At 41.8% G+C, this 144,179-nt stretch overlaps 5 protein-coding genes and 4 non-coding genes across 11 annotated transcripts in view; 7 read left to right on the top strand and 2 right to left on the bottom strand.

Moving 5' to 3' along the window:
- The first annotated feature begins 40,946 nt into the window (after window positions 1-40,946).
- Window positions 40,947-41,020, top strand: trnat-agu (transfer RNA threonine (anticodon AGU)). Its single transcript has one exon. It is a non-coding gene; the product is annotated as a tRNA-Thr (tRNA).
- Window positions 41,021-42,041: 1,021 nt separating this feature from the next.
- Window positions 42,042-42,123, bottom strand: trnas-uga (transfer RNA serine (anticodon UGA)). The gene has a single exon. It is a non-coding gene; the product is annotated as a tRNA-Ser (tRNA).
- Window positions 42,124-46,426: 4,303 nt separating this feature from the next.
- LOC115194611 (transmembrane 4 L6 family member 1) lies at window positions 46,427-49,067 on the top strand. Of its 2 annotated transcripts, none has more exons than XM_029754456.1 (5): window positions 46,427-46,812; window positions 47,414-47,479; window positions 48,110-48,261; window positions 48,430-48,616; window positions 48,728-49,067. In XM_029754456.1, the coding sequence occupies exons 1-5, from the start codon at window positions 46,618-46,620 to the stop codon at window positions 48,734-48,736; spliced, it is 609 nt and encodes a 202-aa protein (XP_029610316.1). In that variant the 5' UTR covers window positions 46,427-46,617; the 3' UTR covers window positions 48,737-49,067. The 2 variants fall into 2 exon arrangements, with proteins under 2 accessions (XP_029610316.1, XP_029610317.1); XM_029754457.1 differs by having other exon boundaries at window positions 46,428-46,812; window positions 48,725-49,067.
- Window positions 49,068-50,137: 1,070 nt separating this feature from the next.
- trnaw-cca (transfer RNA tryptophan (anticodon CCA)) lies at window positions 50,138-50,209 on the bottom strand. Its single transcript has one exon. It is a non-coding gene; the product is annotated as a tRNA-Trp (tRNA).
- Window positions 50,210-50,884: 675 nt separating this feature from the next.
- On the top strand, window positions 50,885-57,116 carry si:dkey-3k24.8 (lysophosphatidic acid receptor 6). The gene is made up of 5 exons (XM_029754445.1): window positions 50,885-51,023; window positions 53,643-53,768; window positions 53,936-54,100; window positions 55,302-55,500; window positions 56,514-57,116. Exons 2-5 carry the CDS (start codon window positions 53,663-53,665, stop codon window positions 57,004-57,006), a joined length of 963 nt encoding a protein of 320 aa, XP_029610305.1. The 5' UTR covers window positions 50,885-51,023; window positions 53,643-53,662; the 3' UTR covers window positions 57,007-57,116.
- Window positions 57,117-64,409: 7,293 nt separating this feature from the next.
- Window positions 64,410-68,664, top strand: her8a (hairy-related 8a). The gene is made up of 5 exons (XM_029754453.1): window positions 64,410-64,741; window positions 64,960-65,110; window positions 65,623-65,718; window positions 65,822-65,894; window positions 67,310-68,664. The coding sequence occupies exons 2-5, from the start codon at window positions 65,039-65,041 to the stop codon at window positions 67,876-67,878; spliced, it is 810 nt and encodes a 269-aa protein (XP_029610313.1). The 5' UTR covers window positions 64,410-64,741; window positions 64,960-65,038; the 3' UTR covers window positions 67,879-68,664.
- Window positions 68,665-68,792: 128 nt separating this feature from the next.
- trnal-aag (transfer RNA leucine (anticodon AAG)) lies at window positions 68,793-68,874 on the top strand. The gene has a single exon. It is a non-coding gene; the product is annotated as a tRNA-Leu (tRNA).
- A 7,446-nt stretch (window positions 68,875-76,320) lies between these two features.
- On the top strand, window positions 76,321-126,378 carry LOC115194595 (galactose-3-O-sulfotransferase 2). Of its 2 annotated transcripts, none has more exons than XM_029754434.1 (6): window positions 76,321-76,415; window positions 114,108-114,227; window positions 119,136-119,286; window positions 119,397-119,543; window positions 124,177-124,297; window positions 125,110-126,378. In XM_029754434.1, the coding sequence occupies exons 2-6, from the start codon at window positions 114,112-114,114 to the stop codon at window positions 126,054-126,056; spliced, it is 1,482 nt and encodes a 493-aa protein (XP_029610294.1). In that variant the 5' UTR covers window positions 76,321-76,415; window positions 114,108-114,111; the 3' UTR covers window positions 126,057-126,378. The 2 variants fall into 2 exon arrangements, with proteins under 2 accessions (XP_029610294.1, XP_029610293.1); XM_029754433.1 differs by lacking the exon at window positions 76,321-76,415 and adding an exon at window positions 112,106-112,505.
- A 6,166-nt stretch (window positions 126,379-132,544) lies between these two features.
- LOC115194592 (microtubule-associated protein 11) overlaps window positions 132,545-144,179 on the top strand; it is a 17,712-nt gene continuing 6,077 nt past the window's right edge. Inside the window, exons 1-7 of the mRNA XM_029754428.1 lie at window positions 132,545-133,355; window positions 134,650-134,745; window positions 134,833-134,962; window positions 135,097-135,183; window positions 138,206-138,326; window positions 138,541-138,688; window positions 143,851-143,912. Coding sequence (XP_029610288.1) covers window positions 132,864-133,355; window positions 134,650-134,745; window positions 134,833-134,962; window positions 135,097-135,183; window positions 138,206-138,326; window positions 138,541-138,688; window positions 143,851-143,912 — 1,136 coding nt within the window. The 5' untranslated portion in view covers window positions 132,545-132,863. The remainder of the gene's footprint in view (window positions 133,356-134,649; window positions 134,746-134,832; window positions 134,963-135,096; window positions 135,184-138,205; window positions 138,327-138,540; window positions 138,689-143,850; window positions 143,913-144,179) is intronic.

Genomic DNA, 144,179 nt, shown 5'->3' with positions numbered 1-144,179 from the left:
CACAGTGTCCACGGGCGCGTGTGTGTATAAGCGTATCTTTCCACATGGTTTGTCCGTGCCGCCCATTTCATCTCTCAGCACCTCGATAAGGGTTTGGCAATCTCATGTTTGTAGGTCTGCAGGAAAACAACAGTCTGTCTGGAACAATAGAAAAAAACACAAACACCATCCAACCAACGCCGCCTCCCAGCACTCCATTAACCTTTGACCTAATGTAACGGCCGTCGTCAGAAAGAGACCAAGGTGCAGCGGAGGATGTGTTCATCATTAGGAATTTTAATAAATGAAAGAACACTACAAACGAAACATGAAAAGAAACGACAGCCAAACAGTCCTGTCAGGATTAACTCTACACAGAAAACAATCACCCACAAACCCCAAAGGCAAAACAGGCTGCCTATGTATGACTCCCAATAAGCAACAACGAACTACAGCTGTTCCTGATTGAGAGCCACACACGGCCAACCAAAGAAACAAATCAACATAGAAAAATAAACATAGAACGCGCACCCATGTAACACCCTGGCCTAACCAAAATAGAGAACTAAAAACCCCTCTCTATGGCCAGGGCATTACACTTAATCAAAGCATCCAATGACAAATAGCCAAATGAATCATCATGTTTGAGACTGGAACACATAGGCCAGTAAAATGGGCTGTAAAAACAATTATCCTCTTGGTCAATACAGTCTGTCTTTCTGCCTGTATGTCTGTCTATCAGCCCTGACTGACAAACCCTGAGCTCCTTCCCAACCCATAGCCAACCCATTCCCCAAAACAACATCACACATCCCAGCGACACAATTATCGCAACTCTGTGCAAACGCGCGTCAGTCAGCCTGAAGGCCCCTTAGCTCTGTACATTTCCAGGCAGTCATTCCGCAAAGTAAAGTTTATTTCAAGATCTCAAATTTTCCATCTGTCAAGACAAGCAAAAGCACGACCTGCTGAAATGTTTCCTGTTACTTGTTTTACGTGCTGCTCTGAAAAAGCTAAAAAAACGTCCACACTTCTACTGTTATGATACTCCTTTTACGACCTGATGAAAATTCCCTAAAACTGCTTTTGTGTGCTGCTATAATTTTCTCCCAGACTCTTATTCGGTAACAGTTACAATATTCACATTATAGTAACTTACTGACAAGAACAAAACATCCCACCTTCAGCCAATACCACCCTCCTCCTTCTAAATCAAATAACATTTTATCAAATTTAATTGTATTTGTTACACTCACCGAGTACAACCTTACAGTGAAACGCTTACTTACAAGCTCTTTCCCAACAAAGTTAAATAGGAAAAATGTCAAACACTTTCCACACTGCGAGCGAGTAACTGTGTGGTGACTATAGCAGGCTAACTCAACCCTACACCCAACCCACTGCACTAAAGTGATGTGATAGAGAGTGCTTCTTCTATTAGACCTGGTGTAATAGAGGGGAGACCTCAATCAATCATTCACACTACAGTGCTGCATTCGTTTTTCCCATCTCTCCCCTCTCTCCTTTGAGGTACTCCCCAGGGAGTGTGTGTGTGTGTGTCTCCATGATTCAGAGAGGTGTGTGTGTGTGTGTGTGTGTGTGTGTGTGTGTGTGTGTGTGTCTCCATGATTCAGAGAGGTATGGGTTTGGGTGTGTGTCAGAACGGAGACAGGGAGTTATAGCATCCCAGTGAGACCAGAGACCTTTGACCAATGAGTACACAGTCTCTCAGTCTGACTCAAACTCAATGGAGGCCTCACTACGGTTATCACTCTCCTCTCTCTCTCTCTCTCTCTCTCTCTTTTATCTCACTCTCTTTCTCACTCTCCTCTCTCTATCTCACTCTCTTTCTCACTTTCTCTCTCTCTACCTCTCTTTCTCTCTTTCATCTCACTTTCTTTCCCTCTCTCTCCTCACACTCATTCACTTTCTCTCGCTTTCTCTCTCTTTCTCTTTCTGTCACTCTCCCTCTCTTTATCTCACTCTCTCTCTCTCTCTCTCTCTCTCACCCCATCTCCCTCTCTCTCAATTCAATTCAATTCAATTCAATTCAAGGGGCTTTCTAGCATGGGAAACATATGTTAACATTGCCAAAGCAAGTGAAGTAGATAATCTCTCCCCATCTCTCTCACCCCATCTCCCTCTCTCTCTCAATTCAATTCAAGGGGCTTTATTAGCATGGGAAACATATGTTAACATTGACAAAGCAAGTGAAGTAGATAATCTCTCTCTCTCTGTCTCTCCCCATCTCTGAGTGTGTGTTACTCTGGTATGTTCCTTGCTGCTTTCCCTCCACTATTACATATTTTTACAGTCACTTTGGCACTAATTTCGGAACCTTGATGTCATTTTTCAAAACTCTAGACACAAAACTCACAACCAATGATTAAAATGCAAATTTTTCAAAACTCTAACACTTTTTACAATTTCTTGGACAAAATACACATAAAGCTAAGATAATTTGTTCATTGAAATAAAATCCCCTGTTCAAAATGACACAACTTAACATCAAAGTATTACCATTTCAAAATGCAATTCACACGTTACATCTGAGATGACTGTCTATTCATTCCATTACAACAGTAGCTGTTGCATACTCTTAATGCATAGTTTTATGGAAACTGACAAACAATATTCCATGTTTAGATCATGAAAGTTTCAGGATAACGAGATCCATTGACACCAATTACCGTGGAACATTAACCAATTGGACTACATTATCTATGGATGTAATATTTCATCATTCTTTATCACTTTTCCAGACCATGTTTTCAGATTTGACATTACTGTACACTCACTTTATTAGGTACACCTATCTAGTGCTGGGTAGGACCCCTTTTTGCCTCCACAACAGCCTGAATTATTCACGGTGTTGTACGTTAAGAGATGCCCTTCTGCACACCACTGTTTTAAACAGCTGTTATTTGAGCATTTGTGGCCTTTCTGTTAGCTTGAATGAGTCTGGACATTCTCCTCTGACCTCTCTCATTAACAAGGTGTTCTGCCCACAGAACTGCCGCTCACTGAATGTGTTTTGTTAATCGCACCATTCTCTGTAAACTCTAGAGACTGTAGTGTGTAAAAATCCCAGGAAGGCAGCTGTTTCTGAGATGCTGGAATCACCATGTGTGGCATCAACAATCATACCACGGTCAAAGTTGCTTAGATTACTCATCTTGCCTGTGCTAATGTTTGGTCAAACAACATCTAAAGCTCTCTACTCTATATACTGAGATGCAGGCAGCCACATGATTCGCTGTTTGAATATAACCTTCCTTGATGAGCTAAATCAGGTCTGTAGAGCTGATGGCGTGACCTATGTCATTGTGTGGGATAATGTCAGGTTCCACCATGCTCAAATGGTGCAAGTATGGTTTCAGGCCCATCCACAATTTACCACCCTGTACTTACCCCATACTCTCCTTTCCTTAACCCGATTGAGGAATTTTTCTCCACATGGAGGTGGAAGGTATATGATAGGCGCCCTCACGAACAAGCCACCCTTCTCCAGGCCATGGATGATGCATGCAATGACATCACGGCAGAACAGTGTCAGGCCTGGATTCACCATGCCCGAAGATTCTTCCCAAGATGTTTGGCTAATGGAAACATCCATTGTGATGTGGATGAGAACCTGTGGCCAAATCCACAAGACAGGATTGATGAGGTGAGGAACACTGCAGTTGACCTTTAACTGTTTTTTCTTTTTTTGTAGCTAATTATTTTTGCTTTGATTCAAAGAAACCTATGTTGTGATTTTATTGTATTTCATCAATAAATGTAATATTTTGTTCAATGATTCCACTGTGTCTGTAGTATTATCTCTACTAGTCCTTTTACAGTGATGTATTTACATGTAGTAGCATAATGAAACATGTATCACATATTTTGTACTACAATATTTAATGATTGTACGAACAACTACACAGTGAAACTATCGGTAGCTTGTGTGTGGGTGATCTAAATGAATGTTCCTATGGTATTTCATGATAAATCAGTTATTTGAACCAATGATTCTGCAAATTTAAGGTTTCTTTAAAGATATGAATGCACAATGCAATGTTTTGAACATTGGACAGCCTGTGTTACAAGTGATGACCGTTTTGAGTTTTGTGTCTAGAGTTTTGTAAAATGTCCACAAGGTTCTGAAATTAGTGCCAAAGGGATTGTAAAAAACGGTATTATGTAAAGCGCTGCTCTTACTAACACATAATGATTTGGTATTGTTAAGCTTCTACACCTGCATTTCTTGCTGTTTGGGTTTTTAGGCTGGGTTTCTGTACAGCACTTTGAGATATCAGCTGATGTAAGAAGGGCTATATAAATAAATTAGATTTGATATTCAGGTTTACAACGGTTAAGGAAGTGACATGAAACAGCTGTTTTCTACATAGAAATGTAAGTGTATATTTTAGGCTTTGCTAGATCATGTTACTGTGTGTGCGTGTATGTGTGTGTGTGCATGTATGTGTGTGCATGTGAGTGTGTGTGTGTGTGTGGGTGTGTGTGCGTGCATGTGAGTGTGTGTATGTGTGTGTTTGAGTGTGTGATGCTACCATCATATGCCTGCGTCATTTCAACAGAAGGAGTTCTTTAAAAACACCTGCAATGATGCGGTGCAATTACTGACTGATTTACTCTCACTCTCTCTGTATTTCTCTCTCTATAGCCCTCTCTCTCCTGCTTTTTCTTCTCTCTCTCTGTCAAAACTTTTAAATGGATCGCCACTCTGGTAAATTGTATAATTTCATATAATTTCGTATGACGTTCTTTTGAGACGTCAAGTTTTATTCCATTTCCTGTTTGAATTAAATAATAAAGTGATATGAGCTTTCTATCACTCACACACACACACTCACTCACACACTCACTCACTCACTCACTCACATACACTCACTCACTCACATACACTCACTCACTCAGACACACACTCACTCAGACACACACTCACTCAGACACACACTCACTCAGACACACACTCACTCAGACACACACTCACACACACTCACACACACTCACACACACTCACACACTCACACACTCACTCACACACACTCACACACACTCACTCACACACACACACTCACTCACATACATACACACACACAATTTGCCTTGTCTCTCTCTCCTAAAACGACCTATGATTGGAGTCACAGTGAATCCTGCCAATGTCAATGAATATCAACACAACATGTCCATGTCCCAAATGGCACCCTATATTACATAGAGAGAGAGAGTAGTCAAGGATCATATCACCTCTACCTTACCTGTCACCCTAGACCCACTTCAATTTGCTTACCGCCCCAATAGATCCACAGACGATGCAATCGCCATCACACTGTATATTGCCCTATCCCATCTGGACAAGAATGCTGTTCATTGACTATAGCTCAGGATTCAACACCATAGTACCCTCCAAGCTCATCATTAAGCACGGGGCCCTGGGTCTCAACACCGCCTTGTGCAACCGGGTCCTGGACTTCCTGACGGGCCGCCCCCCAGGTGGTGAAGGTAGGAAACAACACCTCCACTTCGCTGATCCTGAACACAGGGGCCCCGCAAGGGTGCATGCTCAGCCCCCTCCTGTATTCCCTGTTCACCCATGACTGCGTGGCCATGCATGCTTCCAACTCAATCATCAAGTTTGCAGATGACACTACAGTAGTAGGCTTGATTACCAACAATGACGAGACGGCCTACAGAGAGGAGGTGAGAGCCCTGGCGGAGTGGTGCCCGGGAAAATAACCTCTCACTCAACGTCAACAAAACAAAGGAGATGATCGTGGACTTTAGGAAACAGCAGGGGGAGCACCACCCATCCACATCGACAGGACCGCATTGGAGAAGGTGAAAGCTTCAAGATCCTCGGAGTTCATATCACTAACGATTTGAAATGGTCCACCCACACAGACAGTGTTGTGAAGAAGGCGCAACAGCGTCTATTCAACCTCAGCAGGCTGAAGAAATTCAGCTTGGTCTCTAAGACCTTCACAAACTTTCACAGATGCACAATTGAGAGCATCCTGTCAGGCTGTATCACCGCCTGGTACGGCAACTGCACCGCCCTCAACCGCAAGGCTCTCCAGAAGGTAGTGCTGTCTGCACAACGCATCACCGGGGCCAACCTGTCCTCCAGGACACCTACAGCACCCGATGTCACAGGAAGGACAAAAAGATCATCAAGGACATCAACCACCTGAGCCACGGCCTGTTCACCTCGCTGCCATCCAGAAGGCGAGGTCAGTACAGGTGCATCAAAGCTGTGACAGAGAGACTGAAAAACAGCTTCTATCTCAAGGCCATCAGACTGTTAAATAGCCATCACAGTGTATAATGTATTCTACTGTATTTTAGTCAATGTCACTCCGACATTGCTTGTCCTAATATTTATATATTTCTTAATTCCATTTATTTACTGTAAGATTTGTGATTTGATGTGAATTGTTAGATATTACTGTACTGTTGGAGCTAGGAACACAAGCATTACGCTACACCCGCAATAACATCTGCTAAATATGTGTGTGTATATGATTTGAAAGCATGAATAAATCAAATCAAATGTTTTGGTCACATGCGCCGAATACAACAGGTATGAAGCGCTTACTTACAAGCCCTTAACCAACAATGTAGTTTTAAGAAAATACCTAAAAATAGAAAGAGACGTTTATTTTACCTTTATTTAACTAGGTAGGCTAGTTGAGAACAAGTTCTCATTTGCAACTGCGACCAGTGAACCTCTTACTTACAAGCCCTTAAGCAACAATGCAGTTTTAAGAAAATATCTAAAAAAAGAGATTTTTATTTCACCTTTATTTAACTAGGTAGGCTAGTTGAGAACAAGTTCTCTTTTGCAACTGCGACCTGGCCAAGATAAAGCATAGAAATTCGACACATACAACACAGAGTTACACATGGAATAAACAAAACAAACAGTAAATAATACAGTAGAACAAAGAAAACAAAAAGTCTATATACAGTGAGTGCAAATTAGGTAAGTTAAGGCAATAAATAGGCCATGGTGGCGAAGTAATTACAATATAGCAAATAAACACTGGAATGGTAGATGTGCAGAAGATGAATGTGCAAGTAGAGATACTGGGGTGCAAAAGAGCAAGATAAATAAATAAATACAGTATGGGGATGAGGTGGGTAGATAGATGGGCTGTTTACAGATGGGCTATGTACAGGTGCAGTGATCTGTGAGCTGCTCTGACAGCTGGTGCTTAAAGCTAGTGAGGGAGATATGAGTCTCCAGCTTCAGAGATTTTTGCAGTTCATTCCAGTCATTGGCAGCAGAGAATTGGAAGGAAAGACGACCAAAGGAGGAATTGGCTTTGGGGGTGACCAGTGAGATATACCTGCTGGAGCGCGTGCTACGAGTTGGTGCTGCTATGGTGATCAGTGAGCTGAGATAAGGCGGGGCTTTACCCAGCAGACTTGTAGATAACCTGTAGCCAGTGGGTTTGGCGACAAGTATGAAGCGAGGGCCAACCAACAAGAGCAACGAGAGATAAAATAACTCATAATTAAAGTGCAGCAGTAAAATAACAGTAACGAGGCTATATACAGGGGGTACCAGTACAAGGTGTGGGGGCACAGTTGTTGAGATAATATGTACAGTTGAAGTCAGACGTCTATATACACTTAGGTTGGAGTCATTAAAACTAGTGTTTCAACCACTCCACACATTTCTTGTTAACAAACTATAGTTTTGGCAAGTCGGTTAGGACATCTACTTTGTGCATGACACAAGTCATTTTTCCAACAATTGTTTATAGACAGAGTATTTCACTTATAATTCATGGTATCACAATTCCGGTGGATCAGAAGTTTATATACACTAAATTGACTGCCTTTAAACAGCATGGAAAATTCCAGAAAATTATGTCATGGCTTTAGAAGCTTCTGATAGGCTAATTGACATCATTTGAGTTAATTGGAGGTGTACCTGTGGATGTATTTCAAGGCCTACCTTCAAACTCAGTGCATCTTTGCTTGACATCATGGGAAAATCAAAAGAAATTAGCCAAGACCTCAAATCAATCCCAGAACAACAGCAAAGGACCTTGTGAAGATGCTGGAAGAAACAGGTACAAAAGTATCTATATCCACAGTAAAACGAGTCCTATATCGACATAACCTGAAATGCCGCTCAGCATGGAAGCCACTACTCCAAAACCGCCATAAAAAAAGCCAGACTACGGTTTGCAACTGCACATGGGGACAAAGATTGTACTTTGGAGAAATGTCCACTGGTCTGATGAAACAAAAATAGAACTGTTTGGCCATAATAACCATCGTTATGTTTGGAGGAAAAATGGGGACGCTTGCAAGCCGAAGAACACCATCCCCATCAGAGGTGGCAGCATCATGTTGTGGTTGTGCTTTGCTGCAGGAGGGATTGGTGCACTTCACAAAATAGATGGCATCATGAGGCAGGAAAATGATGTGGATATATTTAAGCAACATCTCAAGACATCAGTCAGGAAGTTAAAGCTTGGTCGCAAATGGGTCTTCCAAATTGACAATGACTCCAAGCATACTTCCAAAGTTGTGGCAAAATGGCTTAAGGACAACAAAGTCAAGGTATTGGAGTGGCCATCACAAAGCCCTGAACTCAATCCTATAGAAAATGTGTGGGCAGAACTGAAAAAGCGTGTGCGAGCTCGGAGGCCTACAAACCTGACTCAGTTACACCAGCTCTGTCAGGAGGAATGGGCCAAAATTCACCCAACTTATTGTGGGAAGCTTGTGGAAGGCTACCCGAAACGTTTGACCCAAGTTAAACAATTTAAAGGCAATGCTATCAAATACTAATGGAGTGTCTGTAAACTTCTGACCCACTGGGAATGTGATGAAAGAAATAAAAGCTGAAATAAATAATTCTCTCTACTATTATTCTGACATTTCACATTCTTAAAATAAAGTGGTGATCCTAACTGGCCTAAGACAGGGATTCTTACTAGGATTAAATGTCAGGAATTGTGAAACACTGAGTTTAAATGTATTTGGCTAAGGTGTATGTAAACTTCCGACTTCAACTGTACATGTAGGTAGAGTTATTAAAGTCACTCTGCGTAGATAGTCTGTCATTGTTGTATAGAAGAAAAAGTCTTGACAGTGAGAAAAATGGATGCATCATTTCAGGAAATGCAATATAGAGTTAAATGAGGGGGGAGAGAGAGAGAGCAATGCAAGATATCAGATTTAAGTTATGAGTCGATAACGAGTAAACTCAAGTGCTCATCTCATAAGGTACAGCTGTGGAAGCCATTTTGTGAGTTATATTTCATTTGTACAGATGGAGAGGTGTATTAGTGAACGATAAAGACATCTACAGGGCCTGAGGCATAAAGGAGTCTTAAAACTCACCTTTAAAAAAATCTGAAGTTAGCTTAAAACCTGGTGAATGAGGTATTTTGTAAAATAGAGATATGAGGACATAGTGAGAGAGGGGGATAAGGAGAGAGATAGAGGGAGCGAGATGGAGAGCGAGAGATGGAAGAGAGAGAGAGAGCGAACAGAAAAACATAATTTTGCTGGAGAGGATATCAGTCAAGGGTCCTTCATGTAGAATGAGTCAGTCGCTCCACTAATGTCTTCCCCATGGCAATATGTTCTATGAACCCCACGGTTCTCTCAGCCAAATAGCACTGTACAGTAGATCATGATATATGACACCCACGCACATATGCACGCACACACATACATAGACACACTCACCCACATGTCATAATATCTTTGGCACTCTGGGAAATGACAACAGGAAATGACATCATGGTAGTTCTAGAATGAGAAGAGCATATGCATGCGACAGATTAGAGACACATATCCTGAGACAAGACAAAAAACAGGAACACACACTCACATAGAAGCATAGACACACACACACACACACACACAAATACATATAGAAGCATAGACACACACACACTCATAGAAGTATACACACACATAGAAGTATAGACACATGCACACACATAGAAGCATAGACACACAAACACACAAAAAACATGTATTGTATTTCACCACTTTTCCCAGCAATATCTCCCTTGATTACCAGTAAAAAGATCCTTATTCTTACTAAAGCACCATTTCTATTATGTTATGAAAAGTACACAAATCCTGTCATAATCTTCGTCTTCTGAGGAGTAAGAAATATCAGACCAATACGCAGCGTGGTAAGTGTCCATACTTATACTTTTATTTTTTAACGTGAACACTAAACAAAACAAGAAAATGAACGACAGTCCTGTAAGGCTACACAGCTATACAAAGAAACAACCACCCACAAACACAAGAGAAAATAAACCCACTTAAATATGGCCTCCAATTAGAAGCAACGACAACCAGCTGCTTCTAATTGGAGGTTGTTCCCAAAACTAACATAGAAATAGACAACCTAGAAAACCCACATAGAACATAAACCAAAAACCCGAAACACACAAAACAAACACACCCCTGCCACGTCCTGACCAACTACAATAACAAAATGACCCCTTTACTGGTCAGGACGTGACAGTACCCCCCCCCCCCCCCAAAGACCCCGAATGCACCTGAAACAAAAATACCAAAACAATAAACCCAAACTAAAGGGAGGGAAGGGAGGGTGGCCACCGTCACCGACGGTTCCTGTGCTACACTCCCCCTTCCAAAACCTCCCCCCACGGAGGTGGCTCTGGCTCTGGACTTAATCCCCACTCTAACCTGTCCACCCCCGCTGAAGGCTTAGGGCTGTAGCGCATCTCTGGAGACCTCGGGCCGACTCTGGCTGCGCCGGACGACTTTGGCTGCGCCGGACGACTCTGGCTGCGCCGGACGACTCTGGCTGCGCCGGACTGGCGGGTGACTCTGGCTGCGCCAGACCGGCGGGTGACTGGCTGCGCCGGACCGGCGGGCGTGTCTGTCGGTTCCGGACTGCGGGCCGTCTCTGTCGGTTCCGGACTGCGGGCCGTCGCCGGAAGCACTGGACGGGGCACTGTCGCCGGAAGCTCTAGACGGGGCACTGTCGCCGGAAGCTCTAGACGGGGCACTGTCGCCGGAAGCTCTAGACAGGGCACTGTCGCCGGAAGCTCTAGACGGGGACTGCGCACTAAAGGCCTGGTGCGTGGGGCTGGCTTTGAAGGCGCCAGACTAGGGACATGCACCACAGGACTACTGCGAGGAGCAGGAACTGGATACACGGGGCCTTGACTACGCAGGCGGCGACTCTGGCTGCGCCGGACCGGCGGGCGTGTCTGTCGGTTCCGGACTGCGCGCCGTCTCTGTCGGTTCCGGACTGCTGGCCGTCTCTGTCGGTTCCGGACTGCGGGCCGTCTCTGTCGGTTCCGGACCGTCTCTGTCGGTTCCGGACTGCGGGCCGTCTCTGTCGGTTCCGGACTGTGGGCCGTCGCCGGAAGCACTGGACGGGGCACTGTCGCCGGAAGATCTAGATTGGGCACTGTCGCCGGAAGCTCTAGACGGGGCACTGTCGCCGGAAGCTCTAGAGGGGGACTGCGCACTAAAGGCCTGGTGCGTGGGGCTGGCTTTGGAGGCGCCAGACTAGGGACGCACACCTCAAGGCTAGTGCGAGGAGCAGGAACAGGACGTACTGGACTGGGCAAGCGCACTAAAGGCCTGGTGCGTGGGTCTGGCTTTGGAGGCGCCAGACTAGGGACACGCACCTCAAGGCTAGTGCGAGGAGCAGGAACAGGACGTACTGGACTGGGCAGGCGCACTAAAGGCCTGGTGGGTGGGGCTGGCTTTGGAGGTGCCAGACTAGGGACACGCACCACAGAGCTAGTGCGAGGAGCAGGAACTGGATACACGGGGCCTTGAATACGCACTGGAGGTCTAGAGCGCACAACCTGCACAACCCGTTCTGGCTGGATTGTTACCGTAGCCCGGCACGGGCAGAGTGCTGGCACAGGGCGAACTGGGCTGTGCTGAGGCATGATGGCTGCTGTGCGTATTTCCGCATAGCTCGGTGCCTTCATGATCCGTTGCTCCCAATAATAAGCACGGGGAGTTGGCTCAGGTCTACAACCTGACTTAGCAATACTACCCGTGTGCCCCCCCAAAATTGTTTTGGGGGGGCTGCCTCTCGCACCTGCCAATCCTTGCGTATAACGCCTCGTAATGGCGCCGCTCCGCCTTAGCTGCCTCCAGCTCCTCCTTAGGGCGCCGGTACTCCCCAGCCTGGTGCCATGGTCCTGCCCCATCCAGGATCTCCTCCCAGGTCCATGACTCTTCATAGCTCCTCTGCTGCTCCTTCCTCCGCTGCTTGGTCCTGGTTTGGTGGGTGGTTCTGTCATAATGTTCGTCTTCTGAGGAGTAAGAAATATCGGACCAATACGCAGCGTGGTAAGTGTCCATACTTACACTTTTATTTTTTAAACGTGAACACTAAACAAAACAAGAAAACGAATGACAGTCCTGTAAGGCTACACAGCTATACAAAGAAACAACCACCCACAAACACAAGAGAAAATAAACCCACTTAAATATGGCCTCCAATTAGAAGCAACGACAACCAGATGCTTCTAATTGGAGGTCGTTCCCAAAACTAACATAGAAATAGACAAACTAGAAAACCCACATAGAAATAGAAAACATAAAACATAAACCAAAAACCCAGAAACACACAAAACAAACACACCCCTGCCACGTCCTGACCAACTACAATAACAAAATGACCCCTTTACTGGTCAGGATGTGACAAATCCAGGCATCATTACAAAACCCTGTGAAGCAACAACACAATAGATTGCATCACAAAGAGAATGTTTTTCTTCAGAACATACAGTAGACCAACAAATATGCCAAGGTCGTTAGGCCTACGGGACTGCGATAAAATCAAACAGAAAATGACCAGTAAAATACCATTATTCTTACTAACATCCAATTGACAATAGGTCTTTTGTATTCAATTAGTATTACTGTCATGTGTCACGCCTGCTCCCACTCCCCCTCTCTGGCGCTCGAGGGCGCCAGGCTTCCCATCATTACATACACCTTTCACCATCGTTACGCGCATCAGCGCTTCATGGGACTAACCTGGACTATATTACTTTATTGATTGACCCCCCTATATTTGTCACTTCCTCTGTTTCTTCCCCATGTCTGCGTTAATTTCGTTTTGCTCCCCTGTCCAGACGCTGTCCGTGTTCTGTTTCATGTCCGTTGTTTATTAAACGTTCACTCCCAGTACTTGCTTCTCGTCTCCCAGAGTCTGTCCTTACAGAATGCAGACACCAATATTGGAAGCATCAGGGAGTTTTTTGGGGGGGAGGGGGGGGTTGGTGACGTCGGGTCCAGGTGCCGCTCCCGAAGGAACCGGGGGCGCCTCAGCTGGCTCGACGTGCTTCCATGCCTTAGCTGACTCAAGAGGTTTTCTTGCCGCGGTTGGCTCGGCAGGCTCCCATCCCACGCCATGCCTCAGCAGGCTTGTCAGGCTCCCACGCCTCAGCCAGCTCATCAGGCTTCCACGCTTCAGCCGGTTCGTCGGGCTTTCATGGCTCAGCCGGCCCGTCAGACTCGCCCAGGTGGGATGCCGGGTGGCACCACTCTCTGTCACTCGAGCGCACCAGGCAGACCATCATTACGCACACCTATCACCATTCTTACGCGCATGAGCGCATCATGAAACTCAACTGGACTCTATTACTTTATTGATTGACCCCCCTATATTTGTTAATTCCTCAGTTTCTTCCCCATGTCTGCATGAATGTCTTCTGTTTCATGTCCGTTGTTTATTAAATGTTCAATCCCTTTACTTGCTTCTCGTCTCCCAGTGTCTGTCCTTACAGTTACGTACTGTTATGGGAAGTACCACAATGAGTTAATAATTACAAAAACCTTTGGAACAACAACAACATAATAAAAATAATAATATTCCAACAAAATTACGGTATTTATGTGTTAAACTCTCTGAAATTAGATACAAACACAACACGGTAGACCTGTACGTTTTATCCAACTTGCTAGACCGCTAAACTTTATACAACAACATGCTAGACCTCTAAGCTTTATGCAACAACATGCTAGACCTCTAAGCTTTATACAACATGCTAGACCTCTAAGCTTTATACAACATGCTAGACCTCTAAGCTTTATACAACAACACGCTAGACCTCTAAGCTTTATGCAACAACATGCTAAACCTCTAAGCTTCATATAAGACACTAGACCTCTAAGCTTGATACAACATGCTAGACCTCTAAGCTTTATACAACATGCTAGACCTCTAAGCTTTATACAACAACACGCTAGACCTCTAAGCTTTATACAACATGCTAGAACTCTAAGCTTTATACAACAACATGCTAGACCTCTAAGCTTTATACAACAACATGCTAGACCTCTAAGCTTTATACAACATGCTAGACCTCTAAGCTTTATACAACAACATGCTAGACATCTAAGCTTTAAACAACATGCTAGACCTCTAAGCTTTATACAACAATATGCTAGAACTCTAAGCTTTATACAACAACATGCTAGAACTCTATGCTTTTTATACAACAACATGCTAGACCTCTAAGCTTTATACAACATGCTAGACCTCTAAGCTTTATACAACATGCTAGACCTCTAAACTTAATACAACATGCTAGACCTCTAAACTTTAAAGAAAAAAATGCTAGACCTCTAAACTTTAAAGAAAAAAATGCTAGACCTCTAAACTTTAAACAACATGCTAGACCGCTAAGCTGTACACAACACGCTAGACCTCTAAACTAAATACAACATGCTAGACCTCTAAGCTTTAAACAAACATGCTAGACCTCTAAGCTTTATACAACAATATGCTAGACCTCTAAGCTTTATACAACAATATGCTAGACCTTTTAGCTTTATACAAAAACATGCTAGACTTCTAAGCTTTACACAACAACACGCTAAACCTCTAAGCTTTATACAACAATATGCTAGACCTTTTAGCTTTATACAACAACATGCTAGACCTCTAAGCTTTATACAACAATATGCTAGACCTTTTAGCTTTATACAACACTTTATTTCACTGATTCTGTTCAGGGTGAAATAAGATGAGGAATGGTGTCGGTGATGACTGCGTTGAGTCAGCTGTTAGCCTAGCGGTTAAGAGTGTTGGGACAGTAACTGAAAGTTGGCTTGTTTGAAACGCCTAGCCAACGAGATTAAAAATCTGTTGGCATCCACTTCAGCGAGGCACTTAACCTTAATTGCTTCTGTAAATTGCTCGGGATAAGTGAATCTGCTAAAATCACACAGCAGAAGCTATTATCCAGATGATGAAACTTTTGTTCTAAATGACTAAAATTAACGTAGAGGAAAATCCTGAATGACTACTCTTGCTACAGTAGGGGTTTAAAGTGAGTGTTTGGTTAGAGCAGAGGTTAGCTTGATGGTCTCTGTCCTGGATTAGTAAGAGACCTCCAGGGGAAAGTAAGAGAGGGTTACTTATTTCGAGAAAAAAAATGAAAAATTAGCAACTGAAACTACATAGTGGCACCAGGCATGATTTGTGGTTTGTGTGTGGGGTGGGGTGGGGTGGGGTGAGGGGGAGCGAGAGCGAGAGAGAGAGACTCAGTGAACCTTGCTCTCAGACTCAGTGAGCATAGCCTTGCTATTGACAAAGGCTGCCGTAGGCAGACCTGGCTCTCAAGAGAATACAGGCTATGTTCACACTGCCTACAAAATGAGGTGGAAACTGAGCAGCACTTCCTAACCTCCTGCCCAATGTATGACCATATTAGAGACACATATTTCCCTCAGATTACAAAGACATACAAAGAATTTGAAAACAAATCCAACATGCTAGACCTCTAAGCTTTATATAACATGCTAGACCTCTAAGCTTTAAACAACAACATGATAGACCTCTAAGCTTTATACAACAACATGCTAGACCTCTAAGCTTTATACAACATTCTAGACCTCTAAGCTTTAAACAACATGCTAGACCTGTATGCTTTATACAACATGCTAAACCTCTAAGTTTTATACAACATTCTAGACCTCTAAGCTTTATACACTGCTCAAAAAAATAAAGGGAACACTTAAACAACACAATGTAAGTCCAAGTCAATCACACTTCTGTGAAATCAAACTGTCCACTTAGGAAGCAACACTGATTGACAATAAATTTCACATGCTGTTGTGCAAATGGAATAGACAGCTGGTGGAAATTATAGGCAATTAGCAAGACACCCCCAATAAAGGAGTGGTTCTGCAGGTGGTGACCACAGACTACTTCTCAGTTCCTATGCTTCCTGGCTGATGTTTTGGTCCCTTTTGAATGCTGGCGGTGCTTTCACTCTAGTGGTAGCATGAGACCGAGTCTACAACCCACACAAGTGGCTCAGGTAGTGCAGCTCATCCAGGATGGCACATCAATGCGAGCTGTGGCAAGAAGGTTTGCTGTGTCTGTCAGCGTAGTGTCCAGAGCATGGAGGCGCTACCAGGAGACAGGCTAGGACATCAGGAGACGTGGAGGAGGCCGTAGGAGGGCAACAACCCAGCAGCAGGACCGCTACCTCCGCCTTTGTGCAAGGAGGAGCAGGAGGAGCACTGCCAGAGCCCTGCAAAATGACCTCCAGCAGGCCACAAATGTGCATATGTCTGCTCAAACGGTCAGAAACAGACTCCATGAGGGTGGTATGAGGGCCCGACGTCCACAGGTGGGGGTTGTGCTTACAGCCCAACACCGTGCAGGACGTTTGGCATTTGCCAGAGAACACCAAGATTGGCAAATTCGCCACTGGCGCCCTGTGCTCTTCACAGATGAAAGCAGGTTCACACTGAGCACATGTGACAGACGTGACAGAGTCTGGAGACGCCGTGGAGAACGTTCTGCTGCCTGCAACATCCTCCAGCATGACCGGTTTGGCAGTGGGTCCATCATGGTGTGGGGGTGGCATTTCTTTGGGGGGCCGCACAGCCCTCCATGTGCTCGCCAGAGGTAGCCTGACTGCCATTAGGTACTGAGATGAGATCCTTAGACCCCTTGTGAGACAATATGCTGGTGCGGTTGGCCCTGGGTTCCTCCTAATGCAAGACAATGCTAGACCTCATGTGGCTGGAGTGTGTCAGCAATTCCTGCAAGAGGAAGACATTGATGCTACGGACTGGCCCGCCCGTTCCCCAGACCTGAATTCAATTGAGCACATCTGGGACATCATGTCTCGCTCCATCCACCAACGCCACGTTGCACCACAGACTGTCCAGGATTGGCGGATGCTTTAGTCCAGGTCTGGGAGGAGATCCCTCAGGAGACCATCTGCCACCTCATCAGGAGCATGCCCAGGCGTTGTAGGGAGGTCATACAGGCACGTGGAGGCCACACACACTACTGAGCCTCATTTTGACTTGTTTTAAGGACATTACATCAAAGTTGGATCAGCCTGTAGTGTGGTTTTCCACTTTTATTTTGAGTGTGACTCCAAATCCAGACCTCCATGGGTTGATAAATTGGATTTCCATTGATTATTTTTGTGTGATTTTGTTGTCAGCACATTCAACTATGTAAAGAAAAAAGTATTTAATAAGATTATTTCATTCATTCAGATCTAGGATGTGTTACTTTAGTGTTCCCTTTATTTTTTTGAGCAGTGTACAACAACATGCTAGACCTCTAAGCTTTATATAACATTCTAGACCTCTAAGCTTTATACAACATTCTAGACCTCTATGCTTTACACAACAACATGCTAGACCTCTAAGCTTTATACAAAAACATGCTAGACCTCTAAGCTTTATACAAAAACATGCTAGACCTCTAAGCTTTATACAACATTCTAGACCTCTAAGCTTTAAACAACATGCTAGACCTCTAAGCTTTATACAACATGCTAGACCTCTAAGCTTTATACAACAACATGCTAGACTTCTAAGCTTTATACAACATTCTAGACCTCTAAGATTCATACAACATGCTAGACCTCTAAGCTTTATACAACATGCTAGACCTCTAAGCTTTATACAAAAACATGCTAGACCTCTAAGCTTTATACAACATTCTAGACCTCTAAGCTTTATACAACATTCTAGAACTCTAAGCTTTATACAACAACATGCTAGACCTCTAAGCTTTATACAACATGCTAGACCTCTAAGCTTTATACAACATTCTAGACCTCTAAGCTTTATACAACAACATGCTAGACCTCTAAGCTTTATACAACATAATAGACCTCTAAGCTTTATACAACATTCTAGACCTCTAAGCTTTAAACAACATGCTAGACCTCTAAGCTTTACACAACAACATGCTAGACCTCTAAGCTTTATACAAAAACATGCTAGACCTCTAAGCTTTATACAACATTCTAGACCTCTAAGCTTTAAACAACATGCTAGACCTCTAAGCTTTAAACAACATGCTAGACCTCTAAGCTTTATACAACAACATGCTAGACTTCTAAGCTTTATACAACATTCTAGACCTCTAAGATTCATACAACATGCTAGACCTCTAAGCTTTATACAACATGCTAGACCTCTAAGCTTTATACAACAACATGCTAGACCTCTAAGCTTTATACAACATTCTAGACCTCTAAGCTTTCTCCAACATTCTATAACTCTAAGCTTTATACAACAACATGCTAGACCTCTAAGCTTTATACAACATGCTAGACCTCTAAGCTTTATACAACATTCTAGACCTCTAAGCTTTATACAACAACATGCTAGACCTCTAAGCTTTATACAACATAATAGACCTCTAAGCTTTATACAACATGCTAGACCTCTAAGCTTTAAACAACATTCTAGACCTCTAAGCTTTACACAACAACATGCTAGACCTCTAAGCATTATACAACAACATGCTACACCTCTAAGCTTTATACAACATTCTAGACCTCTAAGCTTTAAACAACATGCTAGATCTCTAAGCTTTAAACAACATGCTAGACCTCTAAGCTTTATACAACAACATGCTAGACCTCTAAGCTTTATACAACATTCTAGACCTCGAAGAAATAAACAACATTCTAGACCTCTAAGCTTTAAACAACATGCTAGACCTCTAAGCTTTATACAACAACATGCTAGACCACTAAGCTTTATACAACATTCTAGACCTCTAAGCTTTATACAACATTCTAGACCTCTAAGCTTTAAACAACATGCTAGACCTCTATGCTTTACACAACAACATGCTAGACCTCTAAGCTTTATACAAAAACATGCTAGACCTCTAAGCTTTATACAACATTCTAGACCTCTAAGCTTTAAACAACATGCTAGACCTCTAAGCTTTAAACAACATGCTAGACCTCTAAGCTTTATACAACAACATGCTAGACTTCTAAGCTTTATACAACATTCTAGACCTCTAAGATTCATACAACATGCTAGACCTCTAAGCTTTATACAACATGCTAGACCTCTAAGCTTTATACAACAACATGCTAGACCTCTAAGCTTTATACAACATTCTAGACCTCTAAGCTTTATACAACATTCTAGAACTCTAAGCTTTATACAACAACATGCTAGACCTCTAAGCTTTATACAACATGCTAGACCTCTAAGCTTTATACAACATTCTAGACCTCTAAGCTTTATACAACAACATGCTAGACCTCTAAGCTTTATACAACATGCTAGACCTCTAAGCTTTATACAACAACATGCTAGACCTCTAAGCTTTATACAACATAATAGACCTCTAAGCTTTATACAACATTCTAGACCTCTAAGCTTTAAACAACATGCTAGACCTCTAAGCTTTACACAACAACATGCTAGACCTCTAAGCTTTATACAAAAACATGCTAGACCTCTAAGCTTTATACAACATTCTAGACCTCTAAGCTTTAAACAACATGCTAGACCTCTAAGCTTTAAACAACATGCTAGACCTCTAAGCTTTATACAACAACATGCTAGACTTCTAAGCTTTATACAACATTCTAGACCTCTAAGATTCATACAACATGCTAGACCTCTAAGCTTTATACAACATGCTAGACCTCTAAGCTTTATACAACAACATGCTAGACCTCTAAGCTTTATACAACATTCTAGACCTCTAAGCTTTATACAACATTCTAGAACTCTAAGCTTTATACAACAATATGCTAGACCTCTAAGCTTTATACAACATGCTAGACCTCTAAGCTTTATACAACATTCTAGACCTCTAAGCTTTATACAACAACATGCTAGACCTCTAAGCTTTATACAACATGCTAGACCTCTAAGCTTTATACAACAACATGCTAGACCTCTAAGCTTTATACAACATAATAGACCTCTAAGCTTTATACAACATGCTAGACCTCTAAGCTTTAAACAACATTCTAGACCTCTAAGCTTTACACAACAACATGCTAGACCTCTAAGCATTATACAACAACGTGCTAGACCTCTAAGCTTTATACAACATTCTAGACCTCTAAGCTTTAAACAACATGCTAGATCTCTAAGCTTTAAACAACATGCTAGACCTCTAAGCTTTATACAACAACATGTTAGACCTCTAAGCTTTATACAACATTCTAGACCTCAAAGCAATAAACAACATTCTAGACCTCTAAGCTTTAAACAACATGCTAGACCTCTAAGCTTTATACAACAACATGCTAGACCACTAAGCTTCATACAACAACATGCCAGACCTCTAAGCTTTATACAACATGCTAGACCTCTACGCTTTATACAACAACATGCTAGAACTCCAAGCTTTATACAACAACACGCTACACCTCTAAGCTTTATACAACATGCTAGACCTCTAAGCTTTATACAACAACATGCTACACCTCTAAGCTTTATACAACATGCTAGACCTCTAAGCTTTATACAACATGATAGACCTCTAAGCTTTATAAAACATTCTAGACCTCTAAGCTTTACACAACAACATGCTAGACCTCTAAGCTTTATACAAAAACATGCTAGACCTCTAAGCTTTATACAAAAACATGCTAGACCTCTAAGCTTTATACAACATTCTAGACCTCTAAGCTTTAAACAACATGCTAGACCTCTAAGCTTTAAACAACATGCTAGACCTCTAAGCTTTATACAACAACATGCTAGACCTCTAAGCTTTATACAACATAATAGACCTCTAAGCTTTATACAACATTCTAGACCTCTAAGCTTTATACAACATTCTAGAACTCTAAGCTTTATACAACAACATACTAGACCTCTAAGCTTTATACAACATGCTAGACCTCTAAGCTTTATACAACATGATAGACCTCTAAGCTTTATAAAACATTCTAGACCTCTAAGCTTTACACAACAACATGCTAGACCTCTAAGCTTTATACAAAAACATGCTAGACCTCTAAGCTTTATACAAAAACATGCTAGACCTCTAAGCTTTATACAACATTCTAGACCTCTAAGCTTTAAACAACATGCTAGACCTCTAAGCTTTAAACAACATGCTAGACCTCTAAGCTTTATACAACAACATGCTAGACCTCTAAGCTTTATACAACATAATAGACCTCTAAGCTTTATACAACATTCTAGACCTCTAAGCTTTATACAACATTCTAGAACTCTAAGCTTTATACAACAACATACTAGACCTCTAAGCTTTATACAACATGCTAGACCTCTAAGCTTTATACAACATTCTAGACCTCTAAGCTTTATACAACAACATGCTAGACCTCTAAGCTTTATACAACATGCTAGACCTCTAAGCTTTATACAACAACATGCTAGACCTCTAAGCTTTATACAACATAATAGACCTCTAAGCTTTATACAACATGCTAGACCTCTAAGCTTTAAACAACATGCTAGACCTCTAAGCTTTACACAGCAACATGCTAGACCTCTAAGCATTATACAACAACATGCTAGACCTCTAAGCTTTATACAACATTCTAGACCTCTAAGCTTTAAACAACATGCTAGATCTCTAAGCTTTAAACAACATGCTAGACCTCTAAGCTTTATACAAAAACATGCTAGACTTCTAAGCTTTATACAACATTCTAGACCTCTAAGCTTTGTACAACAATATGCTAGACCTCTAAGCTTTATACAACAACATGCTAGACCTCTAAGCATTATACAACAACATGCTAGACCTCTAAGCTTTATACAGCATTCTAGACCTCTAAGCTTTAAACGACATGCTAGACCTCTAAGCTTTATACAACAACATGCTACACCTTTAAGCATTATACAACAACATGCTAGACCTCTAAGCTTTATACAACAAGCTAGACTTCTAAGCTTTATACAACATTCTAGACCTCTAAGCTTTATACAACATTCTAGACCTCTAAGCTTTACACAAAAACATGCTAGACCTCTAAGCTTTATACAACAACATGCTAGACCTCTAAGCTTTATACAACATTCTAGACCTCAAAGCAATAAACAACATTCTAGACCTCTAAGCTTTAAACAACATGCTAGACCTCTAAGCTTTATACAACAACATGCTAGACCACTAAGCTTCATACAACAACATGCCAGACCTCTAAGCTTTATACAACATGCTAGACCTCTACGCTTTATACAACAACATGCTAGAACTCCAAGCTTTATACAACAACACGCTACACCTCTAAGCTTTATACAACATGCTAGACCTCTAAGCTTTATACAACAACATGCTACACCTCTAAGCTTTATACAACATGCTAGACCTCTAAGCTTTATACAACATGATAGACCTCTAAGCTTTACACAACAACATGCTAGACCTCTAAGCTTTACACAACAACATGCTAGACCTCTAAGCTTTATACAAAAACATGCTAGACCTCTAAGCTTTATACAACATTCTAGACCTCTAAGCTTTAAACAACATGCTAGACCTCTAAGCTTTAAACAACATGCTAGACCTCTAAGCTTTATACAACAACATGCTAGACTTCTAAGCTTTATACAACATTCTAGACCTCTAAGATTCATACAACATGCTAGACCTCTAAGCTTTATACAACATGCTAGACCTCTAAGCTTTATACAACAACATGCTAGACCTCTAAGCTTTATACAAAATAATAGACCTCTAAGCTTTATACAACATTCTAGACCTCTAAGCTTTATACAACATTCTAGAACTCTAAGCTTTATACAACAACATGCTAGACCTCTAAGCTTTATACAACATGCTAGACCTCTAAGCTTTATACAACATTCTAGACCTCTAAGCTTTATACAACAACATGCTAGACCTCTCAGCTTTATACAACATGCTAGACCTCTAAGCTTTATACAACAACATGCTAGACCTCTAAGCTTTATACAACATAATAGACCTCTAAGCTTCATACAACATGCTAGACCTCTAAGCTTTAAACAACATTCTAGACCTCTAAGCTTTACACAACAACATGCTAGACCTCTAAGCATTATAAAACAACATGCTAGACCTCTAAGCTTTATACAACATTCTAGACCTCTAAGCTTTAAACAACATGCTAGATCTCTAAGCTTTAAACAACATGCTAGACCTCTAAGCTTTATACAAAAACATGCTAGACTTCTAAGCTTTATACAACATTCTAGACCTCTAAGCTTTGTACAACAATATGCTAGACCTCTAAGCTTTATACAACAACATGCTAGACCTCTAAGCATTATACAACAACATGCTAGACCTCTAAGCTTTATACAGCATTCTAGACCTCTAAGCTTTAAACGACATGCTAGACCTCTAAGCTTTATACAACAACATGCTACACCTTTAAGCATTATACAACAACATGCTAGACCTCTAAGCTTTATACAACAAGCTAGACTTCTAAGCTTTATACAACATTCTAGACCTCTAAGCTTTATACAACATTCTAGACCTCTAAGCTTTACACAAAAACATGCTAGACCTCTAAGCTTTATACAACAACATGCTAGACCTCTAAGCTTTATACAACATTCTAGACCTCAAAGCAATAAACAACATTCTAGACCTCTAAGCTTTAAACAACATGCTAGACCTCTAAGCTTTATACAACAACATGCTAGACCTCTAAGCTTTATACAACAACATGCCAGACCTCTAAGCTTTATACAACATGCTAGACCTCTACGCTTTATACAACAACATGCTAGAACTCCAAGCTTTATACAACAACACGCTACACCTCTAAGCTTTATACAACATGCTAGACCTCTAAGCTTTATACAACAACATGCTACACCTCTAAGCTTTATACAACATGCTAGACCTCTAAGCTTTATACAACATGATAGACCTCTAAGCTTTACACAACAACATGCTAGACCTCTAAGCTTTACACAACAACATGCTAGACCTCTAAGCTTTATACAAAAACATGCTAGACCTCTAAGCTTTATACAACATTCTAGACCTCTAAGCTTTAAACAACATGCTAGACCTCTAAGCTTTAAACAACATGCTAGACGACTAAGCTTTATACAACAACATGCTAGACTTCTAAGCTTTATACAACATTCTAGACCTCTAAGATTCATACAACATGCTAGACCTCTAAGCTTTATACAACATGCTAGACCTCTAAGCTTTATACAACAACATGCTAGACCTCTAAGCTTTATACAACATAATAGACCTCTAAGCTTTATACAACATTCTAGACCTCTAAGCTTTATACAACATTCTAGAACTCTAAGCTTTATACAACAACATGCTAGACCTCTAAGCTTTATACAACATGCTAGACCTCTAAGCTTTATACAACATTCTAGACCTCTAAGCTTTATACAACAACATGCTAGACCTCTCAGCTTTATACAACATGCTAGACCTCTAAGCTTTATACAACAACATGCTAGACCTCTAAGCTTTATACAACATAATAGACCTCTAAGCTTTATACAACATGCTAGACCTCTAAGCTTTAAACAACATTCTAGACCTCTAAGCTTTACACAACAACATGCTAGACCTCTAAGCATTATACAACAACATGCTAGACCTCTAAGCTTTATACAACATTCTAGACCTCTAAGCTTTAAACAACATGCTAGATCTCTAAGCTTTAAACAACATGCTAGACCTCTAAGCTTTATACAAAAACATGCTAGACTTCTAAGCTTTATACAACATTCTAGACCTCTAAGCTTTGTACAACAATATGCTAGACCTCTAAGCTTTATACAACAACATGCTAGACCTCTAAGCATTATACAACAACATGCTAGACCTCTAAGCTTTATACAGCATTCTAGACCTCTAAGCTTTAAACGACATGCTAGATCTCTAAGCTTTATACAACAACATGCTACACCTTTAAGCATTATACAACAACATGCTAGACCTCTAAGCTTTATACAACAAGCTAGACTTCTAAGCTTTATACAACATTCTAGACCTCTAAGCTTTATACAACATTCTAGACCTCTAAGCTTTACACAAAAACATGCTAGACCTCTAAGCTTTATACAACAACATGCTAGACCTCTAAGCTTTATACAACATTCTAGACCTCAAAGCAATAAACAACATTCTAGACCTCTAAGCTTTAAACAACATGCTAGACCTCTAAGCTTTATACAACAACATGCTAGACCACTAAGCTTCATACAACAACATGCCAGACCTCTAAGCTTTATACAACATGCTAGACCTCTACGCTTTATACAACAACATGCTAGAACTCCAAGCTTTATACAACAACACGCTACACCTCTAAGCTTTCTACAACATGCTAGACCTCTAAGCTTTATACAACAATATGCTACACCTCTAAGCTTTATACAACATGCTAGACCTCTAAGCTTTATACAACATGATAGACCTCTAAGCTTTACACAACAACATGCTAGACCTCTAAGCTTTACACAACAACATGCTAGACCTCTAAGCTTTATACAAAAACATGCTAGACCTCTAAGCTTTATACAACATTCTAGACCTCTAAGCTTTAAACAACATGCTAGACCTCTAAGCTTTAAACAACATGCTAGACCTCTAACCTTTATACAACAACATGCTAGACTTCTAAGCTTTATACAACATTCTAGACCTCTAAGATTCATACAACATGCTAGACCTCTAAGCTTTATACAACATGCTAGACCTCTAAGCTTTATACAACAACATGCTAGACCTCTAAGCTTTATACAACATAATAGACCTCTAAGCTTTATACAACATTCTAGACCTCTAAGCTTTATACAACATTCTAGAAATCTAAGCTTTATACAACATGCTAAACCTCTAAGCTTTATACAACAACATGCTAGACCTCTAAGCTTTATACAACATAATAGACCTCTAAGCTTTATACAACATGCTAGACCTCTAAGCTTTAAACAACATTCTAGACCTCTAAGCTTTATACAACATGCTAGACTTCTAAGCTTTATACAACATTCTAGACCTCTAAGCTTTATACAACATTCTAGACCTCTAAGCTTTACAAAAAAACATGCTAGACCTCTAAGCTTTATACAACAACATGCTAGACCTATAAGCTTTATACAACATTCTATACCTCAAAGCAATAAACAACATTCTAGACCTCTAAGCTTTATACAACATGCTAGACCTCTAAGCTTTATACAACATAATAGACCTCTAAGCTTTATACAACATTCTAGACCTCTAAGCTTTAAACAACATGCTAGACCTCTAAGCTTTAAACAACATGCTAGACCTCTAAGCTTTAAACAACATGCTAGACCTCTAAGCTTTATACAACAACATGCTAGACTTCTAAGCTTTATACAACATTCTAGACCTCTAAGATTCATACAACATGCTAGACCTCTAAGCTTTAAACAACATTCTAGACCTCTAAGCTTTACACAACAACATGCTAGACCTCTAAGCTTTAAACAACATGCTAGACCTCTAAGCTTTATACAACAACATGCTAGACTTCTAAGCTTTATACAACATTCTAGACCTCTAAGATTCATACAACATGCAAGACCTCTAAGCTTTAAACAACATGCTAAACCTCTAAGCTTAATACAACAACATGCTAGACCTCTAAGCTTTATACAACATGCTAGACTTCTAAGCTTTATACAACATTCTAGACCTCTAAGCTTTACACAACAACATGCTAGACCTCTAAGCTTTATACAACATTCTAGACCTCTAAGCTTTAAACAACATGCTAGACCTCTAAGCTTTAAACAGCATGCTAGACCTCTAAGCTTTAAACAACATGCTAGACCTCTAAGCTTTATACAACAACATGCTAGACCTCTAAGATTCATACAACATGCAAGACCTCTAAGCTTTAAACAACAACATTCTAGACCTCTAAGCTTTATACAACAACATGCTAGACCTCTAAGCTTTATACAACATGCTAGACCTCTAAGCTTTATACAACATGCTAGACCTCTAAGCTTTATACAACAACATTATAGACCACTAAGCTTTATACAACAACATGCCAGACCTCTAAGCATTATACAACATGCTAGACCTCTAAGCTTAATACAACATTCTAGACTTCTAAGCTTTATACAACATTCTTGACCTCTAAGATTCATACAACATGCTAGACCTCTAAGCTTTATACAAAAACATGCTAGACCTCTAAGCTTTATACAACATGCTAGACCTCTAAGCTTTATACAACATAATAGACCTCTTAGCTTTATACAACATTCTAGACTTCTAAGCTTTACACAACAACATGCTAGACCTCTAAGCATTATAAAACAACATGCTAGACCTCTAAGCTTTATACAACATTCTAGACCTCTAAGCTTTAAACAACATGCTAGATCTCTAAGCTTTAAACAACATGCTAGACCTCTAAGCTTTATACAAAAACATGCTAGACTTCTAAGCTTTATACAACATTCTAGACCTCTAAGCTTTGTACAACAATATGCTAGACCTCTAAGCTTTATACAACAACATGCTAGACCTCTAAGCATTATACAACAACATGCTAGACCTCTAAGCTTTATACAGCATTCTAGACCTCTAAGCTTTAAACGACATGCTAGACCTCTAAGCTTTATACAACAACATGCTACACCTTTAAGCATTATACAACAACATGCTAGACCTCTAAGCTTTATACAACAAGCTAGACTTCTAAGCTTTATACAACATTCTAGACCTCTAAGCTTTATACAACATTCTAGACCTCTAAGCTTTACAAAAAAACATGCTAGACCTCTAAGCTTTATACAACAACATGCTAGACCTATAAGCTTTATACAACATTCTATACCTCAAAGCAATAAACAACATTCTAGACCTCTAAGCTTTATACAACATGCTAGACCTCTAAGCTTTATACAACATAATAGACCTCTAAGCTTTATACAACATTCTAGACCTCTAAGCTTTAAACAACATGCTAGACCTCTAAGCTTTAAACAACATGCTAGACCTCTAAGCTTTAAACAACATGCTAGACCTCTAAGCTTTATACAACAACATGCTAGACTTCTAAGCTTTATACAACATTCTAGACCTCTAAGATTCATACAACATGCTAGACCTCTAAGCTTTAAACAACATTCTAGACCTCTAAGCTTTACACAACAACATGCTAGACCTCTAAGCTTTAAACAACATGCTAGACCTCTAAGCTTTATACAACAACATGCTAGACTTCTAAGCTTTATACAACATTCTAGACCTCTAAGATTCATACAGCATGCAAGACCTCTAAGCTTTAAACAACATGCTAAACCTCTAAGCTTAATACAACAACATGCTAGACCTCTAAGCTTTATACAACATGCTAGACTTCTAAGCTTTATACAACATTCTAGACCTCTAAGCTTTACACAACAACATGCTAGACCTCTAAGCTTTATACAACATTCTAGACCTCTAAGCTTTAAACAACATGCTAGACCTCTAAGCTTTAAACAGCATGCTAGACCTCTAAGCTTTAAACAACATGCTAGACCTCTAAGCTTTATACAACAACATGCTAGACCTCTAAGATTCATACAACATGCAAGACCTCTAAGCTTTAAACAACAACATTCTAGACCTCTAAGCTTTATACAACAACATGCTAGACCTCTAAGCTTTATACAACATGCTAGACCTCTAAGCTTTATACAACATGCTAGACCTCTAAGCTTTATACAACAACATTATAGACCACTAAGCTTTATACAACAACATGCCAGACCTCTAAGCATTATACAACATGCTAGACCTCTAAGCTTAATACAACATTCTAGACTTCTAAGCTTTATACAACATTCTTGACCTCTAAGATTCATACAACATGCTAGACCTCTAAGCTTTATACAAAAACATGCTAGACCTCTAAGCTTTATACAACATGCTAGACCTCTAAGCTTTATACAACATAATAGACCTCTTAGCTTTATACAACATTCTAGACTTCTAAGCTTTACACAACAACATGCTAGACCTCTAAGCATTATAAAACAACATGCTAGACCTCTAAGCTTTATACAACATTCTAGACCTCTAAGCTTTAAACAACATGCTAGATCTCTAAGCTTTAAACAACATGCTAGACCTCTAAGCTTTATACAAAAACATGCTAGACTTCTAAGCTTTATACAACATTCTAGACCTCTAAGCTTTGTACAACAATATGCTAGACCTCTAAGCTTTATACAACAACATGCTAGACCTCTAAGCATTATACAACAACATGCTAGACCTCTAAGCTTTATACAGCATTCTAGACCTCTAAGCTTTAAACGACATGCTAGACCTCTAAGCTTTATACAACAACATGCTACACCTTTAAGCATTATACAACAACATGCTAGACCTCTAAGCTTTATACAACAAGCTAGACTTCTAAGCTTTATACAACATTCTAGACCTCTAAGCTTTATACAACATTCTAGACCTCTAAGCTTTACACAAAAACATGCTAGACCTCTAAGCTTTATACAACAACATGCTAGACCTCTAAGCTTTATACAACATTCTAGACCTCAAAGCAATAAACAACATTCTAGACCTCTAAGCTTTAAACAACATGCTAGACCTCTAAGCTTTATACAACAACATGCTAGACCACTAAGCTTCATACAACAACATGCCAGACCTCTAAGCTTTATACAACATGCTAGACCTCTACGCTTTATACAACAACATGCTAGAACTCCAAGCTTTATACAACAACACGCTACACCTCTAAGCTTTATACAACATGCTAGACCTCTAAGCTTTATACAACAACATGCTACACCTCTAAGCTTTATACAACATGCTAGACCTCTAAGCTTTATACAACATGATAGACCTCTAAGCTTTACACAACAACATGCTAGACCTCTAAGCTTTACACAACAACATGCTAGACCTCTAAGCTTTATACAAAAACATGCTAGACCTCTAAGCTTTATACAACATTCTAGACCTCTAAGCTTTAAACAACATGCTAGACCTCTAAGCTTTAAACAACATGCTAGACGACTAAGCTTTATACAACAACATGCTAGACTTCTAAGCTTTATACAACATTCTAGACCTCTAAGATTCATACAACATGCTAGACCTCTAAGCTTTATACAACATGCTAGACCTCTAAGCTTTATACAACAACATGCTAGACCTCTAAGCTTTATACAACATAATAGACCTCTAAGCTTTATACAACATTCTAGACCTCTAAGCTTTATACAACATTCTAGAACTCTAAGCTTTATACAACAACATGCTAGACCTCTAAGCTTTATACAACATGCTAGACCTCTAAGCTTTATACAACATTCTAGACCTCTAAGCTTTATACAACAACATGCTAGACCTCTCAGCTTTATACAACATGCTAGACCTCTAAGCTTTATACAACAACATGCTAGACCTCTAAGCTTTATACAACATAATAGACCTCTAAGCTTTATACAACATGCTAGACCTCTAAGCTTTAAACAACATTCTAGACCTCTAAGCTTTACACAACAACATGCTAGACCTCTAAGCATTATACAACAACATGCTAGACCTCTAAGCTTTATACAACATTCTAGACCTCTAAGCTTTAAACAACATGCTAGATCTCTAAGCTTTAAACAACATGCTAGACCTCTAAGCTTTATATAAAAACATGCTAGACTTCTAAGCTTTATACAACATTCTAGACCTCTAAGTTTTGTACAACAATATGCTAGACCTCTAAGCTTTATACAACAACATGCTAGACCTCTAAGCATTATACAACAACATGCTAGACCTCTAAGCTTTATACAGCATTCTAGACCTCTAAGCTTTAAACGACATGCTAGACCTCTAAGCTTTATACAACAACATGCTACACCTTTAAGCATTATACAACAACATGCTAGACCTCTAAGCTTTATACAACAAGCTAGACTTCTAAGCTTTATACAACATTCTAGACCTCTAAGCTTTATACAACATTCTAGACCTCTAAGCTTTACACAAAAACATGCTAGACCTCTAAGCTTTATACAACAACATGCTAGACCTCTAAGCTTTATACAACATTCTAGACCTCAAAGCAATAAACAACATTCTAGACCTCTAAGCTTTAAACAACATGCTAGATCTCTAAGCTTTATACAACAACATGCTAGACCACTAAGCTTCATACAACAACATGCCAGACCTCTAAGCTTTATACAACATGCTAGACCTCTACGCTTTATACAACAACATGCTAGAACTCCAAGCTTTATACAACAACACGCTACACCTCTAAGCTTTCTACAACATGCTAGACCTCTAAGCTTTATACAACAACATGCTACACCTCTAAGCTTTATACAACATGCTAGACCTCTAAGCTTTATACAACATGATAGACCTCTAAGCTTTACACAACAACATGCTAGACCTCTAAGCTTTAAACAACAACATGCTAGACCTCTAAGCTTTATACAAAAACATGCTAGACCTCTAAGCTTTATACAACATTCTAGACCTCTAAGCTTTAAACAACATGCTAGACCTCTAAGCTTTAAACAACATGCTAGACCTCTAACCTTTATACAACAACATGCTAGACTTCTAAGCTTTATACAACATTCTAGACCTCTAAGATTCACACAACATGCTAGACCTCTAAGCTTTATACAACATGCTAGACCTCTAAGCTTTATACAACAACATGCTAGACCTCTAAGCTTTATACAACATAATAGACCTCTAAGCTTTATACAACATTCTAGACCTCTAAGCTTTATACAACATTCTAGAAATCTAAGCTTTATACAACATGCTAAACCTCTAAGCTTTATACAACAACATGCAAGACCTCTAAGCTTTATACAACATAATAGACCTCTAAGCTTTATACAACATGCTAGACCTCTAAGCTTTAAACAACATTCTAGACCTCTAAGCTTTATACAACATGCTAGACTTCTAAGCTTTATACAACATTCTAGACCTCTAAGCTTTATACAACATTCTAGACCTCTAAGCTTTACAAAAAAACATGCTAGACCTCTAAGCTTTATACAACAACATGCTAGACCTATAAGCTTTATACAACATTCTATACCTCAAAGCAATAAACAACATTCTAGACCTCTAAGCTTTATACAACATGCTAGACCTCTAAGCTTTATACAACATAATAGACCTCTAAGCTTTATACAACATTCTAGACCTCTAAGCTTTAAACAACATGCTAGACCTCTAAGCTTTAAACAACATGCTAGACCTCTAAGCTTTAAACAACATGCTAGACCTCTAAGCTTTATACAACAACATGCTAGACTTCTAAGCTTTATACAACATTCTAGACCTCTAAGATTCATACAACATGCTAGACCTCTAAGCTTTAAACAACATTTTAGACCTCTAAGCTTTACACAACAACATGCTAGACCTCTAAGCTTTAAACAACATGCTAGACCTCTAAGCTTTATACAACAACATGCTAGACCTCTAAGCTTTATACAACATTCTAGACCTCTAAGCTTTGTACAACAATATGCTAGACCTCTAAGCTTTATACAACAACATGCTAGACCTCTAGGCATTATACAACAACATGCTAGACCTCTAAGCTTTATACAGCATTCTAGACCTCTAAGCTTTAAACGACATGCTAGACCTCTAAGCTTTATACAACAACATGCTACACCTTTAAGCATTATACAACAACATGCTAGACCTCTAAGCTTTATACAACAAGCTAGACTTCTAAGCTTTATACAACATTCTAGACCTCTAAGCTTTATACAACATTCTAGACCTCTAAGCTTTACACAAAAACATGCTAGACCTCTAAGCTTTATACAACAACATGCTAGACCTCTAAGCTTTATACAACATTCTAGACCTCAAAGCAATAAACAACATTCTAGACCTCTAAGCTTTAAACAACATGCTAGACCTCTAAGCTTTATACAACAACATGCTAGACCACTAAGCTTCATACAACAACATGCCAGACCTCTAAGCTTTATACAACATGCTAGACCTCTACGCTTTATACAACAACATGCTAGAACTCCAAGCTTTATACAACAACACGCTACACCTCTAAGCTTTCTACAACATGCTAGACCTCTAAGCTTTATACAACAATATGCTACACCTCTAAGCTTTATACAACATGCTAGACCTCTAAGCTTTATACAACATGATAGACCTCTAAGCTTTACACAACAACATGCTAGACCTCTAAGCTTTACACAACAACATGCTAGACCTCTAAGCTTTATACAAAAACATGCTAGACCTCTAAGCTTTATACAACATTCTAGACCTCTAAGCTTTAAACAACATGCTAGACCTCTAAGCTTTAAACAACATGCTAGACCTCTAACCTTTATACAACAACATGCTAGACTTCTAAGCTTTATACAACATTCTAGACCTCTAAGATTCATACAACATGCTAGACCTCTAAGCTTTATACAACATGCTAGACCTCTAAGCTTTATACAACAACATGCTAGACCTCTAAGCTTTATACAACATAATAGACCTCTAAGCTTTATACAACATTCTAGACCTCTAAGCTTTATAAACATTCTAGAAATCTAAGCTTTATACAACATGCTAAACCTCTAAGCTTTATACAACAACATGCTAGACCTCTAAGCTTTATACAACATAATAGACCTCTAAGCTTTATACAACATGCTAGACCTCTAAGCTTTAAACAACATTCTAGACCTCTAAGCTTTATACAACATGCTAGACTTCTAAGCTTTATACAACATTCTAGACCTCTAAGCTTTATACAACATTCTAGACCTCTAAGCTTTACAAAAAAACATGCTAGACCTCTAAGCTTTATACAACAACATGCTAGACCTATAAGCTTTATACAACATTCTATACCTCAAAGCAATAAACAACATTCTAGACCTCTAAGCTTTATACAACATGCTAGACCTCTAAGCTTTATACAACATAATAGACCTCTAAGCTTTATACAACATTCTAGACCTCTAAGCTTTAAACAACATGCTAGACCTCTAAGCTTTAAACAACATGCTAGACCTCTAAGCTTTAAACAACATGCTAGACCTCTAAGCTTTATACAACAACATGCTAGACTTCTAAGCTTTATACAACATTCTAGACCTCTAAGATTCATACAACATGCTAGACCTCTAAGCTTTAAACAACATTCTAGACCTCTAAGCTTTACACAACAACATGCTAGACCTCTAAGCTTTAAACAACATGCTAGACCTCTAAGCTTTATACAACAACATGCTAGACTTCTAAGCTTTATACAACATTCTAGACCTCTAAGATTCATACAACATGCAAGACCTCTAAGCTTTAAACAACATGCTAAACCTCTAAGCTTAATACAACAACATGCTAGACCTCTAAGCTTTATACAACATGCTAGACTTCTAAGCTTTATACAACATTCTAGACCTCTAAGCTTTACACAACAACATGCTAGACCTCTAAGCTTTATACAACATTCTAGACCTCTAAGCTTTAAACAACATGCTAGACCTCTAAGCTTTAAACAGCATGCTAGACCTCTAAGCTTTAAACAACATGCTAGACCTCTAAGCTTTATACAACAACATGCTAGACCTCTAAGCTTTAAACAACAACATTCTAGACCTCTAAGCTTTATACAACAACATGCTAGACCTCTAAGCTTTATACAACATGCTAGACCTCTAAGCTTTATACAACATGCTAGACCTCTAAGCTTTATACAACAACATTATAGACCACTAAGCTTTATACAACAACATGCCAGACCTCTAAGCATTATACAACATGCTAGACCTCTAAGCTTAATACAACATTCTAGACTTCTAAGCTTTATACAACATTCTTGACCTCTAAGATTCATACAACATGCTAGACCTCTAAGCTTTATACAAAAACATGCTAGACCTCTAAGCTTTATACAACATGCTAGACCTCTAAGCTTTATACAACATAATAGACCTCTTAGCTTTATACAACATTCTAGACTTCTAAGCTTTACACAACAACATGCTAGACCTCTAAGCATTATAAAACAACATGCTAGACCTCTAAGCTTTATACAACATTCTAGACCTCTAAGCTTTAAACAACATGCTAGATCTCTAAGCTTTAAACAACATGCTAGACCTCTAAGCTTTATACAAAAACATGCTAGACTTCTAAGCTTTATACAACATTCTAGACCTCTAAGCTTTGTACAACAATATGCTAGACCTCTAAGCTTTATACAACAACATGCTAGACCTCTAAGCATTATACAACAACATGCTAGACCTCTAAGCTTTATACAGCATTCTAGACCTCTAAGCTTTAAACGACATGCTAGACCTCTAAGCTTTATACAACAACATGCTACACCTTTAAGCATTATACAACAACATGCTAGACCTCTAAGCTTTATACAACAAGCTAGACTTCTAAGCTTTATACAACATTCTAGACCTCTAAGCTTTATACAACATTCTAGACCTCTAAGCTTTACACAAAAACATGCTAGACCTCTAAGCTTTATACAACAACATGCTAGACCTCTAAGCTTTATACAACATTCTAGACCTCAAAGCAATAAACAACATTCTAGACCTCTAAGCTTTAAACAACATGCTAGACCTCTAAGCTTTATACAACAACATGCTAGACCACTAAGCTTCATACAACAACATGCCAGACCTCTAAGCTTTATACAACATGCTAGACCTCTACGCTTTATACAACAACATGCTAGAACTCCAAGCTTTATACAACAACACGCTACACCTCTAAGCTTTATACAACATGCTAGACCTCTAAGCTTTATACAACAACATGCTACACCTCTAAGCTTTATACAACATGCTAGACCTCTAAGCTTTATACAACATGATAGACCTCTAAGCTTTACACAACAACATGCTAGACCTCTAAGCTTTACACAACAACATGCTAGACCTCTAAGCTTTATACAAAAACATGCTAGACCTCTAAGCTTTATACAACATTCTAGACCTCTAAGCTTTAAACAACATGCTAGACCTCTAAGCTTTAAACAACATGCTAGACGACTAAGCTTTATACAACAACATGCTAGACTTCTAAGCTTTATACAACATTCTAGACCTCTAAGATTCATACAACATGCTAGACCTCTAAGCTTTATACAACATGCTAGACCTCTAAGCTTTATACAACAACATGCTAGACCTCTAAGCTTTATACAACATAATAGACCTCTAAGCTTTATACAACATTCTAGACCTCTAAGCTTTATACAACATTCTAGAACTCTAAGCTTTATACAACAACATGCTAGACCTCTAAGCTTTATACAACATGCTAGACTTCTAAGCTTTATACAACATTCTAGACCTCTAAGCTTTATACAACAACATGCTAGACCTCTCAGCTTTATACAACATGCTAGACCTCTAAGCTTTATACAACAACATGCTAGACCTCTAAGCTTTATACAACATAATAGACCTCTAAGCTTTATACAACATGCTAGACCTCTAAGCTTTAAACAACATTCTAGACCTCTAAGCTTTACACAACAACATGCTAGACCTCTAAGCATTATACAACAACATGCTAGACCTCTAAGCTTTATACAACATTCTAGACCTCTAAGCTTTAAACAACATGCTAGATCTCTAAGCTTTAAACAACATGCTAGACCTCTAAGCTTTATATAAAAACATGCTAGACTTCTAAGCTTTATACAACATTCTAGACCTCTAAGCTTTGTACAACAATATGCTAGACCTCTAAGCATTATACAACAACATGCTAGACCTCTAAGCTTTATACAGCATTCTAGACCTCTAAGCTTTAAACGACATGCTAGACCTCTAAGCTTTATACAACAACATGCTACACCTTTAAGCATTATACAACAACATGCTAGACCTCTAAGCTTTATACAACAAGCTAGACTTCTAAGCTTTATACAACATTCTAGACCTCTAAGCTTTATACAACATTCTAGACCTCTAAGCTTTACACAAAAACATGCTAGACCTCTAAGCTTTATACAACAACATGCTAGACCTCTAAGCTTTATACAACATTCTAGACCTCAAAGCAATAAACAACATTCTAGACCTCTAAGCTTTAAACAACATGCTAGACCTCTAAGCTTTATACAACAACATGCTAGACCACTAAGCTTCATACAACAACATGCCAGACCTCTAAGCTTTATACAACATGCTAGACCTCTACGCTTTATACAACAACATGCTAGAACTCCAAGCTTTATACAACAACACGCTACACCTCTAAGCTTTCTACAACATGCTAGACCTCTAAGCTTTATACAACAATATGCTACACCTCTAAGCTTTATACAACATGCTAGACCTCTAAGCTTTATACAACATGATAGACCTCTAAGCTTTACACAACAACATGCTAGACCTCTAAGCTTTAAACAACAACATGCTAGACCTCTAAGCTTTATACAAAAACATGCTAGACCTCTAAGCTTTATACAACATTCTAGACCTCTAAGCTTTAAACAACATGCTAGACCTCTAAGCTTTAAACAACATGCTAGACCTCTAACCTTTATACAACAACATGCTAGACTTCTAAGCTTTATACAACATTCTAGACCTCTAAGATTCACACAACATGCTAGACCTCTAAGCTTTATACAACATGCTAGACCTCTAAGCTTTATACAACAACATGCTAGACCTCTAAGCTTTATACAACATAATAGACCTCTAAGCTTTATACAACATTCTAGACCTCTAAGCTTTATACAACATTCTAGAAATCTAAGCTTTATACAACATGCTAAACCTCTAAGCTTTATACAACAACATGCTAGACCTCTAAGCTTTATACAACATAATAGACCTCTAAGCTTTATACAACATGCTAGACCTCTAAGCTTTAAACAACATTCTAGACCTCTAAGCTTTATACAACATGCTAGACTTCTAAGCTTTATACAACATTCTAGACCTCTAAGCTTTATACAACATTCTAGACCTCTAAGCTTTACAAAAAAACATGCTAGACCTCTAAGCTTTATACAACAACATGCTAGACCTATAAGCTTTATACAACATTCTATACCTCAAAGCAATAAACAACATTCTAGACCTCTAAGCTTTATACAACATGCTAGACCTCTAAGCTTTATACAACATAATAGACCTCTAAGCTTTATACAACATTCTAGACCTCTACGCTTTAAACAACATGCTAGACCTCTAAGCTTTAAACAACATGCTAGACCTCTAAGCTTTATACAACAACATGCTAGACTTCTAAGCTTTATACAACATTCTAGACCTCTAAGATTCATACAACATGCAAGACCTCTAAGCTTTAAACAACATGCTAAACCTCTAAGCTTAATACAACAACATGCTAGACCTCTAAGCTTTATACAACATGCTAGACTTCTAAGCTTTATACAACATTCTAGACCTCTAAGCTTTACACAACAACATGCTAGACCTCTAAGCTTTATACAACATTCTAGACCTCTAAGCTTTAAACAACATGCTAGACCTCTAAGCTTTAAACAGCATGCTAGACCTCTAAGCTTTAAACAACATGCTAGACCTCTAAGCTTTATACAACAACATGCTAGACCTCTAAGATTCATACAACATGCAAGACCTCTAAGCTTTAAACAACAACATTCTAGACCTCTAAGCTTTATACAACAACATGCTAGACCTCTAAGCTTTATACAACATGCTAGACCTCTAAGCTTTATACAACATGCTAGACCTCTAAGCTTTATACAACAACATTATAGACCACTAAGCTTTATACAACAACATGCCAGACCTCTAAGCATTATACAACATGCTAGACCTCTAAGCTTAATACAACATTCTAGACTTCTAAGCTTTATACAACATTCTTGACCTCTAAGATTCATACAACATGCTAGACCTCTAAGCTTTATACAAAAACATGCTAGACCTCTAAGCTTTATACAACATGCTAGACCTCTAAGCTTTATACAACATAATAGACCTCTTAGCTTTATACAACATTCTAGACTTCTAAGCTTTATACAAAAACATGCTAGACCTCTAAGCTTAATACAACAACATGCTAGACCTCTAAGCTTTATACAACATTCTAGACCTCTAAGCTTTAAACAACATGCTAGACCTCTAAGCTTTAAACAGCATGCTAGACCTCTAAGCTTTAAACAACATGCTAGACCTCTAAGCTTTATACAACAACATGCTAGACCTCTAAGATTCATACAACATGCAAGACCTCTAAGCTTTAAACAACAACATTCTAGACCTCTAAGCTTTATACAACAACATGCTAGACCTCTAAGCTTTATACAACATGCTAGACCTCTAAGCTTTATACAACAACATTATAGACCACTAAGCTTTATACAACAACATGCCAGACCTCTAAGCATTATACAACATGCTAGACCTCTAAGCTTAATACAACATTCTAGACTTCTAAGCTTTATACAACATTCTTGACCTCTAAGATTCATACAACATGCTAGACCTCTAAGCTTTATACAAAAACATGCTAGACCTCTAAGCTTTATACAACATGCTAGACCTCTAAGCTTTATACAACATAATAGACCTCTTAGCTTTATACAACATTCTAGACTTCTAAGCTTTATACAAAAACATGCTAGACCTCTAAGCTTAATACAACAACATGCTAGACCTCTAAGCTTTATACATGCTAGACCTTAAAGTTTTATACAACATGCTAAACCTCTAAGCTTTATACAACAACATACTAGACCTCTAAGCTTTATACAACATGCTAGACCTCTAAGCTTTATACAACAACAGGCTAGACTTCTAAGCTTTATACAACAACATGATAGACCTCTAAGCTTTATACAACATGCTAGACCTCTAAGCTTTATACAACATGCTAGACCTCTAAGCTTTATACAACATGCTAGACCTTTAAGTTTTATTCAGCACGCTAGACCTCTAAGCTTTATTCAACAACATGCTAAACCTCTAAACTTTATACAACAACATGCTAGACCTCTAAGCTTTATACAACAACATGCTAGACCTCTAAGCTCTATACAACATGCTAGACCTCTAAGCTTTATAGACCTGTCTCCACAAGAAAAGGGCAACCAGTGATGAAAAAACACAACATATATATATATATATATATATATATATATATATATGTATTCCAATTTGTACTTTAACTATTTGAACATTGTTACAACACTGTTTACAGACATAATGTGACATTTTAAATATTTGTATTCTTTCGTGAGTGTAATGTTTACTGTTCATTTTTTATTTGACTTGCTTTGGCAATGTTAAATTCAATTGAGTAGGTTTGAAAGTCTCTTTGACTACACTACCCCCGTTTGGAACAAACGTGATATTACATGACACGAGGCGATGACTCTCACTACGGGAATGAAACCCGTCTTTAGAAAACGTTCAGATTTTTTAAAATATTTGACTAGTTAAGAACAAATTCTTATTTACAATGACTGCCTAACCCGGACGACGCTGGGCCAAATGTGCGCCGTCCCAATCACGGCCGGATAGAGCCTGGATTCGAACCAGGGGCTGCAGCGACGCGTTTTAGCGCTGAAATAACGTGCATTAGACGGCTGCGACACTCGGGAGCCCACGTTTCAATCAAGTGTCCGTTAGCCATTCGCTAAAAAAATTGACGACTTTGTGTAAGTGTACAATTGTAAATCCATATAATGTCCGCGGCACGCACAGGCGCCGTGGCTTAGATGGTTAAAGCGCCTGTCTAGTAAACAGGAGATCCTGGGTTCGAATCCCAGCGGTGCCTTTTGCTTTTGGTTCGATCCTCACCACCTTTCTCTGACCTCGTTGCGTTGAATACTTGATATTGATTTCAAAATGTGTTACCGGTAGTTTTTCGTAAAAATCCTAACAACTTAAAATCCTCACAATTCAATGGCGCCGAGAGTTCAATCAAAGAGAAAAGCCTACCCTTATGAAAAAAAATTGCGGTCATATTGCAGTATAACTGCAGTAAATTGTGGTATAACTTTTGAAAGAAAATTGCAGTCAGATTGCAGTATAACTGCAGTAAACTGTAGTATGGCTGTAGTTAGAGTGCATTATAACTGCAGTGTACTACAAATACTGTGTCCAAAATAACACCGTTTTTTTATGCTGTAATTTGGCAGTGCAAAAGCAGTTACAGTGCAGTATAACTGCAGTTCAACAGCAATACACTGCAGTTATCCTGCAATTACTGCGTCCAAAATATCACAGTGGAGTGCAGTTACTGCACTTTTACGGCAGTTTCCAAACTACAATCTTTTTTGTAAGGGTGTGTATGTTTCAAATTACTGTGGTAAAAAAAATCCTGAAGGGAATAGGAAAAGCCAGTCAGTAGCCTATGTCCCAAAATCTTTTAAATATCTCAACTTTTTCTGCGGACTGCAAAACGGATGGCCCTGGACTAGTCTTTCACTTTTAAAACAATAAAACTGTAAGTCATTTTGTTCTCAGGATATGTTTAGCAACATCACATATAGTCTAGCCAACAAGTTAATAAATTCAAAGTGATATATTTATTCGGAATACAGTTTGGACGTGAGCTGTTTATCACATGAACTAACTAACTTCAGCTTCGAGTTTTCACACCGTCCCTGTCTGAATTTGTTTGAGTCATCAATGTTTATTGACCTTGATATTATCTCGCTGAACCGTCTTCATTGGAGTAGCTGGTGCAGGTGCCCATATAAACTGATGTAAACAGAAGAACACATATAAACAGACGAAGTGTAGTTTTTATCACGATGAGGCGTTTTTACTTGCGCAAAATGTTGACCAACACTCGCTGCGAGCAGGGTTCGAACCTGCGCGGGAAGATCCCATTGGATTTCAAGTCCAACGCCTTAACCACTCGGCCATCGCAGCTGCTATTATGAAGGAGTAGGAGTTGCATATAAAATAACGTCTTACCTGTCAGTGAACAATTTGTTACACTGTTATTTCCAGTAACTGTTGGAATTATGTAGCTACGTGTACGTCTATCTGTTTGTACCTGTCTACTTTTACAAATTGCCATGTGGTACAGCGCACATAAATACACAGTACACTCACTGCGTGCACAGGCACAATATAGCCTACTCAACGAGAATCATGCGGCATTTTGTTCGAATCTGTATTTAGGTGGCAGTAGTGAGCTATGGATTAAACGTTCATTACATTAGCTAGTGTTCTGGGTGGTGTTGAACCCCTATAAACCCGTCTCACAGATTAAGCCTAGTGCTGGACTAAAAAACGATGTGAATGTTTTTTAATTCTAGGCTTAATCTGTGTGGAAGAAACTGGCCCTGTAAATGGTCTGTGCTTGAACCATTGACATAGTTAAACTATCTGTGGTTTAACCTTCACCTAACACAATGTATATGCAGTCTTCTCTCTCTCTCTCTCTCTCTCTCTCTCTCTCTCTCTCTCTCTCTCTCTCTCTCTCTCTCTCTCTCTCTCTCTCTCTCTCTCTCTCTCTCTCTCTCTCTCTCTCTCTCTCTCTCTCTGATCATGTCAGTGTCTCTACTCCGGTTTGCTCTACAATCCACACAAGCGTCTTGGGACTCGTCTGAGGTTGGTACAACAATTTAGAGAAATACAATAATTAACAAATACGTTTGAAAAAACTATAACTATACTGAAACTATTATCTTTGACTCCAAAACTAACTGAAATAAAATTAAAAACACCATAAATTATGTTCAGTTTCAGTTTGTTTTTCTAAACTTTGGGCAGAAATTTAACTACGTTTTCAAGCTTTTGAGGATTTACTGAACCTGGACAGTAAATGTGGCCAAGAGATGGCGATGTTTCAAAAAGGCCTAGCTTGTACATCATTATCACTAAATATCAATAGAAAAACAAAATAGAAATATACACCAAATTTTTTTTTAAATAATAATAATAATAATATAAATACAAATGTATATAAAAAATACTATAATGAATACCCTTGGATCAGAGGAACACCTCTCTTTCCATCTACGTCAATGGTTATATTAATATATTACCAGGCTTTTATTATTACCATATTATCACACCTATGACACACTTATTACCTAGTGTGTGTGTGTGTGGGTGTGGTTGTGTGTGAGTGTGTGTGTGCCTGCCTGTGTGCGTGGCAGGGCCTGTACCAGGCACAGGCTGGTAGATAGGGTCCGACGTTCATGCAACAGGGGCCATAAACATTATTGGCATCCGCTTCAGAACTGACTGTAACCTGTTATGTTATCTGTCTCCTACAGTCACCAAACAATAAACAGTCCATTGATATTTAAAACATGTTTTAATGATGCAATTGCTGTTTGAATTTGAGGAAATTCCACTTCTGTAGCCTATACACTTCTGTAAAATAATTGAGTGTAGAGAAGTTGATGGAGAACAAGCATGACAAAATGATTGCTTTCTGTTGTCTCGCCAAACATACAGCAGGCTATAGCTTGTCAAAGGATGAATGAGACTAAGATGCTGATTGAACATTTCTCACTGATCTAAGTCAAGTGTAGTACGTGGTTTAAAACAAGTAGTCAAATCCAGACTAGTCTATAACTTTGATCCCTATTTGCCAGTCATTCTGTTGCTGCTAATTGTACACCGATTTACAAAGATAATGAAAACAAAACATTTTCTTTCTCTGTGGACATTTCAATGTGTCTGTGAACATATTATTCATAATCAAATGAGACCTAGAACCTTTAGCCTTGAGGTCTTTTATAATCAGTGCTGGAAAAAGTACTAAATTGTCATACTTGAGTAAAAGTACAGACACACACACACATCAAGAGACTGAAGACAGCATGTCTGTGTGAACGATTGTAGTTGTGTGGTGGTTCCCCAAACACAGCCTAGTCCTCGACTAAAAAGCTATATAAACGGGAGATTCTCACTTGAGCAAGTCCAGGGTTAGGTTTAACCTACGTCCAGGAATCCGGCCCTATATATTCCACTTTACATGGTATTGAGGACATACTTACAATAATCTAAATGTACAATCTTACAGTGAAGAACTAACTGTTTTGAATGATATTTCGCCTTGTCATGATTGGTTGAAAAAAATATTTTGCTGCCATGACTTTTCCCCACTGGATTAAAGTCTGCCCTTAAAAGTGCTATGGAAAATGTGTCCTTGGTCTTTGATAAGATGCCACAGGTCTTGTCAGTTTTTCCCATCATGCTTTATGGTTGTCATCTGCGTGTGTGTTTGTCTGATATGGTTGTATCAATATATATGGTTCCCTATTCTGACAAGCTGCAATACAGCAGGAGATAGGGTCCAGAGATCACACACACACACACACACACACATACATCTGTCAAGGACACACAGATTGTCACATCACATTATACATCTCACAGATACTCAGATGAAACACACACCCACACACCTCCCCCAGTACTAGATTACCGCTTATCAGTAGCTATGGTGATGGACCATGGTATTCTGATGAATACACAGATACTGCATACTGTAACGGCCGTCGTCGGAAGAAGACCAAGGTGCAGCGGAGTTAGTGTTCATCATGAGAATTTAATACACACAACGTGAACACTATACAAAAAAACAAGAAAACTGACAGCCAAACAGTCCTGTCAGGTGCAAAACACTAACAGAAACAATTACCCACAAAACCCAAAGGAAAAACATGCTCCTTATGTGTGACTCCCAATCAGCAACAACGAGTTTCAGCTGTGCCTGATTGGGAGCCACACACGGCCCAAAACAAAGAAATACAAAACATAGAGAAATGAACATAGAACGCCCACCCAATGTAACACCCTGGCCTAACCAAAATAAAGAACAAAAAAAACCCTCTCTATGGCCAGGGTGTTACACATACTCTAAAACCACAGCAACGCTCTGGAGTATATTCAGGTAAAGGTTACCCATTGGACAAAATGGAAATCAAATTGAAGTAATAAACGGAGCATTACTATCACTGTTCAGATTCCAGAACATGTCACAGGGTTGAAAATGTGACATTACCAAGTTTATGGAGGTTTGAACAAATTGAACCACTAAAAGTGATTAGCCACCTAACATGTGCAACTTCAGCAGGAACATTTCGACCAATGGATAGATCAGCAGTGAATTGGAAATGAGTGGAACAGCAGTGAATGTTCCAGATGAGAAAAGTTGGGTGCCGTAGCCAATACAAGCATCCATATCTAATTTGCCATTTGGAATGTTCAATTTATTGACCGTTTTCACATTGGAACTCTGTGCCACATCGAAATTCGACACCAACAGTTTCCATTGTCCTACCCTATTGGGTGTAAGCTACCCAGAGCAATAGATAGATATTCATTTATGACTGTACCAACCACAGAGTCTGCTCTAATACATCTACGTGGAGGAGACAATCTATGAAGCAACCCAACCCTGTTTCTCTCTCTCCAGTTTCTCTCTCACCCAAGATACCTTTACATCCCTTTAAGCTAGGGGATTCAAACCAATGACCTTTCAGTTACTTGGCTAATATTGTTATCTCTACCTTCTTGCCCTTTGTGCTGTTGTCCGTGCCCAATAATGTTTGTACCATATTTTGCTACCATGTTGTGCTGCTGCCATGTTGTGTTGCTGCCATGCTATGTTGTTGTCTTAGGTCTCTCTTTATGTTGTGTTGTGGTGTCTCTCTTGTCGTGATGTGTGTTTTGTCCTATATTTTTATTTCTAATCCCAGCCCCCGTCCCTGCATGAAAGGAAGGGAAAGGGGGATACCTAGTCAATTGTACAACTGAATGCCTTCAACTGAAATGTGTCTTCCACATTTAACCCAACCCCTCTGAATCAGAGACGTGTGGAGGGGCCTTTTGCCTTTTGGTAGGCCGTCATTGTAAATTTGAATTTGTTCTTAGCCGACTTGCCTAGTAAAATAAAGGTTAAATTAAATAAATAATGTTCTCAAACACTAGGCTACCTGCCGGCCTACATAGAGCGGCTTTGTTTTAATACGGCTAACTCTATACATGAGCTAGTTATTGAGCTCCCTCGTAAAAGAGGTCTTCTGACCTCAACAGGACTTCCTTGATAAATGGCGGTTAAATACAAAGTGGACGAAAGAACCCAGTTTTATGACTCAACGCTCAGGCCAACTAAAGGTGATGTAATCACTGGGGTGTGGAGCCAGTCTTATCGCCTAACTAACCCCTCCTCTACCAAGCTTCCCTTCACCTCAGGATTTAAGCAGCTTCGCATCCATCACTAGAGCCACGCTGGACCTGGGCTGAGAAGAGAGCGAAGGAGGAGTAGTCTGGAAATTCTTTTCAACTTCTGAATTCTTCTCATTATCTCTTTCTACGAGGACACCAAATTAGATTCTTGAATTATCTACGCAACATTCTTGAGTTTTTCAACGTTGAAGAAAGCGTACAACCAGCGACATGTGTACAGGAAAGTGCTCTAAGGTCATTGCGATCCCGCTCTATATCCTGGCGGGGGTCTCAATCATCTGCAACATCATCGCGTTCTTCCCTGACTGGTCGACGAAGTACGCTCAGGAAGACAGAGATGGGAATGGAGACCGGATCACAGAGGAGATTAAATATATGGGAGGGTTCATCGGCGGCGGACTCATGGTGAGTTTAATTTTGGCCATTAGGTAACATGATTGGTTTCATTCTGACGATTACCTGACATGATTAGTTTAATTTGGACCATATTATGATATGATTATTTGAATTTTGAGCATTATGTGACATGATTGGTTTAATTTTGAACATTATGTAACATGATTGGTTTAGAAGACCAGTGTTTACGTCAGTTCCATTTTTCAACTCCAAAGTTTCTTATTGAAAAACAATACTGACTGAATAGAAATGGAATTGACCCCAATCTTGGTTTAGACATGCTGGTTCTATAGAATGGATCTATACGTCCGAAATAAGCTGCCTCAATATGCTACTCCATGACAAAACAGTTGTGAAGAAGTGTGTGTGTGTGTGTGTGTTTTCTCTCTCTCTCTCTCTCTCTCTCTCTCTTTCTCTCTCTCTCTCTCTCTCTCTCTCTCTCTCTGTCGCTCTCTCTCTCTCTCTCTCTCTCTCTCTCTCTCTCTCTCTCTCTCTCTCTCTCTCTCTCTCTCTCTCTCTCTCTCTCTCTCTCTCTCTCTCTCTCTCTCTCTCTCTCTCTCTCTCTCTCTCTCTCTCTCTCTCTCTCTCTCTCTCTCTCTCTCTCTCTCAGTGCCTTATCCCAGCCATCCACATCCACCTGACCAGCAGTAATGGTTGCTGTGCCAACCGCTGTGGGGTAAGTCAAACACCAGACCTAGGATCAGATTAACCCCCCCCCCCAATCCTAACCTTAACCATGAAAGCAATGGTTCTCAATCCTGGTCCTGAACCACTGCATTAAAGGGATGAGTAAATATCTAAACCTGTGTCAGTCTCCCTACTGCAGCACACAATATTAGGTTTGGTCATATGGGTGGGCCAATGACAGCTTGTGTATTATAAATTCATCACAACAGTGCAATAAGGAAAAACACCTCGACTTCACCACCCCCTACCTGTGAAACATGTGTAATGTCAGGAAATAATAAACTGTCCGTTTATGGTTCTGTCTGATGTTGGCCCACAATGTAACACTCAGTTACATTATGGTCAGTCTAATTTCCCAGTGAAATCAGTTTGTAAAAAGTGTTAGATTATTCGAGGAATCAATCAAGCAGAAACTCATGGCTCAAAAACACACCAGCCTTGGATTAGATTTATTTGCCATCCCGTATTTAAAACGAGTTTGTAGAAGCCTAATTAAGAACAAAACCTATTTTCCATGTGGTAAATACACAAAAAAGCTAACATTTGCTATAAAATCTCCCTTCTCTTCCCCTGACCTCCTCCCTAACCTCTGACCCCTGTGTGTGTCGCTTCTCTTCAGATGTTCCTGTCCATTGGGTTTGCTGCTGCTGGGGTTGTTGGAGCACTGTACAGTTTGGCTACGGCTGCCCTGGTCCTGGCCAACGGGCCTGTCTGCTTATTCAAGGCTCCAGGTGACAAAGTTGCAAGTTGGGGGAGGCCCTTCATGAACAAGTATGTCTTTTTATATTTTGAATGATAACACAACTATTCTTATTTCTATCTCTTTGGATACTTTACTGAGCTACTGTAAATAACTTTATGATGCCTGCCAATGTAAAAAGATCAATACAATTGATTGCTTGATTGATTGAATGATCGCTTGAATGTTCATCGTTGCAGCAACGGCAGTTACCTGGGTGAAAGTGAACTCTGGAATACTTGTCTAGAGCCAAAGGGTGTTGTGGAGTTTAACCTCGGCCTGTTCGCCACTCTACTTGTGGCTGCTAGTGTGGAACTGGTGCTGTGCGTAATACAGATGGTCAACGGACTGTTTGGATGCATCTGTGGTACCTGTGGCGGAAAGGAGGTGAGAGAGGGGCAAGGGGGGATGGGGGGGGGGGGAGAAGAGAAGGGGAAGGGGGAGGGAGTAAGAAAGAAAGTGTTCACCTAACCTTTGACCTTTATCTCCTGCCAGTAGGAAGCGTGATGATCAATGATGACCATCGACTGTGACCATTTTTCAACCACGACCACTTGAGGACCGTAAAGAACTGACAGCAAGAGGAATGAATGGTTATTTGAAGAGTGATTATATTTACTTTATCTTTGCTCTGGGGCCTGGAGTATTTATGATATACATAGACTGCTTAGTGTAGCCTAGTAAACACAGCAGTGACTTTAATACGTGGCCTATAGTCATGTTTATATTGGTGTGACATTTGCATCTTCTGTAAATTGTGTTTCTCATGTTTTAATTTAATTCTATGCAGATTTAATTTGTTTTATTTTGTAATAAAGGCTGAAAAATGTTTCTTCAACTTCTTTATGTCCTAGTTATTATTTTCTCATGAAAATATTTGAAGGCTAAATTGTAATTGAACAATATGTTACATACACCTGACACACAAACACACACACACACACTCATACACACAAGCCTACTCCTGCCAGTCGCGTACTCATGCACACACTAACACACACTCACAGACAAGCAGATGAAAAACACAGGGAATCCCCCAGCCATAGCACTAGCTTACTTCTTATTAGTAGCTATGGTGATTGACCCCAGCATTCTGATTAATACACAGATACTGCATACCTGTCATTTATCCATGTTCTATACATGAAACATCTCCAGCAGTTTCCATTGTCCCGCCAAATTGGGTGTTGGCTACCTAGAGAGATAGACGCACAGATATATCTATCTTTTGGAGTAGCTGCTGCATTTACAACAGATAATGGGGATCCTAAAAACGAAACTATTTATGACACTGTGTGCAATCCAAGATCCACAGAGCAGGGACTTTGTCTGTTCTAGTATGTCTAAGCCTATATACTGTAAACAACCCATGGAGAAACGTGTTTCTGACACAAGATCAATACATCTGCCTTTATGACGGTTGGTCTAGTAGACAAACTCAAGGTCCATAGAGCGAGGGACTTTGTTCTAGTAGAATAAGAGTTAGACATGTTTATGAAATGTCACTCCACAATATTACACTAATTGACGATACATATTTACAGACTTATAAAAACACATTGTTGTGGACTTGTTTTTTGACACATGTCCTGACATACAAGATGGTGCTGATGGAGAAGGTGCCTGATTTGCTAGCTCCTCCCAAGCATTTCACTGTACAATTTACACCTGCTTGCTGTATCCTGTGCAAGTGATGAATACATTTTGATTTGGTTAAATTCTAATTGTTTTAAACTCAATAGTATGGGCCAAATTGTTAAGCGATTACATGCTCACAGATGGAGTTAATTCAATAGAACATATATGTTTTATCACCTTTCATTACGTAATCACAGCATTGCATTGAAAAAATTATCCGATAGTATTCCATACGGTTTATAAGAGAAAGATAACTTGGGGAAAACATTTTGACCCCGACGTGATTTGAACACGCAACCTTCTGATCTGGAGTCAGACGCGCTACCGTTGCGCCACGAGGTCCGTACCAAAGGCTGGTGCATTGAGGTATACAATTCTTGATCGCTGTTAGTGGTAAGTAAGTACGTTGTGACCGTTATTTGTTACATTGTAGAAAATGGTTCTCCTGGTTTGGTCGAATATTTTCGAAATGTTGGCATCAATAATATATATAAAAAATATTTTCATACGGATAATGTTCTAATCGCATGTAGACTAAAATAATTTATAGATTTAAAAACGTTGTTTTTCTCAAACCAAATTATAATTATAGCTATGTCATGATTAACAGCAGCCTTGTCATGTGAATTTAAATGCCCTCTCCTTCTCTTTCCAGTCACGTAAAAGTCAGTGGCTTTTTCTGGCAGTGTCAGGGCAGACCTTTTATACGGACTGTTACAGAGTGTGTGCGTGTGTGTGTGAATAAATTAAGAGCTTCCCCCATAAATGCAGAAAAGAAACACTCAGTCATGTCACAGACAGAGAGATACACATTCACTAACACAGATATGGATAGAGTGAGAGAAGAGAAAGAGTTGCAATATATAGAAAAAAATAGAAGGGGTAAAACAGAGAGAGAAAACAAGAAGAGGAAGAAACATAAAGAAAATGAGAGAGAGAGAGAGAGAGAGAGAGAGAGACAGAGAGAGAGAGAGACAGACAGAGAAAGAGAGAGAGAGAGAGAGACAGACAGACAGAGAAAGAGAGAGAGAGAGAGAACAAGAAGAGAGAGCGAGGGTTCTCATCATCTCTCACTCTTTCATTACCTGACAAAGGCACTGTATTTGGAACTCAAGACCATCACAATCAAAATATTCCACTGATAAGCATCAAACGGGTGAGTGTTTCTCAGAAAATCCCACAGTGTATTACTCTAGTCTATGTGTGTACCATACCAACATCCTATTCACTTCACACTGGTACTGTAACTGTATCCTTCCAAACATTGAGGACGCTTCATAACAAACACCAATAACAGACAGGGTAACAGGATAACTTGGTCACCCGTGTGTGTAATTGTGTTGTGACTACTGTTATTGAGAGAAAGAGAAAATGGAGGGAGTAGTAAAAAGGCTTCATAAAAAGTTATTGTTTTACTCTCTCTCGTAGAAAATACGTGAATGCAAATGCAAGAAATATACACGTAACGTTATGTTAATTTCTCAACTGTTCTGCAATGCCATGTGTCTGCTTCTGCTTTAACTGGGGAAAAGTAGGTTTACAGTTTCCATAGAGACGTCAATGAAGTCATTTATTTAGCTTTCACTGAAGTCAGAATGAAAGTGGACAAAATGTCTTCTTGTTCCTCTTTGGTGAAGGCAAAATAAGCATCTGAAACTGAAACAGTATTGATCTGTAAATATTGATAGAGGTTCTTGTACATAAACAGGGTCCATCAGACACAAATCTCTGTAGCGTTAAAAATAACTTCCTCCCTCACCGACTGGCTGTTCAACTTCCTTAATTCATCAGCAGTTTTACCCTCTTTGCATGCATAAGACGACAACAGTGATAATGGTGGTGCATCCCAGCCTCCCAAATGGAACTCTATTTCCTGTAAACAACCCATGGAGAAACCCCCAAAATGGAATAGTAACCCTATTCAAATCAAATCATATCAAATTGTATTTGTCACATGCGCTGAATACAACAGGTGTAGACCTTACAGTGAAATGGTTACCATAAAATGCTTGTTCCTCTTATTGTGAACTACGTTTGAGCAAAGCCCAAACAAAATAGGGTGCCATTTGCAGTCTTTGTGTAGTGTCGACCAGGGGATACCACTAAGACAGGCTAAAAATACACAGACGGACGGTTAGGGAAATGGTGGCTATGTCACAATAACTAGAGAGGAATGTTACAATACAGATCACGACAGGAAAAGGTGTTTTGCAAGTGTGTGACAAAGAGATGAAGAAGAGAGCAATGGAGAGAGTGTAACGTCTGCTTCCAGCTCACACTCTCAAACACATAGATCCCCTGAACGCAGCTCACTATCCAGATCTCAATCACCTGAATTCCGATCACCTCTTCACATACCTGTATGTCATTATCACACACTATTTAGTTCAGTTCTTTGCACCCCATTATTGTGAGGTATTGTTTATTTTGTGACACACTCAGAGCTCTGTTTCTCCCGTAATTTAATCCTCCGGTGTAGTTTTGGCCTGCCTCACTAACAACGCCTTTTGCCTATTCCCTGCCTATACTTTATAAGATTTCCTGTTATCAACCTATTGCCTGATCTCCCGGACGACGTTACTAGCCTTTCCCCTGCCGGTACTGTTGCCTTTTTGGACCCCCTGTGTATGACCTTCTGCCTGTCTCTGGACCCAGCTACCTGCCTCCTCCTGTGGTCCTTTACAATAAACACCTGCTTGTTGACATTGAGTGAGAGGTTGTTTTCCTGACACCACACTCTGAGGGCCCTCACCTCTTCCCTGTAGGCCGTCTCGTCGTTGTTGGTAATCAAGCCTACTACTGTTGTGTTGTCTGCAAACTTGATGATTGAGTTGGAGGCGTGCATGGCCACGCAGTCGTGGGTGAACTGGGAGTACGGGGGGGCTAAGTACACAGCCTTGTGGGGCCCCAGTGCTGAGCATCAGCGAAGTGGAGATGTTGTTTCCTACCTTTACCACCTGGGGGCAGCCCTTCCAGAAGTCCAGGACCCAATTTCACAGGGTGGGGTTGAGGCCCAGCGCCTCAAGCTTAATGATAAGCCTGGAGGGTACTATGGTTTTGAATGCTGAGCTGTAGAGAGGATGCCCTAACGTATAGGGGACAACTATAGAGTCCAGAGAGGATGCCCTAATGTATAGGGGACAACTATAGGGTCCAGAGAGGATGCCCTAAAGTATAGGGGACAACTATAGAGTCCAGAGAGGATGCCCTAATGTATAGGGGACAACTATAGGGTCCAGAGAGGATGCCCTAAAGTATAGGGGACAACTATAGAGTCCAGAGAGGATGCCCTAATGTATAGGGTACAAATATAGGGTCCAGAGAGGATGCCCTAAAGCATAGGGGACAACTACAGGGTCCAGAGTTGTTCCTGCTCAGGAAACATGGTCAGGAAATACTCCTGGTCCTATTGCATCATATTAGCCACAATCCTGTATCAATTCTATAGCCTGCTAATCACTCTCTTTCCCGCCTGCACTCTCTCTCTCCCTCTCTTTCCATCTGTCCCTCCCCCTCTCTCTCCCTCTCTCTCTTTCCATCCGTCCGTCCGTCCGTCCGTCCCTCTCTCTCTCTCTCTCTCTCTCTCTCTCTCTCTCTCTCTCTCTCTCTCTCTCTTTCCATCCGTGTCTCTCTCTCCCTCTCTTTCCATCCCTCCCTGCCTCTCTCTGTCTCTCTCTCTCCCTGTCTTTCCATCCCTCCCTGCCTCTCCCTCCCTCCCTCCCTCCATCTCTCTCTCTCTCTCTCTCTCCCCCTCTCTTTCCATCCCTCTCCTCAGAAACAACAAAAATAGTAGCCATGAGCATCAGCACCCCTCATAACTGCACAGAGCCCCAGAGTAACCTGCTCTTTGTTGGGGTCTACTCCATGGTCTTCGTGGTTGGCCTCATCCTCAACCTCACAGGTATAGGGAGAGAATGTTCTTACGTTATCATCTTCTTGCCTATATCAATGAAAATGTGTTTGGAGCCAAGATCAAACACGTATATGTATATTTTTTAACAGGCCATAACTCACTTGGCAATAAGTTGCAATTTAAGCGTAATACGTCCATTTTCTTATTCCTCACAGCACTAGTGGTGTTCTTCCGCTACACCAAGTCTCGGTCTCACACCACCGTCTACATGACCAACCTGGCCATCGCAGACCTCCTCCTGGTCCTCACTCTGCCCCTGAGGATCTACTACCATCTGGGGATGTCTGGGTTACCTCAGTTACCTCAGGTCCTGTGTGAAGGTAAACGCTAGTCTAGGTTACATCAGGTCCTTTGTGAAGGTAAAGGCTTGTCTGAGTTACCTCAGTTACTTCAGGTCCTTTGTGAAGGTAAAGGCTTGTCTGAGTTACCTCAGTTACCTCAGGCCATGTGTGAAGGTAAACGCTTGTCTGAGTTACATCAGGTCTTGTGTGAAGGTAAAGGCTGGTCTGCGTTACCTCAGTTACCTCAGGTCCTGTGTTAAAGTAAAGGCCTGTTTAGGTTACCACAGGTCCTTTGTGAAGGTATAGGCTTGTCCAGATTTCATCAGCTCCTGTTTGAAGGTATAGGCTTTGTCCAGGTTACCACAGGTCCCGTGTGAAGGTATAGGCTTTGTCCAGGTTACCTCAGGTCCCGTGTGAAGGTAAAGGCTTTGTCCAGGTTACCTCAGGTTCCGTGTGAAGGTAAAGGCTTGTCCAGGTTACCTCAGGTTCCGTGTGAAGGTAAACGCTTGTCCAGGTTACCTCAGGTTCCGTGTGAAGGTAAACGCTTGTCCAGGTTACCTCAGGTTACGTGTGAAGATAAACGCTTGTCCAGGTTACCTCAGGTTCCGTGTGAAGGTAAACGCTTGTCCAGGTTACCTCAGGTTCCGTGTGAAGGTAAAGGCTTGTCCAGGTTACCTCAGGTTCCGTGTGAAGGTAAAGGCTTGTCCAGGTTACCTCAGGTCCCGTGTGAAGATAAACGCTTGTCCAGGTTACCTCAGGATCCGTGTGAAGGTAAACGCTTGTCCAGGTTACCTCAGGTCCCGTGTGAAGATAAACGCTTGTCCAGGTTACCTCAGGATCCGTGTGAAGGTAAATGCTTGTCCAGGTTACCTCAGGTCCCGTGTGAAGGTAAAGGCTTGTCCAGGTTACCTCAGGTCCTGTGTGAAGATAAATGTTGATTCTTTGCTGTTATGTTAGCTTAGTCACAATATCTGTTTGTGCTATCATGCCAACTCATTAATGTCATTGTCAAGCCAAACATGTTTATCATGACATTGAGTGAATATACAATCTAGGATTTTTGTACTTGAATGTTATATGTTGCACTCTCTGTTTTGTCCGTCCGTGTCCTGTTTTTTTATAAAGATCATTTTAATTGCTTTTCTTATGATGTGTAAAACAAATTCCCATATGGCAGTAAAGGTTTTATTTTCCTCCACTCATGCATTCATTAATTTATAAATTCATGTATTTATTCCAGGGGTGGGCCTGGTTCTGCTGGTCAACATGTATGGCAGCATCTTTCTCCTCACCTGCATGTGTTTCGACCGTTGTGTAGCCGTGTGTTACCCCATGTCTTGCCGGATTCGGGAGGGCCGAAAGAAAGCCCCACTGGTCTGCCTCGGTGTCTGGGTCCTTACCATCGGAGCCAGCCTCCCATTCTACATCTCCAAACGCAGGTACAACTAGGACCCAGATATTCTCCTCATCAGGTCAACTAGGAGTCAGGCCTTCTCCTGGTCAGGTGAACTAGGACCCAGATATTCTCCTGGTCAGGTCAACTAGGACCTAGGTATTCTCCTGGTCAGGTCAACTAGGACCTAGGTATTCTCCTGGTCAGGTCAACTAGGACCTAGGTATTCTCCTGGTCAGGTCAACTAGGACCTAGTTATTCTCCTGGTCAGGTCAACTAGGACCTAGGTATTCTCCTGGTCAGGTCAACTAGGACCTAGGTATTTTCCTGGTCAGGTCACAAAAACAAATTGCCCTATAGACCCTTTTCCAGTACACGACACACTGACGTCACGCACAGATCCGCGCGACTCTTGGCAGCAGTAAGAAAGCCATCGCCATTTGTGCCCATTCAACATCGCCTAGATTTCCTTTTTTATTGCTTCTAAACAAAATAACTTTATTGGGTTCTCATGTGCTTACAATTATGTTTTTATTGTTGTTTGGACAGTCGCTAAGATTATATTTGGTTGTGATCTTTGCAAAATAACTGTTTTAGATGTAGCAGTTGTTAGCTAGAATGCTAACGCTCATTGATATAGTCTGTAGCAAAACCTAGCTAAAGAATCATTTTACTGGTTGAAGTTGAAGTGTTTTTTAAGTATAATGCAGTTGATTTGCGATGATGACACAAACATTATATTAAGCAGGACATTCATATGAGCCTTAAAATCCAATTATAATCCAAAAGCAGTGTGAAATGCACCCATTAGCAACATGTAAATAGAGGCTTTTTTTGCTGGCGTTCTATAAGAACTCCCCCTTGTTCTGTCACCAACTTGCGCTCATCTCCCTCGTGCGGCAATGTTTGCAAACACAGAAAGGGGTCTGTAACATCACATCAGACACAACCCTGTATCATTTATATATCCTGTTATATTCCCTCTCTCTCCCTTCCTCTCTCTCTCTTCCTCCATCTCTCTCCGTTTCTCTCTCTCTCTGTCTTTCGGCTGAAACATAGAGAGGCATCCAAGGAGATGCAGGAGGACCACTGTTTCGGGAACCTCCCAGTCTACGCCACACAGGCCACGGCAGTCGCCTCGACATTAACCATCGGCTTCGGCATCCCCTTGGTGGTGATGTTGGTCTGTTCCTCGGCGTTGATCCGCACCATTACAAGGAGCGCTGTAGCCCAGACAGACCTCATCAACTCTGGGAAGATCCAGAGGATGATCACCACCAACCTGTTGATATTTCTGGCCTGCTTCCTGCCCTACCATGGGACTCTGGCGCTCCTCTATGTCCATAGGAAAGCGGTACCATGCCCCCTACTGTCGGCATACCGCTATAGCCTAGTGGTGGCCTGTCTGAACGCCATTTTGGACCCACTGGCCTACTATTTCACCACGGAGACGTTCAGGAAGAAGGTGGATATGGACGCCATGAGGAGGATGTTCCCACTCAACAGTCAGAACTCTGAGGGGAACAACTCTAGAGCCCCTTTCAACACTTAATGTTCTAAAGATACAGTCTGGGATTCGAAAAAACAACAAATCTGACACCCCGCCGGCCGCCAATTGTTTTGGTAAAAATGTATTAAAGCACGTTCCATGTACTGCCAAGATATAGAATGTTGATGGTATTGAATTGTATTGAATGAAGTGTAGTTCTAAGCCAAGCTAACACCCAAGGTGTTAAGATATTGGATCATCCATGTGCAATCAGTTGGTTCTCATACTGAAATTTCGGACTATGCAGTGGCATGTATTCATGGATGCCAAAGGAAGGCAGGCTTCCCCAAAACATTCACCAAGAATTTTTTTTTTTTAATATATAAAATAAATGTATCTTTCATAATTTTACTTCAATTTGCAAGAGGCTAAATTTACAGTATCTCACAGGAGAAAGCATCCGAGCAAAGCAAAACAGCGCCCCTCTGTCTCTGTATGTGTAGCCCATCTATCTGATGCTTTCTGGTCAAAAATAGTATAATATTGTTGTCGCCTGTAGCATTGAATACAAGGGAAGCCTCCCTTGATACATTTTTTAAAATTAATAATAATAGCCAATCAGCGTTGAGCTAAACTGAGTGAGCTCAGCTGTGAATGGTCCTGGTGCACCAAAAAAAAGTGTAAAGGGAAGCCAGTTTGGATTTGGCTTCACACCAGTCACATCACATCCTGCCAAACATCATTGACAGAAAGAAACGTGAATTGTTGTATCTAGTTTCCTAAATTAGCCAAGGACGGAGATAGGGATTTAGACTTGTGGTTGTACTTAATTCTCCATCCTGGCCAATTCTGCGATTCTGACACAACCATTAATTCATACATTGTGCCCCTGGACCGACAGAATGGAAGTTCATTATGTAGAAGGTTAATGTTAACTAGCTAACGTTGTCAAGAAAGGAAATTAGGCTAGCAAGCAACATTTTAGCCAGGTAGCCTAGGACAACATAAACTTAAAGCATGGACTGTATGACAGAATCATAGACGTTTCGGCAACATGAAAGAGAGGAAGATGGCATTGGCCTTTCTTTACAAGTAGGGTAGTGTCGGGTCACGTCAATTCGAATCTGGTATTAGAACAAATTATTTAGCAAAGAGTATCTCATGATTTCTTTGTTCTTTAATTATTGCAAACACTTGAATGGAAAATATGTTGTTCGTATATATGGTCTCACTGTAACACCACGCAGGGCAGACAGAGAAGAAGAGTGTCACATCTTTTGTTCTCCCTCATATACTCTGACAGAGATAGTTCCTGCTCATTGCTGGCCTGTCAGAGGGAGGATGAGCGTGGTTTAAACTTCCTCATCCTATCTTCGGCGTGCAGGCTGGTCCCAGCCTCGTGACGCACTTCCTGTTGCCGGGTGTAGTTCTTGTCTTCAGCAGTTGACTTATCCGTAGTTTATATACTTAATATTGTAGCATAGCTTCCCTGGTATATTATATAGGTTATGCAAACAAATAGCCAGTTCAACCCTAACAGTAGTCAACAGGTTTTTTTCTACATATGCACACAAACACACAAATCAGTACCATGGACAGCCACATGATATTTAGCTTATGTTGATTGGACTAAATCGTTTTTGGAATCTTTTAGATTTCACTGTATTAGACTAAGCATAGGTGATTTCATGATGTCGAAATGTTGAAGTTGAAATGGTGCTGGAATAGTGGAGGCTATAACGATACAGGGTGAGACCCAGATGCAGACACGGGAGGCAGAGGGTTCAAGTCTCTGATATTTATTATAAAACAAGGGGCAGGCAAGAGACAGGTTGTGGACAGGCAAAAGATCATAAGGAGGTACAGAGTGGCAGGCAGGCTCGAGGTCAGTGCAGGCGGGCTCAGTGTAAGGGCAGGCAAAGGTCAGAACCGGGAGGACTAGAAAAACAGAGACTTGACAAGAAAAGCGCTGGTTGACGAGACAAGAAGAACTGGCAACAGACAAACAGAGAACACAGGAATAAATACCCTGGGAATAATGGGGAAAATGGGTGACACCTGGAAGTGGGTGGAGACAATCACTAAGACAGGTGAAACAGATTAGGGTGTGATAGAGGCAGCTCCCGTTTTCTTTGCGACTTGCGGTATCTCTCCAGTGTTTTAAATCAAACCTGTTTAGTAGTCCAAAAATGTGGGAAACATTAACTTGATTGACCATGCTGTAGGTCATGTAACTGTTTGTTACATGCAGTATGCATTGTGGACTCCACCGGACAGATGTTTCTCTCCAGTTTTGTGATGAAACAAAGGTGTAGTTGAATTTACTCTGCCACTGTGTCTTCTTATTGTCCCATCCTTAGGCATATATATCACGTGCGCAAGGCATATGAACTAACAGGTTATAGAGCAAACAACGCAATTGTCACAACACATGGGTTGTAATATGGCTTTTTTTCACTGGCTTGGTTTCCCCAGTGATTTTACCCAAACACCAGTACTAGGACTATGGGTATTTTAGCATTGGAGTTATACAGAAATGGTATCTAAGTGGTTAAAACAAAGTGCTGTTCTAGAAAATTCTGCTTTGATATATCCACCCTTGTCTGCAGACAGAGCTGCATCGGTGAGAGCTTTCATACATGCTACAAACTTGCAACTGGAAGAATGTGATACATTTCATGGTAGAGAGAGAGATTGCGTTTAAACAAACTACAATTGGTAAGTCTGAACCACGTGGTAATTTGCCACATAGATCTATTTACAGATTTCACACAACTACAGAAACCATATGTGGAATTGACAAGGCAACTCAAAGTGACAGGATGTACAGATGACAACTTGTGTTGACTTAAGATGGTGTTAAAGTTAAGAAATCCTAATTCAGCGACAAGACATGTCATAAACAAACCCCATGAATGCAATGCACATTATATTGCCATTCTCTTGAATTATACATTTTACACTGAGTAAGCTCGTTTGTAAGTGACTATTTCAAAATTGTATCAAATGTGTTTTCTAAAAGTTTGTTTTGTGTTGATACAGTACATCTTTATCAAGCTTCAAATGTTTCTGTTGCTGGTTATTTTTCACATTATTTTCCGAAAATATCTAAAAGCTGACAATACACAGTCACAAAAACCTTGAAGCAGAAGGTCTACACAATCTGTGGCTTCAATGTCAAAATAGGATTATTATATTGCAGCATAAAGAAGTGTTTTTAACACCCCCCCACCTCACCACCATGCCATCCTCCACACCAACCCACTACTTCCTCTCCTTGGTTCCACTGTTGCCTCCGAGCAGTACCACTTCCTGTGGGCTCCTGCCCTCAGTGGTAAATAGACAGATGCACATTTTGAGTCATCATTGTGTATATTATTATTAGTCACTAGTCACAAAAAAACTTACAGCCATTTTCCAGCCAAAAAGAGGAGTCACAAAAAGCAAAAATGGAGATAAAATTAATCACTAACCTTTGATGATCTTCATCAGATGGCACTCATAGGACTTCATGTTACACAATACATGTATGTTTTGTTCGTTAAAGTTCATATTTATATCCAAAAATCTCAGTTTACATTGGCACGTTATGTTCAGTTATGTTTTGCCTCTAAAACATCCAGTGATTTTGCAGGGAGCCACATCAATTTACAGAAATACTCATCCTAAATGTTGAAATAAGATACAAGTGTTTTACATAGAATTAAAGATACACTTCTCCTTAATGCAACCGCTGTGTCAGATTTCAAAAAAGCTTTACAGCAAAAGCACGCCATGCGATAATCTGAGTACAGCGCTCAGGCACCAAAACAAGCCATACAGATACCCGCCATGTTGTGGAGTCAACAAAAGTCAGAAATAGCATTACAAATATTCACTTACCTTTGATGATCTTTATCGGAATGCACTCCCAGGAATCCCAGTTCCACAATAAATGTTTGTTTTGTTTCGATAAAGTCCATGTTTATGTCCAAATACCTCCTTTTTGTTCGCGTGTTCAGTTCACTATTCCAAATGCAGAAGGCGCATGCACTAAGTCCAGACGAAAAGTCATGTAGAAACATGTCAAACGATGTATAGAATCAATCTTTAGGATATTTTTATCATAAATCTTAAATAATATTCCAACTGGACAATTCCTTTGTCTTTAGAAATGAAAAGGAACTCAGCTCGCTCTCACGGCTGTGCGCGTGACTGAGCTCATGGCATTTTTCCAGACACCTGGTTGAAACGGCTCTTATTCTCTCCCCATTCACAGTAGAAGCATGAAACAACGTTCTAAAGACTGTTGACATCTAGTGGACGCCTTAGGAAGTGCAATATGACCCCACAGACACTGTATATTGGATAGGCAATCACTTGAAAAACTACAAACCTCAGATTTCCCACTTCCTGGTTGGATTTTTCTCAGGTTTTTACCTGCCGTATGAGTTCTGTTATACTCACAGACATCATTCAAACAGGTTTAGAAACTTCAGAGTGTTTTCTATCCAAGAATACTAATAATATTCATATCCTAGCTTCTGTGCCTGAGTAGCAGGCAGTTTACTCTGGGCACCTTATTCATCCAAGCTACTCAATACTTCCCCCAGATCCCAAAGAAGATTTATTAAGATACTTTGTGTGTGCACGTGTGTGTGAGTGTGAGTGCTTGCGTACAGTACCAGTCAAAAGTTTGGACACACCTACTCATTCCAGGGTTTTTCTTTATTTGTACTATTTTCTACATTGTAGAATAATAGTGAAGACATCAGAACTATATGGAATCATGTAGTAACCCAAAAAGTGATAAACAAATCAAAATATATTTTATTTTTGAGATTCTTCAAAGTAGCCACTCTTTGCCTTGATGATAGCTTTGCTCACTCTTGGCATTCTCTCAACCAGCTTCATGAGGTAGTCATCTGGAATGCATTTCAATTAACATGTGTGCCTTGTTAAAAGTTAATTTGTGGAATTTCTTTCCTTCTTAATGCGTTTGAGTTGTGTTTTGACAAGGTAGGGGTGGTTTACAGAAGATAGCCATATTTGATAAAAGACCAAGTCCATATTATATATGTGTGTGTGTGTGTGTGCCCGCGCGCATGTATTTACAGATTGAGGTTGTTAGCGTTTAAGAAACAGTCTTAGGCCTGTGTGACAGTGTGTGGGTTTGAGATTGCAGAACAGTTTCTTCTTCAAGTTATAACCACATAGTCAACCGTTGCCTTTGTGAAATGAAACACTGCAAGATAATAACAGATGTTGTGCAAATTACCATAACATACATATCAGTCCCATGTCATTAATAACCCTGCACTGACCAAATGTTCCTATCTGTCATGTCCTGACCAGTAAAGGGGTAATTTTGTTATTGTAGTTGGTCAGGACGTGGCAGGGGTGTGTTTGTTTTGTGTTGTTGGGTTTTTTGGGTACTGTTCTATGTCCTCTATTTCTATGTGGTTATCTAGTTGTTCTATTTCTATGTTCAGGGTTTTGGGTTTGGCCTTCAATTGGAGGCAGCTGTTCTTCGTTGCCTCTAATTGGAGGCCGTATTTAAGTAAGGGTTTTCAGCTTGTGTTTTGTGGGTGGTTGTCTCCGTGTATAGTCAGTGTACCTTACAGGACTGTTTTCGTCATTCTTTTGTTCAGCGTTCATTTTCTTTCAATAAAACAAGAAGATGATTCACATACCCGCTGCGTTATGACACTATCTTTGACCACTATGAGTGGTTGATTATTTTGGGATTCTTACAAGCAGAGCATAGCCTGGTCTCAGATTTGTATGCTTTATAGACAACTCCTTTGACTATACATCAGAGGACCTAGCTAAAGCACAAACTGATAAGGGACCAGAGCTAAGCTGACTGCACCACCTGTAGCTGCTCACCTTAATCATTTTGTGTGAGAAAACACTATATTGCATCTTTAGGACTTTTCCCATGTGTCTTGTCTACAAATCTAAATCTTCAACTTTTCTCTCAGAGAGTTGTAGTTCTTAATCGCACGCACGCGCACACACACATATATGAACACACAATCACAAGGCAGTCATATCCAGGGCAGTCAGTTAGAGTAGTTTATCAGTCGCATGACAGCGCTATTGAGGTCAACACATTGGGCTATAAAAAGAGTGCAGTGTGTGAAAATGTACCAGACTGTCTTGTGTGAAAAGAGGACAGAAAAGGGGTGTATGAATATGTAGTTTTCTTTAGGGCAGCTGTGCAAAAAATAGAGAAGTGTATGTGTGTGTGCGTGTGTGCGCGCTTGAGCGTGCGCGTGTGTATGTGTGTGTGCGTGTGTGTATTAGGCATCTCAATATGCCTGTGGGGTTGAATCTGGCCTTCACTATTTAACTGTTGCTCCCGCCCCCCATCTCTCCACTGCTGAGTAAAAGGTGAAGAAGTCACCAACACACTCTGCAAAGTGCAAACAACAGACACAGAGGGATACCCGGGCACATTGAAACTAGGACAGACTACCACAACTATTCTTATTGTGACATCTAGGCCAAGAAACAAATACTTTAGTAAGTCGACATCATTTCTGAACCAAATCGCTGTCAATCTATCAATCAAAATCAGGAGACTATAGCCTGTCAAACAAACTAAGCCATAAAACCCTTCCCCCAATGCCTTGGACATTGATCAGGTGCAGGAGTGAGCTAGTGCGAAGGGGGAAAAAATAATTTGGATTTTATGGTCTTAAGATAGCCATAAAGGCTTTAGCACCTGGACCATTATTCTGCTAACTGGGGGTCATTACAGCTGGACTATAGGGTAGAAAAGAAAGAGCTAAAGAGACAACACGCTCCACTGGAGTGTGTCCATCCACCAGATAAAAAGGGGGAGAATAATAAGCTGGAGAGAGGAGGACAGGAGGGGTTGCTAGCTAAAAGAAGCGCAGGAAAGAGGGGCGGGACAGGGAGGAGGGACAAAGCTAATAGTTTGAGGATTTTGGAGTTTGAAAATAAAGGTTGCGGGGAGATCTCTTTAGCTGCTATTGTTGTGTGACTTTTTCCACCCCTCTAACTTTATTTTTTTGGTTGTGGGGAGATCTATTTTGTATTTGGGTGCTGAAAAGTCTGAAGGGGGGGCATGGGGAGTTTAATTGCTGTAGATTAATGTTGTTTGTATGAATTAATACATTTTCTAAATAGTCTGATTCGTTTTATTACAGATTAAGTAGCCTACCCACTGTTATTGAAGTGTTGTTTATTGAGCTTGATGTATAGCCCAGGCCTATAGCCAGGACTATTGGTTTTATTTCAATTGAGCTGCATAAAGCCTGAATTAGTGATACATTTTATCACCATGTCAAATGTAATTTTCAGCTGTCATCAAAACTGTGGAAACGCCAACCGGATGCATCACATGTATACATTTAGTGAAATATCTGGCTCATTGTTATATCTGTGGTAGCAGTATGCAAATGAACGGCTCTATCACTGATGCGATTCGGTTCCCGACGTTCAGCAAAAAGATCCATTCAAAAAGATCCATTCGTTCGTCAACGATCCATTACTCTTCCCGGTTGGTTCAACGTAATTTCATTGAAACGACGTGGAAACAATGTTGATTCAACCAGTGTGTGCCCGGTGCACTGTTTTCTAGCTGGCACCATCCATCAATCCATCCAAAACGTCACCTTTTTAAACTCCAGTGCCGTCCGCGCTTTGCAGGTCTTACCCGCGCCCCCCTCCTACCTTCCCCATTCTCCAGCTTGACAACAGCGGGGAGAATTGGACCATGTGCCATGAAACGTGCCCACGGCGGGGCTGTGGGAAAGTTCGGGGGAGAGAGAACCCACACATTGTCATGGTAATGTCGGTGGGTCGAGGTGTTGGGGGCGGGAGGCTGTGGTGCTTAAAACCCACACGGGGAGAGTACATTTACCCCTGCGTCTATTCTATTTTCTTTCACTCAGTGTTTCTCCATTCGTTACCTAGCCATTAAAACAGTACAAACGGAGTTCTGTGTGTGGGTAGCCTTCAACTGCCACAAATAAAATCTAGCGTTATTTGGTGAATTGCGTGCAGACTGCCCACGGGAGATTAGGACGCCGATAGTGTGGACTGTGAAGCTCTGCTGGTTTGGTGTGCGCTCTGCAGCGCGAGGATGACAGCCTCCAACATGGAACATGGGGGAAATGCTCCCGAGAAGAATTTTAACGGCAAAGATGAACGAAAGGTAGGCTTGCAATTATCTTGGCCTATACGCAATCATTTCGATATGAGTCATTTGAGTTTCCAAATGTCTCATATAACTGGGTAATACATCAAGGTAAGGGTTGTGCAGGAATTGTGCAAAGTATCCCCCCCCCCATTAAAATCCTTAATTGCCTGATGCAAATGCATGCATGCATATCCCACTACTACATTTAATAAGATGTATGCATTTATGCAATGTGCAGAGACAGTTGGTTCAGTTTGCAGACTTTGCAAAAGGTTTGGCTGCAGGTTGTTGAATTCCCTTCAATCGGGTCTAGCTGCAGACTCATCACTATTGTAGTATCAAACGGAGTAACATTTCTCATATTTCATTCCAAAACTAAAATTTCGAGAGCTTGGGACCATAATGTTTTACCTACAAAAAGATAATTCGGAGATAATTGGCTTTAGGGTACCAAATCTACATTACCCCAGCTCAATTGATTAATACTTAAACAGAGGCATTAGTTGTAGTGTTGATTTGATTGACAGCTGCGGAAGCCTCTGATAGAGAAGAGGAGGCGGGAGCGAATCAACTGCAGCCTTGAGCAGCTGAAGGGGATCATGGTGGACGCCTATAACCTAGATGTGAGTACACCCACACATATGCATAGACACACAATGAGAGTATTTTGATAAACCACAAAACTTTTCATTATCGTCTTCCCTTTGTAACTCTGACTTCTGTTAGCAATCTAAACTGGAGAAGGCTGATGTACTGGAGGTTACTGTCCAACATATGGAGGGTCTACAAAAGGGTCATGGTAAGCATATAGACACACACCATCACTTTAATCAACGACAGAATATCGTAGCCCACTTTTAATGCAATATTGTTCCATTGTTCCAAGTTCTAATGGAACATACAGAGCTTGTTGTAAATGATATTCCAGTGATGCATGGGCTAATGTAAGCATTGGAACCAGTAATATGTATAAACCCTGGATTGCTGATGCTAGGTAATTGCCAATGAGAGGCTTTGAAGCCACCGGCCGCCATATTGGTACTCCTCCGAAGGAGCAGTCTATACTAGAATTCTCCAGTGTATATATAAAAAGGGACAAAGTTACTCCTGAATGGTGCAGTGGTCTAAGGCACTGCATCTCAGTGCAAGAGGTGTCACAAAAGTACCTGTTTTGAATCCAGGCTGTATCACATCTGTCCGTGATTAGGAGTTCCATAGGGCGGTGCACAATTAGCCCAGCATCATCCAGATTTGGCCTGAGTAGGCCGTCATTGTAAATAAGAATTTGTTCTTAAATGACTTGCCTAGTCAAATAAAGGTTACATTTTTTTTTTGAAGTTTATTTAATTAAGCATTTATTTGTTGTAGTGGGGACAGTAAAATTGGTACTCTAAAAAAAATATATTTTTAAATTCAGGAGGCATATCATTTAAGGTGTGTGTGTGTGTGTATAATCTTTTTTACAACGGAGGAGGAGCACCAAAATGGCTGTGGTGGATTCTAAACAGCGCCCCCTGTTGGTAATCTAGGGTTAATGCATGTAATTGATTGGAACTCTTATAGTGGGTGGGATTATCATGCGTTGTCAATCATTGACTAATGTCTCCCAATAGGGGTCCTTCACTCTACATATCAATGAGCTCCTATTGGGTAAATTCAGGAAACATGTTTGACAGCTCATGACAAACTGGAATTCAAAGCAATCCAGGGAATGAGATAGAACCCCCTTCACTACACTGATCACATTCACCAGTTGATAACTGATGTATTTTTTATTTGTTATATAAAGTAATACATTTAATTGACAGATATAAATGTGTTCACCCAGCTCACTGCATATTCATTAGTGCATAACACCATCAATATTCTGCATTGCCGACGATATTGTAACTATGCATTGCAGTGGTGGCTGGTAGGAGGATCTATAGGAAGCGGGCTCATTTGTAATGGCTGAAATGGAATTGATGGACCGGAGTCAATCATGTGGTGTCCAAGCATTTCGCTACAGTCGCATTAACCTCTGCTAACCAAGTGTATGTGACCAATAAAATGTGATATGTATGTTGTGTTTTATGCCATTCCAGTCGTTACAATGAGCCCGTCGTCCTATTGCTCCTCCGACCAGCCTCTAATGCATTGTAGGTCGTACTAAACCTCGACTGAGTTGTTGCTCACCCCTGACTCGCTGCTACCTTGTGGTTCTTCTGTATTTAGGTCCCGGCATCCCTGCTGGTCCCAGCGTCGGGTTCCAGTCCCGGCAGCGCTACAGCAGTGGATATATCCAGTGTATGCAGGAGGTCCATAACCTGCTCCTGGGCTGTCCAGGCATGGACAAGCCTCTAGGGGCCCAGCTCCTCAATCACCTCCTTAAGTCTCTGCCCCACATCAGCTCAGAGACTGGGCCTGGAAACACTGGTGGCAATGGGCCTGGTGGTGGTGGTGGTGGTGGTGGTGGTAGTAGTAGTAGTAGTGCTAGTCCCAATTCTGGACCTGGATCTCCTCCCCAGTCTCCGCTTTCACTGCCTTCTGGAGGCGTAGGTCTATTCCGACCTCGCCGTTTACAGATGCATCATGCCTCGCCGCCGTTGACCCCGCCCACAAGAAGTTCCCCGCTCCATGCCCCCCACAGGCGGGTGCATTTTAGGAGAGATGGGAGGGAGCAGCTGCCTGCCTCCTCCCCTTCTAGCTTACCCAACCTCCCCCAGCCAGGGGTGTCTCACCCCGCCCCCCTGCCCCCTTTCTTTGGCCCTGTGGGAGACCCCTCTATGTGGAGGCCTTGGTGAAAAAAGAGGACACACACACACCTTTCATCACTTTAGGACCCCTGAGTTTTTCCTGACCCTGTGATCTGAGTGTAAAAATGCCAATATGGCAGCAGACCACCTAGGGCCTGGAGTTTTTCCCAGTCACCTCATGCTGTGGTCAGGAAAAACTCAGGGACTCTTTGTTTTTTATCTAATTCCATCTCATGGGATCGCTCAACTCTGTTCCTGGATTGAGTGCAGAAGTCAGGAAATAAAGATCTGGGTGGATCTACAAGTTTTACTTCCTGTAAAATTTAACCCAATATGTTGTGGTGTGATTGAGAGATGCATCAGCCCTCTAAGAACATGTCTTTAGTGCTCTGCTATATTGTGCATTGCCAGCAGTTCTATGGTCTCAATTTTTTTTTTTAAATGCTTCACATTTTTAACATTTTAGACATACAAATATCTATATATTTTTTAATGAGATTGGCCAGAAGTAAGCATTGTTTTTACAATTTTATTGTTTTCTCACAAGTATTTTGCTGGTGTTCATTTTATGTTTTCGATGTGTAGAAAATGGTCACAGAATGTGGAATTTGTTTTGTCACACACTGATGATAAATTGATTCATTTACTAATTAAACAGATTTGATTAATTGATTCAGATCTAATGTTTGTAATTACAATGAATTGCTTACTTTGAAAATGTTTTCATCCTTGTATATTACAAGAAGATAGTCTGTTTCATATTGAAACAGCTAAAATAAAGTGTGTGCTGGATCTTTGTTGTTCAGAATTGAATAAAACGGCATTAAAACAATAGTAAATGTGAACCATCTTTTGTATGCTAAAGTTATGAATACCAAATCATATAAATACCATTATATTGTATGGGTATAAAAATCGGGCTAGAAAGTACTCTAGTTCCATGAACACAAAGCGTAGCACAGGATAGTGTGGCCGAGCGGTCTAAGGCGCTGGATTAAGGCTCCAGTCTCTTCGGGGGCGTGGGTTCGAATCCCACCGCTGTCAGGTACAATTTTGACCGAATTTAATTTGGCCTGACCGTAGGAATAACCTTTAACCAAACGCCCCATTGCCAACTGCGAATACCAGTTCGTTCGTTTAAAATATGCTATAAATCATGTATCTTTAACACTTAACAGAAACAGTTGTCATTTGTCGCATAAAATAAATATTTATCTGTAATGTCTGCCGTGTACATTCGGAAGCCAAAATATTTTACCACTACGTGTCACTGTTGCATTGATAATGTATTTTTTAGGATTCCCTGGCTTGTCTGTACATTCAATGACATTTTCACCTACTTTAAAACCACTAACTGTTCTCATAAACCAGATTGGTTGATTTATGTTAACTATTAGATATATAGTACCAGTCAAAAGTTTGGACACACCTACTCATTCAAGGGTTTTTCTTTATTTTTACTATTTTCTACATTGTAGAATAATAGTGAAGACATCAAAACTATGAAATAACACATATGGAATCATGTAGTAACCTAAAAGGTGTTTAAACAAATCAAAATATATTTTAGATTCTTCAAAGTGGCCACCCTTTGCCTTGATGACAGCTTTGCACACTTGGAATTCTCTCAAACAGCTTCATGAGGTAGTCACCTGGAATGCATTTCAATTAACAGGTGTGCCTTGTTAAAAGTTCATTTGTGGAATTATTTTCCTTCTTAATGTGTTTGAGTCAACCAGATGTGTTGTAAATAAACAAGATTGGTTGAGAGCTACAGTGCATTCAGAAAGTATTCAGACCCTTGACTTTTTCCACATTTTGTTACGTTACAGGCTCAATTGTTTTTCTCCCTCATCAATCTACACACAATACACCATGATGACAAAGCAAAAACGATTTATAAAAAAATAAACTGAAATATCACAAGTATTCAAACCCTTTACTCAGTAATTTGTTGAACCACCTTTGGCAATTACAGCCTCAAGTCTTCTTGGGTATGACGCTACAAGCTTGGCACACCTGTATTTGGGGAGTTTCTCCCATTCTTCTCTGCGGATCCTTTCAAGCTCTACCAGGTTGGATGGGAAGCATCGCTGCACAGCTATTTTCAGGTCTCTCCAGAGATGTTTGATTGAGTTCAAGTCCGGGCTCTGGCTGGGCCACTCAAGGACACTCAGAGACTTGTCCCGAAGCCAGAGACTTGTCCTGTTGGAAGGTGAACCTTCGCCCCAGTCTGAAGTCCTGAGCACTCTGGAGCAGGTTTTCATTAAGTATCTCTCTGTACTTTGCTCCGTTCATCTTTCCCTCAATCTCAATTGGTCTCCCAGTCCCTGCCGCTGAAAAACATTTCCAAGGCATGATGCTGCCACCACCATGCTTCACCGTAGGGATGGTGCCAGGTTTCCTCCAGACGTGACACTTGGTATTCAGGCCAAAGAGTTCAATCTTGGTTTCATCCAGTGGAGGCTCCTCATAGGAGGAAGGGGAGGACCATCCTCCTCAGTGAAATTTCATGAAAATAAAAATAGTTAAACATTTAGATAAAACTGTATTAAATATATTCATATGTCACCAAATAATTTATTAAAATACACTGTTTGGCAATGAAGGTCTACAATAACTTCAACAGCACTGTCTGGGGTAGCACCATGGGGTAGGCGTCTGGCTACATTGACTTCAATACAAAACCTAGGATGCTCGTAGGCCTCACCCCCTTCCACAGACATACATGGTAATTATAACCACTTCCGGAGGACGTCCTCCAACCATTCAAAACTTTTGCAGTATGAACTGACATGTTGTCCATCCAATCATAGAATTAGGATCAGAGAACGAACCTAGTGAGTTGTATTGTGATTGTGCCACAGAGCATTATGGGGGTTCTATGTGTTGAGAAGCTTGGTGACATTGTTGGATAGAGATAAAGAGTGAAAAGTGATAGTTGAGCATTTTTTTATATTATTCAAATCAATTTACAGGAGACGGAGGAACTATATTATACATTGTTTTCTTGGTTTTAGAACTTAATTTTTGTGTCTAGTTAGTGCAATTTATTTAAATTTGCCTTGCTAACTTCAGTAGCTAGCTAGCTACCAGTGCGAGTGTGCAGTTTTCTCCGCCAGAATGGTACAGTAGAATAATCAACGCTGCCGAAAATGTTGTGGACTTTTTGTTGAAGAACCCCTTTCATTCTCTTGGGTACACGGTGCGAATTAAAAGTGAGGGTCGACCTCTGCCTTAGATCAGTTTCATGAAGAAGGATGAAAAGGTGAAGGCTTTCAATACCAACTGGTATCAAACGTATACCCATGCTTTCCACCTGGCTACCCCTACCCCGGTCAACTGCCCGGCACCCTCCACAGCAACTCGCCAAAGCCCCCACCATTTCTCCTTCACCCAAATCCAGATAGCTGATGTTCTGAAAGAGCTGCAAAATCTGGACCCATACAAATCAGCCAGGCTAGACAATCTGGACCCTCTCTTTCTAAAATTATCTGCCGAAATTGTTGCAACCCCTATTACTAGCCTGTTCAACCACTCTTTCGTATCGTCTGAGATTCCCAAAGATTGGAAAGCTGCCGCGGTCATCCCCCTCTTCAAAGGGGGTGACACTCTAGACCCAAACTGCTACAGACCTATATCTATCCTACCCTTGCTTTCTAAGGTCTTTGAAAGCCAAGTTAACAAACAGATTACCGACCATTTCGAATCCCGCCGTACCTTCTCCGCTATGCAATCTAGTTTTAGAGCTGGTCATGGGTGCACCTCAGCCACGCTCAAGTTCCTAAACGACATCATAACCACCATCGATAAGAGACATTACTGTGCAGCCGTATTCATCGACCTGGCCAAGGCTTTCGACTCTGTCAATCACCACATTCTTATTGGCAGACTCGACAGCCTTGGTTTCTCAAATGATTGCCTCACCTGGTTTACCAACTACTTCTCTGACAGAGTTCAGTGTGTCAAATCGGAAGGCCTGTTGTCCGGACCTCTGGCAGTCTCTATGGGTGTGCCACAGGGTTCAATTCTCGGGCCGACTCTCTTCTCTGTATACATCAATGATGTTGCTCTGCTGGTGATTCTCTGCTCCACCTCTACGCAGACGACACCATTCTGTATACTTCTGGCCCCTCTTTGGACACTGTGTTAACTAATCTCCAGACGAGCTTCAATGCCATACAACTCTCCTTCCATGGCCTCCAACTGCTCTTAAACGCAAGTAAAACTAAATGCATGCTATTCAATCGATCACTGCCCGCACCTGCTCACCCGTCCAGCATCACTACTCTGGACGGCTCTGACTTAGAATACGTGGACAACTACAAATACCTGGGTGTCTGGTTAGACTGTAAACTCTCATTCCAGACTCACATTAAGCATCTCCAATCCAAAATTAAATCTAGAATCGGCTTCCTATATCGCAACAAAGCATCCTTCGCTCATGCTGCCAAACATACCCTCGTAAAACTGACCATCCTACCAATCCTCGACTTCGGTGATGTCATCTATAAAATAGCCTCCAACACTCTACTCAACAAACTGGATACAGTCTATCACAGTGCCATCCGCTTTGTCTCCAAAGCCCCATACACTACCCACCATTGCGACCTGTACGCTCTCGTTGGTTGGCCCTCGCTTCATACTCGTCGCCAAACCCACTGGCTACAGGTTATCTACAAGTCTCTGCTGGGTAAAGCCCCGCCTTATCTCAGCTCACTGGTCACCATAGCATCACCGACTCGTAGCACGTGCTCCAGCAGGTATATCTCACTGGTCACCCCCAAAGCCAATTCCTCCTTTGGTCGTCTTTCCTTCCAGTTCTCTGCTGCCAATGACCGGAACGAACTGCAAAAATCTCTGAAGCTGGAGACTCATATCTCCCTCACTAGCTTTAAGCACCAGCTGTCAGAGCAGCTCACAGATCACTGCACCTGTACATAGCCCATCTGTAAACAGCCCATCTATCTACCTACCTCATCCCCATACTGTATTTATTTATTTATCTTGCTCCTTTGCACCCCAATATCTCTACTTGCACATTCATCTTCTGCACATCTACCATTCCAGTGTTTAATTGCTATATTGTAATTACTTCGCCACCATGGCCTATTTATTGCCTTACCTCATTTGCACTCACCTTTTGTTTTCTTTTATTCTACTGTATTATTGACTGTATGTTTTGTTTATTCCATGTGTAACTCTGTGTTGTTGTATGTGTCGAATTGCTATGCTTTATCTTGGCCAGGTCGCAGTTGCAAATGAGAACTTGTTCTCAACTAGCCTACCTGGTTAAATAAAGGTGGAAAAAAATCAAAAATAACGTTAGCTGGTTAACATTGAGCCTTTCATCAAGCCGCCTGTATTGCTTGCCTTGCCTGCTTTTTGGAAAGCCTGAGACCTGGTCGAAAAGTGGGTACAGGGACCCGAAGAACACCGATCGTTCCGCAGGCAGCATATAAATGCCCACATCAGATTCAAGCTTCAGGGAAAAAGCTGCATCAATCATGACGAAGGTCTGTGTACTCAAACTGCACGACACAACGAGAAAGTTAGAAGAAACAGGGATGTTCTCAAGCGGCTTGTCAACACCACTATGTTTTTGGGCATGCAAGACTTTGCTTTTAGAGGACACTACGAGCTGGTAAATTCCGCCGACAAGAGAAACTACAACGAGCTTGCAGAGGTAATTGCACGTAACAATGCTTTACTTGCTGAACATATCGAACTTTCAACTGTCTTTTCTGTGATGTCGAAATCAATCCCGAATGATTTGATAGCTTCCATCGCATCATCCATTAAAAGATTAAAGAGAGAGGTTTAGGCGCTCAAGTAGGCTCCACTTTCCTCCGGTATTTATTTACAGACACAAACAAAAATTCATGATATAAATGTTGCAGCAGCCTAGGCGACACCTAAACATTAGAGATCTGACATGCTGTATGTAATGAAAACTAGACCATTTTTCAGTCTGATCAACTGTAGGCTACTAATAAGAGTAGATGCATACAGCCTATGTGCCCTGTCGAGTTGGTCAGGGTAAACTAATTGGTACCGTTATGTATTTCTAGTCCATTTGTGTGTCAGGACAAAATGTGAATGTGATCAAATTTGGTAATATATTCAAAATTGGTCTGGCTAGGCTGCCAATACGTTTTCAATCCAAAATGAGTGACTGGAATGAATGGATCAACATAATAGTGATGACAGTGATGACAGATGTGAGGTCATTGTTGTTTTATAAGGCCTACAGTTGCATAGAACTGCATGATGCAAACATTCATAAAGCTACCTCAGCCCTGTGAATAATATTGTCTATCAGTTGTTGTCTCTGTGTCTGGGTAGAGGAAATCCCCTTCCTAATCTAATCTAAATATAATGAATATGAGCAAGTATAAGGTTGCTGCAGTTTGACAGGGTTTTCATCTACCCCAGGGCCAGGAGTTTTTTAAAGTTTTTTAAAACTGTGTGACCTGATTACGAAACACTGGTTCCATCATAGCCCTTATAAAACCTTTTTACAACTGATTAATCACTGTCATACCTTATATGGTCCAGAGTTTTCCTTGTTAGGTTAACAGATGAGGAAAAACTCCGGGCCCCAGGAGATAAAAATTACCCCCTGCTATGGGAGCTATGGTGCCACCATTCTGCTTGCAGTTGTCAGATATCGTCAGGTATGTGGATGATCAGGGCGTTATTCAGGAATGTTTTTTGGGCTCCTTTGATGTGTCAAGTGGGCGAGATGCCAACTCTGTGTTTAACTTCCCAGACAACCTGCTGTTCACACCTACAATGTATCTGCTATTTGTATTTCCAGTTAAGTCCCCTCCTGTTCCCTGATTTAGAGGTGATGACCAGTCCACTCTACTACCATTGTCAACTCTGTCCTGACATGAACTGAAGCCATGTCTCATGTGCCCACTCATCCACTGGCACATTGAATGTTTCCTCTCCAAGTACTGTGAGTACACCTATCAATTTTCTCTCATTACTGTATGTAGAATTAATCACATACACAATCACATTATTACACATCAATGATTGTACTCCTTGCTTAGACTAACTCATGCTTAGCTCATTGGTCTAACTGTGTAGTGTGTTGTGTTATTGTTTTTTTGTCTTCCCAGGAAAATCCTGTTTTGCACTGAAGTCAAGCCTCTGAACACCTCAACTCATGCCTCATACCCTCATTCAATCACTGTGTAAGTAGCCCTCTCATTCCCATTCTCCAAAATATTGTACAAAAAATGTCTTTAGTAAATGCTTTAGGTTAAAGTAATTACTCTTTTGAAATACATTTTGACATCTCCGTGCATTCAGCACCTATACCGTGGGTCTCCCATCCTCCTCCATTTTTCAAGTCACCAGCCTCCACTGGTTTCATCAGACCAGAGAATCTTGTTTCTCATGGTCTGAGAGGCCTTTAGGTGCCTTTTGGCAAACTCCAAGCAGGCTATCATGTGCCTTTTACTTAGGAGTTGCTTCCATCTGGCCACTCTACCATAAAGGCCTGATTGGTGGAGTGCTGCATAGATGGTTGTCCTTCTAGAAGGTTCTCCCATCTGCACAAATGAACTCTGAAGCTCTGTCAGAGTGACCATCAGTTTCTTGGTCACCTCCCTGACCTAGGCCTCTCTCCCTCAATTGCTCAGTTTGGCCCAGTGACCAGCTCTGACATGCACTGTCAACTGTGGGACCTTATATAGACAGGTGTGTGCCTTTCCAAATGACGTCCAATCAATTGAATTGATCACAGGTGGACTCCAATCAAGTTGTAGAAACATTGAGTGCTCTACGATAATGATGGCTGGTCGACGAATCACCCTCAGATGATTCGTTGAAAGCCCCGAGACAAAGATACAAAGGTCTTTTATAGCCAAGATACACCCTCTTCAGTCTACATGACAAACAACAGATGTATGGAATGGGTCACAGAGTCAGTAAGGCAAGAGGCTTGAGTAAAATCTCGCTCTCCCTCCTTCTCTCTCTAGCTCTCTCTCTCTCTCTCTCTAGTGCTCTCTCTTGGGTGAGTTCTACAACATTGGGAAGCACCAGGAGCATCTGTTCTCCCTGCCCCCTCAGGTCAAGTTTCGCTTCAAGTATCCAGACCACATTAATTCTCATATTCTTGATAAGAGCCCATAACCAAATGATACACCCTACAAGACATTACTTTATTCCGGCAATTATTGGTTGGATTTGTATCAAACAATGTGACCTAGTTCTCATTGGCACTCATAAGCATTCCATTGTTTACTTTCTCTTTACTGTATATCCTGAACAAATCATTCTCTGAATGATATGAATGGAAGTCTGAAAATACGAATCTCTTGGATTTGCAGACATAAATAAGGGAATAGCTTAGATTGTTCCTCTGCACAATGTTTTCTCCATCCTCTCTGCGTTATTTACAGAATGGGTAGTCAAGTATCAGTCAGCCCATTTCTCAAGCAGCTCTTCCTGGTTCAGAGAAGTGAATCAAAGGCCATGTGAATCTCTTCTCCTTTCACTCTGCCCTGCCGCCAGCCAGGGAGCGACAACAACAAAATAAATCCTTCACCACTTTCTTACCAGTGCATAAGGTAGGTAACTACAAAGTCGTGCATATGGTAATTATACTTTTTTCTAATTCAATCTGTATCTCATATGTAATGAATGGTACTGTATACAAAATAGACTGGCCTGTTTCTCTCTGTCAATTTAAAAGTTCTCTCTCTTTTACAGAAGTGTGTCAGGTTCTAAGTTAGAACCCCATGTTATCAGTTGTGCTAACATGCACGTACTGTATGTGGGAGTGTTTTGCCGGTATTTGGGGAAAATGTATTGTTGGGTCATTTTATAAAAGCTGTCACTCCTCAATCTCCACTAAGTAAGCAGGCTAGATGGTGGGTTGACATGGACATACAGTGTGGTTGACATGGACATACAGTATATCAAAAGTGGTATCTTTATCCCTGGGTTGTTGAGAAACTGTCTATATGATTAGCAGTTTTAAAACTTCTTCAACATTCTCCATTTGTTCAAGAGAGGTAAAAACAAAAAAACTATAGATACAGACAACGGTGTAAAGTACTTAAGTAAAAATACTTGAAAGTATTACTTAAATAGTTTTGGGGGGTATCTGTACTTCACTATTTATATTTTTGACTACTTTTACTTCACTACATTCCTAAAGAAAATACTGTACTTTTTACTCCATCCGTTTTCCCTGACACCCAAAAGTACTCTTTACATTTTCAATGCTTAGCAGGACAGGAAAATGGTCCAATTCATACACTTATCAAGAGAACATCCCTGGTCAGCCCTACTGCCTCTGATCTGGCAGACTTACTAGACACAAATGCTTAGTTTGTAAATTATGTCTAAGTGTTGCAGTGTACCTACCCCTGGCTTCCTTAGATTTTTGAAACAAGAAAATGATGCCGTCTGCTTTGCTTAATATAAGGAATTAGAAAATATTTATACTTTTACTTTTGATACTTAAGTATATTTTCGTAATTACATTTACTTTGATACTTCAGTATATTTAAAACCAAATACTTTTAGACTTTTACTCAAGTAGTATTTTACTAGGTGACTTTTACTTGATTAATTTTCTATTAAGGTATCTTTACTTTTATTCAAGTTTGACAATTGGGTACTTTTTCTATCACTGGATACAGAGTTCCTTGACAAAAAAACAAAATAGGAACACAAGGCTTTATCGTTGGATTTTTAACAGAAATGTTTGGCGATCAACTAGGAATGCCTGCGATCGTCCGGTTGGTGACCACTGCTCTAGGAAGTTGAGTGAAGTTCAATCTTGTGCCTCTCTCTGTGGGCTCACATAGCCTAATATAATATTAACTCATGCAGAAGTAAGCAGTTGTTGCAGTAAAATGATACACCAAATATAAATTGTGACATGGGAACAGGAGTGGATAAATATTTATTTCAGCATCTTGAGAGAATTAATGATTGGTTAGGGATCGTCTGTAGATGTGCTATTTTTATCAGCATCAAAAAATCTGATAGAATTTCAACCACAAATAATATGCATCCAAGACAAACCGAAATCTTATCAGAAACATGTTGGGTCTCATAGCTTTTAATTCCTTTAAAACCGGTCCTACTGATGTCATTTGGACATTGTTCACAGAAAACTGGTCCCGATTGTTTTTTGTTTTTTTTTGCATTTTCTCCCCGGTCCCTAAATGTCTGCTGCTTAGGGCAAGTGTACCCCACTTGCCCTCTCTCCTGGCCCCTTACACTAAGTCTGAATTTGTCCTGCTAGGTGACCTAAACTGGGATATGCTTAAACCACCTGACCAAGTCCTAAAGCAATGGGACTCCCTAAATATTTCTCAGATTATTACCAATCCCACAAAGTCTGACTCCAAACACCCAGAAAAGGCTTCTCTCCTCAATGTTTTCCTCACAAATAATCCTGATAGGTATCAGTCTGGTGTTTTCTGTAATAACGTTAGTGATCACTGTTTTACAGCCTGTGTTTGTAATGGCTGCTCAGTGAAACAATCTGTCCTGATTTGTCATAGACGCTTGCTAAAAAACTTGAATGAGAAAGCCTACCTTCATGAACTGGCCTCTGTAAAATGGTATAGAATCAGCTTGATCGCCTCTGTCTAAGATGCTTGGACCTTCTTTTTTGATATTCTCAGTGGTATTGTTAACAAACACGCCCCCATAAAGAAAATGAGAATTAAAAACAGGTTCGACCGTGATCTTGCAGAGTTACTCCACCTCAGGAATTGCATTTGGGTTCGGCACACGCATACTCAGGCTGACTGGCTCTCGTTCAGGCAAATGAGAAATAAATGCACCCAGGCTAGCCGAAAGGCCAAAGTGAGTTACTTTAACCTGTTAGGGCTAGGGGGCAGTATTTACACGGCCGGATTAAAAACGTACCCGATTTAATCTGGTTACTACTCCTACCCAGTAACTATAATATGCATATAATTATTGGCTTTGGATAGAAAACACCCTAAAGTTTCTAAAACTGTTTGAATGGTGTCTGTGAGTATAACAGAACTGATATGGCAGGCAAAAACCTGAGAAGATTCCTTACAGGAAGTGCCCTCTCTGACAAGATCTTGTTCTTCTTGTCTCTGTTTATTGAAGACTGAGGATCTTTGCTGTAACGTGACACTTCCTACGGCTCCCATAGGCTCTCAGAGCCCGGGAAAAAGCTGAATGATATCGAGGCAGCCCCAGGCTGAAACACATTTGCGCTTTTGGCAAGTGGCCGATCAGAGGACAATGGACTTAGGCGCGTGCACGAGTCGACCCCGTGCTTTATTTTCTTTCGTCTTTTTACCTAAACGCAGATTCCCGGTCGGAATATTATCGCTTTTTTACGAGAAAAATGGCATAAAAATTGATTTTAAACAGCGGTTGACATGCTTCGAAGTACGGTAATGGAATATTTAGAATTTTTTGGTCACGAAATGCGTCGTGCTTCTTTACCCTTTCGGATAGTGTCTTGAGCGCACGAACAAAACGCCGCTGTTTGGATATAACTATGGATTATTTGGGACCAAACCAACATTTGTTATTGAAGTAGAAGTCCTGGGAGTGCATTCTGACGAAGAACACCAAAGGTAATCAAACTTTTCTAATAGTAAATCGGAGTTTGGTGAAGGCTAAACTTGCTGGGTGTCTAAATAGCTAGCCCTGTGATGCCGGGCTATCTACTTAGAATATTGCAAAATGTGCTTTCACCAAAAAGCTATTTTAAAATCGGACATATCGAGTGCATAGAGGAGTTCTGTATCTATAATTCTTAAAATAATTGTTATGCTTTTTGTGAACGTTTATCAAGAGTAATTTAGTAAATTGTTAGTAAATTCGCCGGAAGTTTGCGGGGGGTATGCTAGTTTTGAACGTCACATGCTAACGTAAAAAGCTGTTTTTTGATATAAATATGAACTTGATTGAACAAAACATGCATGTATTGTATAACATAATGTCCTAGGTGTGTCATCTGGAATCGGACAGTGTGGTTAGATTAACGAGAGTCTTGTCTTTAAAATGCTGTAAAATAGTCATGTGTTTGAGAAATTGAAGTAATAGCATTTCTAAGGTATTTGAATATTGCGCCACAGGATTCCACTGGCTGTTACGTAGGTGGGATGATTTGGTGCCACCTGCCTTAGAGAGGTTAAAGGTCCTCAATGATATCACCATTGCCCATGATTGTAGGCAATGTTGTGCTGATATTTTTATTGACTTGGCCGAAGCATTTGATACGGTAGACCATTCCATTCTTGTGGGCTGCCGAAGGAGTATTGGTGTCTCTGAGGGGTCTTTGGCCTGGTTTGCTAACTACCTCTCTCAAAGAGTGCAGTTTATGAAGTCAAAACATCTGCTGTCTCAGCCACTGCCTGTCACCAAGGGAGTACCCCAAGGCTCGATCCTAGGCCCCACGCTCTTCTCAATTTACATCAACAACATAGCTCAGGCAGTAGGAAGCTCTCTCATCCATTTATATGCAGATGACACAGTCTTATACTCAGCTGGCCCCTCCCCGGATTTTGTGTTAAATGCTCTACAACAAAGCTTTGTTAGTGTCCAACAAGCTTTCTGTACTCTTAACCTTGCTCTGAACACCTTCAAAACAAAGGTCATGGGGTTTGGTAAGAAGAATGCCCCTCTACCCACCGGTGTGATTACTACCTCTGAGGGTTTAGAGCTTGAGGTAGTCACCTCATACAAGTATTTGGGAGTATGGCTAGACGGTACACTGTCCTTCTCCCATTACATATCAAAGCTGCAGGCTAAATTTAAATCTAGATTTGGTTTCCTCTATCGTAATCGCTCCTCTTTCACCCCAGCTGCCAAACTAACCCTGATTCAGATTACCATCCTACCCATGCTAGATTACTGAGACATCATTTATAGATCGGCAGGTAAGGGTGCTCTCGAGCGGCTAGATGTTCTTTACCATTCAGCCATCAGATTTGCCACCAATGCTCCGTATAGGACACATCACTGCATTCTACTAACCGCTAGCTTCTTAAATCTGATTTATTTTGTGGAAACGGTTAGCAATATCGAGGAAAACCCTTGTCCACGCTGTCAAGAAAATTCCACGTAAGCCTAAGTACATTTGTCTGCATAAAATCTGTACCTACTTTCTAAGTTATAGCTACTTAGACGTCCTCCAGTGATTCTTTTTTTTCCGATTGTTGAAAAGCGATATCCCAAGTATAAATACAACGAAGTACACACACTAAAATACAGGTAAACAAATATGTTTTGAGCAAAACAAATAAATAGTGTTTTTGAAACTTCAAGGAGTTGGACTGATGGGAATCTGTGATGTCATCGGCCTCCCCCTTGATTGAGGAACAATAGAGGAGCGTTGGAGAACAAAAGAGGAAAGCCCCCTCCCCCTACTTGTGATGTCATGACTTACCTGGATCACCTATTGAGATGTGCCTTTTATTAAGTAAATAAGGTGTCAAATGAGGTGAAAGGAGACTGGAGGGCCACTTTAAAGGTAAAATATGTAAGAATTGTTCATTCAGATAGCTCTAAATGGCCATAATAAAGTGGCGAGGCTCAGAGAATAAAATGCTTTGAAGTTTGCGCGATCAATTAAACCTGTGTCTCTGGACACTCCTGAGAGAACAGTGGTCTGGTAAGATTTGGCGGGAAACTTGGCCTGCGCTCTCTCATGTCAGACGAGTGGTCACTTGCCTCTCCCAAGACCCCAGACCACCTGATTAGACTACAGTCACCCCATTAAAAAGGTTGCCCAGACAGTCACCTCACAACAAGCCATTTCAGAAAGGGATGAAAAAAAGTCCCACCAATACTCTGCTTTCAACAGGAGACTGACAGCATTTATCTGCTAAAAAAATTAATTGGTCAGCCAAAAGGGAAGTTGGATGAAGGTTATGGAAAGACCCAGGTGATCGGATAGACTGGATAACTACTTTGGTAACTGATGGACCTTAACGTTAGTGCACTCATACCTGGTAAGCCAAACCTCAAAATGAATGTTAGTTTAGCAACATTTAGGGCTACATGCTATTACTTTTTGGTATAAATCATACCTTATATCTATCTAGCTAGTCATCTAAAATTAATTGTACTATGTTCCAACAAAGTGTTAGGCTATATATTTTTGCCATGTTGTAGAGCTAGCCAGACTAGCTAGCTTGCCTATCTTTTCTAAGCACCACATGAATTTGCTATGCAGAGTCTGTGGTGTTATGTTTACAAATCACACTTCATGACTTCATAGGTCAATTTCAGCCAATGTAATGTATATAGCTAGCTAGCGTCAGCATTTATATTTAGCCTCAGCCAAAGTGGTGCCTGAAAGTCAAGTGGGGCTAATGACTGTTTAGTCTAAATTACACTATTGTGTACCTGAAATACAATGACATTGCTAAAGTAGGAAAATAATAAGTAGGAAAATTAATGCTAACGTTAGCTAGCTAAAGTTATACTGCATCTACAGACAATCTGGCCACATCACAATGACAAAATATTTTCATATAAATGATTTGCCTCTTGAAATATCTGCGTTGAATAGTACGTTCAGTCAGGCATCAGTCTTCAAAATAAAATGTATTGTGACAAAACATGCAACCCATGAGTAGCAAGTGTTGACGTATGAAGAGGTCATCTCTGTAGTAATGTAGAGTGGATTCCATTTTATGCCCAAAAATTGGGGGGGGGGGCATACGGGGAGATTGGCAGAGTCAGGGTGTAGACCTGAGCCAACTCCCCGTGCTTACCGTGGGGAACGTGTGACCAGTCAGGCACCGTGTTATGCGGTGATGAGTACGGTATCCCCAGTGCGTATTCACAGCCCGGTGCGCTTGTTGCCGGCTCCCTGCATTTGCCAGGCTAAAGTGAGCATTCAGCCAGGACGGGTTGTGCCGGCTCAGCGCTCCTGGTCTCCAGTACGCCTCCTCGGTCCAGGATGTCCTGCGCCGGCTCTACGCACTGTGTCGCCAGTGCGCCTTCACAGCCCAGTGCGTCCTGTGCCAGTGCCCCGCACTTGCCGGGCTAAAGTGAGCATCCAGCCAGGACGGGTTGTGCTAGCCCTACGCTCCAGACCTCCAGTGCGCCTCCACGGCCCAGTATATCCTGTGCCTGCTCCACGCATCCGGTCTCCAGTGCGTCTCTCCAGCCTGGTATTTGTAAACAACAGCTGGTGCATGAAATTTAAGGAAGTCTCTAGATTTTGCTCGCCTGAAGTACAGTATATTGTGATAAATTGCAGGACACACCACTTGTCTAGAGAGTTTTCAGCTATACTTTCGTGGCTGTTTATTTACCACCACAGACAGATGCTGGCACTAAGACCACACTTAGTCAGCTGTATAAGGAAATAAGCAAACAGGAAACCCCTCACCCAGAGGCGACGCTCCCAGTGGCCGGAGACTTTAATGCAGGGAAACTTAAATCAGTACAACAAAATTTCTATCAACATGTTAAATGTGCAACCAGAGGGAAAAAATTCTAGATCACCTGTACTCCACACACAGAGACGTGTACAAAGCTATTCCTCGCCCTCCATTTGGTAAATCCTAACACAACTCTATCCTCCTGATTACTGCTTACAAGCAAAAATTAAAGCAGGAAGCACCAGTGACTCGCTCTATGAAAAAATGGTCAGATGAAGCAGATGCTAAGCTACAGGACTGTTTTGCTATCACAGACTGGAAAATGTTCCGGGATTCCTCCGATGGCATTGAGGAGTACACCACATCAGTCACTGGCTTTATCAATGAGTATGTAGAGGACGTCGTCCCCACAGTGACTGTATGTACATACCCCAACCAGAAGCCAGGCAATATTCGCACTGAGCTAAAGGGTAGAGTTGCCACTTTCAAGGTACGGGACTCTAACCTGGAAGCTTACACGAAATCCCGCTATGCCCTGCGACGAACCATCAAACATGCAAAGTGTCAATACAGGGCTAAGATACCATACTACACTGGCTCTGACGCTCGTCTTATGTGGCAGGGCTTGCAAACTATTACAGACTACAAAGGGAAGCACAGCCGCGAGCTGCCCAGTGACACGAGCCTACCAGATGAGCTAAATCACTTCTATGCTCGCTTCGAGGCATGCAACACTGAGGCATGCATGAGAGCATCAGCTGTTCCGGATGACTGGGTGATCACACTCTCTGAAGCCTACGTGTGTAAGACCTTTAAACAGGTCAACATACACAAGGCTGCGGGGCCAGACAGATTACCAGGATATTTGCTCCGGGAATGTGCTAACCAACTGGCAGGTGTCTTCACCGACATTTTCAACATGTCCTTGATTGAGTCTGTAATTCCAAAATGTTTCAAGCAGACCACCATAGTCCCTGTGCCCAAGAACACAAAGGCAACCTGCCTAAATGACTACTGACCCGTAGCACTCACGTCCATAGCCATGAAGTTCTTTGAAAGGTTGGTAATGGCTCACATCAACACCATTATCCCAGAAACCCTACACCCACTCCAATTTGCATACCACCAAAACAGATCCACAGATGAGGCAATCTCTATTTCACTCCACACTGCCATTTCCCACCTGGACAAAAGGAACACTTATGTGAGAATGCTATTCATTGACTATAGCTCAGCGTTCAACACCAGAGTACCCTCAAAGCTCATCACTAAGCAAAGAATCCTGGGACTAAACACCTCCCTCTGCAACTGGATCCTGGACTTCCTGACTGGCCGCTCCCAGGTGGTGAGGGTAGGTAGCAATATATCTGCCGCGCTGATCCTCAACACTGGAGCTCCCCAAGGGTGCGTGCTCAGTCCCCTCCTGTACTCCCTGTTCACCCACAACTGCATGGCCAGGCACGACTCCAACACCATTAAGTTTGCATAGGGAGGATAGGGAGGAGGATGTCAGAGACCTGGCCGGGTGGTGGCAGAATAACAACCTATCCCTCAATGTAACCAAGACTATGGCGATGATTGTGGACTGTAGGAAAAGGATGACCGAGCACGCCCCCATTCTCATTGACGGGGCTGTAGTGGAGCAGGTTGAGAGCTTCAAGTTCCTTGGTGTCCACATAAATAACAAACTAGAATGGTCCAAACACACCAAGACAGTCGTGAAGAGGGCACGATAAAGCCTATTCCCCCTCAGGAAACTAAAAAGATTTGGCATGGGTCCTGAGATCCTCCAAAGGTTCTACAGCTGCAACATTGAGAGCATCCTGCCTGCTACGGCAATTGCTCAGCCTCTGACCGCAAGGCACTACAGAGGGTAGTGCGTATGGCCCAGTACATCACTGGGGCTAAGCTGCCTGCCATCCAGGACCTCTACACGGAGCGGTGTCAGAGGAAGGCCCTGACAGCCACCCCAGTCATAGACTGTTCTCTCTACTTCCGCAAGGCAATCGGAACCGGAGTGCCAAGTCTAGGACAAAAAGGCTTCTCAACAGTTTTTCCCCCCAAGCCATAAGACTCCTGAACAGGTAATCAAATGGCTACCCGGACTATTTGCATTGTGTGCCCCCCCAACCCCACCCCTCTTTTTACGCTGCTGCTACTCTCTGTTTATCATATATGCGTAGTCACTTTAACTATACATTCATGTACATACTACCTCAATTGAGCCGACCAACCAGTGCTCCCGCACATTGGCTAACCGGGCTATCTGCATTGTGTCCCACCCACCACCCACCACCCGCCAACCCCTCTTTTATGCTACTGCTACTCTCTGTTCATCATATATGCATAGTCACTTTAACCATATCTACATGTACATACTACCTCAATCAGCCTGACTAACCGGTGTCTGCATGTAGCCTCGCTACTTTTATAGCCTCGCTTCTGTATATATCCTGTCATTTTACTGTTGTTTTATTTCTTTACCTACCTATTGTTCACCTAATGCCTTTTTTGCACTATTGGATAGAGCCTGTAGGTCAGCTTTTCACTGTAAGGTGAATACCTGTTGTATTCGGCGCACGTGACAAATAAACTTTGATTTGAGGTGTGCGCAATAACGAGCAGCAATTAAAAACAGGTTCGACCGTGATCTTGCAGAGTTACTCCACCTCAGGAATTGCATTTGGGTTCGGCACACGCATACTCAGGCTGACTGGCTCTCGTTCAGGCAAATGAGAAATAAATGCACCCAGGCTAGCCGAAAGGCCAAAGTGAGTTACTTTAACCTGTTAGGGCTAGGGGGCAGTATTTACACGGCCGGATTAAAAACGTACCCGATTTAATCTGGTTACTACTCCTACCCAGTAACTATAATATGCATATAATTATTGGCTTTGGATAGAAAACACCCTAAAGTTTCTAAAACTGTTTGAATGGTGTCTGTGAGTATAACAGAACTGATATGGCAGGCAAAAACCTGAGAAGATTCCTTACAGGAAGTGCCCTCTCTGACAAGATCTTGTTCTTCTTGTCTCTGTTTATTGAAGACTGAGGATCTTTGCTGTAACGTGACACTTCCTACGGCTCCCATAGGCTCTCAGAGCCCGGGAAAAAGCTGAATGATATCGAGGCAGCCCCAGGCTGAAACACATTTGCGCTTTTGGCAAGTGGCCGATCAGAGGACAATGGACTTAGGCGCGTGCACGAGTCGACCCCGTGCTTTATTTTCTTTCGTCTTTTTACCTAAACGCAGATTCCCGGTCGGAATATTATCGCTTTTTTACGAGAAAAATGGCATAAAAATTGATTTTAAACAGCGGTTGACATGCTTCGAAGTACGGTAATGGAATATTTAGAATTTTTTGGTCACGAAATGCGTCGTGCTTCTTTACCCTTTCGGATAGTGTCTTGAGCGCACGAACAAAACGCCGCTGTTTGGATATAACTATGGATTATTTGGGACCAAACCAACATTTGTTATTGAAGTAGAAGTCCTGGGAGTGCATTCTGACGAAGAACACCAAAGGTAATCAAACTTTTCTAATAGTAAATCGGAGTTTGGTGAAGGCTAAACTTGCTGGGTGTCTAAATAGCTAGCCCTGTGATGCCGGGCTATCTACTTAGAATATTGCAAAATGTGCTTTCACCAAAAAGCTATTTTAAAATCGGACATATCGAGTGCATAGAGGAGTTCTGTATCTATAATTCTTAAAATAATTGTTATGCTTTTTGTGAACGTTTATCAAGAGTAATTTAGTAAATTGTTAGTAAATTCGCCGGAAGTTTGCGGGGGGTATGCTAGTTCTGAACGTCACATGCTAATGTAAAAAGCTGTTTTTTGATATAAATATGAACTTGATTGAACAAAACATGCATGTATTGTATAACATAATGTCCTAGGTGTGTCATCTGATGAAGATCATCAAAGGTTAGTGCTGCATTTAGCTGTCTTCTGGGTTTTTGTGACATTATATGCTAGCTTGAAAAATGTGTGTCTGATTATTTCTGGCTGGGTACTCTGCTGACATAATCTAATGTTTTGCTTTCGTTGTAAAGCCTTTTTGAAATCGGACAGTGTGGTTAGATTAACGAGAGTCTTGTCTTTAAAATGCTGTAAAATAGTCATGTGTTTGAGAAATTGAAGTAATAGCATTTCTAAGGTATTTGAATATTGCGCCACAGGATTCCACTGGCTGTTACGTAGGTGGGATGATTTGGTGCCACCTGCCTTAGAGAGGTTAAAGGTCCTCAATGATATCACCATTGCCCATGATTGTAGGCAATGTTGTGCTGATATTTTTATTGACTTGGCCGAAGCATTTGATACGGTAGACCATTCCATTCTTGTGGGCTGCCGAAGGAGTATTGGTGTCTCTGAGGGGTCTTTGGCCTGGTTTGCTAACTACCTCTCTCAAAGAGTGCAGTTTATGAAGTCAAAACATCTGCTGTCTCAGCCACTGCCTGTCACCAAGGGAGTACCCCAAGGCTCGATCCTAGGCCCCACGCTCTTCTCAATTTACATCAACAACATAGCTCAGGCAGTAGGAAGCTCTCTCATCCATTTATATGCAGATGACACAGTCTTATACTCAGCTGGCCCCTCCCCGGATTTTGTGTTAAATGCTCTACAACAAAGCTTTGTTAGTGTCCAACAAGCTTTCTGTACTCTTAACCTTGCTCTGAACACCTTCAAAACAAAGGTCATGGGGTTTGGTAAGAAGAATGCCCCTCTACCCACCGGTGTGATTACTACCTCTGAGGGTTTAGAGCTTGAGGTAGTCACCTCATACAAGTATTTGGGAGTATGGCTAGACGGTACACTGTCCTTCTCCCATTACATATCAAAGCTGCAGGCTAAATTTAAATCTAGATTTGGTTTCCTCTATCGTAATCGCTCCTCTTTCACCCCAGCTGCCAAACTAACCCTGATTCAGATTACCATCCTACCCATGCTAGATTACTGAGACATCATTTATAGATCGGCAGGTAAGGGTGCTCTCGAGCGGCTAGATGTTCTTTACCATTCAGCCATCAGATTTGCCACCAATGCTCCGTATAGGACACATCACTGCATTCTACTAACCGCTAGCTTCTTAAATCTGATTTATTTTGTGGAAACGGTTAGCAATATCGAGGAAAACCCTTGTCCACGCTGTCAAGAAAATTCCACGTAAGCCTAAGTACATTTGTCTGCATAAAATCTGTACCTACTTTCTAAGTTATAGCTACTTAGACGTCCTCCAGTGATTCTTTTTTTTCCGATTGTTGAAAAGCGATATCCCAAGTATAAATACAACGAAGTACACACACTAAAATACAGGTAAACAAATATGTTTTGAGCAAAACAAATAAATAGTGTTTTTGAAACTTCAAGGAGTTGGACTGATGGGAATCTGTGATGTCATCGGCCTCCCCCTTGATTGAGGAACAATAGAGGAGCGTTGGAGAACAAAAGAGGAAAGCCCCCTCCCCCTACTTGTGATGTCATGACTTACCTGGATCACCTATTGAGATGTGCCTTTTATTAAGTAAATAAGGTGTCAAATGAGGTGAAAGGAGACTGGAGGGCCACTTTAAAGGTAAAATATGTAAGAATTGTTCATTCAGATAGCTCTAAATGGCCATAATAAAGTGGCGAGGCTCAGAGAATAAAATGCTTTGAAGTTTGCGCGATCAATTAAACCTGTGTCTCTGGACACTCCTGAGAGAACAGTGGTCTGGTAAGATTTGGCGGGAAACTTGGCCTGCGCTCTCTCATGTCAGACGAGTGGTCACTTGCCTCTCCCAAGACCCCAGACCACCTGATTAGACTACAGTCACCCCATTAAAAAGGTTGCCCAGACAGTCACCCCACAACAAGCCATTTCAGAAAGGGATGAAAAAAAGTCCCACCAATACTCTGCTTTCAACAGGAGACTGACAGCATTTATCTGCTAAAAAAATTAATTGGTCAGCCAAAAGGGAAGTTGGATGAAGGTTATGGAAAGACCCAGGTGATCGGATAGACTGGATAACTACTTTGGTAACTGATGGACCTTAACGTTAGTGCACTCATACCTGGTAAGCCAAACCTCAAAATGAATGTTAGTTTAGCAACATTTAGGGCTACATGCTATTACTTTTTGGTATAAATCATACCTTATATCTATCTAGCTAGTCATCTAAAATTAATTGTACTATGTTCCAACAAAGTGTTAGGCTATATATTTTTGCCATGTTGTAGAGCTAGCCAGACTAGCTAGCTTGCCTATCTTTTCTAAGCACCACATGAATTTGCTATGCAGAGTCTGTGGTGTTATGTTTACAAATCACACTTCATGACTTCATAGGTCAATTTCAGCCAATGTAATGTATATAGCTAGCTAGCGTCAGCATTTATATTTAGCCTCAGCCAAAGTGGTGCCTGAAAGTCAAGTGGGGCTAATGACTGTTTAGTCTAAATTACACTATTGTGTACCTGAAATACAATGACATTGCTAAAGTAGGAAAATAATAAGTAGGAAAATTAATGCTAACGTTAGCTAGCTAAAGTTATACTGCATCTACAGACAATCTGGCCACATCACAATGACAAAATATTTTCATATAAATGATTTGCCTCTTGAAATATCTGCGTTGAATAGTACGTTCAGTCAGGCATCAGTCTTCAAAATAAAATGTATTGTGACAAAACATGCAACCCATGAGTAGCAAGTGTTGACGTATGAAGAGGTCATCTCTGTAGTAATGTAGAGTGGATTCCATTTTATGCCCAAAAATGGGGGGGGGGGGGGCATACGGGGAGATTGGCAGAGTCAGGGTGTAGACCTGAGCCAACTCCCCGTGCTTACCGTGGGGAACGTGTGACCAGTCAGGCACCGTGTTATGCGGTGATGAGTACGGTATCCCCAGTGCGTATTCACAGCCCGGTGCGCTTGTTGCCGGCTCCCTGCATTTGCCAGGCTAAAGTGAGCATTCAGCCAGGACGGGTTGTGCCGGCTCAGCGCTCCTGGTCTCCAGTACGCCTCCTCGGTCCAGGATGTCCTGCGCCGGCTCTACGCACTGTGTCGCCAGTGCGCCTTCACAGCCCAGTGCGTCCTGTGCCAGTGCCCCGCACTTGCCGGGCTAAAGTGAGCATCCAGCCAGGACGGGTTGTGCTAGCCCTACGCTCCAGACCTCCAGTGCGCCTCCACGGCCCAGTATATCCTGTGCCTGCTCCACGCATCCGGTCTCCAGTGCGTCTCTCCAGCCTGGTATTTGTAAACAACAGCTGGTGCACGAAATTTAAGGAAGTCTCTAGATTTTGCTCGCCTGAAGTACAGTATATTGTGATAAATTGCAGGACACACCACTTGTCTAGAGAGTTTTCAGCTATACTTTCGTGGCTGTTTATTTACCACCACAGACAGATGCTGGCACTAAGACCACACTTAGTCAGCTGTATAAGGAAATAAGCAAACAGGAAACCCCTCACCCAGAGGCGACGCTCCCAGTGGCCGGAGACTTTAATGCAGGGAAACTTAAATCAGTACAACAAAATTTCTATCAACATGTTAAATGTGCAACCAGAGGGAAAAAATTCTAGATCACCTGTACTCCACACACAGAGACGTGTACAAAGCTATTCCTCGCCCTCCATTTGGTAAATCCTAACACAACTCTATCCTCCTGATTACTGCTTACAAGCAAAAATTAAAGCAGGAAGCACCAGTGACTCGCTCTATGAAAAAACTGGTCAGATGAAGCAGATGCTAAGCTACAGGACTGTTTTGCTATCACAGACTGGAAAATGTTCCGGGATTCCTCCGATGGCATTGAGGAGTACACCACATCAGTCACTGGCTTTATCAATGAGTATGTAGAGGACGTCGTCCCCACAGTGACTGTATGTACATACCCCAACCAGAAGCCAGGCAATATTCGCACTGAGCTAAAGGGTAGAGTTGCCACTTTCAAGGTACGGGACTCTAACCTGGAAGCTTACACGAAATCCCGCTATGCCCTGCGACGAACCATCAAACATGCAAAGTGTCAATACAGGGCTAAGATACCATACTACACCTGGCTCTGACGCTCGTCTTATGTGGCAGGGCTTGCAAACTATTACAGACTACAAAGGGAAGCACAGCCGCGAGCTGCCCAGTGACACGAGCCTACCAGATGAGCTAAATCACTTCTATGCTCGCTTCGAGGCATGCAACACTGAGGCATGCATGAGAGCATCAGCTGTTCCGGATGACTGGGTGATCACACTCTCTGAAGCCTACGTGTGTAAGACCTTTAAACAGGTCAACATACACAAGGCTGCGGGGCCAGACAGATTACCAGGATATTTGCTCCGGGAATGTGCTAACCAACTGGCAGGTGTCTTCACCGACATTTTCAACATGTCCTTGATTGAGTCTGTAATTCCAAAATGTTTCAAGCAGACCACCATAGTCCCTGTGCCCAAGAACACAAAGGCAACCTGCCTAAATGACTACTGACCCGTAGCACTCACGTCCATAGCCATGAAGTTCTTTGAAAGGTTGGTAATGGCTCACATCAACACCATTATCCCAGAAACCCTACACCCACTCCAATTTGCATACCACCAAAACAGATCCACAGATGAGGCAATCTCTATTTCACTCCACACTGCCATTTCCCACCTGGACAAAAGGAACACTTATGTGAGAATGCTATTCATTGACTATAGCTCAGCGTTCAACACCAGAGTACCCTCAAAGCTCATCACTAAGCAAAGAATCCTGGGACTAAACACCTCCCTCTGCAACTGGATCCTGGACTTCCTGACTGGCCGCTCCCAGGTGGTGAGGGTAGGTAGCAATATATCTGCCGCGCTGATCCTCAACACTGGAGCTCCCCAAGGGTGCGTGCTCAGTCCCCTCCTGTACTCCCTGTTCACCCACAACTGCATGGCCAGGCACGACTCCAACACCATTAAGTTTGCATAGGGAGGATAGGGAGGAGGATGTCAGAGACCTGGCCGGGTGGTGGCAGAATAACAACCTATCCCTCAATGTAACCAAGACTATGGCGATGATTGTGGACTGTAGGAAAAGGATGACCGAGCACGCCCCCATTCTCATTGACGGGGCTGTAGTGGAGCAGGTTGAGAGCTTCAAGTTCCTTGGTGTCCACATAAATAACAAACTAGAATGGTCCAAACACACCAAGACAGTCGTGAAGAGGGCACGATAAAGCCTATTCCCCCTCAGGAAACTAAAAAGATTTGGCATGGGTCCTGAGATCCTCCAAAGGTTCTACAGCTGCAACATTGAGAGCATCCTGCCTGCTACGGCAATTGCTCAGCCTCTGACCGCAAGGCACTACAGAGGGTAGTGCGTATGGCCCAGTACATCACTGGGGCTAAGCTGCCTGCCATCCAGGACCTCTACACGGAGCGGTGTCAGAGGAAGGCCCTGACAGCCACCCCAGTCATAGACTGTTCTCTCTACTTCCGCAAGGCAATCGGAACCGGAGTGCCAAGTCTAGGACAAAAAGGCTTCTCAACAGTTTTTCCCCCCAAGCCATAAGACTCCTGAACAGGTAATCAAATGGCTACCCGGACTATTTGCATTGTGTGCCCCCCCAACCCCACCCCTCTTTTTACGCTGCTGCTACTCTCTGTTTATCATATATGCGTAGTCACTTTAACTATACATTCATGTACATACTACCTCAATTGAGCCGACCAACCAGTGCTCCCGCACATTGGCTAACCGGGCTATCTGCATTGTGTCCCACCCACCACCCACCACCCGCCAACCCCTCTTTTATGCTACTGCTACTCTCTGTTCATCATATATGCATAGTCACTTTAACCATATCTACATGTACATACTACCTCAATCAGCCTGACTAACCGGTGTCTGCATGTAGCCTCGCTACTTTTATAGCCTCGCTTCTGTATATATCCTGTCATTTTACTGTTGTTTTATTTCTTTACCTACCTATTGTTCACCTAATGCCTTTTTTGCACTATTGGATAGAGCCTGTAGGTCAGCTTTTCACTGTAAGGTGAATACCTGTTGTATTCGGCGCACGTGACAAATAAACTTTGATTTGAGGTGTGCGCAATAACGAGCAGCAATTAAAAACAGGTTCGACCGTGATCTTGCAGAGTTACTCCACCTCAGGAATTGCATTTGGGTTCGGCACACGCATACTCAGGCTGACTGGCTCTCGTTCAGGCAAATGAGAAATAAATGCACCCAGGCTAGCCGAAAGGCCAAAGTGAGTTACTTTAACCTGTTAGGGCTAGGGGGCAGTATTTACACGGCCGGATTAAAAACGTACCCGATTTAATCTGGTTACTACTCCTACCCAGTAACTATAATATGCATATAATTATTGGCTTTGGATAGAAAACACCCTAAAGTTTCTAAAACTGTTTGAATGGTGTCTGTGAGTATAACAGAACTGATATGGCAGGCAAAAACCTGAGAAGATTCCTTACAGGAAGTGCCCTCTCTGACAAGATCTTGTTCTTCTTGTCTCTGTTTATTGAAGACTGAGGATCTTTGCTGTAACGTGACACTTCCTACGGCTCCCATAGGCTCTCAGAGCCCGGGAAAAAGCTGAATGATATCGAGGCAGCCCCAGGCTGAAACACATTTGCGCTTTTGGCAAGTGGCCGATCAGAGGACAATGGACTTAGGCGCGTGCACGAGTCGACCCCGTGCTTTATTTTCTTTCGTCTTTTTACCTAAACGCAGATTCCCGGTCGGAATATTATCGCTTTTTTACGAGAAAAATGGCATAAAAATTGATTTTAAACAGCGGTTGACATGCTTCGAAGTACGGTAATGGAATATTTAGAATTTTTTGGTCACGAAATGCGTCGTGCTTCTTTACCCTTTCGGATAGTGTCTTGAGCGCACGAACAAAACGCCGCTGTTTGGATATAACTATGGATTATTTGGGACCAAACCAACATTTGTTATTGAAGTAGAAGTCCTGGGAGTGCATTCTGACGAAGAACACCAAAGGTAATCAAACTTTTCTAATAGTAAATCGGAGTTTGGTGAAGGCTAAACTTGCTGGGTGTCTAAATAGCTAGCCCTGTGATGCCGGGCTATCTACTTAGAATATTGCAAAATGTGCTTTCACCAAAAAGCTATTTTAAAATCGGACATATCGAGTGCATAGAGGAGTTCTGTATCTATAATTCTTAAAATAATTGTTATGCTTTTTGTGAACGTTTATCAAGAGTAATTTAGTAAATTGTTAGTAAATTCGCCGGAAGTTTGCGGGGGGTATGCTAGTTCTGAACGTCACATGCTAATGTAAAAAGCTGTTTTTTGATATAAATATGAACTTGATTGAACAAAACATGCATGTATTGTATAACATAATGTCCTAGGTGTGTCATCTGATGAAGATCATCAAAGGTTAGTGCTGCATTTAGCTGTCTTCTGGGTTTTTGTGACATTATATGCTAGCTTGAAAAATGTGTGTCTGATTATTTCTGGCTGGGTACTCTGCTGACATAATCTAATGTTTTGCTTTCGTTGTAAAGCCTTTTTGAAATCGGACAGTGTGGTTAGATTAACGAGAGTCTTGTCTTTAAAATGCTGTAAAATAGTCATGTGTTTGAGAAATTGAAGTAATAGCATTTCTAAGGTATTTGAATATTGCGCCACAGGATTCCACTGGCTGTTACGTAGGTGGGATGATTTGGTGCCACCTGCCTTAGAGAGGTTAAAGGTCCTCAATGATATCACCATTGCCCATGATTGTAGGCAATGTTGTGCTGATATTTTTATTGACTTGGCCGAAGCATTTGATACGGTAGACCATTCCATTCTTGTGGGCTGCCGAAGGAGTATTGGTGTCTCTGAGGGGTCTTTGGCCTGGTTTGCTAACTACCTCTCTCAAAGAGTGCAGTTTATGAAGTCAAAACATCTGCTGTCTCAGCCACTGCCTGTCACCAAGGGAGTACCCCAAGGCTCGATCCTAGGCCCCACGCTCTTCTCAATTTACATCAACAACATAGCTCAGGCAGTAGGAAGCTCTCTCATCCATTTATATGCAGATGACACAGTCTTATACTCAGCTGGCCCCTCCCCGGATTTTGTGTTAAATGCTCTACAACAAAGCTTTGTTAGTGTCCAACAAGCTTTCTGTACTCTTAACCTTGCTCTGAACACCTTCAAAACAAAGGTCATGGGGTTTGGTAAGAAGAATGCCCCTCTACCCACCGGTGTGATTACTACCTCTGAGGGTTTAGAGCTTGAGGTAGTCACCTCATACAAGTATTTGGGAGTATGGCTAGACGGTACACTGTCCTTCTCCCATTACATATCAAAGCTGCAGGCTAAATTTAAATCTAGATTTGGTTTCCTCTATCGTAATCGCTCCTCTTTCACCCCAGCTGCCAAACTAACCCTGATTCAGATTACCATCCTACCCATGCTAGATTACTGAGACATCATTTATAGATCGGCAGGTAAGGGTGCTCTCGAGCGGCTAGATGTTCTTTACCATTCAGCCATCAGATTTGCCACCAATGCTCCGTATAGGACACATCACTGCATTCTACTAACCGCTAGCTTCTTAAATCTGATTTATTTTGTGGAAACGGTTAGCAATATCGAGGAAAACCCTTGTCCACGCTGTCAAGAAAATTCCACGTAAGCCTAAGTACATTTGTCTGCATAAAATCTGTACCTACTTTCTAAGTTATAGCTACTTAGACGTCCTCCAGTGATTCTTTTTTTTCCGATTGTTGAAAAGCGATATCCCAAGTATAAATACAACGAAGTACACACACTAAAATACAGGTAAACAAATATGTTTTGAGCAAAACAAATAAATAGTGTTTTTGAAACTTCAAGGAGTTGGACTGATGGGAATCTGTGATGTCATCGGCCTCCCCCTTGATTGAGGAACAATAGAGGAGCGTTGGAGAACAAAAGAGGAAAGCCCCCTCCCCCTACTTGTGATGTCATGACTTACCTGGATCACCTATTGAGATGTGCCTTTTATTAAGTAAATAAGGTGTCAAATGAGGTGAAAGGAGACTGGAGGGCCACTTTAAAGGTAAAATATGTAAGAATTGTTCATTCAGATAGCTCTAAATGGCCATAATAAAGTGGCGAGGCTCAGAGAATAAAATGCTTTGAAGTTTGCGCGATCAATTAAACCTGTGTCTCTGGACACTCCTGAGAGAACAGTGGTCTGGTAAGATTTGGCGGGAAACTTGGCCTGCGCTCTCTCATGTCAGACGAGTGGTCACTTGCCTCTCCCAAGACCCCAGACCACCTGATTAGACTACAGTCACCCCATTAAAAAGGTTGCCCAGACAGTCACCCCACAACAAGCCATTTCAGAAAGGGATGAAAAAAAGTCCCACCAATACTCTGCTTTCAACAGGAGACTGACAGCATTTATCTGCTAAAAAAATTAATTGGTCAGCCAAAAGGGAAGTTGGATGAAGGTTATGGAAAGACCCAGGTGATCGGATAGACTGGATAACTACTTTGGTAACTGATGGACCTTAACGTTAGTGCACTCATACCTGGTAAGCCAAACCTCAAAATGAATGTTAGTTTAGCAACATTTAGGGCTACATGCTATTACTTTTTGGTATAAATCATACCTTATATCTATCTAGCTAGTCATCTAAAATTAATTGTACTATGTTCCAACAAAGTGTTAGGCTATATATTTTTGCCATGTTGTAGAGCTAGCCAGACTAGCTAGCTTGCCTATCTTTTCTAAGCACCACATGAATTTGCTATGCAGAGTCTGTGGTGTTATGTTTACAAATCACACTTCATGACTTCATAGGTCAATTTCAGCCAATGTAATGTATATAGCTAGCTAGCGTCAGCATTTATATTTAGCCTCAGCCAAAGTGGTGCCTGAAAGTCAAGTGGGGCTAATGACTGTTTAGTCTAAATTACACTATTGTGTACCTGAAATACAATGACATTGCTAAAGTAGGAAAATAATAAGTAGGAAAATTAATGCTAACGTTAGCTAGCTAAAGTTATACTGCATCTACAGACAATCTGGCCACATCACAATGACAAAATATTTTCATATAAATGATTTGCCTCTTGAAATATCTGCGTTGAATAGTACGTTCAGTCAGGCATCAGTCTTCAAAATAAAATGTATTGTGACAAAACATGCAACCCATGAGTAGCAAGTGTTGACGTATGAAGAGGTCATCTCTGTAGTAATGTAGAGTGGATTCCATTTTATGCCCAAAAATGGGGGGGGGGGGGGGGCATACGGGGAGATTGGCAGAGTCAGGGTGTAGACCTGAGCCAACTCCCCGTGCTTACCGTGGGGAACGTGTGACCAGTCAGGCACCGTGTTATGCGGTGATGAGTACGGTATCCCCAGTGCGTATTCACAGCCCGGTGCGCTTGTTGCCGGCTCCCTGCATTTGCCAGGCTAAAGTGAGCATTCAGCCAGGACGGGTTGTGCCGGCTCAGCGCTCCTGGTCTCCAGTACGCCTCCTCGGTCCAGGATGTCCTGCGCCGGCTCTACGCACTGTGTCGCCAGTGCGCCTTCACAGCCCAGTGCGTCCTGTGCCAGTGCCCCGCACTTGCCGGGCTAAAGTGAGCATCCAGCCAGGACGGGTTGTGCTAGCCCTACGCTCCAGACCTCCAGTGCGCCTCCACGGCCCAGTATATCCTGTGCCTGCTCCACGCATCCGGTCTCCAGTGCGTCTCTCCAGCCTGGTATTTGTAAACAACAGCTGGTGCACGAAATTTAAGGAAGTCTCTAGATTTTGCTCGCCTGAAGTACAGTATATTGTGATAAATTGCAGGACACACCACTTGTCTAGAGAGTTTTCAGCTATACTTTCGTGGCTGTTTATTTACCACCACAGACAGATGCTGGCACTAAGACCACACTTAGTCAGCTGTATAAGGAAATAAGCAAACAGGAAACCCCTCACCCAGAGGCGACGCTCCCAGTGGCCGGAGACTTTAATGCAGGGAAACTTAAATCAGTACAACAAAATTTCTATCAACATGTTAAATGTGCAACCAGAGGGAAAAAATTCTAGATCACCTGTACTCCACACACAGAGACGTGTACAAAGCTATTCCTCGCCCTCCATTTGGTAAATCCTAACACAACTCTATCCTCCTGATTACTGCTTACAAGCAAAAATTAAAGCAGGAAGCACCAGTGACTCGCTCTATGAAAAAACGGTCAGATGAAGCAGATGCTAAGCTACAGGACTGTTTTGCTATCACAGACTGGAAAATGTTCCGGGATTCCTCCGATGGCATTGAGGAGTACACCACATCAGTCACTGGCTTTATCAATGAGTATGTAGAGGACGTCGTCCCCACAGTGACTGTATGTACATACCCCAACCAGAAGCCAGGCAATATTCGCACTGAGCTAAAGGGTAGAGTTGCCACTTTCAAGGTACGGGACTCTAACCTGGAAGCTTACACGAAATCCCGCTATGCCCTGCGACGAACCATCAAACATGCAAAGTGTCAATACAGGGCTAAGATACCATACTACACCGGCTCTGACGCTCGTCTTATGTGGCAGGGCTTGCAAACTATTACAGACTACAAAGGGAAGCACAGCCGCGAGCTGCCCAGTGACACGAGCCTACCAGATGAGCTAAATCACTTCTATGCTCGCTTCGAGGCATGCAACACTGAGGCATGCATGAGAGCATCAGCTGTTCCGGATGACTGGGTGATCACACTCTCTGAAGCCTACGTGTGTAAGACCTTTAAACAGGTCAACATACACAAGGCTGCGGGGCCAGACAGATTACCAGGATATTTGCTCCGGGAATGTGCTAACCAACTGGCAGGTGTCTTCACCGACATTTTCAACATGTCCTTGATTGAGTCTGTAATTCCAAAATGTTTCAAGCAGACCACCATAGTCCCTGTGCCCAAGAACACAAAGGCAACCTGCCTAAATGACTACTGACCCGTAGCACTCACGTCCATAGCCATGAAGTTCTTTGAAAGGTTGGTAATGGCTCACATCAACACCATTATCCCAGAAACCCTACACCCACTCCAATTTGCATACCACCAAAACAGATCCACAGATGAGGCAATCTCTATTTCACTCCACACTGCCATTTCCCACCTGGACAAAAGGAACACTTATGTGAGAATGCTATTCATTGACTATAGCTCAGCGTTCAACACCAGAGTACCCTCAAAGCTCATCACTAAGCAAAGAATCCTGGGACTAAACACCTCCCTCTGCAACTGGATCCTGGACTTCCTGACTGGCCGCTCCCAGGTGGTGAGGGTAGGTAGCAATATATCTGCCGCGCTGATCCTCAACACTGGAGCTCCCCAAGGGTGCGTGCTCAGTCCCCTCCTGTACTCCCTGTTCACCCACAACTGCATGGCCAGGCACGACTCCAACACCATTAAGTTTGCATAGGGAGGATAGGGAGGAGGATGTCAGAGACCTGGCCGGGTGGTGGCAGAATAACAACCTATCCCTCAATGTAACCAAGACTATGGCGATGATTGTGGACTGTAGGAAAAGGATGACCGAGCACGCCCCCATTCTCATTGACGGGGCTGTAGTGGAGCAGGTTGAGAGCTTCAAGTTCCTTGGTGTCCACATAAATAACAAACTAGAATGGTCCAAACACACCAAGACAGTCGTGAAGAGGGCACGATAAAGCCTATTCCCCCTCAGGAAACTAAAAAGATTTGGCATGGGTCCTGAGATCCTCCAAAGGTTCTACAGCTGCAACATTGAGAGCATCCTGCCTGCTACGGCAATTGCTCAGCCTCTGACCGCAAGGCACTACAGAGGGTAGTGCGTATGGCCCAGTACATCACTGGGGCTAAGCTGCCTGCCATCCAGGACCTCTACACGGAGCGGTGTCAGAGGAAGGCCCTGACAGCCACCCCAGTCATAGACTGTTCTCTCTACTTCCGCAAGGCAATCGGAACCGGAGTGCCAAGTCTAGGACAAAAAGGCTTCTCAACAGTTTTTCCCCCCAAGCCATAAGACTCCTGAACAGGTAATCAAATGGCTACCCGGACTATTTGCATTGTGTGCCCCCCCAACCCCACCCCTCTTTTTACGCTGCTGCTACTCTCTGTTTATCATATATGCGTAGTCACTTTAACTATACATTCATGTACATACTACCTCAATTGAGCCGACCAACCAGTGCTCCCGCACATTGGCTAACCGGGCTATCTGCATTGTGTCCCACCCACCACCCACCACCCGCCAACCCCTCTTTTATGCTACTGCTACTCTCTGTTCATCATATATGCATAGTCACTTTAACCATATCTACATGTACATACTACCTCAATCAGCCTGACTAACCGGTGTCTGCATGTAGCCTCGCTACTTTTATAGCCTCGCTTCTGTATATAGCCTGTCATTTTACTGTTGTTTTATTTCTTTACCTACCTATTGTTCACCTAATGCCTTTTTTGCACTATTGGATAGAGCCTGTAGGTCAGCTTTTCACTGTAAGGTGAATACCTGTTGTATTCGGCGCACGTGACAAATAAACTTTGATTTGAGGTGTGCGCAATAACGAGCAGCAATTAAAAACAGGTTCGACCGTGATCTTGCAGAGTTACTCCACCTCAGGAATTGCATTTGGGTTCGGCACACGCATACTCAGGCTGACTGGCTCTCGTTCAGGCAAATGAGAAATAAATGCACCCAGGCTAGCCGAAAGGCCAAAGTGAGTTACTTTAACCTGTTAGGGCTAGGGGGCAGTATTTACACGGCCGGATTAAAAACGTACCCGATTTAATCTGGTTACTACTCCTACCCAGTAACTATAATATGCATATAATTATTGGCTTTGGATAGAAAACACCCTAAAGTTTCTAAAACTGTTTGAATGGTGTCTGTGAGTATAACAGAACTGATATGGCAGGCAAAAACCTGAGAAGATTCCTTACAGGAAGTGCCCTCTCTGACAAGATCTTGTTCTTCTTGTCTCTGTTTATTGAAGACTGAGGATCTTTGCTGTAACGTGACACTTCCTACGGCTCCCATAGGCTCTCAGAGCCCGGGAAAAAGCTGAATGATATCGAGGCAGCCCCAGGCTGAAACACATTTGCGCTTTTGGCAAGTGGCCGATCAGAGGACAATGGACTTAGGCGCGTGCACGAGTCGACCCCGTGCTTTATTTTCTTTCGTCTTTTTACCTAAACGCAGATTCCCGGTCGGAATATTATCGCTTTTTTACGAGAAAAATGGCATAAAAATTGATTTTAAACAGCGGTTGACATGCTTCGAAGTACGGTAATGGAATATTTAGAATTTTTTGGTCACGAAATGCGTCGTGCTTCTTTACCCTTTCGGATAGTGTCTTGAGCGCACGAACAAAACGCCGCTGTTTGGATATAACTATGGATTATTTGGGACCAAACCAACATTTGTTATTGAAGTAGAAGTCCTGGGAGTGCATTCTGACGAAGAACACCAAAGGTAATCAAACTTTTCTAATAGTAAATCGGAGTTTGGTGAAGGCTAAACTTGCTGGGTGTCTAAATAGCTAGCCCTGTGATGCCGGGCTATCTACTTAGAATATTGCAAAATGTGCTTTCACCAAAAAGCTATTTTAAAATCGGACATATCGAGTGCATAGAGGAGTTCTGTATCTATAATTCTTAAAATAATTGTTATGCTTTTTGTGAACGTTTATCAAGAGTAATTTAGTAAATTGTTAGTAAATTCGCCGGAAGTTTGCGGGGGGTATGCTAGTTCTGAACGTCACATGCTAATGTAAAAAGCTGTTTTTTGATATAAATATGAACTTGATTGAACAAAACATGCATGTATTGTATAACATAATGTCCTAGGTGTGTCATCTGATGAAGATCATCAAAGGTTAGTGCTGCATTTAGCTGTCTTCTGGGTTTTTGTGACATTATATGCTAGCTTGAAAAATGTGTGTCTGATTATTTCTGGCTGGGTACTCTGCTGACATAATCTAATGTTTTGCTTTCGTTGTAAAGCCTTTTTGAAATCGGACAGTGTGGTTAGATTAACGAGAGTCTTGTCTTTAAAATGCTGTAAAATAGTCATGTGTTTGAGAAATTGAAGTAATAGCATTTCTAAGGTATTTGAATATTGCGCCACAGGATTCCACTGGCTGTTACGTAGGTGGGATGATTTGGTGCCACCTGCCTTAGAGAGGTTAAAGGTCCTCAATGATATCACCATTGCCCATGATTGTAGGCAATGTTGTGCTGATATTTTTATTGACTTGGCCGAAGCATTTGATACGGTAGACCATTCCATTCTTGTGGGCTGCCGAAGGAGTATTGGTGTCTCTGAGGGGTCTTTGGCCTGGTTTGCTAACTACCTCTCTCAAAGAGTGCAGTTTATGAAGTCAAAACATCTGCTGTCTCAGCCACTGCCTGTCACCAAGGGAGTACCCCAAGGCTCGATCCTAGGCCCCACGCTCTTCTCAATTTACATCAACAACATAGCTCAGGCAGTAGGAAGCTCTCTCATCCATTTATATGCAGATGACACAGTCTTATACTCAGCTGGCCCCTCCCCGGATTTTGTGTTAAATGCTCTACAACAAAGCTTTGTTAGTGTCCAACAAGCTTTCTGTACTCTTAACCTTGCTCTGAACACCTTCAAAACAAAGGTCATGGGGTTTGGTAAGAAGAATGCCCCTCTACCCACCGGTGTGATTACTACCTCTGAGGGTTTAGAGCTTGAGGTAGTCACCTCATACAAGTATTTGGGAGTATGGCTAGACGGTACACTGTCCTTCTCCCATTACATATCAAAGCTGCAGGCTAAATTTAAATCTAGATTTGGTTTCCTCTATCGTAATCGCTCCTCTTTCACCCCAGCTGCCAAACTAACCCTGATTCAGATTACCATCCTACCCATGCTAGATTACTGAGACATCATTTATAGATCGGCAGGTAAGGGTGCTCTCGAGCGGCTAGATGTTCTTTACCATTCAGCCATCAGATTTGCCACCAATGCTCCGTATAGGACACATCACTGCATTCTACTAACCGCTAGCTTCTTAAATCTGATTTATTTTGTGGAAACGGTTAGCAATATCGAGGAAAACCCTTGTCCACGCTGTCAAGAAAATTCCACGTAAGCCTAAGTACATTTGTCTGCATAAAATCTGTACCTACTTTCTAAGTTATAGCTACTTAGACGTCCTCCAGTGATTCTTTTTTTCCCGATTGTTGAAAAGCGATATCCCAAGTATAAATACAACGAAGTACACACACTAAAATACAGGTAAACAAATATGTTTTGAGCAAAACAAATAAATAGTGTTTTTGAAACTTCAAGGAGTTGGACTGATGGGAATCTGTGATGTCATCGGCCTCCCCCTTGATTGTGGAACAATAGAGGAGCGTTGGAGAACAAAAGAGGAAAGCCCCCTCCCCCTACTTGTGATGTCATGACTTACCTGGATCACCTATTGAGATGTGCCTTTTATTAAGTAAATAAGGTGTCAAATGAGGTGAAAGGAGACTGGAGGGCCACTTTAAAGGTAAAATATGTAAGAATTGTTCATTCAGATAGCTCTAAATGGCCATAATAAAGTGGCGAGGCTCAGAGAATAAAATGCTTTGAAGTTTGCGCGATCAATTAAACCTGTGTCTCTGGACACTCCTGAGAGAACAGTGGTCTGGTAAGATTTGGCGGGAAACTTGGCCTGCGCTCTCTCATGTCAGACGAGTGGTCACTTGCCTCTCCCAAGACCCCAGACCACCTGATTAGACTACAGTCACCCCATTAAAAAGGTTGCCCAGACAGTCACCCCACAACAAGCCATTTCAGAAAGGGATGAAAAAAAGTCCCACCAATACTCTGCTTTCAACAGGAGACTGACAGCATTTATCTGCTAAAAAAATTCATTGGTCAGCCAAAAGGGAAGTTGGATGAAGGTTATGGAAAGACCCAGGTGATCGGATAGACTGGATAACTACTTTGGTAACTGATGGACCTTAACGTTAGTGCACTCATACCTGGTAAGCCAAACCTCAAAATGAATGTTAGTTTAGCAACATTTAGGGCTACATGCTATTACTTTTTGGTATAAATCATACCTTATATCTATCTAGCTAGTCATCTAAAATTAATTGTACTATGTTCCAACAAAGTGTTAGGCTATATATTTTTGCCATGTTGTAGAGCTAGCCAGACTAGCTAGCTTGCCTATCTTTTCTAAGCACCACATGAATTTGCTATGCAGAGTCTGTGGTGTTATGTTTACAAATCACACTTCATGACTTCATAGGTCAATTTCAGCCAATGTAATGTATATAGCTAGCTAGCGTCAGCATTTATATTTAGCCTCAGCCAAAGTGGTGCCTGAAAGTCAAGTGGGGCTAATGACTGTTTAGTCTAAATTACACTATTGTGTACCTGAAATACAATGACATTGCTAAAGTAGGAAAATAATAAGTAGGAAAATTAATGCTAACGTTAGCTAGCTAAAGTTATACTGCATCTACAGACAATCTGGCCACATCACAATGACAAAATATTTTCATATAAATGATTTGCCTCTTGAAATATCTGCGTTGAATAGTACGTTCAGTCAGGCATCAGTCTTCAAAATAAAATGTATTGTGACAAAACATGCAACCCATGAGTAGCAAGTGTTGACGTATGAAGAGGTCATCTCTGTAGTAATGTAGAGTGGATTCCATTTTATGCCCAAAAATGGGGGGGGGGGGGCATACGGGGAGATTGGCAGAGTCAGGGTGTAGACCTGAGCCAACTCCCCGTGCTTACCGTGGGGAACGTGTGACCAGTCAGGCACCGTGTTATGCGGTGATGAGTACGGTATCCCCAGTGCGTATTCACAGCCCGGTGCGCTTGTTGCCGGCTCCCTGCATTTGCCAGGCTAAAGTGAGCATTCAGCCAGGACGGGTTGTGCCGGCTCAGCGCTCCTGGTCTCCAGTACGCCTCCTCGGTCCAGGATGTCCTGCGCCGGCTCTACGCACTGTGTCGCCAGTGCGCCTTCACAGCCCAGTGCGTCCTGTGCCAGTGCCCCGCACTTGCCGGGCTAAAGTGAGCATCCAGCCAGGACGGGTTGTGCTAGCCCTACGCTCCAGACCTCCAGTGCGCCTCCACGGCCCAGTATATCCTGTGCCTGCTCCACGCATCCGGTCTCCAGTGCGTCTCTCCAGCCTGGTATTTGTAAACAACAGCTGGTGCACGAAATTTAAGGAAGTCTCTAGATTTTGCTCGCCTGAAGTACAGTATATTGTGATAAATTGCAGGACACACCACTTGTCTAGAGAGTTTTCAGCTATACTTTCGTGGCTGTTTATTTACCACCACAGACAGATGCTGGCACTAAGACCACACTTAGTCAGCTGTATAAGGAAATAAGCAAACAGGAAACCCCTCACCCAGAGGCGACGCTCCCAGTGGCCGGAGACTTTAATGCAGGGAAACTTAAATCAGTACAACAAAATTTCTATCAACATGTTAAATGTGCAACCAGAGGGAAAAAATTCTAGATCACCTGTACTCCACACACAGAGACGTGTACAAAGCTATTCCTCGCCCTCCATTTGGTAAATCCTAACACAACTCTATCCTCCTGATTACTGCTTACAAGCAAAAATTAAAGCAGGAAGCACCAGTGACTCGCTCTATGAAAAAATGGTCAGATGAAGCAGATGCTAAGCTACAGGACTGTTTTGCTATCACAGACTGGAAAATGTTCCGGGATTCCTCCGATGGCATTGAGGAGTACACCACATCAGTCACTGGCTTTATCAATGAGTATGTAGAGGACGTCGTCCCCACAGTGACTGTATGTACATACCCCAACCAGAAGCCAGGCAATATTCGCACTGAGCTAAAGGGTAGAGTTGCCACTTTCAAGGTACGGGACTCTAACCTGGAAGCTTACACGAAATCCCGCTATGCCCTGCGACGAACCATCAAACATGCAAAGTGTCAATACAGGGCTAAGATACCATACTACACCGGCTCTGACGCTCGTCTTATGTGGCAGGGCTTGCAAACTATTACAGACTACAAAGGGAAGCACAGCCGCGAGCTGCCCAGTGACACGAGCCTACCAGATGAGCTAAATCACTTCTATGCTCGCTTCGAGGCATGCAACACTGAGGCATGCATGAGAGCATCAGCTGTTCCGGGTGACTGGGTGATCACACTCTCTGAAGCCTACGTGTGTAAGACCTTTAAACAGGTCAACATACACAAGGCTGCGGGGCCAGACAGATTACCAGGATATTTGCTCCGGGAATGTGCTAACCAACTGGCAGGTGTCTTCACCAACATTTTCAACATGTCCTTGATTGAGTCTGTAATTCCAAAATGTTTCAAGCAGACCACCATAGTCCCTGTGCCCAAGAACACAAAGGCAACCTGCCTAAATGACTACTGACCCGTAGCACTCACGTCCATAGCCATGAAGTTCTTTGAAAGGTTGGTAATGGCTCACATCAAAACCATTATCCCAGAAACCCTACACCCACTCCAATTTGCATACCACCAAAACAGATCCACAGATGAGGCAATCTCTATTTCACTCCACACTGCCATTTCCCACCTGGACAAAAGGAACACTTATGTGAGAATGCTATTCATTGACTATAGCTCAGCGTTCAACACCAGAGTACCCTCAAAGCTCATCACTAAGCAAAGAATCCTGGGACTAAACACCTCCCTCTGCAACTGGATCCTGGACTTCCTGACTGGCCGCTCCCAGGTGGTGAGGGTAGGTAGCAATATATCTGCCGCGCTGATCCTCAACACTGGAGCTCCCCAAGGGTGCGTGCTCAGTCCCCTCCTGTACTCCCTGTTCACCCACAACTGCATGGCCAGGCACGACTCCAACACCATTAAGTTTGCATAGGGAGGATAGGGAGGAGGATGTCAGAGACCTGGCCGGGTGGTGGCAGAATAACAACCTATCCCTCAATGTAACCAAGACTATGGCGATGATTGTGGACTATAGGAAAAGGATGACCGAGCACGCCCCCATTCTCATCGACGGGGCTGTAGTGGAGCAGGTTGAGAGCTTCAAGTTCCTTGGTGTCCACATAAATAACAAACTAGAATGGTCCAAACACACCAAGACAGTCGTGAAGAGGGCACGATAAAGCCTATTCCCCCTCAGGAAACTAAAAAGATTTGGCATGGGTCCTGAGATCCTCCAAAGGTTCTACAGCTGCAACATTGAGAGCATCCTGCCTGCTACGGCAATTGCTCAGCCTCTGACCGCAAGGCACTACAGAGGGTAGTGTGTATGGCCCAGTACATCACTGGGGCTAAGCTGCCTGCCATCCAGGACCTCTACACGGGGCGGTGTCAGAGGAAGGCCCTGACAGCCACCCCAGTCATAGACTGTTCTCTCTACTTCCGCAAGGCAATCGGAACCGGAGTGCCAAGTCTAGGACAAAAAGGCTTCTCAACAGTTTTTCCCCCCAAGCCATAAGACTCCTGAACAGGTAATCAAATGGCTACCCGGACTATTTGCATTGTGTGCCCCCCCAACCCCACCCCTCTTTTTACGCTGCTGCTACTCTCTGTTTATCATATATGCGTAGTCACTTTAACTATACATTCATGTACATACTACCTCAATTGAGCCGACCAACCAGTGCTCCCGCACATTGGCTAACCGGGCTATCTGCATTGTGTCCCACCCACCACCCGCCAACCCCTCTTTTACGCTACTGTTACTCTCTGTTCATCATATATGCATAGTCACTTTAACCATATCTACATGTACATACTACCTCAATCAGCCTGACTAACCGGTGTCTGCATGTAGCCTCGCTACTTTTATAGCCTCGCTACTGTATATAGCCTGTCATTTTACTGTTGTTTTATTTCTTTACGTACCTATTGTTCACGTAATGCCTTTTTTGCACTATTGGATAGAGCCTGTAGGTCAGCTTTTCACTGTAAGGTGAATACCTGTTGTATTCGGCGCACGTGACAAATAAACTTTGATTTGAGGTGTGCGCCATAACGAGCAGCCTGGTGACCTAGAGGCCGGAGAGGGAGCACATTTGCCAAAGACAGAAGAAATACATGTACACCCAAGACCTCTAAAGAGCCTACTAACATCTGACCAGGGGATGCCAAGAAGAAGCCTACAGTAGGCCTGATAACCTAACCTATGCCAAAGACATAGCAGCCACATTGCTTAACTTAAATGTCACTCAGAGGATAGGATGACTGTTATGTTACTGCTCGCTCAGAACATTTCTAAATGGTCAGAAATACTAGGATGCGTGGTTGTGTGGTTTGATGATCTATTGTTGTATATCTGTATACTTTGATTAAAAACTATACCACAGAGTTGCTCGCCTTCTTATTAAATGTTTGTTTTAATGCAATATAGGCCCATATGGCTAGTAATGAGTTGACCACGTGTAATTTGTTAAATAGTTTTCATTGCTAAAGTATGACATTTTTTTTGTATTAGCTTGGGTTCACATTGGGTAGTGTAATATATTTATATATTTATTTCATGTTTCGAATGCTTGTGCTTTAGTTTTGCTGACATCGGTGTCATGTCAAAACTGACTTTCCCCAATGACAGAAACGTCTGAGAGGCATGGGACAGCCCAGGTTGCAGCAATTGACAATAGTTTTGACCAAACTATAAATTATCTTTGGTTTACTAGCTAAAGTGCATGAGATGTTGTCAATTTACATGATTGAACTAATTATTTTGATATGTCATGTTAGCTGTGTACTGCAGTGGATGTGAGGAGCTTGTTGTTAGAGCTAATGTTCATAGGCTGAATCACATCCGTCCGTGATTGGGTGTCCAATAGGGCGGCACACAATTGGCCCAGCGTCCGGGTTTGGCCGGGGTAGGCCGTCATTGTAAATAAGAATTTGTTCTTAACTGACTTGCCTAGTTAAATAACGGTTAAATAATACACACACACATATATATATGTAACTGATGTGAAATGGCTAGTTAGGTAGCGGTGGTGCGCGCTAATAGCGTTTCAGTCGGTGACGTCACTCGCTCTGAGACTTGAGGTAGGGTTTCCCCTTGCGTTGCAAGGGCCGTGGCTTTTGTGGCGCGATGGGTAACGATGCTTCGTGGGTGTCAGTTGTTGATGTGTGCAAGGGTCCCTGGTTCGAGCCCAGGTTGGGGCGAGGAGAGGGACGGAACCTACACTGTTACACAGGCATGCAATTACTCTCACTCACCGGAGTCGACTTTGTGGCCCAGTATTACTAGGTCTATGTGCTGTTGTGGTCCCTGGTGAAGGTCTCAGGCAACTGCCTGAGTAAGAACAATTTGGCATACACATACTTTATGTTGAACATAAGCTTTGACTGGTTTGGCTGGTCTGACTGGTTTGACTGCATCACTGCCCATTTAATTCAAAGGGCTTAATCTCTCTCTCTCTCTTTCTCTCTCTTCTCCCTTTCTCTTTCTCACTCTGTCTCTCTTCTTGCTCTCTTTCTTTCTTTTTCTACCTGTCTGTCTCTCTCTCTATCTGTCTCTCACTTTCTCTCTCTGTCTCACTCTGTCTCTCTCACTCTCTCTCTGTCTCTCACTCTCTTTCTCTCTGTCTCTCTCTCTGTCACACTCTCTTTTTCTCGCACTCTAACTCACTCTCTGTCTCTCTCTCTGTCTCTCTATTGCAGCCCATAGCAATCTAGCAGCATACATTTGTGTGATGTTACTGTGGTAATTATGTTACAGGTACAGTACACCTTGCCAAAATATCTTATCTTAAATATTTCAGCCTGGTAACAGTTCTCTTGACTTTATCATATCTAGACAATGACAGATATTTGGTATTAGGTATTTTATTAGGATCCCCATTGGCTGTTGCAAAAGCAGCAGCTACTCTTCCTGGGGTCCACACAAAACATGAAACATAATACAGAATGACATAATACAGAACATCATTAGACAAGAACAGCTCAAGGACAGAACCACATACATTTAAAAAAAGCAGACGTAGCCTATATATTAATGCATACACACAAACTATCTAGGTCAAATAGGGGAGAGGCATTGTGCCGCAAGGTGTTGCTTTATCTGTTTTTTGAAACCAGGTTTGCTGTTTATTTCAGCAATATGCGATGGAAGGAAGTTCCATGCAATAAGGGCTCTATATATAATACTGTACTTTTTCTTGAATTTGTACTGGATTTGGGGACTATGAAAAGACCCCTGGTGGCATGTCTGGTGGGATAAGTGTGTATGTCAGAGCTGTGTGTAAGTTGACTATGCAAACAATTTGGGAGTTTCAACACATTAATGTTTCTTATAAAAAGAAGAAGTGATGCAGTCAGTCTCTCCTCAACTCTTAGCCAAGAGAGACTGGCATGCATAGTATTTATATCAGCCCTCTGATTACAATTAAGAGCAAAAGACGTGCCGCTCTGTTCTGGGCCAGCTGCAGCTTAACTAGGTCTTTCCTTGCAGCACAGGACCACACGACTGGACAATAATTAAGATTAGACAAAACTAGAGCCTGCAGAACTTGCTTTTTGGAGTGTGGTGTCAAAAAAGCAGAGCATCTATTTATTACGGCTAGACCTCTCCCCATCTTTGCAACCATTGAATCTATATGTTTTGACCATGACAGTTAACAATCTAAGGTAAAGCCAAGTAATTTAGTCTCCTCAACTTGCTCAACAGCCACACCATTCATTACCAGATTCAGCTGAGGTCTAGCACTTAAGGAATGATATGTACCAAATATAATGCTCTTAGTTTTAGAGATGTTCAGGACCAGTTTATTACTGGCCACCCATTCCAAAACAGACTGCAACTCTTTGTTAAGGGTTTGAGTGACTTCATTATCTGTGGTTGCTCATGCGTATATGGTTGAATCATCAGCATACATGGACACACATGTTTTGTTTAATGCCAGTGGCAGGTCATTGGTAAAAATAGAAAAGAGTAGAGGGCCTAGAGAGCTGCCCTGCGGTACACCACACTTTACATGTTTGACATTAGACACGCTTCCATTAAAGAAAACCCGTTGAGTTCTAAACAGCAAAAAAAGAACTGTCAACTGTGTTTACTTTTAGCAAACTTAACATGTGTAAATATTTGCATGAACACAAGATTCAACAACTGAGACATAAACTGAACAAGTTCCACAGACATGTGACTAACAGAAATGTAATAATGTGTCCCTGAACAAAGGGGGGGGGGGGCAAAATCAAAAGTAACAGTCAGTATCTGGTGTGGCCACCAGCTGCATTAAGTACTGCAGTGCATCTCATCCTCATGGACTGCACTAGATTTGCCAGTTCTTGCTGTGAGATGTTACCCCACTCTTCCACCAAGGCACCTGCATGTTCCCGGACATTTCTGGGGGGAATGGCCCTAGCCCTCACCCTCCGATCCAACAGACCACGTGTAACCACGCCAGACCTCTTCACTTACGGGATTGTCTGAGACCAGCCATGAAACTGAGGAGTATTTCCGTCTGTAAATATATATAAAAAAAGGAAGGCCCCAAAAAATCCTTCTGATTGGCTGATCCTGACTCCCCAGTGGGTGGGCCTGGCTCCCAAGTGGGTGGGCCTATGCCATCCCAGGCCCCCCCATGCCCAGTCATGTGAAATCCATAGATTCGGGCCTAATGAATGTGTTTCAATTGACTGACTTCCTTATATGAACTGTAATATGTAAAATTGTTGCATGTTGAGTTTATATTTTGGTTCAGTATAGTTTTTTTGTTGCTCAAAATGACAATTATTGGGCTATTAATGGATTTCAAGGGGAAAAAATGGGCCATTGTGAAATCCCAGAGCCGATGTCTGATCCCAGTCTGCCCCTGTTGCTATAGGATACCCCCCAGGACTCTGCTCTGCACCTTCGTTCGTTCTGTCATGCATCATCCGAGCAAACTACCCGAAGGCTAGATCCATGACGTCAGAGCTCAACCGAATCACAGTGCAGTGGGCACAGCAATCTCTATCTGTGTGTGTGTGTTACTCCCCCGCCTCTCATCACACACATACATAACGCATACCAAACATGTTTTATCATGGAGCCTTGAAGGAGCAGCCAACCAGGAAAGGGCGCAAAATAAAAGCTTGACAATCAGCACTTTGAGGGCGGCCGCGGAATGTACCCCCAATACTGTACACTACAGTCGTAAAAGCAAAAACCTCTGGTATTTTATACAGGCGACAATAATACCCGTTGTACTATATCTCTCTCTCGATGGCTTGATTATTTTGAAGCCTATCGTCGGTGGTTTTCGGGTCAAGGCACGGCCAGGGCTCAAGCCGTCGAGATGCACGGTGGCTGCTGCTGCCGCCAACCACTGCACCACAACACCGACACCGACACGGGCCCAGTTCTATCATGGTTTTCAAACGGAGAGCGAGGTAAGCACATCGGGGTTATGTTCGGTCGGGACCGGGGGCTTGCATTGGCGGCGGGAACACAACGGTGGTTGAGAACGATAGATAGGGCTCTGAAATTATGATTTAAACTGAAGCTGAGATTGATAGTGACCGCAGCTGTGGTCCGTGCAGACAGGACCTGAAAGGAGAGAAGCCTTTGCCTTACCAAACAAAGCCCCCCCCCCTTTCGTTCGTGCGAGAATGTGTCTTGCTTATACTCTTCATTGAGCAGTCATTGCGTTATATAATGTATGTTGGCGTCTCGAAATATAGCCTAACTTCGCCTCGCCATTGGCTGCCTTGCTTGTAGCAAGTCGAATCATCATGCTTGCTTGTGTGACAAAATCAAATCCGTGTTTTGGCAGACGCTGTTTATGATTCGGCTATGTTGTAGGCTATCAAGCAAAATTCATTTTCAATAAACGCTATGCTGTTCTTGTGTAATTGCTTGATTCATCTTTCAGCCCGGAAATCTTTGTTCTTGATTGAACATCTGGGCATTAAGTATATTTCCCCCCCTCTATCTCCGTTTTTATCAATTATTTTATTATAGTAATAAATCCGTGTATTGTAGCACTCACAGAAGCGTGGGTGGTTATAGATACTGTGCCAAACATTACAGTGGGACAGGTGGTGAGACCTGTAACCAGCTATCTAGCAGTACAATGCATGTTATTGTTCTGGCATTTGTTTAAGTTCTTCATGCAAAACGTCCTGTGGTGAACAGTGAGTCAGTGAGGCGTTGCATAGTCCATTGATGTAATTACAGTACCACTAAACCAGGGATGGGCATTAGTTAATTTCGGGCAATTGTACACATTTTGCCATGAGCAAATTTCCTGCAATTAAACACATCTTTCCATAGGGTGGAGAGAAATGTTTACGGGTTGTTATATCTGAGTTAAACTGAAAATCTATTGGGGCCGGTAATTCGACCATGATTACTTAGTTTAGATAGCTGGCCGCTACACTAATTTACCAATCTAAAAAATGTTAGCTGACATGGGCTAATTGAGTGACTATCAGTGACCGACATAAGAGAAAAAAACACATTTCGAAATTGCATCTTGTGTAGTCTACTGTTCTAACTTGCAACAGTAAATTGAGAGCCCAACTGAGTTCACCCCCCCCTAAAAATGTATTTTTTGTCTACTCCCACGATTTTGCAAGCGTCGTAGCGCTGATAAATTGTCATTCACTGCTCTGTTTATAGTACAGTACACTGAGTCTGAACAACATCAGACTCAGAGTGTACTGTACTAGCTGAATGATGCTGGTCTTCACAACCCTCAAGTCATATTTGTTTGGTGAGCCATACAACTCTGCCTCTCTCTCCGAGCTCTCACACTCCCTCTTTCTGTTCTCCATATTTATTTGTCCTTTCTGTCTCCCCCTCTCCCCTCCCCTTATATTAGCTTGGTGTGTTATATCATATTTGTTTGATGACCCTTTGCAATTCTCTCCCTCCCAGCCTCTGTCTCTCTCTCTCCCCAGAAGGATGCGGTTGGGGCCTATGTCGATCTGGACCCTTAAATAATAATATAACAATAATAATAATATTTATTTTTCTCTCTCTCTGCCCAGGAGGATGCGTCTTGGGCTGGGGTGCTATCGGGTGGGGCCCAAGTGGCTCTGGAAGGCCCTGCTGGTGTTCGTGGCCATTGCCTTCGCAGGACAGCTCCTGGGAGTCATCTACAACAAAAGGTCAGAGGTCATCTAGCTTTTAGCCTGGCCACCTAGCCTCTAGCCTGGCCACTTAGCTCCTAGCCTGGTCACCTAACCCGGTCCCAGATCAGTTTGTGCTGTCTTGACAACTTCTATGACTGCACCCGCCCTGCAGCTTTTGTTGTTGTTCTACTTCACCACCATCATCATCACCATCATCAATCAAATCAAATGTATTTATAAAAACCCTTTTTACATCAGCCGATGTCACAAAGTGCTATACAGAAACCCAGCAAGCAATGCAGATGTAGAATCACGGTGGCTAGGAAAAACTCCCTAGAAAGGCAGGAACCTAGAGAGGAACCAGGCTCTGAGGGGTGGCCAGTCCTCTTCTGGCTGTGCCGGGTGGAGATTATAACAGAACATGGCCAAGATGTTAAAACGTTCATAGATGACCAGCAGGGTCAGATAATAATAATCACAGTGGTTGTAGAGGGTGCAACAGGTCAGCACCTCAGGAGTAAATGTCAGTTGGCTTTTCATAGCCGAGGATTCATCATTTTCTTCTGTTATTACTCTATATCTGTGTTGTGTTATGAAAATAGATTAGAAAAGACTAAGAGGACAGAGCTGTTTCTTCTATAACTGCCTAAAGGTAGCCCATCCTCCTATAGCTCCTCCCATCAGCCTCCACTGTTTTTTTTATTTAAAAAAAATTTAACTAGGCAAGTCAGTTAACCTCTCTGGGCTAGGTGGGACGCCAGTTGAATCAACAGCCAGTTGAATCCTGTGGCGCGTTATTCAAATACCTTAGAAATGCTATTACTTCAATTTCTCAAACATATTACTATTTTACAGCATTTTAAAGACAAGACTCTCGTTAATCTAACCACACTGTCCGATTTCAAAAAGGCTTTACAACGAAAGCAAAACGTTAGATTATGTCAGCAGAGTACCCAGACAGAAATAATCAGACACCCATTTTTCAAGCTAGCATATAATGTCACATAAACCCAAACCACAGCTAAATGCAGCACTAACCTTTGATGATCTTCATCAGATGACAATCTTAGGACATTATGTTATACAATACATGCATGTTTTGTTCAATCAAGTTCATATTTATATCAAAAACCAGCTTTTTACATTAGCAGGTGACTAGCATGTGACTAGCATTCCCACCGAACACTTCCGGTGAATTTACTAAATTACTCACGATAAACGTTCACAAAAAGCACAACAATTATTTGAAGAATTATAGATACAGAACTCCTCTATGCACTCGATATGTCCGATTTTAAAATAGCTTTTCGGTGAAAGCACATTTTGCAATATTCTCAGTAGATAGCCCGGCATCACAGGGCTAGCTATTTAGACACCCAGCAAGTTTAGCATTCACCAAAGTCAGATTTACTATAAGAAAAATGTTATTACCTTTGCTGTCTTCGTCAGAATGCACTCCCAGGGCTTCTACTTCAATAACAAATGTTGGTTTGGTCCCAAATAATCCATTGTTATATCCAAATAGCAGCGTTTTGTTTGTGCGTTCAAGACACTATCCGAAAGGGTAAATAAGGGTTACGAGCACGGCGCATTTCGTGACAAAAAAATTCGAAATATTCCATTACCGTACTTCGAAGCATGTCAACCGCTGTTTAAAATCAATTTTTATGCAATTTTTCTCGTAAAAAAGCGATAATATTCCGACCGGCAAATCGTTTTTTATTACAAAGGGAGTGAAAGTAAAAGCATGCTATCCCCTCATGCACGAGCCTCATTCTAATGGCCCTCTGATAGAGCACTTGCCAAACGCGCTAGTGTGTTTCAGCCTGGGCCTTGAATTACGTCATTCATCTTTTTCCCGGGTTCTGAGAGCCTATGGGAGCCGTAGGAAGTGTCACGTTACAGCAAAGATCCTCAGTCTTCAATAAAAAGTGCCAAGATGAACAAGAATTTGTCAGACAGGTCACTTCCTGTATGGAATCTTCTCAGGTTTTTGCCTGCCATATCAGTTCTGTTATACTCACAGACACCATTCAAACAGTTTTAGAAACTTTAGGGTGTTTTCTATCCAAAGCCAATAATTATATGCATATTCTAGTTACTGGGCAGGAGTAGTAACCAGATTAAATCGGGTACGTTTTTTATCCGGCCGTGTAAATACTGCCCCTTAGCCCTAACAGGTTAAGAACAAATTCTTATTTACAATGACGGCCTATACCGGACGGTGCTGGGCCAATTGTGCGCCGCCCTATGGGACTCCCAATCATGGCCAGTTGTGATACAGCCAGGAATCGAACCAGGGTCTGTAGTGACGTCTCTAGCACTGAGATGCAGTGCCTTAGACCGCTGTGCCACTCGGGAGCCCTATGGTGGGTGCATAGACAGATAACAGAACAGATGAGGCAGAACAGAAGACAGCAGGACTGGTTTGACTGGATCTCTAGGCTGTCATGCTCTTGGTAAGACTTAGATGTATTGCCTGGGGCTTTATAGATTTAAATAATATAAATCAACCACAGTCATTCACCATTTGGTTCACAGCCCATATGGGTATACAAGAAACTCTTCAACAAATACTTGTGCACAAAACAACATTACAAAACAGCTTATTAGGATACAAGCTTTAGCTATATGGGCCTTGGGTTGGGTAGGTTACATTGTGTATTGCCAAAGCAGCAATACACCATTTTCTTTTGTCATGCCAATAAATAATTTTTGAAATTGAGTTGGGACACACCCTAAAGCTGGGACACACCCTAAAGCTTTAGGTACAGTGAGGGGAAAAAAGTATTTGATCTCCTGCTGATTTTGTACGTTTGCCCACTGACAAAGAAATGATCAGTCTATAATTTTAATGGTAGGTTTATTTGAACAGTGAGAGACAGAATAACAACAACAAAAAATCCAGAAAAAACGCATGTCAAAAATGTTATAAATTGATTTGCATTTTAATGAGGGAAATAAGTATTTGACCCTTCTGCAAAACATGACTTAGTACTTGGTGGCAAAACCCTTGTTGGCAATCAAAGGTCAGACGTTTCTTGTAGTTGGCCACCAGGTTTGCACACATCTCAGGAGGGATTTTGTCCCACTCCTCTTTGCAGATCTTCTCCAAGTCATTAAGGTTTCGAGGCTGACGTTTGGCAACTCGAACCTTCAGCTCCCTCCACAGATTTTCTATGGGATTAAGGTCTGGAGACTGGCTAGGCCACTCCAGGACCTTAATGTGCTTCTTCTTGAGCCACTCCTTTGTTGCCTTGGCTGTGTGTTTTGGGTCATTGTCATGCTGGAATACCCATTTTCAATGCCCTGGCTGAGGGAAGGAGGTTCTCACCCAAGATTTGACGGTTCATGGCCCCGCCCATCGTCTCTTTGATGCGGTGAAGTTGTCCTGTCCCCTTAGCAGAAAAACACCCCCAAAGCATAATGTTTCCACCTCCATGTTTGACGGTGGGGATGGTGTTCTTGGGGTCATAGGCAGCATTCCTCCTACTCCAAACACGGCGAGTTGAGTTGATGCCAAAGAGCTCCATTTTGGTCTCATCTGACCACAACACTTTCACCCAGTTGTCCTCTGAATCATTCAGATGTTCATTGGCAAACTTCAGACGGGCATGTATACATGCTTTCTTGAGCAGGGGGACCTTGCGGGTGCTGCAGGATTTCAGTCCTTCACGGCATAGTGTGTAACCAATTGTTTTCTTGGTGACTATGGTCCCAGCTACCTTGAGATCATTGACGAGGTCCTCCCGTGTAGTTCTGGGCTGAATCCTCACCGTTCTCATGATCATTGCAACGCCACGAGGTGATATCTTGCATGGAGCCCCAGGCCGAGGGATATTGTCAGTTGTTTTGTGTTTCTTCCATTTGCGAATAATCGCACCAAATGTTGTCACCTTCTCACCAAGCTGCTTGGCGATGGTCTTGTAGCCCATTCCAGCCTTGTGTAGGTCTACAATCTTGTCCCTGACATCCTTGGAGATCTCTTTGGTCTTGGCCATGGTGGAGAGTTTGGAATTTGATTGATTGCTTCTGTGGACAGGTGTCTTTTATACAGGTAACAAACTGAGATTAGGAGCACTCCCTTTAAGAGTGTGCTCCTAATCTCAGCTCATTACCTGTATAAAAGACACCTGGGAGCCAGAAATCTTTCTGATTGAGAGGGGGTCAAATACTTATTTCCCTCATTAAAATGCTAATCAATTTATAACATTTTTGACATGCGTTTTTCTGGATTTTGTTGTTGTTATTCTGTCTCTCACTGTTCAAATAAACCTACCATTAAAATTATAGACTGATCATTTCTTTGTCAGTGGGCAAATGTACAAAATCAGCAGGGGATCAAATACTTTTTTTTCCCCTCACTGTATAGTGCCTTGGGGCCAGATATTTGGCCACTAACCCAGCCACACACTCCAGCGAATAGACACACTTTAATGTAATTTGTTGTTTTGTACACTAGAGACATGTTCTTAATCTTGTAGTTTTTTTGTTGTTGCTGCTTTTCTCCCTCTGTCTCTGTCCCATTCTTTCATACTCTTTCTCTCTCTTCCTCACTCTCTCAATAACTTTCTCTCTCTTTCATTCTTCTCTCTTTCTCCCTTTATGCCTGTCTTTCTCTCCACATCTGGCAGTTTTAACCTAGGGTTTTTGGCTAAATCCTTCTGCCTTCTGCGGAGAACTTGCATCCCTGCTCTCTTTGTAGTCCAACTGTTGTATGGATAAGTGTCTGCTGAATTATTACTGTCTGTCTGTCTGTCTGTCTGTCCATGGTGTTTGCAACGCCAGGGTTGTGGGTTCGATTCCCACGGGGGACCAGTACAGGAAAACATTTATGAAATGTATGCATTCACTACTGTAAGTCGCTCTGGATAAGAGCGTCTGCTAAATGACTAAAATGTAAATGTAGACAGACAGAGAATGTTGATGTCTGTCTGTCTGTAGCCTCCAGCAGGACAGGTCGCGGTGGTTGTTCTCGTCCGATGGCCAGGGCCCGTCTCTGGGCTCCTGTCGGCCCCGCAGCCACGTCATGTTCCTGAAAACCCACAAGACAGCCAGCAGCACCGTCCTCAACATTCTCTACCGATACGGAGAGGTACAGACTCCATCTCCACATTCAGGGAAACATTTTTGTGTTTCAAAAGAGCTCAAAGCTGTGCAAAAATACTGTAACCTCATAATCTGGCAATTGGATTCTTCTTCTAGGAGAAGGACCTGCGCTTCGCCCTGCCTCTGGGGTATCAGTTCGGCTACCCCTTCTCTTTCAACGCCCACAGGGTCAAAGGTTACAGTGGGCCACATGTGGCAGATTTCAGCATCATGGGAAACCATATGCGCTTCAACAAACCAGAGGTACGTTACTTCAGGGGCGTATTCATTACGTCAATTGTTGCAAAACGTTTCTTAAACGGAACAAAACAGGGAGGGACCTACCTGAATTTATCCAATAGAAACTCTTGTTTTGCACTGTTGCACTTCCATTTGGTTCTTAAACGGTTTCCGCAATGAATACTCCCCAGATACGCCCCAAAATTATAAAAGTAGAACATTTCCCACATTTTATTTGAAGGTTTTAGTTTCAGATTATCAAAGTTATTGTATTTTTCCCCCTGTATTAATGTGTATGTTTAGCAATGTTTTAAAAAATGTATTCTAGAAATACATGTTGGCATTTTATTTCTTGAGGAAATTAAATAAAGTAAAATCAATTGTTTTAGTATTGTCGTATGTTAGCAAAACACAGATTGTAATTTGCATGGAGCTGATGATATCTTCTGTAGGTCTGTCAGCTCCCAAGTGTTTTGTTAACTACTCATGTCACTGTTGGAAAAGAAAGGACTGAATGTTTAAGTTGTATGTACTGTAGGTGAATGTTTCATCAGGAGTTAGCTACGTATTATAACTGAAGAAGGAGCGATGGTGTGTGTGTGTATTACTTTTGATAACAGGACAACCAGAACTAAAACGTGTTTCTTAGTTTGAGATGACAGTGCATGCTGACATTTTGTGTGGTCTGCAGTGGTGGAAAAAGTACCCAAATGTCATACTAGAGTAAAAGTATAGATACCTTAATAGAAAGTTACTCAAGTAAAAGTGAAAGTTACCCAGTAAAATACTACTTGAGTAAAAGTATAGATACAGTTGAAGTCGGAAGTTTACATACACCTTAGCCAAATACATTTAAACTCAGTTTTTTACAATTCCTGACATTTAATCCAAGTAAAAATGTCCTGTCTTAGGTCAGTTAGGATCACCACTTTATATTAAGAATGTGAAATGTCAGAATAATAGTAGAGAGAATAATTTATTTCAGATTTTATTTCTGTCATCACATTCCCAGTGGGTCAGAAGTTTACATGCACTCAATTAGTATTTGGTAGCATTGCCTATAAATTGTTTCACTTGGGTCAATCGTTTCAGGTAGCCTTCCACAAGCTTCCCACAATAAGTTGGGTGAATGTTGGCCCATTCTTCCTGACAGAGCTGATGTAACTGAGTCAGGTTTGTAGGCCTCCTTGCTCGCACATGCTTTTTCAGTTCTGCCCACAAATTTTCTTTGGGATGGCGGTCAGGGCTTTGTGATGGCCACTCCAATACCTTGACTCTGTTGTCCTTAAGTCATTTTGCCACAACTTTGGAAGTATGCTTGGGGTCATTGTCCATTTGGAAGACCCATTTGCGAGCAAGCTTTAACATCCTGACTGATGTCTTGAGATATTGCTTCAATATATCCACATAATTTTCCTTCCTCATGATGCCATCTATTTTGTGAAGTGCACCAGTCCCTCCTGCAGCAAAGCACCACCACAACATGATGCTGCCACCCCCGTGCTTCACGGTTGGGATGGTGTTCTTCGGCTTGCAAGCCTCCCCCTTTTTCCTCCAAACATAACGATGGTCATTATGGCCAAACAGTTCTATTTTTGTTTCATCAAACCAGAGGATATTTCTCCAGAAAGTACGATCTTTGTCCCCATGTGCAGTTGCAAACCGTAGTCTGACTTTTTTATGGTGGTTTTGGAGCAGTGGCTTCTTCCTTGCTGAGCAGGCTTTCAGGTTATGTTGATATAGCACTCGTTTTACTGTGGATATAGATACTTTTGCACCTGTTTTCTACAGCATCTTCACAAGGTCCTTTGCTGTTGTTCTGGGATTGATTTGCACTTTTCGCACCGAAGTACGTTCATCTCTAGGAGACAGAACGCGTCTCCTTCCTGAGCTGTATTACGGCTGCATGGTCCCATGGTGTTTATACTTGCGTACTATTGTTTGTATAGATGAACGTGGTACCTTAACCTGTTTAGGATAGGGGGCAGTATTTTTACAGCCGGATAAAAAACGTACCCGATTTAATCTGGTTATTACTCCTGCCCAGAAACTAGAATATGCATATAATTGTTTGATTTGGATAGAAAACACCCTAAAGTTTCTAAAACTGTTTGAATGGTGTCTGTGAGTATAACAGAACTCATATGGCAGGCCAAAACCTGAGAAGATTCTAAACAGGAAGTGCCCTCTATGACCATTTCTTGGCCTTCTATAGCCTCTTTATCGAAAACAGAGGATCTCTGCTGTAACGTGACATTTTCTAAGACTCCCATAGGCTCTCAGAAGGCGCCAGAACGTTGAATGATGACTCTGCAGTCCCTGGCTGAAAAACAGTAGCGCATTTGGATAGTGGTCGATCTGAGAACAATGAAACGGGGTGCACGTGAAGAGTCCATTTTACATTTTCAGTCTTTGAACGAAAACAACGTCACCCGGTCGGAATATTATCGGTATTTTACGAGAAAAATTGCATAAAAATTGATTTTAAACAGCGGTTGACATGCTTCGAAGTTCGGTAATGGAATATTTTGAAATGTTTTGTCACGATACGCGCCGGCACGTCACCCTTCGGATAGTATCTTGAACGCAAGAACAAAACGCCGCTATTTGGATATAACTATGGATTATTTGGAACCAAACCAACATTTGTTGTTGAAGTAGAAGTCCTGGGAGTGCATTCTGACGAAGAACAGCAAAGGTAATCCAATTTTTCTTATAGTAAATCTGAGTTTGGTGAGTGCCAAACTTGGTGGGTGTCAAAATAGCTAGCCATGATGGCCGGGCTATCTACTCAGAATATTGCAAAATGTGCTTTCACCGAAAAGCTATTTTAAAATCGGACATAGCGATTGCATAAAGGAGTTCTGTATATATAATTCTTAAAATAATTATGTTTTTTGTGAACGTTTATCGTGAGTAATTTAGTAAATTCACCGGAAGTTTCGGTGGATATGCTAGTTCTGAACGTCACATGCTAATGTAAAAAGCTGGTTTTTGATATAAATATGAACTTGATTGAACAAAACATGCATGTATTGTATAACATAATGTCCTAGGAGTGTCATCTGATGAAGATCATCAAAGGTTAGTGCTGCATTTAGCTGTGGTTTTGGTTTTTGTGACATTATATGTTAGCTTGAAAAATGGGTGTCTGATTATTTCTGGCTGGGTACTCTCCTGACATAATCTAATGTTTTGCTTTCGTTGTAAAGCCTTTTTGAAATCGGACAGTGTGGTTAGATAAAGGAGAGTCTTGTCTTTAAAATGGTGTAAAATAGTCATATGTTTGAAAAATTGAAGTTTTTGGATTTTTGAGGAGTTTGTAATTCATGCCACGCCCTATCATTGGATATTGGAGCGGTGTTCCGCTAGCGGAACATCTAGATGTAAGAGTTTTAAGGCATTTGTATGAAAAAGGAAACCGTACACTGCTCTTGATAGTATCACTGATCTTTAATAAGCTTACGTATCGGCCTCACGGCCTTCGTCAGAGCTTTTGTGAATTTTTTGAAATTATGTAGACCTAGCCCCATCCACAGGTACACCTCCAATTGACTCAAATGATGTCAATTAGCCTATCAGAAGCTTCTAAAGCCATGACATCATTTTCTGGAATTTTCCAAGCTGTTTAAAGGCAGTCGACTTAGTGTATGTAAACTTCTGACCCACTGGAATTGTGATACCGTGAATTATAAGTGAAATAATCTCTGTAAACAATTGTTGGAAAAATTACTTGTGTTATGCACAAAGTAGATGTCCCAACCGATTTGCCAAAACTATAGTTTGTTAACTAGAAATTTGTGGAGTGGTTGAAAAATTAGTTTTAATGACTCCAACCTAAGTGTATGTAAACTTCCGACTTCAACTGTACCTTAATAGAAAGTTACTCAAGTAAAAGAAAGAGTTAGCCAGTAAAATACTACTCAAGTAAAAGTCTAAAAGTATTTGGTTCTAAATATACCTAAATATCAAAAGTAAATGTAAAAGTTAAAATATTTTCAAATTTCATATATACGGATGGCCAGGGGCACACTCCAACACTCAGACATCATTTGCAAATTATGCATTTGTGTTTAGTGAGTCCGCCAGATCAGAGGCAGTAGGGATGACCACGTATTCTCTTGATAAGTGTGTGAATTTGAATATTTTCCTGTCCTGCTAAGCATTCAAAATGTAACGAGTACTTTTGGGTGTGAAGGAAAATGTAGGGAGTAAAATGTACATTATTTTCTTTAGGAATGTAGTAAAGTACAGATACTACTTAAGTAGTACTTTAAAGTATTTCTACTTAAGTACTTTACACCACTGGTTATCCTCTATCTCTAGAGCAGCAACATCCCCCTTTTTACATCTTAAAAATATAAAGGAAACATTTAATTTAGGCCTACTAAAATGTTTGCTATAATGCCACCCTGTACCTGATGAAGGCATCTCATACTGTAATGAAGACAGGAGTGTGTGTGACTCATTTATTTTTCATTAGTGCGCACGCCAGCACCTAACTTCATATGATCTGTTTTCTATGTCATGATTTCATTAAAATAACATTCTATCTAACAGTTTGACGATGGCATCCGTCACTCATTTTCTTTCTCCATGACCTTTGACCCCTCTAACCTCTCACCTCTGACCTCTCTTCTTCTGCGGTCTACTACAGGTAGGGAAGGTGATGCCAGCCGACACCTTCTATTTCTCCATCCTTCGTGACCCTGTAGCGCTCACCGAGTCGTCCTACGCCTACTACAAAGCCGTTGCCCCTGCCTTCAGGAAAGCCAAAGGTACATATCAAATCATAGTGCATAGGCCTCCGGAGTGGTGCAGCGGTATCACTAAAGACCCGGGTTCAATCCCAGGCTGTGTCGCAGCCGTTTGGGACCGGGAGACCCATGAGGCGGTGCACAATTGGCCCAGCGTCGTCCGGGTTAGGGGAGGGTTTGACCATCCGGGATGTCCTTGTCTCATCGCGCTCTAGAAACTCCTTGTGGTGGGCCGGGCGCATGCACGCTGACTTCGGTGTTTCCGCCAACACATTGGTGCGGCTAGCTTCCGGGTTAAGCGAGCAGTGTGTCAGTGCGGCTTGGCAGGGTTGTGTTTCGGAGGACGCATGGCTCTCGACCTTCGCCTCTCCCGAGTCCGTACAGGAGTTGAAGCGATGGGACAAGACTGCTAATTGGATGTCACAAAATTGGGGAGGAAAAAGGGGTAAAAAGTACAAAAATGTAAAATAAAACAGCATACAACAATATTTTAAACTACCTAGTTAAAAAAATCCATACTTGGAGTCAGTCAGGGTCTGGGTCAATTCTATTTCAATTCCAGTCAATTCAGAATGTTAACCAAATTCCAATTCCACATTTTCCTCATTGAAAAACGTTTAAGAGATTTTAAATTGTAATTTCAGTGTACTTCCTGAATTGACTGGAATTGATCCCAATGCTAGTATCGATATAATATCATCCAAAATAATGTTGAGATATGTAATTGTATAGACCCCCCCCCCCATCACCAATGTATTTAGAGTCTGGATGCTATCAAATGAATAGCCTCATTGAGGACATTAAGTTTTCTTAATCTAATCTTAATCTGACAGGCCTGGGAGACTTCGCCGACAACCCCTGGAAGTACTACGACCCCCGTCTCCGTAACAACCACTACGCTCGCAACCTGCTGTGGTTCGACTTCGGCCTGGACCACAACGCCAACTTCTCCACCACACTGGCGCAACGAGGTGAAGTGGCCATCCGACGTGCCTTCAAACTCATCCTGGTCTCGGAGCACTTCGACGAATCCATGGTACTGCTCCGCCACGCCCTCTGTTGGCCTCTGGACGCTGTCGTCTCCTTTAGCCTGAACGCCCGTCAGCAAAAGTCCAGTGGAGGCAGCTCCTGGGTGGATAAAGCGGCCGCTGCTCAGCCCCCCGCCTTGGCTCTCACAGACAACCAACGCCAGAAGCTCCGGGAGTGGAACGCCCTGGACTGGCACCTCTATCAGGCGTTCAACCGCTCCTTCTGGGATGAAGTGGATCGCTTTGGGAGAGCCAGAATGGACCAAGAGGTCGTTCTACTCCGGACCCGCCGGGAGTTGCTGGCTAAGGCTTGCCTGAGGGAAGGCGGGAGGCCGATAGAGGCAAGCCGCATCCGGGACAAGAACATCAGGCCCTTCCAGAGCGGCTTTGTGAAGATCCTAGGATATGAGCTCCATCCTGGGCTGGACAACGCTACCCGTCAGGCCTGTCTGAGGATGATCAGGCCGGAGATCCAGTATAAAGACCTGCTGGATGCCAGGCAGTTCCCCAGGGCAGCTCCCCAGCCTGCCCAGGCTCTGCCCCCAGCTATCCCTGCTGGGAGAGCCCACGTAAGGAAAGGCCCCTCCTCCCAACTCCGGACAGGAGAGCTGGGAGTGGAGGGAGGAGGGTGGATGGGGGAGGAGAGGGACTGGGACGGGAGTCGGTTATCTCATAGTAATAATAATAACCAAAAATTGGTGCGAGATGGAGGAAGAAGAGGTGGAAGAGAGGGGAAAAGGAACATAAGATAGTTTTCCATCCAGAATTAATTCCAGGTGGGGAGTGGATAAGACTAAACCCCAACTGAGCCTGTGTACTCGTACTCAAGCACTTGTTGAGTATTTATATTACTCAAGTACTACTGAAGTACTCCGAAAGACCCATTCTCCCTCCAACCCTGCTGTACCTCCACTTTATTGTACATTCCCTTTTTTCTGGCACGTCTTATGACTCCTTTATGAACAGTTATGACTGGTTATAACTCCCTTATGTTCATATTGACTTTGTAAGGGTGTGAATTATGGGGAAGCTTCCCTGAATGACACATGAGCTCCTCTAAAGGTAACAAAAGTCCCCCAAAAATGTTTTTTTTGGGGGGGGCGGGGGGGGTTGATAATTTGACCTAGACGCGCACCGACAGCAAGACGCATCAATCTTACTGCTCAGTATGTGTTGCCCATATATCTGATGCTGTCGGGACCAAACAAGTATGACAGGGGCGGCGTTTCTCACGCTCTGATCCGTTCTCTGGTGAGGTACAAGTAACTGCCAAAATAAAGGAAACCTCAACATCAAGTGTCTTAATAGGGCGTTGAGCCAGAACAGCTTCAATGCGCCTGCCGCCGGGGTATAGATTCTGGAACTCTAAGTGTCTGGAACTCTATTGGAGCGATGTGACACCATTCTTCCATGACAAATTCGATAATTTGGTGTTTTGTTGATGGCGGTGGAAAATGCTGTCTCAGGCAACACTCCAGAATCTCCCATAAGTGTTCAATTAGGTTGAGATCTGGTGACACACACACACACACCCTTTAAACCCCTTATGCTCATTTGAGACCCCTCTTTCAAAGTCACTGAGATCTCTTCTAGTCATGGTAGCCAAAATAATGGGCAACTGGGCATTTCTATACATGACCCTAAGCATGATGGGATGTTAAATGCTTAATTAACTCAGGAACCACACCTGTGTGGAACCACCTGCTTTCAATATACTTTGTTCCCTCATTTACTCAAGTGTTTCCTTTATTTTGGCAGTTACATGTAGATTCATTTTGCGAATTGAAGGAAAATTACTAAACTTATTTTTGTAATTTTTTGGGAAACATGGCTTCCCTTGGCATCCAAGAATACACTCACTGTAGAAGGCCTAATGACAATCACCAAATGTCATTATGCTGATGGTGTCTGTAGCAGATGTCTCTTTCGATTAATTAAATGGCGTGCGCATAGTGCACTGTTTGGATGCTGGAATTATTTTGGAGTGGAGGAACGTGCGCATCCGCAGGTAGCCTACTTTTTGAAGTGATATGTTTGACAATCAGAAGACAACTTCATGACTGGTTGTGTTCATGTCACATTAAAATGTAATTTATTTTTACAGTTAAATGATAATAATATCTTTACTATTAGGCCAATAAAAAAATGTTTCCTAGTAAAGGCTCCCCAGAATGTCACAGTATAGTTCACTCTCTGGACTTTATGAACACTGTGGACGTGAAATGGATTTGCATTGCATTGTGGGCCAACTGTCGTTCAAAAAGTTTGCTTCTCTGCTTGAGGTCCAACTTCTCTTGCACGATCAAAATGTCAGCATTTTTGGGGTTTTAGAAAAATAACTCGGTTTTTACCTTTTTCTTGAATGCTAATGTTAAAACAGCAAACAGGCAGCCAGCCATAGCTACTGTAAATGCTTGATGTGAATTGCATGTTCTGACTGAGGATTGGAATGGAATCCATCCCTCTGAATGCAGTGTGCGTGGCGTAGAAAATGTAGTCCATATGAAGCAGCGGAGGCTGGTGTGAGGAGGACAGCTCATAATGGCTGGAATGCAATGAAAGGAACGGCAACAATCACATGGTTTCCATGTGTTTGATAGCATTCTATTCATGCCATTACAGTGAGCCTGTCCTATAATTTAAAGTGACACCAGCCTCCACTGATACAAAGCCAGCATTGAAGAGCAGTGAATTTCACAATAGGCCTTACTGTGATGTCTTCTAGAGAGATAGATGAAAAACATCTTAAAGGCCCAATGCAGCCATTTTTATGTCAAATAATGTCTGGCTACCAATTAAGTAATAGACTTCTATTAAAAAGGGCAAAAATTGTTTGGGGGGGGGGGTTGGACTGAACTAGCTGTTATTGGCAGAGAGGATTTTAACTCTGTTATTATCTATTAAACAATTTATCCCATGGTGACGTCACCATGGAAAGCCGTGCAAGCCTGCTGATTTAGAAGGTCCTGTGTAGATATATTTTTTTCGACCAGCAACTATCAGGAAATAACACTGATAATAAAAATGTAAAAAACTTCTATAGTGTTAGTTTCATCAGCGGTATCAATTATATAACAGAATTTTGACTGCACTGGGCCTTTAATGTTAACACATGGTACTTTGATAGGGACCGACATGTACTGTATCTGAACTGAAGCACTGTGGTCGAATGGATAGCAAGTCTGACTATGAACCTTTTTTTAGTGTGTCTTTTCATACACTGTACATACAGTATGTAATATAGTATACACAGTATTTCCCTGGCTCAATGGTAGGTTTCAATGCAAGCTATGATTCCACCCCCTCACATAGATATTCACATGTGAAGCCTGAGTACGTCTCATGCATACCTTACATACAAGAACACGCATGTACATCATATCTTACATAATATATACATTTTAACACACACACACTGTACTCCGTCATGCTTGACAGCATAAGTGAATCATGGAAGCTCATTGAAATGCATTCTCACATGTCTATGTGGCACAGCCAGCCAGCCAGCGCAATTGGTGTCAGGTGACCATGGGGTGCATATATAAAGGTACGCCATCTGGTGGTGTGGAGGTGTAATGCTATAGCCTGGTCCCAGATCTAGTTGTGCTGTATTAACCAACTCCTATACTGATCTTAGACCAGGCTATAGCAATACCACTGAGGCCACTGAGTACCAGGATGTTATTATTGGTTGACGATCTAACTAGTGTAAGATACACACAGGTATTAATGTCTTTGGCGAACAAGCTGTGATTTTTGGAGAGAATCTGTGACCAAGTCAGTTTGCTGGTGTGACACAGCATCTTTGAACAGAACAGAATTTACCTGAAGCTTCTTTAGACAGCAGAGACACACGCAGCTATCGTTTCCCTTTCCATTCACCACTCCAGGTGCAGTGTAATCTATTTAAGTTTTTTTTTTTTTTGTTATCACTTAGGCACATGTTTCAGATGTAAGTGGTATATTTTCTAAGCTCTATGTACAAAACTCTAAACTGATAACATGTGTAATGCCTCCTGTCTTCTGTTCAGAACCTTTGATTGTGCATTCATTAGAGTTTTACACATCTTTCACCCCTGAGTCATTCATGCCAAATCAAAGTTTTCCGTGAAATACAACATTTAGTTTAGTCGCCAATACATCAGATAATGATAGGCTCACCATTTAGTCATTTTAACTAACGTTGAATCCAATAGCAAAGAATACAAGATAGACATTGTAAAAACTGTTATTTTTGAAGTGCTGGTTAGAAAGAATAGTAGATTGTAAATATCTTTTTCCATACAGAATTTGACTAACTTGACATGCACAATTTTAGTTTCATTATCCTTATACAGTACTACAGTACATACAGTACATACAGTACGTAGGTCAAATAATCAGATATAGTGGTATTGTAAACCAGTCGGCTACGGTAAAAACGTACCACGGTGTTGTATTCCATTTCTGCCCCATGGATAATTGTACAATATCACCTTTTCTACGTGACTTGTCAACCAACACAGTATCTCCTGTCTCTCTGCTTGAAATTCATCAGCTTAATGTATCAATTAAATTCAGATACTGGCTGGAATGTATTGTTATATACTGTATAATCCCAGGTATTTCAGCAGTGTATTGTACACTACGCTATAATGGTAGCACATAGGGAGTCTTTCCACTTTGTCCTATTGAAGCACAGTGGCTGATGGAGAAGGATAATGTAGTATTTACAGCCACATCCATACATGATTTGAAATTGACTGTGTTCAGCAGTTATCAAGCTATACACGTTAGCTAGGCACTACATCATGTTGGTTCAGTAGTGAGCAGTTTGATTAAGTAATAGTTAATTGTATTGTTTGCAATTGACAAAATCATATCAAAAGTAAAGTGAATATTGCGTTTTGAAAAGCAGATACTTATAATGAATATGCATTCGAATTGAAAGAGTGATTCGGTGCAGTGAACAAGTGACACTGAATTTGTTTGGTGCTCAGTCAATGGAAAATGTGCTTAGAGTTTTGAAATATGAGCCATTTTGATGATCTGTTTTAGATTTCTGTGCTTAGAGTTGTGAAAATATACCACAGACTTGTGAAAATTGCACCAAAGGGATTGAAAAAAAACTGACTTGGTATTACCATTGTGAAAGTGGTGTCTGTTAGTGTGTGACAAACAGTCAAGGAATTCATTGCCCATAAAACCTAGAACATTTATTACACAATCACATTGACACATTAGCCTACTGCAGTTTTACAACTGTTAAATTCACCTTTTAAGGAAAACCTGTTACGCCGTTCTGTTATGAGGCGAGACGTTTTATCATTTTATTTCATCTCAGTATACTACACTCCGTTGGGTAACTGCCGTTTTTTTGTTGAGTTCAGGCAGTTTACTCAACAGCAATACAGTTGATTCATCCACAACTGAAAAATATTTTTTAATTTATTTCAACGGTTAGACTTGTAACCAACAAATTCTATTTTTAGTTTTATCAACTGGTTACATCAACTGCTATGTCTTTCATTGTGTCTATGTTATGAACTACGGTTATGGTGGGCTTCTCAACTAAAAGCCCATTTCACTGTCTCCATGTTTGTAGTTTTTGATCGTCTTGACCAAGACTCAGAGATGGTGGTTTTAAGAGAAAAAGAAAATGTTGAATGTCGAAGATACAAACGCTAATAAAACAGTTATTTTTTTGCCTTAAACTGTACATTTTGGGAACAGGGCTTTAAAAATGACAGTTTCTGTATTTATCATTACTTTTTAAAATCTCTTTGTATATATTGTATGTATTATTTTAAGGTAAATTTGACTGGAGTGCACTGTTTTGTTTATTTTATTTTTACATTTAAGATCTAATGGAAACATACACACATTGATACACAATTTAATTATGTTGATTATCCCATTTCTTTGAGACATAATTATTATAAAATTAACAATATTCAAAAACACACAATGTACAGTACGTGACCCAAGTTACCACGTTTATGAATGATTTATTCATTAAAGCAATGGCAAGAATACAACCACAAAGACACACACACACACACACACAAAGCAGTGAGTGATATAGGTAAATGTATCTACTGACAATACTGTAAGAAATTGTCATTTTGTTCCTCCAAACTTGTTAATTTTTAAAGTGATGGGATTTACACTTCTTGAAAGCAGCCTGTAAGGCAACTCTACCCCCGAGGTTGAGAGTCTCACAGGCTACTTTCAAGGCATCTTTGTGCAGATTGCTATGTCCGTACAGAAAAACCACATGATTTCCCATGTGGAACATTTCACATGTTGTCACGTGTTATCACATTAACGTCTCATACGATCATGCAAATTCATGTGGTTTTGGAACACTATGTGAAATTCATATTTTTTTCAATAAGGGTGGTACTGTGATGATGATGATGATACTTTTCTGTTGCCCTCTCTACTATTGACTTGATACACTATTCTCACATGATGGGAACCATGTTACATATTGTATGTCTGTGAGAATGAATGGTACTGTACACTATTGAAATAAAGGGTTTTTGTCTCATGTATGTTGACTTGAAGAATACTCACCTGGAATCATGGGACATGTTTTCTCACTGTCATTAAAAAAAACTGAATAAGGTGTTGAAGCAACAAAATGTAACTTAAATACATTGTCATTCCACCAAATAGTATTATTGATTGAATGGATATCATTATGATTTAATTAATTTCTATGGGGAAACCAAGGAAATAGTAACTAGGGTAAATTGAGGGAATAGAAACTTTCTTTGATAGGCCTAACATTAACAAACAACCATAATGTACTGGTTTGATATGACTTGTATTCTCATTCAAATGGAGACTATTCTACCGTACTTGAGAGCATACTTTTTGCAGACATTGTAGGTAATACTTCAGAAAACTATATTTAACATGTCATTATCTCCCTGTTACTTGAAGATGTTTATACTTGGTTTGAAACCTCGATATGCAGTATATCTGCATTCATTCATTGGTTTTACAAAGCTTCTGCCTGTGATCATTGTGTGGTTTTGAGTGGCTTATCTATTTAAGATTTAAATAGAAATTCGAAATCTCTAGGCATTGTTGCAAATTGATCACATCAAGTTTACAATGGCTTTAACAGGATTTTCAGTCAATGTTTTCAACTTGACAAAATCAAGTGTTATTTATTTAATTGTCAGATTTTTTTTTTAAATATAATACTATAGTATTTAGTAGGCCTACCTGACTGGGGAGAGAAAGGCCTGCTATGTGGGCTTCTGTGAACTATATTTATAGGCAGTTGATTACTCCTGCCTAGTTTCAATATTCTGCTTTTTTTTGGTCTGTGATCGACTGGTTGTACTGAAGGACAATGCAAAGTGAAGAGTCGGTTGCAGGTTCATCGACTGATGGCCACAATGAATTGGATTTTAAATGTTTATTATTGAGAATATATTTATAGAAAATAGGCCAGCTGTCGACGCTGGTCATAAACGGAGACTGTAACTCCAAGAGGGGTGTGAATCGTATTAGCTTGTTTGTATGTGGCAATAACCGGGTAAATAAGCTAGCTAACGTTAGCAATGGTTCTAATGATGGAATCGCAATGCGAGTATTTTATGTATTTCCCTGCTGTTCCCATCACGGACCTTTCCGACCCGTCAAAATACCGAACTCTCCCCCGTCGCAGTCACCTCTATCTCGGCGAGACGGTGCAGTTCTTGTTGGTCCTGCGGTCCAGAGATGAAAGGTCAGGTTCGGGCGGGACAAAGGGAAACGGGGATAGTGACAGCGGTACCCGGGCTTGGAAGGAGCTGGTAGGTTCCCTCTCCGCTGTAGCAAGTGTCTGCCCCGGCGAGAGCCGACATCGCTCCCAACTTCACCCCCACGAGTTCCAGAGAAGCTACAGCGACGACGGTGCAGACGAGGACCCCGACGAGGTTGACTTTGCTGTGGGTACAGCCCATATAGGCAGAAGGGAGTCCAGGAACCGAGGCTTCAGAGAATGCAAGCCGCTTCTCATTCACAATAACACGGGGAGTGATGGGCGGCAGTATCGGCGGGCACCGATGCAGGTAATATGAAATAATTAATAACAGTCTGGTGATAAGTTGAAGGGAAAGAAGGGTCCTTAAGTGGACTATAAACATGTCCAGTTTATTGTATTTTATAATAGGCTACGTGTACACCTCTTGTGTGAAATAGGAAGTGCTGACATTTCCTGAGCTGATAAGAGTGCAGCAGAATCACACATGTAATCCACGACCACAGTGAACCAGACCTTTTTCAACTTCCTGCATGCACTGACCCAACAAGCCAAAACACTGTCTCACTCTGACTATGATAACTTGTTATTGTGATCTGCTGTACATGTCGGCGCTATCTAGGAGTTACTGATGACATACAAGACGCCTCAAGCATGCGAGCCTCAGCACTGTTTCGATTTGTCCGAACTTGACATTGAGAGAGAGAGCAGGACATGTGGAATATTTGCTCACCATTGCCTGTTATGAAGCCACGCAGTGCCTGTGCAGACAGACAAAAACAAGCCAGTCATATTTTCAGAGAAGTCATACCACCTCTCATAACACAGCAGCTCATAGCCAAACAAATGTACCTTGAGGTGTTGGCAACGCTGCAAGATAACACCCACTATGATAGTCAATGTGGGCAAAGTAATGGGAATGGATTGTTGTATTTGTGACACTCAACCACACTTTCATTTCCCATGTCTTTTGTGAAAGGTCCCGTTTGTCCATCATACACTGCTGATGTGAGAGAGTGGATAACAGTAGTGACTCACATCCGTATCAACAATCTATAGTCCAAATAAATCCTCCTCCTTTCTTTTTGTGAGAACCCGTTGTTTACATAATCTCTCTCTGTGTGGCGCACACACACACACACACACACACACACACACACACACACACACACACACACACACACACACACACACACACAGACACACACACACATATAATATCGTTTTTCTGTCTCGTCTTCTCTCGCCTAGTCACCCATGGACAATAGAAAATGCTATAATATTTCTGTGTGTGTACATGTGCCCTCCTCTCTCTCCTAGTCACCCATGAAAACAATAGAAAATGCTATAATATTTCTGTGTGTGTACATGTGCCCTCCTCTCTCTCCTAGTCACCCATGAAAACAATAGAAAATGCTATAATATTTCTGTGTGTGTACATGTGCCCTCCTCTCTCTCCTAGTCACCCATGAAAACAATAGAAAATGCTATAATATTTCTGTGTGTGTACATGTGCCCTCCTCTCTCTCCTAGTCACCCATGAAAACAATAGAAAATGCTATAATATTTCTGTGTGTGTACATGTGCCCTCCTCTCTCTCCTAGTCACCCATGGACAAGCCAGTGGTACTGAACGATGAGGTCATCTTCCCTCTGACCGTCTCATTGGACAAACTCCACGTCAACACGCTCAAGGTCAAGGTGAGAGTGTGTGTATGTGTGATCAGATCGTAGTGACTATTCATGTTCATAACCTCGCCATGACCTGTGCGTTCCTGTCTATGTCAGATCGTAGTGACAGTGTGGAAGCAGGAGAAGGAGAAGGCAGAGATCAGGGAACATGGTTACCTCACCATCCTACAGCTGAGGAGTCCCACACACACATTCAGACAGGACCTCAACACCTTCAAGGCCCAGGGTACACACAAACACACACATGCCTTTGAAATTAAAACAATCTCAATACATCATATTCGCATTCAGAATAGTTTTTGAATGCATTTTTTTATGACAAATATCTCTCTCTCCCCCACCTTCCCCCTTTCGGTCCAGTCAGCACCACCCTGAGTGTTCTTCCTCCTCCGACTGTGAAATGTCAACAGATTACCGTCTCCGGGAAGCACCTGACCGTTCTCAAAGGTAGGGAGCTGGGGAGGTTAAACTTTGTTACACTGAACGAGAAACACTCTGGACCCTAGTTCTACTGAATGAGAAACACTCTGTGTGTGTGTGTGTGTGTGTGTGTGTGTGTGTGTGTGTGTGTGTGTGTGTGTGTGTGTGTGTGTGTGTGTGTGTGTGTGTGTGTGTGTGTGTGTGTGTGTGTGTATAAAATCCTGTTCATTCACTGGAATTAATCAGAGCCATGTATATAGAGAGTTGGGACAACTTTACGAATTTTGAATATTGTTCTAATTCCAGAAGTTCAGTTGCAAAGCATTATTTAAATATTCCCCATGTCATGTTAATGGGGCGCTAACATGCCTGCCATAGAATGTTGCTGTGTCATGTAAATGAATCATAGATTGAGGTTTCTGCATTATCTAAATACACGGCTCTGGAATGAATCAACCAGGAAGGACAATCATTTGCTGGTGTCCAGTCTGACCTGGTGGCAGTACAGTGGCTGCTTGGGTAATGCCCTAGTTGAGGAGTGCCAAATGAAGATTCATGATTGGTCCTGTGCGGCTCAATTGGTAGAGCATGGCACCTGCAATGCTAGGGTTGTGGATTTCAATTCCCGCATAGGCCACCCATATGAAAAGGTTATGCACTCACTGTTGTAAGTCGCTTTGGAAAAAAACATCTGATAAATGGCATATTTATGTTATGTTCTTTCCTGTTTGAAAACAAAGTGTTTAAGCTAGTGGTTATGCTAATACAGTCTTTGTTTGTTAACAGCAACAGAGAGCAAAGAATGACAAATCAAGTACTTTATCCTCGCTGCCACAGTGTTATTACAGTGTTATGCAATAGCTCAGAAGTGTGTGTGTGTGTGTGTGTGTGTGTGTGTGTGTGTGTGTGTGTGTGTGTGTGTGTGTGTGTGTTTACACTATAGAGTAAGAGGACCCTCTGAAATGACCCTGTATTGTCTTAAAGGGATAGTGTGACAACTACAGTGCCTTCAGAAAGTATTCATGCCCCTTGACTTATTCCACATTTTGTCGTGTTACAGCTTGAATTAAAAATGGATTAAATATATATATTTTCACACCCATCTACACACAATAACCCATAATGACAGTGAGAAAAAAAAATGTTAATACATTCTTGCAGATGTATTGAAAATAAATTACAGAAATATTTCATTTCCATAAGTATTCACACCCCTGAGTCAATACTTTTAAAAGCAGCTTTGGCAGCGATAACAGGTGTGAGTCTTTTGCGGTAAGTCTCTAAGAGCTTTCCACACCTCAATTGTGCAACATTTGCCCATTATTCTTTTCATAATTCTTCAAGCTATGTCAAATTGGTTGTTGATCATTGCTTGACAACCATTTTCATTGCCATATATTTTCAAGTAGATTTAAGTCAAAACTGTAACTCGGCCACTCAGGAACATTCACTGTCTTCTTGGTAAGCAACTCCAGTGTAGATTTGGCCTTGTGTTTTAGGTTATTGTCCTTCTGAAAGGTCAATTCATCTCCAGTGTCTGGTGGATTTTGCCTTTCTGGTTTTTTTTTATTCTGAAAAACTCCCCAGTAGATAAACGATTACAAGCATAACCATAACATGATGCAACTACCACCATGCTTGAAAATATGGAGAGTGGTACTCAGTAATCTGTTTTACTGGATTTGCCCCAAACATTACACTTTGTATTCAGGACAAAAAGTGAATTGCTTTGCCACTTTATTTGCAGTATTACTTTAGTGCCTTGTTGCAAACAGGATTCATGTTTTGGAATATTTGTATTCTCTACAGGCTTCCTTCTTTTCATTCAATTAGGTTAGAATTGTGGAGTAACTACAATGTTGTTGATCCATCCTCAGTTTTTTCCTCTCACAGCCATTAAACTCGGTAACTGTTTTAAAGTCGCCATTCGCCTCGTGCTGAAATCCCTGAGCGGTTTCCTTCTCCTCTGGAAACTAAGTTAGGAAGGATGCCTGTATCTTTGTAGTGACTAGGTATATTGATATACCATCCAATGTGTAATTAATTTCACTATGCTCAAAGGGATATTCAATGTCTGCTTTTGATTTTTTTTTTTACCCGTCTACCAATGGGTGACCTTCTTTGCAAGGTATTGGAAAACCTCCCTGGTCTGTTTTGAAATTCACTGCTCAACCAAGTGAACTTACAGATAATTGTATGTGTGGGTACAGAGATGAGGTAGTCATTCAACATTCATGTTAAACACTATTATTGCACACAGAGTGAGTCCATGCAATTTATTATGTGACTTGTTAAGCACATTTTTACTCCTGAACTTATTTAGGCTTGCAATAACTAAGGGGTTGAATACTTAAGACATTTCAGCTTTTCATGTTTAATTAATTTGTACAAATTTTGAGAAACATCATTCCACTTTGACATCATGGGGTATTGTATGTAGGCCAGTGACCAAAAAATCTACATTTTAATACATTTTAAATTCAGGCTGTAACACAACAAAATGTGGAAAAGTCAAGGGGGTGTGAATACTTTCTGAAGGCAGTGTAAGCCCTTTTTTCTACTTACCCAGAGACAGATGAACTCATGGATACCATTTGTATGTTTCTACATGCATACACAAACCCCACTTACAACATCCACATCCCATTAAAGGAATAGTGCGACATTTTGGCAACCGAGTGCAGTTTCTCTGTGTGTAGTTTGAAGGAAGTTGAAGGTCGTATGCTAGCAATTCCTATAGACTTCCAGTCATTGCACTAACTGTAGTTAGCAATGGCCCCAGAAACTACCTTCAACTTCCTTCAAACTGCACACAGAGAAACTGCACTCGGTTGCCAAAATGTCGCACTATTCCTTTAATGGGATGTGGATGTTGTAAGTGGGGTTTGTGTATGTTTATAAATATTGTCCTATGGAAGTGACTCCATTGTTTTAGGAGACAATACTACATCACTTAAACTTCTCCTTCTCTCCGTTTTCCTGTTTCTGTCTCTTTTAATATCTCCCACCTCTCTCTCGCTCCCCGCTCCACCTCCCACTCTCTCCCCAGTATTAAACTCCAGTTCCCAGGAGGAGGTGTGTGTTAGGAACGTGAGGGTTCTTCCTAACTTCAACGCGTCCTATCTCCCCATGATGCCCGACGGCTCTGTACTCCTAGTGGACAATGTCTGGTAATTACAGTCCCAATCTTAACCATTAGGATTTATTGCAAAACTGGCCTTAGATCAGTGTCTGGTGAACAAGTGTTTGAAAGATGTAATGTCTCTCTAAATATTGTCTGGTTTTTTTAACTGCTGTAAAAAAAAAGACCTTGATCAGAATGTTAAAAGTGCCACTTTTTGTAACCATTTTGTAACCACAACATTCTATACTACCTGTCTGCAGCCACCAATCAGCGGAGGTTACGATGACATCATTCCACAGAATGAACAGTAGCTCCTCCCACCTCCCCAGCATGCTCTCTGCCCTGGAGGAGCAGAACTTCCTGTTTCAGCTGCAGCTCAGAGACCAGCCAGAGGAAGAGTCCAGCGAGGTGAGAGTGGGGGGAGATTCTCAGTTGGGCAAAAGTCTATCCTCTCCTCGACTCCTTCCCTGAAACCGATAAGTGGGTAATAGTCGTGGAGAGTGTCAGTTCGTTAGTAGGAGAACGGAGGATTGTGCTCACCTCCATGATTACCTACTTCGGCAGAGGATGCACAGGTGTATCCTCATGGAGACTAGTGCAGAAGTGTTTAAACATTGGCCACTCCCCTTTGAATCAGCTGTTGTTTTCTGGAAGGAGAAAAGCAAGCACACATTTAAAAACTATATGCTACTTATCCTTTTATCTAGAAAATGTCGATGCGCGAGTGCAGATGTCTCATTTCATACAAGCACATTTGTTTCTACGTTTCCTCTCCTCGGCTCCTCTCCTCGGTTACCTTCAACCTTTTTCAAAAGCAGGCAAGGACAGATTCTCTCACGGAGAGAAAGGAGAACGTAATACCAAATGAAATAGTCCCAGTTTGTAACATAAAGGGGAGTGAAGGGAGTATCTGTGTCAGTGAGATACAGTCCAGACTATAATATCATACTTAAGCCGAGTGTACACTGCACGATTTTGGCCCGGATTTAGTTTTTGAGATTGGAGAAAAAATTCCCATGTCATTGCCTACATCACTGACGGTCGTTTAATGTGAACGGGTCAGAGACACAATCTGAGGGCTACCGATCTCGTCTTTGAGCAGTCCCAGACGTCCCAAATATTTTCAAACCTGTTTGATTTTTATCTGCATGAAATCTGCAGTGCTCGTGTAGTGTGAGATGTGAAACAACACGTTTTGAAAACTGTGACAAGCAATAGCCAATGAGAGCTCGCCAGAGAAGAAAACAGTGAGATGATGAGTGTTTCGCTTCACCCAGGATGTGTAGACTAGAGCAGGAGCGATGACTACTACTAGTATGTGTTTGTACTTGCCTTTAATCAAAGCCAAAGTGTCAAATCGTTACAGCTCTGAAGTTCACAACCAATGTTATTCAATTCAATATGTTGGCTTAATACAGTTGAAGTCGTAAGTTTACATACACTTAGGTTGGAGTCATTAAATCTTGTTTTTCAACCACTCCACAAATTTCTTGTTAACAAACTATATTTTTGGCAAGTTGGTTAGGACATCTACTTTGTGCATGACACAAGTACATTTTCCAACAATTGTTTACAGATTATTTCACTTATAATTCACGGTATCACAATTCCAGTGGGTCAGAAGTTTACATACACTAAATTGACTGTGCCTTTAAACAGCTTGGAAAAATCCAGAAAATAATGTCATGGCTTAAAAATAAGATTCTGATAGGCTAATTGACATCATTTGAGTCAATTGGAGGTGTACCTGTGGATGTATTTCAAGGCCTACCTCCAAACTCAGTGCCTCTTTGCTTGACATCATGGGAAAATCAAAAGAAATCAGCCAAGACCTCAGAGAAGGTAGCACATTCATCAGTACAAACAATAGTACACAAGTATAAACACCATGGGACCACGAAGCTGTCATACCGCTCAGGAAGGAAACGCGTTCTGTCTCCTAGAGATTAACGTACTTTGGTGCAAATCAATCCCAGAACAACAGCAAAGGACCTTGTGAAGATGCTGGAGGAAACAGGTACAAAAGTATCTATATCCACAGTAAAACGAGTCCTATATCAACATAACCTGAAAGGCCGCTCAGCAAGGAAGAAGCCACTGCTCCAAAACTGCCATAAAAAGCCAGACTACGGTTTGCAACTGCAAACCGTAGTCTTTTGGAGAAATGTCCTTTTTGGAGAAATGTCCTCTGGTCTGATGAAACAACAATAGAACTGTTTGCCCATAATGACCATTGTTATGTTTGGAGGAAAAAGGGGGAGTCTTGCAAGCCGAAGAACACCATCCCAACCGTGAAGCACGAGGATGGCAGCGTCATGTTGTGGGTTGCTTTGCTGCAGGAGGGACTGGTGCACTTCACAAAATAGAATGCATCACGAGGAAAGAAAATTATGTCTCTATATTGAAGCAACATCCCAAGACATCAGTCAGGAAGTTAAAGCTTGGTTGCAAATGGGTCTTCCAAATGGACAATGACCCCAAACATACTTCCAAAGTTGTGGCAAAATGGCTTAAGGACAACCAAGTCAAGGTATTGGAGTGGCCATCACAAAGCCCTGACCTCAATCCTATAGAAAAATTTGTGGGCAGAACTGAAAAAGTGTGTGCGAGCAAGGAGGCCAACAAACCTCACTCCGTTACATCAGCTCTGTCAGGAGGAATGGGCCAAAATTCACCCAACTTATTGTGGGAAGCTTGTGGAAGGCTACCAGAAACGTTTGACACAAGTTAAACAATAAAGGCAATGCTACCAAATACTAATTGAGTGTATGTAAACTTCTGTCCCAATGGGAATGTGATGACAGAAATTAAAGCTGAAATAAATCATTCTCTCTACTATTATTCTGACATTTGACATTCTTAAAATAAAGTGGTGATCCTAACTGACCTAAAACATAATTTTTTTACAAGGATTAAATGTCAGGAATTGTGAAAAACTGAGTTTAAATGTATTTGGCTAAGGTGTATGTAAACTTCCGACTTCAACTGTTTTTCCACTCTGTGCAGTGCATTCGGAAAGTATTCAGATCCCTTGACTTTTTCCACATTTTGCTACGTTACAGCCTTATTCTAAAATGGATTAAATAAATTAAAAATCCTAATCAATCTACACACAATACCCTATAATGACAAAACAAAAACAGGTTTTAGAAAATGTTTGCAAATGTAGAAAAAATACAAAACAGAAATACCTTATTTACATAAGTATTCAGACCCTTTGCTATGAGACTCGAAATTGAGCTCAGGTGCATCCTGTTTCCATTGATCATCCTTGAGATGTTTCTACAACTTGACTGGAGTCCACTTGTGGTAAATTCAAATAATTGGACATGATTTGGAAAGGTATACACCTGTCTATATAAGGTCCCACAGTTGACAGTGCATGTCAGAGCAAAAACCAAGCCATACAGGATTATGTTGAGGCACAGATCTGGGGAAGGGTACCAAAATATTTCTGCAGCATTGAAGGTCCCCAAGAGCACAGTGGCATCCATCATTCTTAAATGGAAGTAGTTTGGAACCACCAAGACTCTTCCAAGAGCTGGCTGCCTGGCCAAACTGAGCAATCGGAGGAGAAGGGCCTTGGTCAGGGAGGTGACCAAGAACCCGATGGTCACTCTGACAGAGCTTCAGAGTTCCTCTGTGGAGATGGGAGAACCTTCCAGAAGCACAACAATCTTTGCAGCACTCCACCAGTCAGGCCTTTATGGTAGAGTGGCCAGATGGAAGCCACTCCTCAGTAAAAGGCACATGACAGCTCACTTGGAGTTTGCCAAAAGGCACTTAAAGGACTCTCAGACCATGAGAAACAAGATTCTCTGGTCTGATGAAACCAAGATTGAACTTTTTGGCTTGAATGCCAAGCGTCACGTCCGGAGGAAACCTGGCACCATCCCTACGGCGAAGCATGGTGGCAGCGGCATGCTGTGGGTATGTTTTTCAGCGGGAGGGACTGGGAGACTAGTCAGGATCGAGAGAGAGGTGAATGGATCAAAGTTCAGAGAGATCTTTGATGAAAACCTGCTCCAGATGGCTCAGGACCTCAGACTGGGGGCGAACGTTCATCTTCCAACAGGACAACGACCTTAAGCATACAGCCAAGACAACGCAGGAGTGGTTTCGGGACAAGTCTCTGAATGTTGTGGTGGTTATTTCTTTATTGTCAAATAAGGAGACACAAACTTTTCATACAAGTCAGAGTTAAACTAAATCTTTATTCACTTATTAATAAGAAAAGCATGTCACACAACACACACAGCTGATTCATGTGAGTGCTCCTCAATAACGATGGCTGGTTGACACAACACTCTTGAATGTTGTGTTGAGAGCCCCGACACAAAAAATACCAAAATCTTTTATATGGCAAAGATACACCCCCTTAGTCTGTGTGACAAACAACAGATGTGTGGAATGGGTCACAAGGTTAGGATTTGTATGAAATAAATGAATAATTCATAGCAGACAGTATCTGCTGTGATGACTGTTCTCATTGTAAGGAAACCAGAGTTTGGCCCCCAAAACGAGGTTCCTCTCAACCCGAGCCATCTCTCCCTGGTACCGTCCAGTCAGACCAGAGTAATTTCCCTCACATGAATGGAATTTGGCTTGTTAGGTTTATCACCTAAGGCAACGTAAATCTACTCTTAGCATTAAGCCGCAGAGGCCCACTCTCTGTTCACACAGACACAATAGAGTTCTGAGAACCCCCTATTCTGTTGCATAAAATTACCATTTGATGCAGTAACAGTATTATAACAATCTTGTAATTTCACCACCACAATGTCCTTGAGTGGCCCAGACAGAGTCTGGACTTGAACCCAATAGAACATCTCTGGAGAGACCTAAAAATAGCTGTGCAGCGACGCTCCCCATCCAACCTGACCAAGCTTGAGAGGCTCTGCAGAGAATAATGGGAGAAACTCCCCAAATACAGGTGTGCCAAGCTTGTAGCATCATACCCAAGAAGACTCGAGGCTGTAATCGCTGCCAAAGACGCTTCAACAAAGTACCGAGTAAAGGGTCTGAATACTTATGTAAATGTGATATTTCAGTTTTTATTTTTTATGAATAGTTTTTGCTTTGTCATTATGGGGTATTGTGTGTAGATTGATGAGGGAGAAAAACAATTGAGGCTGTAAAATAATTTTTGGGGGAAAAAGTCATGGGGTCTGAATACTTTCAGATTGCATTGTATGGCAAGGTGTTAATGTCTGACTGAAAATATTTGAGGCTGCTTTGAGCCACAGCTCGTCGTAGCTACGTTCAATCTAATCACATCGTTGTTTTGGCGAGACAGCGTGGTATCGACAATCCTTACGACCAAGTGAAGAATCTTGTAGTGTGTGACCCCCATCTGTGCCACATTGTTTAGTGTGCGCACCACTATGTTGGCAAGACCATCGCTCAGCAAATGATTCTATATTTTTTTCTTTGTGTAGTGTACAACCGGCTTTAGTGTGAGATCATTTCAACTGTTTTAAATTAAACATACGCATGAAAGATCTGCCAATAATGTCCTTATGTCTACAGCATGAGATCATTTGAGGAATGTGTTTTTCTTTCTGCTTTAGGGTCTGGAGGTTCCATTGGTGGCTGTGCTGCAATGGTCTACCTCTAAGCTTCCATTTACCAGGTAGGTCTACTTTTTAAACTTTTTTATTGTACCCCCTTTTTCTCCACAATTTTGATCTTGTCTCATCGCTGCAACTCCCCAACGGGCTCGGGAGGCGAAGGTCGAGTCACGCGTCCTCCGAAATATGACCCGCCCAACCGCGCTTCTTAAAACCCGCCCGCATAACCTGGAAGCCAGCCGCACCAATGTGTCAGACGAAACACCGTTCAACTGACGACCGGGGTCAGCTTGCAAGTGCCTGGCCCACCATAAGGAGTCGCTAGAGAG

This window comes from Salmo trutta, chromosome 5 (genome assembly GCF_901001165.1).
Source record: "Salmo trutta chromosome 5, fSalTru1.1, whole genome shotgun sequence".
NCBI classification, from domain to species: domain Eukaryota; kingdom Metazoa; phylum Chordata; class Actinopteri; order Salmoniformes; family Salmonidae; genus Salmo; species Salmo trutta.
Note: the sequence above shows the minus strand (reverse complement) of the source record. Positions and strands in the feature narration are given on the sequence as shown.

Bases quoted from the DNA above. Each gene is read 5' to 3' on its own strand.
- si:dkey-3k24.8 (XM_029754445.1), top strand. From the start codon at position 53,663: ATGAGCATCAGCACCCCTCATAACTGCACAGAGCCCCAGAGTAACCTG. The intron at 53,769-53,935 runs GTATAGGGAGAG...TATTCCTCACAG, and splicing joins CCTCATCCTCAACCTCACAG to CACTAGTGGTGTTCTTCCGC. The intron at 54,101-55,301 runs GTAAACGCTAGT...TATTTATTCCAG, and splicing joins ACCTCAGGTCCTGTGTGAAG to GGGTGGGCCTGGTTCTGCTG.
- LOC115194611 (XM_029754456.1), top strand. From the start codon at position 46,618: ATGTGTACAGGAAAGTGCTCTAAGGTCATTGCGATCCCGCTCTATATC. The intron at 46,813-47,413 runs GTGAGTTTAATT...TCTCTCTCTCAG, and splicing joins TCATCGGCGGCGGACTCATG to TGCCTTATCCCAGCCATCCA. The intron at 48,262-48,429 runs GTATGTCTTTTT...TCATCGTTGCAG, and splicing joins GGGAGGCCCTTCATGAACAA to CAACGGCAGTTACCTGGGTG.
- her8a (XM_029754453.1), top strand. From the start codon at position 65,039: ATGACAGCCTCCAACATGGAACATGGGGGAAATGCTCCCGAGAAGAAT. The intron at 65,719-65,821 runs GTGAGTACACCC...GACTTCTGTTAG, and splicing joins TGGACGCCTATAACCTAGAT to CAATCTAAACTGGAGAAGGC. The intron at 65,895-67,309 runs GTAAGCATATAG...TTCTGTATTTAG, and splicing joins GGGTCTACAAAAGGGTCATG to GTCCCGGCATCCCTGCTGGT.
- LOC115194595 (XM_029754433.1), top strand. From the start codon at position 112,483: ATGGTTTTCAAACGGAGAGCGAG. The intron at 114,228-119,135 runs GTCAGAGGTCAT...GTCTGTCTGTAG, and splicing joins GGAGTCATCTACAACAAAAG to CCTCCAGCAGGACAGGTCGC. The intron at 119,287-119,396 runs GTACAGACTCCA...TTCTTCTTCTAG, and splicing joins TTCTCTACCGATACGGAGAG to GAGAAGGACCTGCGCTTCGC.